This window comes from Chelonia mydas, unplaced genomic scaffold, assembly GCF_015237465.2.
Source record: "Chelonia mydas isolate rCheMyd1 unplaced genomic scaffold, rCheMyd1.pri.v2 scaffold_45_arrow_ctg1, whole genome shotgun sequence".
Classification (NCBI taxonomy): Eukaryota; Metazoa; Chordata; order Testudines; family Cheloniidae; genus Chelonia; species Chelonia mydas.
The window spans coordinates 14,518-139,352 of NW_025111267.1; the positions used below are offsets into that span (position 1 = coordinate 14,518).

General features: G+C 47.7%; 2 long non-coding RNA genes and 2 pseudogenes across 2 annotated transcripts; 2 read left to right on the forward strand and 2 right to left on the reverse strand.

The window, feature by feature from the left end:
* The window catches only part of LOC119564984, a 19,556-nt pseudogene extending 12,394 nt beyond the window's left edge, over positions 1 to 7,162 (forward strand).
* Positions 7,163 to 57,068: 49,906 nt separating this feature from the next.
* LOC102946063 lies at positions 57,069 to 121,337 on the forward strand (annotated as a pseudogene).
* LOC122463983 lies at positions 103,368 to 108,041 on the reverse strand. Its single transcript, XR_006287785.1, has 3 exons — positions 107,884 to 108,041; positions 106,673 to 106,808; positions 103,368 to 103,468 (listed from the first exon to the last, which is right to left on the reverse strand). It is a non-coding gene; the product is annotated as an uncharacterized LOC122463983 (long non-coding RNA).
* On the reverse strand, positions 105,013 to 106,412 carry LOC122463982. Its single transcript, XR_006287784.1, has 2 exons — positions 106,282 to 106,412; positions 105,013 to 105,558 (listed from the first exon to the last, which is right to left on the reverse strand). It is a non-coding gene; the product is annotated as an uncharacterized LOC122463982 (long non-coding RNA).
* Positions 121,338 to 124,835: the final 3,498 nt, after the last annotated feature.

Below are 124,835 nucleotides of genomic sequence, written 5' to 3' on the forward strand. Positions count from 1 at the left end.
TCATGCTCTGTACTATACATTTCCTTGCCCTCATGTCCCACCTAGACACCAAGCAGCAGAACCTGCTGCCTTTAACTGAGGACAGAGTTCCTTCGTGGAAGAATGTACACTTCACCCTGGAACTGCAACTTGCCAGGGATATAAGGGAGGGATACAAGGAGAGGAGAGGGTGCAAGAAAGGGAGTATCACAGCTACAGGACTAGCTGCACTTCAGTCCTCTTTCTAGTCTCTCTCAGAGAACCTAAATCAGGTCTTGGGCCTCTTGCCCTTGTCTGTTTTGGGATGGAATCTTGTGACTCTTCCATACTTGCATCAGGTCTGGGACCACTGCCCCATGTATGACAACTGCTTATCATCGTGCAGGTCCAGCTAGGTTTGGGGCAACTGTGTTTCCTTCCCATGGGAACCTGTGACCAGTAATAATGACCAACAAAATAATCAAATATTTTAAAACAAAATCATAGAATCATAGAATATAAGGGTTGGAAGGGATCCCAGGAGGTCATCTAGTCCAACCCCCTGCTCAAAGAATATTTACTTAGCAGTTGAAACAAAGTTTTTCTCCTCAATCATGACAGTTAGAAACTTACTTTTTTAATCAAAGCTGAAATTCTCATGCAATTGTTTGATTTCAGCGGGGGCTATAAGAAAAAGTTGGCAAAGCTGTTACAGGATCATCTTGAGCCATCTTCTCCTTTCTGCCTGGACCATCCCAGATGGTTACCTGTTAGGAAGCCCTTAATCGAAGACATTCTCACAAAAACCACCTCACCAGAGCCAGGCCAATATACAGTATTAACAAATTATTTAAAGTGCTCCCATATTTTGTCATGGGGAGTATAGCTGAAGAGAGTGCAGGGCAACAAGAAAGATTGGCATGTGCTTCAGTAACAATAATGGATTTGGCAGGTAGATTTTCTCTTTGACAGACGCTCATCTCTAGCTGTTGCTGCACCCTCAATACCTCTTCCTTTTTTAGGCTGGGACCTTTAATGTTTCAGCATCCCCTTTGCTCCTAGGTTTAGGCTTGGGAAGAATAAACCTTGCTAGCATGGTTGGTATGTAGGCAGGTAGGTATTTCCCAATTTATAGCTCTCCCTGTTGTTCCCTTAAGGTATCGTCTGTCTGTTATTGTTTTGTTCCCTGTTGTTTTTCCCCAACAGCCTTTGAGTTTATCCAGTCTGGCTGCAAAGTTAAAGCAAACAGGTAAACTGAGGAATATATGATATTCATAAAAATAATACATATGACTTCCTCATTCACCACAAGAACTTCTTTAAACAAGCTGGGAGACCAATGTTACATGCTAAGGCTCTTGTGTTTGCATAGCAGCAGCCTGACCCCATTTTACACTAGGTGTAGACACAGCCCTTGGTGTCTCACCAGATTAGGTCCCTACTGAAACTTGATCCTGTTTTTCCTGTTCCATTCATCAAACTACATGTCTTCTCTTTCTCATTACAGAAACTTTGGTACCCATCCCATATGCGGAATCCCTGCTGCATGCAGACTGTGCTGGGGAGAAAGTGACCTGTGAGATCTCTCCATACAGCTTACACCTGGCAGATGAGGGGCCCAGCCAGGCCTCCTGGTTCATGGGGACCCTGAAGTTGTCCAGTGGGATCAGCATAGCCCTGGTGCTGAAGGTCAGCAGTGTCAGGGAAGAAGATGAGAGAATGGCTGTACTGCACCCAAGGCTGATGGTCCCTATAAGCAAGGAGGGCACAGTGCTGACCACAGGTAAAGAAAGTGGCGAATGAGGGGAAAAGACTTTAGTGCTGGAATGCACCTACTGCACCAGGGAGCACTAGGGGAGCCAGACACTCCAGGGCTGAAGCCTCCACATTAAGGAGTGCTAGGGGAACTAGAGACCCCAGGAATACCACCCCACTCTGTAGTCTGGGACTTAAGGGAACTAGAGAAAAGGACTGCACATGCTGTGAGTCAGCAGGATAGATAATCCTTCCCTTCTTGAGGGAAGCTCAAATGTAGGGGCCCTCCTGCTATCTGCGGGATGTAACCGCTGGGCCACCAATGTGACCCCTTGATCACTCTGCCCTTGCACTTCTGTGCCCCTTGACTCCCCAGTTCTGGCCCCGCTGTTCTCCCCACCACTGTCACTATAAGACTATAACAGGGTTTGAAAAAGGGCTAGATAAGTTCATGGAGGATAGGTTCATCAATGGCTATTAGCCAGGATGGGCAGGGATGGTGTCTCTAGTCTCTGTTTGCCAGAAGCTGGGAATGGGCGACAGGGGATGGATCACTTGATGATTACCTGTTCTGTTCATTGCCTCTGGGGCACCTGGCATTGGCCACTGTCAGAAGACAGGATACTGGGTTAGATGGACCTTTGGTCTGACCCAGTATGGTCATTCTTATGTTCTTATGTTCATTATTTGCCACACCACTGTGACCCTTGGCAAGTGCTATGTCTGCTCTCCAAGAGTTCGGTGTAGCAAGGAGAGCAAAATGCACTTACTCCCCGTATCCTGCTAATAGCTCTGCAGCCTGCAGGATGGGATCTTCTTGTGGGGAGACACATGTCCAACCCTTCAACCCAGCATGGCCAGTCAGTCCACAGCATGCTTCCTCCAGGTGGGTGGAGCTGTGACCCAGTCCCTGATGTCCTGCCAGGGGGAGTCTTCCATAACCACATATATTTAACACTCTCTCAGTCTATTTGTCTTTCTCCTTCTCTTTGTTCCTAGTTGAATTCCAGTTGTCATCTCGCACCCCTACTTTGCGTACCCGACTTGGCACCTCCGTCACCCTGGACTGCAGCTTTGTCTTGGCTTCCAGCTCTCCGCTGGCCTCGCTGGAGTGGAGGCTGCAGCACCGAGGCAGCGGGCGTAGAGTTTTCCACTACCAGGCGGGGGACGTGGCACAAGCAGAATAGTCAACGGCCCCCGTGGATGTGGTGCAGCTGCTGGAGACTGGAGATGCATCACTTAGCCTGCATGGAGTGGGGGTGGGGGATGAAGGGACATACATCTGCTTAGTGTCCACCCCCCAGCACCAGGCCCAGAACATCATCCAGCTGCAGTTGGTCGGTGAGGCAATGATGCTTTAAGGATACCTAGTCAGGGGGCAATAGGGGAAACAGGCCCCATTCACTGGAACCTGACCATTCCCCGTATCTCTCTGCTCCCCTCCTTGCTTCCCCAGCCCCACCCAGTGGGGATGAGGGACTCCTCTGTACTACTCCATTCCCTCAAACACAGTTTATCACCAGCTGGATTTAATTTCCTGTTTGCCCCCCTCCAGAGCCCCCGAGAGTCCGTTTGTTCCCAGAGTTGGTGTCACGTGAGGGGGATGGAGCCACTACCCTGACCTGTGAGATCTCTGGCTATTACCCCCAGGATGTGTCGGTGAAGTGGACACGGGAGGCCCCTGACGACAAAGACAAGATCCCTATCTCAGGCTCAAGCACATACTTCTCCAGCCATAGGCAAGCCCAGGATGGCACCTATGGCATCAATTCATACCTGAGTATCAACACAGCCATAGAGCTGGGACCTGTCACCTACAGCTGCCATGTCTCGCATCTGGCCCTTGAAGAGCCAATTACAGCTAGTGCCCAGCTCAGGACACCAGGTAAACAGGGGGAAAGGAGGGCGAGTTCTCCTTATTGCCCCTGCCTCTCAGCTTTTGCTTCAACCCTCTGATCTCCTAGCTCCAGCTTTTCCCTCACCTCTCAATTCTGGGGTACTGAAACCCCATCCCATTTGGAGCACCCTCCCATTTCCCCTGCCTGCCCTCATTCCCCATCCGTTCTTTCCTCTCCTGGCTTCTCCTGGCAGTCGCACTTCCTCAGCTCTCATTGCACCCTCTACAGCTCTTTGTAAAGCATGTTCTCTGCATCATGCAGCACCTTACACTGTTAAGGGGGCAGTGGTTTCAAGGGAACAAAAAGGCAGCACACGGACTCCTTATTGGGAACCCAACCATGCCCCAAGGACCCCTATACACTGTTGTCTCCAAGGGAACCAGGACCTTCTTTGCCCCCACCCCCTTCCTTCCCCAATAGGAACTCAGCTTAGTCCCTGCTCCCTGTGGCACTGTTCTAATGAGATCCTAATCTTTCCCCAGAAACCTTGCACATCTCTCCTCCAATAGGATCCCAGCCCTGCCCTGCGTATGATCTGTGTGAAAAATTTTAGCTCTCTGAAACAGACTCAGATGAGCTTCACATCACTGACTCCCCCTCTTTCTCCAACAGAGCACAAAACATCTAATGGGCTTGTGGGAACCTTCATTGCTACTTCCATCTTCCTTGCTGCTCTCGTTGGCCTCATGCTCAGGAGAAGAAAAGCAGGTCAGAGTGTAAAGCATTTCAGCCCTCTCCCTAGACTGAGGTTCCACGGTCAGAGCTCATCTCCTGCTCCCCATGGTGCCGCTGGCTGTGAGACGCAGAGACTGGAGTAGCCTGGAGCACCTGCTACAGCCAGCACTCCTGCCACTCTAATTACAGTGCTTCCTGCAGGGAGTAGCATAGCTGGAAGCTCCGTCACAACCAGCTGTCCTGCCTCCTTCCCTACAGCAGCCTTGCTGGGAGAAGCCTGGACCGGAGTATTTGGGAGCTCCCCTCCTACTTCGTGCGCCTACTTCCTTTCCATTTTGCCTCCTTGAGGGAGAAGCTGGAAATGGAGTAACTGGGAGATGATTCCATAGCTAGTTCTCCAGCTTCTCTTCTTACAGTGTCTCTTGCTGGGTAGGAGAGGGGGTAGCTCTTAGGAGTGTTAGTGATGATAATGTAGTCCTCAGACCTGTATATTTGCCTGAGATAGAATTTTGGGTCTTGTTTGCTCATTTGACTTTTGATATTTTTATAGTCTTACTAATATGTATGAACAAAGATACTGGGTGTTACATCTGCCCACAAGCAGATCAGGTGAAAAGAGATAAGAGATAGTGCTAAAGTGTTATTGGGCAGAATGGGTGTGTAATATAAAAGCAGTCACTTGATGGACAGTCCTTCCTCAACTCCTCTCCCGAGATAAGGTCAAGCAACCAGTCGGGAGGGCAAGGGGGATGGGAGGGGAAGGTATAAGAAACACTAAAAGCCAAAGAAATCCCTGTCCCTGACTGGAGCACAACCTCACTCCTTACTCCTCCCATGGGATATGAAAGAGGTGGTACTGAAGCCCCCAGACCCAAAACCCTCCAAAATGACCATACATTATAAGGGGTAGGATCAGAGGTGCACTACTTCTGCTCTTCTACTTTCTGTCTGCATGACAAGAACCAGGGCAGGGTGAAGGGAAAGCTCTTAATAGTAGCCTACCATCGCCCTGGTAGCTGCAGATCATGGAAGAGAATGACATTTTACTGATTGTTTTTGTCTTCCTGAATCAATTATTTTTCTTTCTTTTCAGTTGATCCAAAATCTGAGGAATCTCTGGAGACTTCAGGGTAAAAGGGACAGTTAACTCAGTTACCCTTATTCCTGCGCCCCCTCTGACAGACCCCATACCAGATGAAGACCCAGCCGCTCAGAAATTAACCTCCCATTTTACATTAATGGAGCTATCACCATTTCCAGGGACCCTCTTGCAGCTCTATAGGAAGGGATTGGAGGACCCTTGTGACCCTGGAAAGGTGGAGTTAGAGAAAAGGGGGTGTCTCCATCATGTGAGTGGGGGTAATACCATTAACCTCACTGGAACACTGTTCTTCTCACACTTTCAGGTACACAGAGCTAGATACACAAAGGGATGTAGACATTTTAGGTGCCTAAGACCAACATTTAGGCACCACTGAGATCCTCAAAGCTCTGCTCAGCTGGTGCCTAACCGTTTAGCTACCTAAATTCCTTAAGCACCTAAGTTTCTGCCTGTGGACATACACAAAATCACCTAATTCCTGATGCCATTGAGCTGCTTGGTTCCCTAGCTCATGCATAACCCCTGGTAGGATTGTCAGCCTAGGCAATACCCTGCCTTTGTCGCCTGCAGGGCCTGATACCAGAGGCATGCTCAGAGCATACCTATCAGAGCAGGCCTTGAACAGAGACAGCTAGGAGCAAGCAGGTCAGAAATTTGGTGGGTGTGTGTATACACATATGTGTGTACGTGTTTACTGTCACTTTGCCCATGTCATCCCTAGCTTTTAATCCCTCCACTGGCTCTCCCTTCTCTATCACATCAAATATAAGCTGCTTATATTCACCTTCTAGTCCTTTCTTGGCCATTTCCCACCCTACCTATCATCTCCCATTTGCTATTGAACTGTTGATGCTCATCTCTGATGGGCCCATCATGCCAGTCTCCATTGGCCACAGGTTACATTTTCAGACAAGCATCTTTCTACTTTCTCCCACGCTGTTCAGCACACTTGGGAGGGGCTCCCTGAGAACATCCATAAAGCATCCACCGTCAAATACATCCACAAAACTCTCCTTTGCCGCGATGCCTGTAATATATTGACAATGGTTAGAATGCCAATCGTCCTGACCATTATTGTCTCATTGCTTCCTTTTATTCCCCTAGAAGTCTCTTGCTTTACGCTCAAGATTGTAAGCTCTTTGGGGCAGGAATTGTCTTCGTGTTCTGTTTGTACAGTGCCTAGCACAATGGGGTCGTGGTCCACAACTAGGGATCCTATGTGCTACAATAATGCAACTAATAACCTTATTAGCTTAGTGGACAGAGCACTCCCCTATAATGTGAGAGACCCAGTCTATATCCCTGTTCTGCCTGAGTTGGAGCAGGGACTTGAAGTCAGTTCTCCCACATCCCAGGTGAGTGCTCTAACCACTGAGTCGTTGAGTATTCTGGGGTGGTTATGTCTCAGTCTCCCCTGCTGCAGCTGTTCCACTTGATATAAATGAAATATTTTTGGAGCCGGGCCTCTCCCACATCTCAGGGGATTGCCCTGACCACTGAGCTACAGAGTCAAACTCCTGCTTTGACTCCTCTTTCTTAAATAAATATTTAATTATTTATAATGAAGAGGTTCTTCAGCAGGAGAGATTGAGAGCCAGTTACATCCCTTGTTAGTATCTTGCTGAAGAGCTGTGTTGGGAAGCTCAGGGTGGAGAGGGAGTGGGCGAGAATTGGGGCTCACTCTGTAACTGGCTCAAACGAGATACGGTATTCACTGCACTTTGTGCTAGTTTGAATTTGACCTCTGAATAAAACCCTGTTGTTATTTTTCTAACACATTTCCATTTTAACTCCAGACTCATCTGAATTGGAAAGTCTGGGGAGGGAGAAGCATCATGCCACCACTTCTCAGGAGGGGTGGAAGGGTGAAATTGCAGTGACAGATCACAGTAGAGGTTTACTGGTTATTATACAATTCTCTTCTTTGTCCTTTTCTTCAGCAGTAATAAGGTAAAAAGACGTATTTAATTCCCAGCCTCATTCTGTAAAGGGCAATATGAAGTGTAACTGATAGGAAACAAACTGGGGTAAAGGCTGTCTCAGTAGTGATCCCCATCCCCATGCAGGAGTTTCAACCACGACAGCAGAAAGAAAACTCAGCAAAAAGAAATGGGGGGAGGGGAGGAAGACTTCCGGACCGGACTATATGTGCACGCACACACCTAGGTGTTCAGCAGACAGAGCTGCATCGCCAAAGTGATCAATTGTGGCTGGTTTTGGGATACAAAACACTTTGAATGCAGGGAGAATGCAATGTTGTTATCCTCACTGTACGAATAAAGGGCAGCAGAACTGTGCTTAGCATGCGCTGATTGAAAGGGTCACCCTAACCTCAAACCCGCTTGCTAAGCAGGGGGTAGGGATGTCGCATCCCAGTGAAAGTTAGAGGGGTTAGGGATCGATGTTTTTATCTAGTGGGGGGGCTCTGCTTTAAAGGGTTCTAGGTACTATTTGATTCTCTTCTCTTTAGTGTTCAAAGGGAGAGTTGAGTAAACTCAATTAAAAGTTCTTGTTTCTGTTGGGTGGTTACTAGAGCTGAAATCACTGATGAGCAGCTCTAAGCCTTCAGCCTGGTGTGAGCACAGTGTTGTAATGAAAGACAAGAAGCAACAGTAGAGAGGTTCCTCGCTGTCCAGGGAAATCACTAAGGGTATGTCTACACTACTCACCGGATGGCAATTGATCCAGCGGGGATCGATTTATCGCGTCTAGTCTAGACGCGATAAATCGACCCCCAAGCGCTCTCCCGTTGACTCCTGTACCCACCCCCACGAGAGGCGCAGGCGGAGTCGGCGGGGAAGCGGCAGCAGTCGACTCGCCGCGGTGAAGACACCACGGTAAGTCGATCTAAGTACGTCGACTTCAGCTACGTTATTCACACAGCTGAAGTTGCGTAACTTAGATCGATCCCACCCCCAGTGTAGACCTGGGCTAAGAGCTGGGCTAAGTGGTGGAACCTCAAAATGGGGCATTGCAGAAGTGGTAGTGAGTGGCAAGCAGCACTGATGGCAGCAGCATTGCTGAACAGCGGCAGAGGTAACAGCAACAGAGGTAGTAGCACATAGCTAACGGCGGCAGAGCACAGTGGAAGCAGCAGCAGAGACACTGCTCGACGCTCCCCCTCCCTTTTCAGGGGTGGGAGGTGAATCCAGGTGAGCGCACCTCTGAACGAAGGGTCTTCACTGACTAAGAACAGCCAACTGTGAGTAGGGTGCAGTGCAGGGAGAGGGGAGTGGTGTGTTAAAGGGACATTTATTTGTCAGACTTTCATGCTGCAAGATGGGAAACTGAGACAAAGGACACTGCCCGAAGGGACTGTGAGGTGAGTGTTGCTTATGGTTACAAGCTTTTGAATCATGGTTGTGGTGTTTTCCCAAGGTAATGCTGGGTTCTATTTCCCTTTTAACAAAAGTTTTCTTGTGTTATACACAGACTCAATGCTTCTGAGTGGGTAAGTATTGACTCTTAGAGGTGCCCAAGGGTGCTAATTAGTTTTATCAGATTACTGGGTAGGGGCTTGAGATGGTTCTGTTTTGTACTGGTAAGAGGAATCCCTAAACAATGAGCCCCAGCCCTTGTTGCTGCCTATTCCATCTGGCAGATATATCTATGGAAAAAAGTGAGGCGGATGGCAAACGATATACATTAGAGGTTATGAAGTGTAGAAAATTGATAAGGAAAGCTAAAGCCATCCAGAAAAAATCCATGGCTGACAGAACTAAGGACAATAAGGAGTGGTTTTAAAGTATACCAGGAACAAAAGAAATCCCCAGGCCCATTACTAGGTGAAAATGGTAAAATTGTTAATAAAATGATACAGAAAAGGCAGAAGTGTTTAATAAATATTTCTGTTCTATATTTGGAAAGAAGCCAACTGATGTATTTGGATTACATGAGGATGATGAACTGCTTCCCCGCCTTTTAGTAACTAAGGGGGATGTTAAAACAGCATCTACTAGGGATAAGTGTTCTAAAAGCATCAGGACCAGATAACAAGAGCTCTGAAAGAGCTGGCTGGTGAAATGTAGACAATATCAATAAAACTCATGCTACATGGACAGACATAACTGACAGATTTCAAAAAGGAATAATCAGTGGGAATAATCTTTGAATGGAGGTGTTTCTAGTGGGGTTCTACAAGGCTGATGATATTTAATATTTTTACCAATGATCTGGAAGTAAATATGAAATCACTGCTGATGAAATTGGCAGATGACACAGAGATTAGCAGAGTGGTAAATGAGGACAAGGCAGTCATCCAGATGGTTTGGATTTCTCAGTAAATTGAGCTCATTCAAACCAAATGCATTTTAATACAGCAAAAGTTTAGGTCATATATCTAAGAAGAACGAATGCAACCAAATGAGATCTCCTGGAAAAAGGATGTAGGGATCATGAGATCCCAAAGCAATGTTGTGGCAAAAAGTTCCTTGGAGGGGAGTAATGAGTAGTACTAGGGAAGTATATACTGGTAGACTTCATTGGTAAAACCGCTACTAAAATACTGCTGTGAAGAAACTGGGAGATATCTGCATTAATTTTATGAAAGTTATCTCCATGGGTTTGGTGGTTGGTGTACTGCAGACTAAAAAGTAACTGTGAGGGCATGTCTACACTACAAAGTTAAGTCAAGGTAAGTTGACATCCGGCCGCTGCAGTAATTAAGTTGGTTGTGCCAGTCCACGCCACGCTCATTGTGTTGGTGGAGTGCGTCCTCACTAGCAGCACTTGCATCAGTGCACAGAGCAGTGCATTGTGGGTAGCTATCCCACAGTGCAACTAGCCACAGGGGGTTTGGGGAAGAGCTTACAACACCTCATGGGACCAAAACATCGATTCAGGGGGGAATGGAAACATGGCTTTGGCCTCCCGTGATGCAGTTTCCTCCCTCCCTCCTTACCTTGATATCAATGGCAAACAACCCATACTTTCTCATGCCTTTCTTCGAAAGCCTGGCTTAGCTGTGCGTATGCTGTAGCCCAAGAAGCATGGACCCCACTCAGCTGTGCACTCCTGTTGTGAGCATTACAAACACCTTGCGCCTTATCCTGCAGTATTTCCAGAGCTGAGAAAGGCACTGCCGTGTGGAACATTGCAATGTCATGCAGGCAGCCCTGCCACAAGTCATAGGATGAAAAAATTCCTGGTTGCTACTGGCAGTCGTGCAGCAGCTGAACAGGGTGGAGCGCCATTTCTGGTCCTGGGAAACAAGCACTGAGTGATGGGATTGCACTGTTAGGCAGCTATGGGATGACGAGCAGTGGCTACAGAACTTTTGAATGCATAAGTCCACTTTCCAGGAACTTTGTGCAGAGCTTTCCCCAGCCCTGAAGCACAGCAACACTAACATGAGACCTGCTCTGACTATGGGGAAGCAAGTGGTGATCGCTCTGTGGAAGCTTGCAATGCCAGACTGCTACCGGTCAGTGGGGAATCATAGAATATCAGGGTTGGAAGGGACCTCAGGAGGTCATCTGGTCCAACCCCCTGCTCAAAGCAGGACCAATCCCCAATTAAATCATCCCAGCCAGGGCTTTGTCAAGCCTGACCTTAAAAACTCCTAAGGAAGGAGATTCTACCACCTCCCTAGGCAATGCATTCCAGTGTTTCACCACCCTCCTACTGAAAAAGTTTTTCCTAATATCCAACCTAAACCTCCCCCACTGCAACTTGAGACCATTACTCCTTGTCCTGTCATCTTCTACCACTGAGAATAGTCTAGAACCATCCTCTTTGGAACCACCTCTCAGGTAGTTGAAAGCAGCTATTAAATCCCCCCTCATTCTTCTCTTCCGCAGACTAAACAATCCCAGTTCCCTCAGCCTCTCCTCATAAGTCATGTGTTCCAGTCCCCTAATCATTTTTGTTGCCCTTCGCTGGACTCTCTCCAATTTTTCCACATCCTTCTTGTAGTGTGGGGCCAAAAACTGGACACAGTACTCCAGATGAGGCCTCACCAATGTCGAATAGAGGGGAACGATCACGTCCCTCGATCTGCTGGCAATGCCCCTACTTATACATCCCAAAATACCATTGGCCTTCTTGGCAACAAGGGCACACTGTTGACTCATATCCAGCTTCTCGTCCACTGTCATCCCTAGGTCCTTTTCCGCAGAACTGCTGCCTAGCCATTCGGTCCCTAGTCTGTAGCGGTGCATGGGATTCTTCCGTCCTAAGTGCAGAACCCTGCACTTATCCTTGTTGAACTTCATCAGATTTCTTTTGGCCCAATCCTCCAATTTGTCTAGGTCCCTCTGTATCCTATCCCTACCCTCCAGCGTATCTACCACTCCTCCTAGTTTAGTATCATCCGCAAACTTGCTGAGAGTGCAATCCACACCATCCTCCAGATCATTTATGAAGATACTGAACAAAACCGGCCCCAGGACCGACCCCTGGGGCACTCCACTTGATACTGGCTGCCATCTAGACATGGAGCCATTGATCACTACCCCTTGAGCCCGACAATCTAGCCAACTTTCTACCCACCTTATAGTGCATTCATCCAGCCCATACTTCTTTAACTTGCTGACAAGAATACTGTGGGAGACCATGTCAAAAGCTTTGCTAAAGTCAAGAAGCAATACATCCACTGCTTTCCCTTCATCCACAGAACCAGTAATCTCATCATAGAGGGCAATTAGATTAGTCAGGCATGACCTTCCCTTGGTGAATCCATGCTGACTGTTCCTGATCACTTTCCTCTCGTGTAAATGCTTCAGGATTGATTCCTTGAGGACCTGCTCCATGATTTTTCCGGGGACTGAGGTGAGGCTGACTGGCCTGTAGTTCCCAGGATCCTCCTCCTTCCCTTTTTTAAAGATGGGCACTACATTAGCCTTTCTCCAGTCATCCGGAACTTCCCCCCGATCGCCATGAGTTTTCAAAGATAATGGACAATGGCTCTGCAATCACAGCCGCCAACTCCTTTAGCACTCTCGGATGCAATGCATCCGGCCCCATGGACTTGTGCACTTCCAGCTTTTCTAAATAGTCCCTAACCACTTCTTTCTCCACAGAGGGCTGGCCACCTACTCCCCATGCTGTGTTGCCCAGCGCAGCAGTCTGGGAGCTGACCTTGTTCGTGAAGACAGAGGCAAAAAAAGCATTGAGTACATTAGCTTTTTCCACATCCTCTGTCACTAGGTTGCCTCCCTCATTCAGTAAGGGGCCCACACTTTCCTTGGCTTTCTTCTTGTTGCCAACATACCTGAAGAAACCCTTCTTGTTACTCGACATCTCTTGCTAGCTGCAGCTCCAGGTGCGATTTGGCCCTCCTGATTTCATTCCTACATGCCCGAGCTGCATTTTTATACTCTTCCCTGGTCATTTGTCCAATCTTCCACTTCTTGTAAGCTTCTTTTTTATGTTTAAGATCCACAAGGATTTCACTGTTAAGCCAAGCTGGTCGCCTGCCATATTTACTATTCTTTCTACACATCGGGATGGTTTGTCCCTGTAACCTCAATAGGGATTCTTTGAAATACAGCCAGCTCTCCTGGACTCCTTTCCCCCTCATGTTATTCCCCCAGGGCATCCTACCCATCAGTTCCCTGAGGGAGTCGAAGTCTGCTTTCCTGAAGTCCAGGGTCTGTATTCTGCTGCTTACCTTTCTTCCCTGTGTCAGGATCCTGAACTCGACCAACTCATGGTCACTGCCTCCCAGATTCCCATCCACTTTTGCTTCCCCTACTAATTCTTCCCGGTTTGTGAGCAGCAGGTCAAGAAAAGCTCTCCCCCTAGTTGGCTCCTCCAACACTTGCACCAGGAAATTGTCCCCTACATTTTCCAAAAACTTCCTGGATTGTCTGTGCACCGCTGTAGTGCTCTCCCAGCAGATATCAGGATGATTCAAGTCGCCCATGAGAACCAGGGCGTGCGATCTAGTAGCTTCTGCTAGTTGCCGGAAGAAAGCCTCATCCACCTCATCCCCCTGGTCCGGTGGTCTATAGCAGACTCCCACCACTTCATCACTCTTGTTGCTCACACTTCTAAACTTAATCCAGAGACACTCAGGTTTTTCTGCAGTTTCATACCAGAGCTCTGAGCAGTCATACTGCTCCCTTACATACAGTGCTACTCCCCCTAGTTTTCTGCCCTGCCTGTCCTTCCTGAACAGTTTATAACCATCCATGACAGTACTCCAGTCATGTGAGTTATCCCACCAAGTCTCTGTTATTCCAATCACGTCATAATTCTTTGCCTTCACCAGGACCTCCAGTTCTCCCTGCTTGTTTCCAAGGCTTTGTGCATTTGTATATAGGCACTTGAGATAACCTGCTGATCACCCCTCATTCTCAGTATGAGTTAGGAGCCCTCCCCTCACAGACGTTCCTGCCTGTGCGTCTTCCCAGTATCCTGCTTGCCCACTTACCTCAGGGCTTTGGTCTCCTTCCCCCGGTGAACCTAGTTTAAAGCCCTCCTCACTAGGTTAGCCAGCCTGCTCAAAAAGATGCTCTTCCCTCTCTTCGTTAGGTGGAGCCCGTCTCTGCCCAGCACTCCTCCTTCATGGAACACCATCCCATGGTCAAAGAATCCAAAGCCTTCTTTCCGACACCACCTGCGTAGCCATTCGTTGACTTCCACGATTCAACGGTACCTACCCCGGCCTTTTCTTCCATGGGGAGGATGGACGAGAACACCACTTGCGCCTCAAACTCCTTTATCCTTCTTCCCAGAGCCACGTAGTCTGCAGTGATCCGCTCAAGGTCATTCTTGGCAGTATCATTGGTGCCCACGTGGAGAAGCAGGAAGGGGTAGCGATCCGAGGGCTTGATGAGTCTCGGCAGTCTCTCCATCACATCGCGAATCTTAGCCCCTGGGAAGCAGCAGACTTCTCTGTTTTCCCGGTCAGGGCGGCAGATAGATGACTCAGTCCCCCTGAGGAGAGAGTCCCCGACCACCATAACCCGCCTCCTTCTCTTGGGAGTGGTGGTCGTGGAACCCCCAACCTCAGGACATCGCATCTCATGCCTTCCAACTAGCGGAGTCTCCTTCTGCTTTCTCCCCCCAGACGTATCATCTGGTCCACTCTCCGCAATGGTACCTGTGGAGAGAACATGAAAACGGTTACTTACCTGTGTCTGCGTTGCTGGCACCCGGACATTCCCCCTTCTTCTTCTGGAGGTCACATGTTGCCAAGCTTCTTCACTGGCCTCTTGGCTCCGCTGTGCAACCTGCTCTAAATCTTTAGAAGCATATCCTGACTTTTGTCCAGGAAATCCTCAGATTCTCGTATGCAACGCAGGGTCGATATCTGTTGCTCCAGACCTTCAATCTTCTCTTCCAATATGGATACTAGCTTGCACTTTGTACAGATAAAGTCGCTTCTGTCCTGTGGAAGAAAGACAAACATGGCACATCCAGTTCAGAGTCTGAATCAATTCAGAGTTGGTAAATCCACCATGGGATCTGTTGTGATCCAAGCATGCAGGGCGTTAATCGACTTCTGCTAAGAAGGGTAGTGACTCTGGGCAACGTGCAGGACATAGTGGATGGTTTTGCCATGATGGGGTTCCCTAACGGCGGTGGGGTGATAGATGGCACACATATGCCTATCTTGGCAGCAGACCACCTTGCCAAAGAGTACATAAACCGTAAGGCATAATTTTCAATGATGTTGCAAGCACGGGTGGATCATAGGGGACGTTTCATCGACATCAATGTGGGAGGGTCAGGAAAGGTGCATGATGCGCGCATCTTTAGGAACACAGGTCTGTTTAGAAAGCTGCAATCAGGGACTTTTTTCCAGATCGCAAAATAAGCACTGACAATGTTGACATGCCAATCGTGATCCTGGGAGACCCAGCCTACCCCTTGCTCCTATGGCTCATGAAGCCGAACATCGGCCACCTGGACAGCAGTAAGGAGCATTTCAACAAAAGGTTGAGCAAGTGCAGAATGGTGGTGGAATGTGCCTTTGGACGTTTAAAGGGTTGCTGGCACAAATTGCTTACTAGGTTGGATTTCAGTGAAAGCAATATCCCCATTGTTATCACTGTCTGCCGTGTGCTCCATAATATCTGTTAGGCAAAGGGAGAGAAGTTTCTGCAGAGGTGGGGTATGGAGGCAGATAGATTGGCAGCTAATTTTGAGCAGCCAGATACCAGGGCAATAAGAAGAGCTCATCAAGGAGCTCTGCATCTCCTGGATGCTTTGAAAACTTGTTTCAGTAATGTGCACCGCTTATCTGTGTTGTGCATTCCCCTACCATCCCCTCCATTGCATCAATTTCTCTGTACCCTCCCACCCCCCCAACCCCAATGATTGGAATTAATAAGGAGCATTTCATTCTCTAAACAATTACCTTTATTGCACACACATACATTATTTTCCTGTTCTTTCTGTTTCTTTAACCTTGGGCAAATGGTGGGATAATATTGGGAGGGGAGAAACCAAATCAGTTTGTCTGTGAAAGCACAGAAGTCTTGCCCATCAAAGATCTTCGAATGGCTGCCTTTTGTTCTTAGTACCCTCCCCAGTGTTGAGTGGAAGGGATACTGCACATCCCACTCCCAGCTCCTGGAACGTTTGTGGGAGAGGGATTGGGAACAGGGCAATGCTTGCAGGCAGTTCTGCATGGGCTGCAGAAGGAGTTTAGCCTCAAGCTGCTTTTCCTGAAGCTCAACCAGATGCCTCAACATGTCTGATTGGGCCTGCAGGGGATGCTCTCCATGTCCATGTCCAGTTTTTCAGACAATGAAATCCTCCAGGCTCTTAGCCCTGTCTCAGCTGTCTCAGAGGCCTTATTGTCTTTTTAAACATGTCATCATGCTGTGATGGGATCCCTGGCGTGCAGCCTGGGACTGTGGGACCGCTGTGCCCCCTGAACTCTCCAGACTGGGCTATCTCTTACAATGCTTTGCTAGTGACAAACAGCAAACCCCTCCAGGTGCTGTTATCACTCAGCACAACAGCATGTGGAGCCCTACACCCAGGTAGATTGCATGAATGCTCCCAGACCCACTCATGAATCACACAGAGAAAGGCACCAGACAAATCCTCCCAGCCTTGTACCTCAGGAATATACTGTCTGATGAGCAGTGCAAGTTTATTAATTGGTTCACCGCTTCATCAATGGAAAGTGGATATACACCAGCCTCTGTAAACCTGTGCAGATTTACCAAACACTTCAGGCAAACTCACTGGTAAAGATAAATAGTAAAACAAGTTTATTGACTACAAAAGATAGATTTTAAGTGATTATAAGTGATAGGCAAAACATCAGAGTGGTTACCAAAATAAAATAAAATATAAGTATGCAGTCTAAACTCTCAACCCAATTAGACTGGGCAACATCTAGATTAAGCAGTTTTTCTCACCCCACTAGATATTGCAGTTCATGGTACACAGGTTTCACCCGTGAAACCTGGGCCAGTCTCCTCTGTTGGAGTCTTCAGTCTTCTCAGTGTCCTTGTTGCTTGTAGCATTTGTGGGGGGAGGAGAAAAGGCAAAGTATAGGGTCACTGTGTTTTGTTTTATATCCTTAGTCCCACCATGTGGTTGGAGAACACAAGTCCAGGCATGTCAGGGTACATTGCTGAGTCACCAGGCAAGGTTGAGCAATTCCCCTGGCGTGGCCTTGTGCAGCTGAGTCATTGCATTGTAGCTCTTTCGCTGGACAATGGCTTTTGATGGTTGTTCGACACCCACCTGGGTGTTGGTTATCCCCTGGTTATTGTCTTTGGGGAGCTAGTATCCTGGCACTTCCCAAACCCACACCATATATTTGTGACAATCATACAACACAATTCTCATAACTTCAAATGCATTAATGATATGCATATTTAGATGGAACAGTGGCTTTGAGCAGATCATAATCTTTCCCACGATACCTCATATGGCATGCTCTGCAAAAAATATCACAATTTATATACAAATGATGAATATGGGGGTTACAGGGCATTTCCCTGGGGAGTAGAGTGTCACACACACATCCTCTTTCCCCCCCCTTCTAATTACAGCCCTGTGCAGATACAAATTTATACCTGCAGATGCGGATATACACAGATATAAATCGGTATCCACAGAACCCGCAGGGCTCTCCTGGGAACTGCAGTGGCGAAAGGAGCAAAACATGGAGCCGCCACTCTCAGGAGCCAGCACCCCACACCGGCAGCTCCTCCGGTGCCACTGTACTGCCCCCCAGCCCTGTCCTCTGGTGGGGCTGTACAGACCCCAGACAGGAGATGCAGTCATGCAGACAGCTGCATGGAAGGGACAGGGGTGGGGCTGGGGGCAGTACAGCCACGCCGGAGGTAGTAGTTGCCCTAGACGTGCAGAATCTGAGGTCAATGCCAATCTCTGCCAACCAAACCACCCACGTTAAGGAAAACATGGTTGAGGGACCCTGAAATCACTATGAGTGGTGGATCACATGCTCTATTGTTTGCAGTATGAGCACTTGTAATGAAAACTTCCCCCGTTTCCCCTAGGTGACCCTATGTGATATCAGTCTCCTGAGGATAACAGGGGTGGCAAGGGAGTGGATGCTGCAAGCGTCTGGGTACAGACCTGGTCCTTATGCTGCTATGCTGTGTACCACAATGATACCAGGAGAGTTAATACTGGAGTGGCGCGGGAAAGTGTCCTACCGTGGTGGAAGAAATAAGGCAGCCCTCCTCAGAAATCTTCTGTAAAGGATTGCAGAGTGCCTCCATGAAAGTTTCCTAGAAGTCCCCATGGAGGATTCCTGGGCATCCCTGTGCACATAAACAGTCTTTTCCAGGGGGCCACCCTCTGCGTAGCTGGAGCAGCCATTGGAAAGCAGATACTCACTACACTTCACTTTTTCTTTACATTAAACATAAAATATAAGAGCATGTAACCCCTACAGTTTGATTGGAATTGCATACTTATCAGAGGTGCCTTCCCCAGCATCATGCTCAGCCACCATGCTGTCGTGCAAACAGCTGGACTCTGGGGTTAAAAATAGCTCCTGGCTCTTGGGGAGAATGGACCCACAGCTCACTTGTCTCTCATTCTCCTCCTCTTCCTCGTCTAGTATGTTCTCCTCATTGTTGCCTGAGGTAGCCCGAGACTCAGACTCCTGGGATGTATCCATGCTGTGTTTGGGGGTAGTGGTGGGGTCGCCGCCAAGAATCACATGCAGCTCATTGTAGAGCAGCATGTTTCTGATGCAGAACCAGGATGACTGTTTGCCTTCCTTGTCTTCTGGTATGCCTGCCGAAGTTCTTTGATTTTCACGTGGCACTGCTGCGTATCCCTGCTGTAGCCCTTCTCTCCCATGCCCCATGTGATCTTTTCATAAATGTCTAGTTTATTGTGCTGCATTGGAGCTGTGCCTGCACAGACTCTTCTCCTCACAGACCAATAAGTCCCACCATCTCCTGTGTACTACAGACTGGAGCACATTTGAGGCGTTGAGTCACCATGATCACCTGGGCTGGCGAGCTCTCCATGCTGATCAAATAGGAAATGGGAATTCAAAGTTTCTGGGGCTTTAACAGGGGAGGGGCTGTTTCCTGGGTACCTGGATTCTGTGCAGTGGAGTTGATAATGATGTCCAGAGAAGTCACAGTGGAGCATTGTGGGACACCTCCTGGAGGCCAATTCAGTCAACTCACATAAGACTGCGTCTTCACTGCCTCTCTGTCAACTCATCAACACTGAATTAAGTCTCTCGCAGGGGCAGAGTAATTAAGTCAACATTACAGGTGAGTTAGGTCAGTAGAAGGGACCTGGTAGTGTAGACACATACATTATTAGGTCAATGTAAGGCGGCTTTGTGATGTTACTCACATAACCTGTAACCGTATAGATCATTGTTGCAATCACTGTTATATATTTGCAGCAAATATTGTACAAAAGTTGTCATGTAAAGTGTCTATGGAAAGGTTATGATGTGCTGATTATGATTATGCCATCTGTATAGGTGTATCATTTTTGTAGTTGAAGTTATGAATATTGGCTATGTACTTGTATATCAATGTGTTTTTATTCTAAGTAGCCTCACTGAAGCATTTGGTCAGCTTCTTGAGAAGGGACTATTCTCAGTAAGTGCCCAGTCAAGAAACACTTAACTGACAATGAACTTTAGTAGACGCCAATCCACATCTGAGCTTTCCTGGGAACATTCAAACTAACATGTAAACAATGGCGTCGGCCTGCAAAGAACTGAGTCATGCATGGACATGTGACTTGCCCATGTGACTCCAAACTCCATCTTGCTGCTGGGATTTTCCACAGTAAGAACAAAGGGGGGTCCTTCCACAGGGCAAAGAATATAAAAGGCCCTGGAAACCCCTCCAATCCTGCTTCTTACTTCTGGAGGAACTTTGCTACAAACTGAAGCTCTGAACAAAGGACTGAATGACCCATCCCAGCTATGGATGTACTCCAGAGACTTGATTTGAGCCTGCAGTTTATTCCATCACTGCTACAAGCCTGAACCAAGAACTTTGCCATTGCTGTATGTAACTGATTCCATTTAATCAATTTTAACTCTCATCTGTATTTCTTTCTTTTATGAATAAACCTTTAGATTTTAGATTCTAAAGGATTGGCAACAGTGTAATTTGTGGGTAAGATCTAACTTGTATATTGACCTGGGTCTGGGGCTTGGTCCTTTGGGATTGAGAAAACCTTTTTTCTTTTACAGGGGCATTAGTTTTCATAACCATTCATCCCCATAAGAAGTGGCTGCTGGTGGTGATACTGGGGAACTGGAGTGTCTGAGGGAATTGCTTGTGTGACTTGTAGTTAGCCAGTGGGGTAAAACCAAAGTCCTCCCTGTCTGGCTGGTTTGGTTTGCCTTAGAAATGGAGAAACCCCAGCCGTGGGCTGTAATTGCCCTGCTCTAAGCAATTTGTCCAGAATTGACACACTCAGTCGTGTCCCGCCAGAGGCAGCATCGTTACAGTATGTGATGTTTGCTTTTCAGCTGGCAGTGGCTGAACATGCAAAATTGCTGATGGCAGTACTATTAAATTCTGGGGTACATGCCAAATTCTGGGGTAACGGTCCAACCTGTTCTTAAAAACCTGCAATGACAGAGATTCCATCTCCCTTAATAACCTATTCCAGTACTTTATTATCCTTATAGTTAGAAAGTTTCCCCTAAGGTCTAACCTCAATCTCACTTGCTGCAGATTATGCCCATTGCTTCTTGTCCTACCTTCAGTGGACATGGAGAAAAATTGATCACCGTACTCTTTATAACAGGGTTGGGCAAACTATGGCCCGCAGGCCGCGTCAAGCCCATCAGACCTTTTAATCAAGCCCTCAAGCTCCATTGCCCTGCTCCGGCGCTCCAGCTGGGGAGCGGGGTCAGGGGCTTGCCCTGCTCTGCCCACCCGGCACTCCTGCATGTTCAGGACCTGCATGACAGGCGTGAAGGCCTGCATATTACTCCAGCTGCACACCCCAAATGCGCCTCACATGCCATCAGAGCCTGGAACGTGCAAGCCCATGTGCCTGCTACTTGTTGTCTTAGGTGACTATGATGTTTTAGTAGTGTTAATTTTCCGTTGTTAATTTTGTGAGCGTTCATGGCCCGCCATACAATTTCCATACCCAGATGTGGCCCTCAGGCCAAAAAGTTTGCCCACCCCTGCTTTCTAACAGCGCTTAATGTATTTGAAGATGGTTATCAGGTCTCCCTCAACCTTTTTTTCCTCAAGAATAAACATGCCCAGTTTCTTTAACCTTTCCTCATAGGTCAAGTTTTCTAAACCTTTTATCATTTTTGTTGCTCTCCTGTGGAATCTCTCCAAATTGTCCACATGTTTCTTAAAATGTGGCACCCAAAATGGGACACAGTGCTTCAGCTATGCCCTCACCTGTGCCAAGTAGGGCAGAACAGTTAGCTTCCATGCCTTACCACACATGACACTCCAGAATGGTATTAGCCTTTTTTTCCAACTTCACCACATTGTTGACTCATATTTCAATTCAGCAGTACTACCACCTAGCCAATTATTCCCTATTTAGTACCTGTGTATTTAAATTTTCCTTACTAAGTGTAGGACTGTGCACTTGTCTCAGCTGAATTTGATCTTGTTGACTTCAGACCACTACTCCAATTTATCAAGGTCATTTTGAATTCTAACACTGTTCTCCAAAGTGCTTGCAACCCCTCCTAGCTTGGTGTCATCTGCAGATTTTATAAGCATACTCTCCACTCCATATCGAATTCATTAATGAAAATGACAAACTTTTATAGGACCCCACTAGATACGCCCTCCCAGTTTAACAGCAAACCATTGCTAACTACACTTTGTGTATGGTCTTTCAACCTGTTGTGTACCCTTTGTGACAAAGTGGAGATTTTCTGTACTATTTTTATGAATCCTAGGCATGCCTCAGTTTCCTTCTGTTCATGTCATTGCTAGCCAGAGGGTAAAAAGGGTTATCACTGCTCCTGGAACAGTGCAATAGACAGGAGCTTTGTGTGTTTTACCTCACTGGGGGGAATGAATACAGTCACTAAAGAACTGGCTCAAACTGATCCAAATCCACAGAGAGTCCAGCAAGACAAAGCGATGCTCCAACAACTGAACAATCAACACCTAACAGCAGAAAACTCCAGCAGCTAGGATTTGGGAACTGAGCTGGAGAAGGTGTCAGGTGACTGGAAGAAAGGGACTCAGGAGCCAGACCTGGGGAGACAAAGGGGTAAACAGAGAAAGACAGAGATGGAGTTCATCACAGCGTGGCTGGCCCATCAGGGCACTAGTTGGACCGAGGTGGACTATGGATTAACTTTGGCTTCTCTGTGTTAATCGAAGGTCTTTAAAATTCTGTGTGCTAGATGACTAATAAATGATTACCTTGTTTCGAAAAGGCTGCCTGCGTCGCTGTAAATACTCACTGAGAGCATTGCATACTCTGAAGGGGCACAGTACAAGCCTCCCAGAGGAGTTTGGCTTGGCTGGATTCACTGCAGGGACCCACAGAGGCAGGGAACACTGGTGCTGAAGGCCCAGTCTTGGAGGCCAGGGGCCTGCTCTGTGGAACTGTGTGGGTCCTAAAGTGGTCACTCCCAGGAGCCTGGTGACAGGATGGGGCATAGACCAGACCCTGTAACTCCATGACACTGTCTTCATTGTAATTTCATCTTGACCATATTTCCTTAGTTTGCTAACATTGTAGTTGGTTTCACATGATTTGTTCTTGACAAATCCATGTCGGCTATTACTTATCGCCATATTGTCCTCTAGGTGCTTACAAATTGGTTGTTTAATAATTTGTTTCACCATCTTTCCAGGTATTGAAATCAGGCTGACTGGTCTGTAATTCCCTGGATCTTCTTTGTTCCCCTTTATAAAGTTAGGTACTATGTTTACCCTTCTCCACTTCTCTATGACCTCACCCATCCTCCATGAGTTCTTGAAGATAATTGCTAATGGTTCCAAGATTGCTTCAGCTAGTTCCTTAAGTACCCTAAGGTGAATTTGTCAAGCTTTGCTGACTTGAATACATCTAACTTCTCTAAATATTCTGTTCTTTCCTTCTTCTGGTGTGTGTTCCTTTCCCCTTTTTGTTAATATTAATTGTGCTAAGCACCAGGCCACAATTAACTCCTTCAGTGAAGACTGAAGCAAAAATGGACATTAAATACTTCAGCCTTCTTGGTGTCATCCATTAATATCTCTCCTTTGTGGAGCTACACTTCCCCTTGTCTTTCTCTTGCTCCCAATGTATTAATGACACCTCTTTTTTATTGCCCTTTTGTCCCTTACTAGGTGTAGCTCATTTTTGCCTTAGCCTTTATGATTTTTTCCCTAGATGCTTGTGGTTATTTGTTTTTTGTTTTTTTTTTTTTTTTATTCACCTTTAGCAATTGTGATAAACTCAGGACAGACAGCTGCAAGGAGGGGGTAGAAAACAGTCCCAGCAGGTTAAAAGGCCCTCCCCTCATCAACTGGGATCAGCTGATTCCAGCTAAGGGCTGCCTGAGTCCTTTTTAAACCCTCCCCTGTTGAGAGAGAGGGGGAGGGAAGGAGTCAAGCTGTCAGTAGGTTAGCAGCAGCAAGACAGTGAGCCTCACCAGGAGGGGAGGCTGCATTCCTGCCCATAAGGGAGAAAAACAAGCCCAAAAGACTGGCGGAGAGAAGGAATGGACTGACCTGTGCAGCCAAGAGGGACTGTTTTACCCAAGCCGTCTCGCCAAGGCTAAAAACAGCTGAGGCTGGTGAAACCAAGAAGGTGCCTTGCCACACAATGTGTTCATGTTTCACTTTTTGTAGGATTCCTTTTTGATTTTCAGGTCATTAAAGAGCTTTTGATGCAGCCATATTGGCCTCTTTCTATTTTTTCTACCTTTCTTTTTCATTGGGATAGTTTGCAGTTTTGCCGTTGGTTTTGTCTGTTTAAAAAACTTTCAGGTCTCCTCAACTCCTTTTTCCCCTTACATTTTCTTCTCAGGGGGCCTTATCTACCTGATCACCGAATCTGTTGAACTCTGTTTTTTTTTTGAAGTCCATTGACTGCTGCTCTCACTCCTTCTGTTCCTTAGAATCATGAAAGTTACCATTTAATAATTACTTTCACCCATGTTGCACCCACCTTCACATTGGCAATCAATTCCTCTCTGTAAATCAGAATCAAGTGTAAAATGGCCACCCATCTTCCAAGTTAATTTCTCCACATTCCAAAACAAGAAGTTATCCCCAACAGATTGCAAGAACTTATTAGACATTTTGTGTTTTTTCTGTATTACTTTTCCAACAGATGTCTGCGTAGATAAAGTCTCCCATTAGTACCAAGTCTTGTGTTTTGGATATTTTTTCCATTTTTCTCTAGAAATGCCTCCTCCTGATTTGGTGGTCTGTAGAGCCCTACCATAGATACTTATTTTTTTTAACAATATGCACTTAAATATGTGTTTTATCTATGGTATTCTGAAAAGAAAAATAAAAATATATACAGACAGATCAGTTTTCAACTTCGCATATGGCAGCTCACTGGTGCAACATTTATTCACAGAAAATCAATAGAAAAAAAATCTAAGTCAATAAATATATAAATAAACTAATAATGCTAAAAATCACAAGAATAACAATAAACATGCAAACTTTAGGAAAAATACTGGTGAAATAATACTAATTGCTAATTACTTTAAATCAGAGAGTGTACTGTATTATATTTTAAAATTAGCCATTTGCACACACAAAAGAAATGAAACCACACACACACACTATTTAAAGCAAAATAAACAACTGACCAAATCTAAGTAAGTACTCCCTTTTTCCCTAGTCGATCAAGCCCGTATTTGCATTCCAGTCAAATCAAAACCCAGTAAAATACATACAGTCTGAAAATTCAAAACATTTTTAAAGCTGTTTTTTGGGGAAAAAGACCACAAACAAATTCCAGTGTTTATATTCCACAATTCACTATTCAAAAGAACAGATCTGACCTGAGAGCAGGAGAGACATATTGGTGTGGTGCAGGCTGCATGTGACACAGGTGCTGCTGCTCTGCTCAAGGGGTGAGCATTGGAGGAGCTCCCGTCACCCCCATCTCTGCTGGAACTCAGTAGTCACCCTACAAGACAGTAATGTCAGGGCGGGGGAGGGAAGGAGGAGAAAGGGAGGGTTAGAAGTAAAGTTCTTGAGAGAAGACAAACTGAGCTCCCTCTCACCCATGTCCAGCAGGTTCCCAGCACTGCCATGGTGTCATAAATATAAAGGGAAGGGTAAACCCCTTTAAAATCCCTCCTGGCCAGAGGAAAAATCTTCTCACCTGTAAAGGGTTAAGAAGCTAAAGGTAACCTTGCTGGCACCTGACCAAAATGACCAATGAGGAGACAAGATACTTTCAAAAGCTGGGAGGAGGGAGAGAAACAAAGGGTCTGGGTCTGTCTGTATGCTGCTTTTGCCGGGAATAGAACAGGAATGGAGTCTTAGAACTTTTAGTAAGTAATCTAGCTAGGTATGTGTTAGATTATGATTTCTTTAAATGGCTGAGAAAAGAACTGTGCTGAATAGAATGACTATCCCTGTCTGTGTGTCTTTTTTGTAACTTAAGGTTTTTCCTAGAGGGATTCTCTATGTTTTGAATCTAATTACCCTGTAAGGTATCTACCATCCTGATTTTACAGAGGTGATTCCTTTACTTCTATTAAAAGTCTTCTTGTAAGAAAACTGAATGCTTTTCATTGTTCTAAGATCCGAGGGTTTGGGTCTGTGGTCACCTATGCAAATTGGTGAGGATTTTTACCAAACTTTCCCCAGGAAGTGGGGTGCAAAGGTTGAGAGGATTTTGGGGGGAAAGACATGTCCAAACTACGTTTCCCAGTAAACCCAGTTAGAGTTTGGTGGTGGCAGTGGAGATCCAGGGTCAAAGGACAAAATTAATTTGAACCTTGGGGAAGTTTTAACCTAAGCTGGTAAAAGTAAGCTTAGGAGGTTTTCATGCAGGTCCCCACATCTGTACCCTAGAGTTCAGAGTGGGGGAGGAACCTTGACATGGTGGCAGAGTGGTGGGATTAACCTGAAATCATTTTGAGATCAATTTGAGATTTTTTTGAACTAGAAATACAGATTTTAAAAAGGATTTTTTTTTTTCCTTTGGGGCTGCTGGAAAGGAGGTCCAACTGAAAGCAGCTAGTTTTTTCTCTGCTTTGGGGCCAGAGCAGAGACAAAAGGGGATTATCTTTGTGAATTGCAGGTTTTCTTTGCCTGGAGACAGGGTACTTAACTCCTGCAGGGAAATTCACAGTCTTGGTAAACTGGAAGTTTTTTTTTTCCCTAAAAGTAAATGGGGGGGGGGGGTGTTCTACCCATTTGCCTGGAGACAAAAGTGGCAGGGTTTTTGTTTGTTTGTTTGTTTGTTTGTTTTTTTAGGATTTTGATTTTTTTACAAGGAGCACAGGTTTGAAGGGAATTTTTTTTCCTTTGGGCTGCTGGTAAGCAGGTTTCCAAGTAGTTGGAGGTTTTTTGCTTTGATTTGGGGCCAGAGCAGAGACAAAGGGAATTGTCTTTTTTCTGTAGGCTGACAATCACTATCAGAGAATAGGTATCCGATTCCAGCACAGAAAATTTTACAGCCAAGTTTTGTTTGTTTATTTCTAAACCTCGGGTGTAAAGTTAGTTAAAAACAGAGAGGTTAGGATGACAGAATCCACGGCTCAACAAAAGCTGGAATTAGCCAGATTTCAGGCTGAGGAAAAACAAAAGGAACATGAAAGACAGATAGAACTCATGCGGCTGGAGAAGGAGGTACAGGAGGCTGCCCACAGGAGGGAAATGGAGGCAAGGGCCAAAGAACTGGAGGAGAAGGAAAAAGAGAGGAAGCATGTGGAGGAGATGGAGAAGATAAAGGCTCAGCAGAATATACCAACAAACCCTAGCAATCCTTCTCCAGGTACCACTTCTCATCCCAGAAAGTTCCCCACCTACAAGGCAGGCGATGATACGGAGGCCTTTTTAGAAAACTTTGAAAGGGCCTGCCTTGGGTACAGCATCTCTACCGACCAATACATGGTAGAGCTGAGGCCGCAGCTCAGTGGACCCTTAGCTGAGGTGGCGGCTGAAATGCCTAAAGAACACATGAACAAGTATGAACTGTTTAAATCCAAGGTGAGAGTCAGAATGGGGAAAACACCCGAGCATTCTCGTCGGAGGTTCAGAGCCCTAAGGTGGAAACCAGACGTGTCATTTACCCGACATGCCTACCACATTGTGAAACACTGGGATGCCCCCTGGATATCAGGAGCAAGTGTTGAATCTCCAGTAAATTTGCCCTTCCTAATGCAAATGGAGCAATTCTTAGAGGGTGTTCCTGAGGAAATAGAAAGATACATCCTAGATGGGAAGCCCAAAACTGTAATCGAGGCAGGAGAGATTGGAGCCAGATGGGTAGCGGTGGCAGAGAAGAAGAAAACTGGTCGCAGGTGGAGCAGAGACCAGAAGGGACAACCCCAGACCACACCCTATTACCGGGGGCCGCCCAAGGCCCCACCTACCTTCCAAAGAACCCTCCAGACCCCTTATTGTCCCACCATCCTGTTCTCCAGCAATCCGCCTTGCCCCAGTGACCCGTCAGCTGGACGATATTTTAAATGTAACGAGCTGGGGCATGTAAAGGCCAACTGCCCCAAGAACCCCAACAGATTACAGTTCTTTGCACCAGAATCACACCAGGGATCCACAGGCCCAGATACCTCCCAGGTACCCTTGGAGCAGAGGGAAACTGTGAGTGTGGGCGGGAAGAAGGTCACCGCGTGGAGGGACACCGGAGCACAAGTGTCAGCTATCCATGCTTCCCTAGTGGACCCCAATTTAATCAACCCAGAGATCCAAGTGACGATTCAACCCTTCAAGTCCAACTCTTTCAATTTGCCTACAGCCAAATTGCCTGTCCAGTACCAGGGCTGGTCAGGAACGTGGACTTTTGTAGCCTATGATGATTATCCCATCCCCATGCTGTTGGGGGAAGACTTGGCCAATCATGTGAAGCAGGCCAAGAGGGTGGGAATGGTCACCCACAGCCAGGCTAAACAAGCCATGAGGCCTAGCTCTGTTCTGGAAACTTCTATCAGGACCCGGTCAGAGGTGATGGACCCGTACCCCAGGCCGATGTCTGCAACAACAGTAGTGGATCCAGTCCCAGAGACCCAGACGGAACCAGTCCCAGAACCAGAACCAGCGGAACAACCAACATCAGACCCATTGCCAGCACTGAATCCAGTACTTGCAACCTCAACACCAGAGGGCCCCACCAAACCTGAACCGGCAACGGCCCATAATCCGACAGAAGAGGCTCAGCCAGAGCTTGAACCCCAATATAGTGTCCTAGCACTGCCATGGTGTCATAAATATAAAGGGAAGGGTAAACCCCTTTAAAATCCCTCCTGGCCAGAGGAAAAATCCTCTCACCTGTAAAGGGTTAAGAAGCTAAAGGTAACCTTGCTGGCACCTGACCAAAATGACCAATGAGGAGACAAGATACTTTCAAAAGCTGGGAGGAGGGAGAAAAACAAAGGGTCTGTGTGATGCTTTTGCCAGGGACAGAACAGGAATGGAGTCTTAGAACTTTTAGTAAGTAATCTAGCTAGGTATATGTTAGATTATGATTTCTTTAAATGGCTGAGAAAAGAACTGTGCTGAATAGAATGACTATCCCTGTCTGTGTGTCTTTTTTGTAACTTAAGGTTTTGCCTAGAGGGATTCTCTATGTTTTGAATCTAATTACCCTGTAAGGTATCTACCATCCTGATTTTACAGAGGTGATTCCTTTACTTCTATTAAAAGTCTTCTTGTAAGAAAACTGAATGCTTTTTCATTGTTCTAAGATCCGAGGGTTTGGGTCTGTGGTCACCTATGCAAATTGGTGAGGATTTTTACCAAACCTTCCCCAGGAAGTGGGGTGCAAGGGATGGGAGGATTTTGGGGGGAAAGACGTGTCCAAACTACATTTTTTCAGGAACCCCGATAAAGTTTGGTGGTGGCAGTGGAAGTCCAAGGGCAAAGGGTAAAATAGTTTGTACCTTGGGGAAGTTTTAACCTAAGCTGGTGAAAGTAAGCTTAGGAGGTTTTCATGCAGGTCCCCACATCTGCACCCTAGAGTTCAGAGTGGGGGAGGAACCTTGACATGAGTATTGGCTATGTACTTGCATCTAAATGTGTTTGATTCTAAGTAGCACTAGTGAAGCATTTGGTCAGTTTCTTAAGAAAGGAATTTTCAGATTAAGTGCCCAATCAAGAATCACTTAACTCACAGTGGACCTTGGGAGACTCCAATCCACGTATGAGAAGCCTTCCTGGGAACGTTCAAGGTAGAATGTGAGCAATGGCTGCTCTACCTGTAAAGTATTGAGTCATGTATGGACATGTGACTTGCCCATGTGATTCCAAACTCCACCTTGCTGCTGTGATTTTCCACAGTAAGAACAAAGGGGTCCTTCCACACAGCAGAAGATATAAAAGGCCCTGGAAAGCCCTCCATTTTGTCTTCAATCCTGCTTCTTACCTCTGGAGGAACTTTCTTACAAACTGAAGCTCTGAACAATGGCCTGAATGACCCATCCAAATCTGTGGATGGACTCCAGAGACTTGATTTGTGCCTGCAGTTTATTCCGTCACTACTACAAGCCTGAACCAACAACTTTGCCTTTGCTGTATGTAATTGATTCCTTTAGCAATTTTCACTCTCATCTATATTTCTTTCTTTTTATGAATAAACCTTTAGATCTTAGATGCTAAAGGATTGGCAACAGCGTGATTTGTGGGTAAGATCTGACTTGTCTATTGACCTGGATCTGGAGCTTGGTCCTTTGGTGTCCTTTGAGAGAACCTTTTTTCTTTTACTGGGTATTGCTTTTCATAACCATTCATCCCCATAAGGAGTGGTGCTGGTGGTGATACAAGGGGACTGGAATATCTGAGAGAATTGCTTGTATGACTTCTGATTAGCCAGTGGGGTAAAACCAAAGTCCTCTCTGTATGGCTGGTTTGGTGTGCTTTAATAGTAAAGGACATCCAGCCTTGGGCTGTGACTGCACTTCTCCAGGCAATTTGTCTTGAATTGATACTCTCAGTAGTGTCCCGCCAGAGGCCACATCATTACAGGGGTGCTCCGGGATTACAGCTGGGAAGTCTCTGAAGCTCAGGATGCGCTTCCTCAGTGAGGGGAAGTATGTAACCCACACACTTTCTGCTGCCTCGGTTCTGGGGACATGTTCTCTTTCTCCCCCGGCACCTTCCAATGGAGGGAAGAAAGGGACACGTGAGATGGAGTCTCTCCCTGGCTTACAGATAACCCATCCTGCAGTAACACAAGTGTGGACTCAGGGGAATGCTGTGCTGCAGTGTATGTGCCCAGCAAGATATCACTTGTGAAGGGAAGCAACACCGCTCTTGGCAGCGGAATCTGGGCAATAAGGAAGAGGAGTTGGAAATTCTCCATGGGGAGGGGAAATGGGGAAACCAGGTGGGACGATGCATATGACTGGAATGTTAGTGTCGCTGGTTACAACTCATTGAGGTAGGGGAGAGAGGGTAAAAAAAAGTGGTGGGCAGGGTGGCACTTTACATTAGACCAGTGGTTCTCAAACTGTGGGTCAGGACCCCACAGTGGATTGCAACCCCATTCTAATGGGGTCATCAGGGCTGGCTTAGACTTGCTGGGGCCTGGGGCCAAAGCTGAAGCCCGAGCTCCACTGCCTGAGGCCGAAGTCCAAGCCTGGGGGCTTCAGCCCTGGGCAGTCAGGCTCAGGTTGCAGGCCCCTTGTCTGGGGCTGAAGCCCTTGGGCTTCGATTTTGGCCTCCCCACACAGGGTGGCAGGACTCGGGCTTTGCCTTTCCCCTCGCACCCGGAGCGGTGGGGTTCGGGAGGGCTCAGGCTTCAGTCCCCCGTCCTGGGGTCGTCTAGTAATTTTTGTTGTCAGAAGGGGGTCGGAGTGCAATGAAGTTTGAGAACCCCTGCATTAGACACATCATTACCTGTTTTAAGTTCTTGGTTCGAGAATCCCAGGACCTCGAATGGATAGGGATCAATCTGCTAACTAACACAGCCCAGCAGATGAACCAGTGCGGGGCTGGCACAGTTCACTGAATCCAAACCAGAGAGCAGGAAATGTTTCTCCTTTTGCACCTGTCTGTGACTTGTGGGAAGAAACTAGGTTAGCACGGGGGACTTCCTATTGGGAGGCAGACGGGGGAGGTCTCGCATAGCCAGGAGTAAATCATCCTTGGAGATTTTGAAAAATTATAGATACTTTTCTAATACAAAGTTTTGTACCCGACTCTATTGTGGGCCTGATCGCTGGACTGGATGTCCGTGGTGCTCTGGGGCCAGTAATCATGACTTGACTGTATTCAGTAAGGACCAGTCAGGAGGTTTTGGAACAGATTGATAAATTAAACAGTAATAAGTCACCAGAACCAGATGGTATTCACCCAAAAGTTCCGAAGAAACTCAAATGTGAAATTGCAGTACCACTAAATAACTGTGGTATGTAACCTATGCTTTAAATCAGCTTCTAGACCAGATGATTGGAGGATAGCTAATATGACACCAATGTTTAAAAAAGGCTCCGGAGACGCTCCCGGCAATTACAGGGCACTAAGGCTAGCTTCAGAACTAGGCAGATTGGGTGAAATTATAGACACATAGATAAACACAATTTGTTGGGGAAGAGTGAACATGGTCCTCTCTGGATAGATCCTCTCTGGGATAGATAACTGGTTCAAAAGCAAGAAAGAAAGGGTCTGACTAAGTGGTCAATTTTCAGGATGGTGAGAGGTAAATAGTGGTGTCCCCCTGGGGTCTGTACTGAGATCCATACTGTTCAACGTAGTCCTAAGTGATCCGGAAAAGGGGGTAAACAGTGAGGTGGCAACATTTGCAGATGATACAAACCAACTCAAGTTAGTTAAGTCCAAAAGAGAGTGCAAAGTGTGACAAAGGGATCTCACCAAATTGAGTGACTGGGCAACAAAATGGCAGATGAAATTCAATGTTGATAAATGCAAAGTAATGCACATTGAAAAACATGATCCCAACTCTACATCTGAAATGATGGGGTCTAAATTAGCTATTACAGCTTAAGAAAGAGATCTTGGAGTCATTGTGGATAGGTCTCTGAAAACATCCACTCAATGTGCAGCGGCAGTCAAAAAAGCGAACAAAATGTTGGGAAATCATTAGGAAAGGGAGAGATAATAAGACAGAAATGTAATATTGCCTCTCTAGAAATCCATGGTGTGCCCACATCTTGAATACTGGAGCTGGTCTCGCCATCTCAAAAAGATATATTGGAATTGGAAAAGGTCAACCAAAATGATTAGGGGTATGGAACAGCTTCCGTATGAGGTGAGATTAATAAAACGGGGGCGTTTTCAGCTTGCAAAAGAGATGACTAAGGAGGGATCGGAGAGAGGTCTATAAAATGATGACGCATATGGAGAAAGTAAATAAGGAAGCGTTATTTACTCCTTCTCCTAACACAAGAACTAGGGGTGACCAAAAGAAATGAATAGGCAGCAGTTTTAAAACAAACAAAAGGAAGCATTTCTTCACACAACAACAGAGTCAACCTGGGGAAACTCTTTGCCAGAGGATGTAGTGAAGGCCAAGATTATAACATGGTTCAACAAAGAACTAGATAACTTCATGGAGGATAGGTCCATCATTGGCTATTGGCCACGGTGGGCAGGAATACAAAACCATGCTCTTGAAGTGTCCCTAGCCTCTGTTTGCCAGAAGCTAGGAACATTTAGGTGTGTGGTTTACATACTTCCCCTCACTGAGGAAGCGCATCCTGAGCTTCAGAGACTTCCCAGTTGTAATCCCGGGCCACTGAGGCAGCATGGGATTGCTGGCATTGCAGCATGCTCTCCAGGAACCCTCAAGCCTTCTGTCAGGGTTCCCTCCCCACTCTGAACTCTAGGGTACAGATGTGGGGACCCGCATGAAAGCCCCCTAAGCTTATTTCTACCAGCTTAGGTTAAAAACTTCCCAAGGCACAAATCCTTTGTCCTTAGATGGTACGCTGCCACCATCAAGTGATTTAACAAAAAATCAGGGAAAGGACCACTTGGAGTTCCTCTTCCCCCAAAATATCCCCCCAAGCCCTTACACCCGCTTTCCTGGGGAGGCTTGAGAATAATATCCTAACCAATTGATTACAAAGTGATCACAGACCCAAACCCCTGGGTCTTAGGACAATGGAAAAATCAGTCAGGTTCTTAAAAGAAGGATTTTATTTAAAAAGAAAAAAGTAAAAATCACCTCTGTAAAATCAGGATGGAAAATAACTTTACCGGGTAGCAAAAGATTCAAAAACACAGCAGAACTTCCTCTAGGCTTACTTTCAATGTTATAAAAAACAGGAATAAACCTCCCTCCAGCAAAGGAAGAATTCACAAGCAAAAACAAAAGATAATCTAATATGCCTTGCCTGACTTTTACTTACAATTCTTGTAATAAGAGAGACTTTTAAGATGGTTTACAGGAGAAGGAGTTTCTGACCTGATGCTTCTCTGCTTTCCAAGAGAACACACAAAGTCTTCCTCCTCCCTGCCAAGATTTGAAAGTATCTTCTTTCCCCATTGGTCCTTTTCGTCAGATGCCAGCCAGGTTATTTGAGCTTCTTAACCCCTTACAGGTAAGGATGAATTCTAGGCTACCCTTAGCTGTATGGTTATGACACCTTCCCTATCAGCTCTGCAGCATAAGAATAGAAGAGTCTGGTTTGGAGCAAGGGAAAGGCCTGTTTTCCACAGAATCCTTCTCTCAGGCCCGGAGCATTTACAGCAGAAATCCCTGTGGGAATTAATGTTGCTCTAAAGAGAGTTGCCAGGGAGTATGCAGCTTCTTGACAACACCACGCAAAGTGATCTGTTTGTCGAGATGCATAAAGCCCTGCACCGATATCTCTGAGAGGATTCCCCCAAGCACTTAGGGGAGGCAGGACCTTATTCCTTACCTCTGGTGACAGGGTTGTGTGAGAACTTGTAGAGCCAGAGGCAGCTTTCTAGAGGGTTAATTCAGAAATTCCCTATGGGACCTAGGGGCTGCAGCGTATGGCAGGAAAGAGCCAGGTGGTTGTTGGAGTGACTCTAGGAGGAATGCAACGGGATGGCTCTCTGATCACTTCTTCACTCTGCTTCTTCCCACCCCACCTTTGGGGTAAGTCCATCACTTCCTCCTTAGCGCATGTGGGCTGGAAACCAGATATTGCAGTAGAGAGGTTGCCCACTGAGCCCATGCACAGACGGATCCATTGCGGCTCACATCCTCCTGCTTGTCACAGCCCAGAGGAAAGCACGACACTGAGCCTGGACTCTGTGACTGCATTAGTCACCAACAGGTGAGGTTGGCAGGAAAGGGCACATATCATGTCTACAAATAACTTTTCCTGGACTGCTGTGGTCGGGGGAAAGAGGCCAGATTCCATCTGGCTCTTTAGGACTCTAAGGAAGCTCTGGGATCTGGAGAGAGGTCTCTGGAGCCTCAGGATGTGCAGGTTTGGAGACATGCGGCTCCTACCTAGTCCAAAGTAACCTGCCATGCTCCCCCACAAGAGCCATATTAACAGACAACACTGAAAGTGACCCCCATGCCTCTCTATTTCCTTGGCCATGTGTATCATTCCCTTTTTCTGGTGCCTAGTCCAGAAAAAAGACAAGAGCTTACTACTGCTACCACCTGGCTTGAGATCAGCTGGTAGAAGCAGGCAATAGCTACAGAATCTGGGACTTCAAGCCCTTAGAGTGACCTCTTACCTTTATAGACCTGGCCTTTCATCATACACAGCTATTTTAAAGTTTAGTGTGATAGTAAAGAGACCCAACCCTTCACCACACAAGACAAAGCCCAAAGTATTTGTCATTAACTATTTATTTCTACTCTCCCGGCTCCCAAACTGCTTCTCCTCCCTACTGCCGCCAGCCACCTTCGAGTTCTTCCTCTTCTTTCCCCGCCTCTGCTCACTTGATTGCAGCAGCTCAGCAGATGGTCCAGCTTTGCTCTTTCATTTCCATTCTTCTTCACTTCTTTGGGTGCCTGCATTTGCCATTGAGCAGCCTGATGGAAATACCTGAGTCCTCTGTCTAGACATGCAGGCACAGCAGCTAAAGCCAAAGCCCCACTGAGAGCAGTGGGAGATTAGCCTGGAGTGTCAGGAGTGGAGGCTTGGTCCATGGGGACCCAGGCACTGCAGCTGCTGCCACCTACATGTTGAATCCTCGAACCCGTCACCAAAGGGCTCTTCCACATTCTGCAAATTGGCCTCAATGGCTGACTCTCGAGGAGAACAAAAACGCTTTGTTAGAACAGGAGACTCTCTTCAATGCAGCATTCATTCCACGGCTCGCACAGGGCCACAGTGAAACACCTGTGAGTCTCGAGGAGGCTCTCAAGGAATTCCTTGCTCAGTCACTTGGCACCCACTAGCAATGGTCTCTGACAGTGGCATTGCAAAGGGGAGCTCAGCAGATGGTCCCTTCTATGGCTTCCTGACTGGGAGGGAGGTTGGTCTTGTCATCTAAGGCCTAGCTGTCAGAGTCAGGGCTCCTGGGTTCTCTGGCTTTGGAAGTGGGTGAAGTCTAATGGTTGGAGCTGGACTGGTATCAGTACCACACTTCCTTCTGCCTCTGACAGTGACATTGTGTGTGACCTTGCAGCCAGTTGCTTTCTATCCCTGTGCCCCAGCTAACAGGAATAACACTGATCCACCTCAGAGAGGCTGGCAGGGGTCACCACTGTCATGACTCAAGTTGGAGTGAGTTGTGCTCTTGGTAGTGAAGGGCCCAGATTTAGTCCCCATGGATGCCCAGGGTGTCTGTATGTGGCCATGGTTTGACTCGCCTAGCATTACAGGCTGTTTAGCCCGGTCCTGGCCATGCGTGGTGTGTCTGCTCCTGGCTCTTTCTAGAACGCAGCTCCATCACGCACAAGAACATGGCCCACCAAGGACAATCTATCAGCTCCCATCTGGTGTTCAGCTCCAAGATGGATGGTGAGCCCTAGTCAGATCATAGAAAGAGAGGATGGTGTTCTTTGGTGGAAACTGCTGGAGCTTCAGCCTCTGCTCCCACCCCCAACCACACACTAAGGGCTTCAAAAGTGGTCCCTGACCCCAGGCAAACAAAGTAGCTGAGCTGAGACCAGGGTGGGTGGAATTACTGCTGGGATTGATCCTAAGAGAAGAGCAGATTTCTCCTCTGCTCTCAGGAGATTCCCATCGGAAAAGTAGCTGGGGTGTGGGTGGCGGTGGGGGCAATGCAAGCACTACACCTCAGCCCTTGAATAGCGGTCAAATAGGACTTTGGGAGTCAAGGTACTGGTGTGTCTTGCTGGAGAGCAGAAAAGGGCATTGGGGAAATTGTACAAAAGTCAACGTCACGGCTGGGTCAAGGGCATCCACACCTACTGGTCAGAGCCAGAGTCCACACTCACTTGACAGGAGTCGTGAGTCTGCTGGGTCAGGATACTGGAAGATCAGAAGCAAAAGACAAACTTGCGATCACAACCACAAATCAGATGCCAGGAAATCAAGCCAGGGGAGAGACAGCAGAAACAGGCAGCACATGGTCCAGAACAGGGAGCAGCTCTGGTGTTCAGACAGCTTCCTGTTCCTGCTGCTGTCTTAAGCAGGGCCAGGGGGCCAATTAGCTGCTCTCTGACTCCTCCAATAGGACCTCAGGAGTGGAGCCTCAAACTGAGGCGGAACTTTGTGGGTCCTAGGTAAGCAATTTTCAGCAGGCTTCCAGGTGGAGGGTTGGAGTGTGGCTGCTTCTGTGAACCCTGCAGACCCGCGTTGAAGACCTGTGGGTCGTGACAGTGAGTGATCTCTGCCTGCTCAAACCTCCTGCAGAAAACAGTCTCCAGGATTCGGGACACATCCTCTGAGAATAACATGAGGATATCATGATGAGAAATAAGTCCCTGTACCAGGGCTGGGATCCGGGGACAGGGAAAGCTCCCAATCACGATATGTAGCAGGAGCCCCCCATTTGTTGCAAGAGCCCCCAGTGGCAGGACAAGTGAGCGGTTCTTACCTCTAGGAGATGCATAGGATCTTCCATCTGAGCCTCAATGAGACCCATCTTGCTTGGTTTGACAGGATGAGGTGACCTGTCCCCACTGCTCCCTGAGCTGGGCTGGCTGCAGGATATATCTGTGTGTGAGGCTAGGACAGAGCCTGAAAGACAGATGTGACAATCAGGGTTCTGTCACCCCAGGGGGAGAACAGAGGGTCTGAACCCCAGAGAATAAGCAATTGAATCAACCGATTCAATGCAGAATTATTGCGCCATACAGGTACATCATAAGGTCCTCTCATGGATTGGTAACTGGTTAAACACTGCTCTGCACTGACTGCCCTGACCACGGATGGCCCAATGGCTCTCAGGTAGCAGGACACAATGGAAACTTGGATCATCCAGTCTCTCATTTCCAGGCCTCCCCGGGGCTAAGGTAAAATTCCTGCTGCCTTTGCCCATTCTGCTCATCTCCAGGATGTGCTGGAGTTTGTCTGTGCTGGGGGTTGCTCTCAGCGAGCTCTTCAGCATGGCATACATGTCTCTGGGCAGACCTTCTTCAGAGCCTGTCAGTGGAGGGAGACCATGGATCAGGGTGATGGAACCTGGGGCTACACCTTCCAGGATGACAGCTGGCTCTGCAGTCCTTGCCCAGAGCAGCTCCCTGTAGAGGGCCTGGTGTACAGCAGGCTAGGGAACAGCCAAGCTGCTAGGGATGGGAGCTGGGCTTCCTGGCAGAGTCCAGGAACCAAAGCACAGCATCTGCAAGGAAGGGATTCCCCGCAGAGGGGTACCATCATCTCCCATGGATGGGGAGTCTCACCCTGACACTTGATTAATCCTATGGCCTGTTCCCATCTCTGCCCACTGCACCCCCAACTTAGCAGCTCCAGCTACTGAAGAGAGCAAGAACCAGAGGCCTTACCGCTCCTGGGACAGAGGAGTAGGTTGATGATCTTCCTTGATGTGAGTGTTGGCCTTCCCCATGCCCATGGTCTATACTCCATTCAGGGCAGCGCGCGGGAACTGTGATTCCTGTGCTGGATCTAGGGACGACTTCCGTTTGCTGGCAGGAGACTGTACATGAGACCTTGCAGTTGCGGGGCAACCCAGGCACTGACATGGGCATGGAAGTTTGAGGAACAGGGTAGAGGCCTGTGTGGGGCAAGGAGGGCAGAGATTGGGGAAACAAGAGCAGAGGATCAAACATGTTCTTAAGGTGGGTCAGGATGATCCCCATTTCAAAGATAAAGAAAGTGAGGCACCAGGTGTGAGAGTGACGTGGCCAGGATCATGTTACCACTCAGTGGCAGGCCTGCACTGCAACCTGTTCCCTGCTCTCATCACTGGACCTTGCTGCCCCTTCTGTATGACTACTCCAGCCATCCTCTCCCGCAGGCCAACCCCACCACTCTCCAATACTAGGCTGCTTCCATAATGGAAATCTCCAGGCTCCAAATCTTGGACTAGAACGGCATCTCCACCTAGTGGCTCCAGGAGGCAGCCACCCCCACTCCCATGCACTGGCAGAATGTCCTTACCTCCCCCACCCTGGCGGTGTTCTTGTAGCCCAGGAGCCTGCTGTCCTGGTGCCAGTCCCAGACCCACAGGTCTAAGGCTCATGGATGGTCAGGCCTGGGAAAGAGAGAGACACACGCACATTTGTAATTTTGGTATCAGTGCTTGTGTCCTTCCAATCCCATTGGTGGCTGCACAGTGGGCAGAGTCCTCGCTGTGTGCCTGACCCAACACAATTGCAGGGGGCGGTGTAGAACACCAAAAGAGGTTGAGAGAGACTCATCCTCCAACCGGGGTCAGTCTGAGAGAAATTGGCTGGGGTCCCAGTCTCACTCTTCTATCAGGTGCCATTTCCCAGCTGAGTTCCTTACCCCTCTGGTGTAGCAGCAGCTGGTAGAGCCGGTAAACCCCCTCCCTGGCCTGCCGGCTGATGTCCTTGGATGGCTCACCAATGAACAGAGCCCAGCTGAGCCACATGGTGACCCATCCTGGGGAATTCGGCTGAGTTCTAATGGAAGGGAGAGGGAGAGGGGATTCCGTCAGCATTTTCCTGTCAGCTCCGAGTCCCCCTGGGCCAGGACGCTCCTTCCCTTTAGCCCCTCTGAAGGAGATCCTAGAGCATAGGAGCTAGATCTCGACCCTTATTTTTCTCTCCCCGCAAGGGAGCCTGGAGCAGAGGGATGTGGGCAGGGCCCTCCATGAGGATTTGCTTCCCCGGCTGCTCCAGGATGACAGGAAGGCATGAATCTGGAGCAGGGTCTCCTTAAAAGCCCAGAGTCATCACTTAACCAGGACAAGAACTTGACTTAAGCCAAGCTCATTTCCTGCTCATCATACCTGCTCTAGCCCACCTACACCTGGAGCCAGGAACCTGGGGTCAGAGGCCACTTACGTCGAACTCAGGGACGGTGATGGTGGATCTGAGCAGGGCCGTGCTGCTCCTAATGGCCCAGGAATCTCAGGGCCCGTCGGACACAAGGGCTGATTCTCTGGGGTCCCCCAGTTTCCCTAGGAACGAGCTTGTGACTCTTCTCTGAGGACCATCTTCTGGATCTCACAGGAAGGGTTCAGACTCTCACTCCCCAAGCCAGCCAGGGGCCCTGTGATTAGTGCTCAACAGAACCAGGCAAATCTCTGGCTTGAAGTCCCAGCTCCTTCCTCTGTCCTTCCAGGAGAAAGGGCCTGACACTGCATTGCACTGACTGCCCTGACCAAGGACGTCCCACTGCGGGCCCAGCTAGGAGGACAGACTGGAAAATGGGTCTCAGCATTTAGGTAAAATTGCCCCCACCCCTCTCATCAGACTCACCTCCAAAATGTAGTGGAGCCTGTTGGTGCCTGGGAACTCTGCCAGCAGATTCCCCAGCATGGCATCCACGATGTCTGGCAAGACCCTATGCAGATCCTGCAAAGCAAGGGAGAGTCAGGGTTCAGAGTTAGGGAAACTGGAGCTACACCTGCCACAGGATAGGAAGAGGGGTCTCTGGGAAGCAGTGGTGAGACCCCCAAACACATATCCTGGCATCTCTCATTCACCTGCCACTGCAGGCAATTAGCAAGGATTCGTGGCAGGATTACAACTAGCTCTTCAAGCCATGACTGTAGCATGATCTACCTGGACTTGGGTGGCGTCCTCCTCCGTGCCCAGGGTGAACAGGGCATGAAGGGTAGCTTGAAGGAGGTAGGTCTCCAGCTCTGGCTCCAGGGCAGGTGTCATGGTGCTGGCAAGAGAGAGAGGAGCCAGTATTAGACTGTGCAGTGCAGGGGTGGGACTGGCACGAACATGGACGTGAAACTGCAGGGAAAAAGGCAGAGGCTGGTGAGAATGGAAACTGAGGCACCGAGGCAGGGAATGATAAGGCCAAGGTTTCCCAGACAGACAGTGGCAGGGCAGGAATAGCGCCTGGATCCTGGACCCTGCTGCCCCTCCTGTATCTGATCCTGGGAGTCAGCCTCTTCCCAAAGCCATTGCACTGTTACTGGAGTGAAAGGAACAGCACAGCAAGGAGAGAGTGAACCTTCCCGCCACCTCTGCCAGAGGAGTCACCCTTGGGAGGTGACCTGGGAATGGGAGTGGCAGTGACTCCCAGCCCTGGGCCTGAGCAGCGCCAGGGTTAGGGGAACCGGGCAAGAGGGTCTCGGTACCTGAGGTTGCCCACAGCAATCAGGGAGTTGGCCAGGACAGCGCCAGGTGGAGAGTCATCAGGAAGCTCCTCAATGAGCTCCTGTGAAACCCAAAGGAGACGAAGGAGTGTGTGAGATTCGGGCCTCACTGACAATTCCCAATAAGGAGATTACACAGCCAGCACCCCACACAGCCAGCAGGATCCCCCCACCTGCCTCCTGCTCCTCCGATTCCTGCCCACTATTTCTCCCGTCTCTTCTCCCCAATCTTCAGCCCCAGCAATCCCTGCCCTCAGCTGCCCCTCCAGCACCAGGCATCCTCCAACCATCGACCCGGAGAGACCCCTGCCTCTCCCATGTCTCTGTCCACCCTCCAGCTGCCGGGCACAGTTTCTCGCTCACCACAATCCTCTTCACCACAGCTGCCTTGCAGCAGTGCGGCTCCAGTGTGTCCTGCCCTCTCTGCTGTGCAGCGAGACATGCCGGGTGGATGGGGTGCAGGAACATGAGCTGCTGGGCCTCATCCTGCACCCACCATGAGTAGGGTTAGGGGAGAGAGAGCCAGTTAGTCAGGGACCTCCCTGCCCCAGCCACAGCAGCTGCAGGACTTTGGCCTGCAGGGGGGATAGTGGGGACCTGCCCATTGTCCAAATCGCCCACGACTCTTACATAAGCAGGGTCAGGAACTGGGACAGTGCCTGTGGCGGGAGGAGACCCCGGCTGGTGTGCGACAAACACCGCCATCTTGGGGGTCCCAGATCATGGAGGAGAAAGGTCCCTATTAGGGGTGGTGACTCATGAGGGCCAAGACCCTCTGCAGGGGGTTGGGATGCTGGGAAGGAGCGGGACAATCTTGGTTCCAGCACAGCTGGGGAACATTTGTACCTTTTCTCAGACCTGGAGCTGCTCTCGAATGCTTTTGAGAGCAGCCTCCTCTATGACCATGTCCACCCATTCCTCCTCCTCCTCCTCCTCGTCCTCTGAGACCCTGGCGGTCCCTGCACCAGGGAGAGAAGGGGACAGGGTCACTCCTACTGCCACTCAGGGGAAGGACAGGGGCATGCTGGGGCAATGTGCCCCCTTCCCACCTCAGGGACCTAAGGCAGATCGGGCCCCACACTCCCCACTCTCAGTGATGCCTTCAGCCCCCAACTCAGTCAGGAGTCCGTAGGAAAGAGACTCCCCCACACACTGTCCTGGGCTCCCTGGGAGGTGCCTCCCACTACCCCCATCCGCCCAATGGAGCACAAAGGACCAGAGTGGCAGCATCTTGTGTCAGTGGAGTTCATGTGGCTCAGGCCAGACACCTGGGCTGGGGACCTGCCCCCCATCACATTGGTCGAGGGCCTGGGCCCAGAGTGTTCACAGCCCCCTCTTCACCCCTCCCTGAGCCCAGCCTGGCTCCTCACATGGAACAAAGCAGAAGCGTCCATCGGCCTGGCTGCTGCTCGAGTCCCAGGTGCTGCTGCTGTCCTATGGGGAGTGGACTGAGCTGCTGGTTCTGGGACAGGGATCTTCCACCTCCTGCCCTGGGAAGGCTGGAAGGTCCTCAGTGACCGGGCAGGGCGATACCTCATGCTGGAACTCAGGGCTTGGCTTCTGGGGCCGCTGCTGCCCACACAACAAGCCCCAGAGCCACCCTGCCCGGTTCCACTCCTGGGCTGGGTCCTGCCTGCCCAGCCGCATCCTGGCCCAGCTCCATTTTGGCCTGGCCACAGCCTCTCCCACCTCAGTGCCTGCGCCAGAAGCAGGTTTCCTCTGCCAGAAGGCTGGGACCTTCCACCTCCTGGCCCGGCCGGGAGCTCCTTCCCTGCCAGCGGGGACGGAGGGGCCGCTCTGCTCCTGGGGAAGATGGCAGCTGCTTCCCTCTGGCTCTGGGGACACCTGCAGAGCCTTCTTCCTGAACATCCTCCGGAGCCTGGCCATCCTGGAACTGAGCGGGAAGTAGGCGTGAGTCTGGGTCAAGGCAGCCTCTCACTAACCAACCTTTTTGGTCCCTCCCCATCCCTGCCCCAGCCAGAGCAGCTCCCTCCCCGCCCCCACAGGAGAGCAGGGAGTGCAAACTACACACACTGGCAGGAGTTCATTGCATGACCTGCTCCCAACTTTCCCCCTCATGATCCCTGGTGCTGCAATAACCAGGGAATCTCCTCCTCTCAAGCACTGGGATCAGTCACAAAGACCTTCAGTCACTTTGGACAAGCAGTTCCCTCCTGCCATCACAGGCCACACTCCTCCCCCCCCGCCAGCCCGCACCCAGGCTGGAGAAGGAACTGAACCCAGGAGTCCAGACTTCTCCTGGGAAACCATTCCCCACTTCAAAGTCCCTAGGTATAGCAAGGTCAGGACCCCCTCGTTTCCCATTGATTTCCATGCTCAGCAGCTCACAGGGTCTGGCCCAGCTCAGAGACTCTCAGCCTGGGGAACAGTCTCCCACAAGAGAAGGGCTGGGAGCCCCATTGCTGGGACCCTTTCCAAACACACTGGAGACGGCTCTGGAGAAGCCCCTCCCTGGTCTGAGAGCCAGGGGCTCCTGGGGGCTTTTTGCAAATCCAATCTCCTTTGGGTGAGATTCTCTCCCCCTCTTTCTGCCTCTTCCCAGAAAGACAGGGAATGACAGAGGAACCCTAATGCCACTCACTTGCTCTAGGTGATGGAGAGATGGATGGAGGATGTTCAGTGTTGTCCCTCGCCCTTCTCCTCACTCTCCAAGCCCAAGGCAGGCTGGAGAGGGTGGTGGTGACCTGAGGAGTTACCCTGCCCAGGCAGCAGGCAGGGTGATGACACTGGGCTATCGACTGGCTGTGAAAACAAGTTTGTCTTATTGCCAAGGATCAGAAAAACTCGGTCTGCAGCAGGGGCTGCAGAACACCGCGCTAGTGCGGGGCTGACAGCGCCTCCAGGATCCTGACATCCCAGCACTTTACACACCTTCCTGGAGCCTCCCAGCCCCCCTGGGCTGTAGGGACTGCAACCCCAACCCGACTGATGAGAAACAGGCCTGGGGAGGGGAAGCTACTGGCTCAGGATCACCCCAAGTGTCAGAGCCATGGATGGGACCCAGCAGTCCCTATTTCCAAGCCCCTTCACTAACCACTTCTGCACACTGCCTCCCACAGCTGGCAATTACAACCAGGCCCTCATGTCTGCTCCCCCTGCCTTTGAGGGAGTGTGCTCTGCTGTAGTGACTGGACCAGGGAATTGGGAGTTAGGACTCCTGAGTTCCATTGCTGGGTGTTTTTCTTTTCCTGTGCGACTTTGGGCAAGTTGCTCCCCCCTCTATGGCTCTGTCCCCAGCAGTCAAATGGGGATTTAATACTTTCCACTCTTGGAAAGTGCTGGGAGAATCCCCCAGCAAAAGTTGCTCTGACAGTGCTAAGCAGCATCTGACCATTAAAGGTCGGAGCGCACTGCCCGGGGGAGGAGTGTTTGGCTCTGGGGTTTCACTTCAGCCCAGTCTATAGAGAAGGGCCCAGTCATGGAGTTTGGCTCAAGAGGAACAATTCTCCAATTTGCTAAGGGCTTTTTGAATTCCAGTCCTGTGCTCCAAAGTGCTTGGTGTCATTTGCAAATTTTAGAAGCATACTCTCCACTCCCTTTTCCAAATCATTAATGAAAATATTGAATAGTACCGGACCCTGGACTGATCGCTGCCGGACCCACTAGGTACACCCTCTCCGTTGGACAGCCAAACATGGAGAAGGGCTCTTGGAATATATGCTTTCAACCAGCTCTGCACCCACATTACACTAATTGCATCGAGACCAGTGGTTCTCAAAGCCGGTTTGCCGCTTGTTCAGGGAAAGCCCCTGGTAGGCCGGACCGGTTGGTTTACCTGCCATGTCCACAGGTTCGGCTGATCGCGGCTCCCACTAGCCGCGGTTTGCCGCTCCAGGCCAATGGGGGCTGAAGGAAGGGCGGCCAGCATGTCCCTTGGCCCGCGCCAATTCCCGTAGCCCCGATTGGCCTGGAGCGGTGAACTGCGGCCAGTGGGAGCCGCGATTGGCCGAACCTGCGGACGCAAAAGGTAAACAAGCCTGTCTGGCCCGCCAGGGGCTTTCCCTGAACAAGTGGCGGACCGGCTTTGAGAACCAGTGATCTAGACCACATTTCCCTAGTTTGCTTGTGAGAATTTTCTATGGGACTGTGTCAAAAGCCTTAGTAACACCAAGATAGATCACATCTACTGTTTACCCACCTCCACTAGGCCCGTCACCCTGCTAAAGAAGGAAATAGGATTGGTCTGGAATGATTTGTTCTTGACAAATACATGCTCACTAGTCCTAAGAACCAAATTATCCAATAGGTGCTGATAAAACTGATTGTTTAATAATGTATTCCAGGATCTTTCCAGCTATGGAAGTGAGGCTTGCTAGTCTGTAAGTCCCAGGGTTCTCTTTGTTCCCCATTTAAAGATAGGTCATGTCTTGTTCATGGGAAGATGTTCTTTTTCAGGGATCTTAGATGAGAACTGGGGCACAGCACCTGGTTTGTTAAGGCCACAAAACTGGAGGCAGGAACCTCTTCTCTCCTGCTGGCAAAGAATCCCAGGTACCTAAAAGACAGGGTCTCACATCCCTGAATGGGCTTTAAAAAAGGCAATGGTTAAAAAATTTGGCCCCGACCATTTCTTGTTTCTGCAGACTAGACATTTTAGCAAACTTTAGAATTCCTTGGTGCTAAACATTGTGCAAATCCCCTTTCACCTTCACAGAGGGCTTTAACGCCCCTTATCTCCCTCTGGCTCATGACTGCCCAGAGTTCGAGAATTGTCCCTGTTATCATTGGACAGATGGGGAGGAGCCTGAGGTACAGGAAAGGGAATTGACCTACACAAGAGCCTACACAGCAAGGTGGTTTCAGAGCCAGAAAGAGAAGCCACCAGTCCTGACTCCTGTTCTAATGGACAACAAACCCCCCAGAGGCAGGGATAGAGCCCAGGAATCGAGATGGTGGGGAAATTTCATTGAAACCGTTTTGGTCAAAAAATCCCATTCAGACTAAACCAGTTTGTTTCTTCAAATCATAACAAGTGGGATGAGAGTTCTTTGCAAAAATATTTTGTTGAAAAACAAAAGCATCTCCTCTTTGTCACCGTGTGTTAAATTGTCTCGTCACACACAAAGAGGAGACACTTAGATCTCAAAGATTAGAGAAGAAAATACAAATAAAATAGACTATTTCAGCTATTCTGTTAGGTCATAATCTGATCTGAGTAAACGTGATAAGACACCTCATATTCTGCACTACTCCTAGTGACACTCTCCAATGGAGGCCCATCCTCCACCCACAGTGAGGTAGGTAGGAGTGGACTGTTATTATCCCTACTTGAAAGAGGGAGAAGCTAAGACTGAGAAAGGAGAATTGACTTGTCTTAGGTCACACAGCCAGTCAGTGGCAGAGTTGGGAATAGGACCCAAGAGTCCTGATTTTCAAACTAACCATCGGATCTTGAATTTCATACATTGAATGACACGAATAAAGTGCTTTCAAATGAGCTCCAGACCAACAATAGTGCACAGTAATTATTCAGCAAGTATTTGAGGAGAACTGGAATGTTAGAGAGAATCATGAACTGCTCAGAGACAATGAATGCAGAGAAGCAGCAAAATTCATCAAACATATGACTGGTTATGACTTACTTACTTGGTCGTAAAAGAGAACAACAAGGACCTGAGTCTCTTCCCTGTCAATAACCCCCTGCTCAGCCAATCAGGGTAGAAGCTGAGGATGGGAGGCTGAGGGTTTTTACCAGAGAGCCCAAAGGAGGTCCCAGGTCACTGGTGGAGATCACTGCCAGAGCACTATTTCAGCCCCACATTTTTGGGTGGACCTCCCAGGATGGGAACTGCAGAGCACTCCCCCACCACACACACACAGACAGACACACACACATGAAAAGACAAAAGAAGCAAGAGAAGAAGAGAAAGGAGGAAGGGATGGAGGAAAAGGTGAAAGAAAAAGGACAAACTCTAATGTCCTCAGTGATTCTAAGGGACAAAATTCTAGGTGCGGAATAAAATTCTGCCTCCTTAAGCTTGTGTTTTCCATGCCTAGAATTCAACTGTCACCAGATGGATCAGACTGAAGAGGTTTCAACCCTGAGGAGGCTCTTACCTTCTAAATAGGGACGTCTGTTTTCTAGTAAAATCAATAAAAGGAAAGGAGAAAACTCAAAAGAGGTTCCTCCTTGCGCTCACGTACGTGAACCCTAATACTCTCTCAGTCCTCAAACAGAGACCTCGAGAAGGAGACTTGCTAAAGCAAAGCCACAGGGGTCTCCAAGGTTTCCCTGGCCCCTCGCCCCTGTCCTGCCTGGCTGATGTCAGCATCTCTCTGTGAGGTCATCACTGCCCCACCACATTTGACCAATAGGCTGGGGTCCTGCAAAAGGCCTGTGTGATGTCACTGTCACACCCCTCCCTTGCCGTGCTAATGTCCTGCCCCTGACCAGACGCTTTGGAAGTTTGAGCTACACCCTGTGGATCACCCCACTCGGGTGTTCATTCTAAGAACAGGGCCACATTATCTTTTTGTGGGCCTGGCGCCAAACATATTTGTGGGCCCCCCTGGGGAATGAAGAGGCCAGGGGCAAGAGCACAGTGGGCAGGGTGGATTTGATTTAAATCACGAGTCAGGAAGACTCAATTTAATCATGGTTTTCCACATAAAAGTGTATTCTTGTTGTTTGTTATAACCTTAATTCATATTCTTCACAACTCAGAGATAGATGTAGGTTTCATTTTTTGAAGGTAAACACTATACATTTTTAAACCGTGATTTATTTTGAAAACTTTTCAGATTAATTTTACACCTATATCAGAAAATGAATGAGTGTTTGGTTATTTCATTTACGAAAGGTAACTGAAGCAGATATTTGTGAAGTTATTGGGAGGTGAACTATCTCCAATTCAACAGGTGAATCATTAATATTTGGAGGATTTTCTTGTCAGGCTGTATTAGGAGGAGAACATCACGAGACAGATATTTAAATTGTTTTATTTAACTAAAACAACAATATTAAGTAAGTATTCTGGATATTTTTCTTCAACAAGAAACAGAATAGTTTAACAAAAAAGCATATGTCCCTCACTTCTCACCTTTATTTCCAGACTTCTTTTCCTTGTCCAGATGTATTCCATCCTCAACAATCTTCTATTCATTGAACTTTTGGAAACTTTGCACTTTTAGAGAGAGGTTAGGGATTGACTCTGTGTACACAAATTTGCAGAGGGACAATAGGGTTGAGGTCTGTTATTTCTCATCTCTATATATTATTTATTTATTTACAACATTTTTGCTGTTAACAAGCATGTTACCTCTGGAGACACAAATCCACAGTTTGAGAAGTGCAAAACTCAGCATCTCTGATGGTATCTTCTAGACCGAGCACTGAGTCCCATTGCGTAGACAGAAAAACTAACCTAAATAATCTATACAGAAACCTGCGGAACCCCATAAAATTGGGTCCCTAATCCATGAACTGTTAGAACTCATTTACAAAACTTTTCTTAAACATTACATGAATATATTGTCTCATACAATAGAATTAAAATTTATAATCCCAATTCCATGATGAGATATACTGTACAGTAATTAAAACTATCTTTAGATATCTTTTCCTCAAAAATCCAATTAAAATAAAAAAAATATGATTATTTGATTTTTTTAAAAGAAGTCATTGATTTTTATCCACCCTGACAGTTGGGCAGGGCCGGGGGCGGATTGGTCTCCAGCTGGAGGGAGGCAGGGGCCGGGGCAAGATGAGCACAGCGGGGCATGGCGGGAGGATTAGTCCCTGTTGACTGGACCAAGGCAGGGTCTGAGGACAAAAGCACTGAGGGGCGGGAGCTAGGATTGGTCCTTGGAGCAAGAGAGGGGCTGGGGGTAAACTGCAAGGGCATCAGGGCAAACAGGATCCCCCCAACCCTTGCCCACATAGAGTGGGTACCTACCTTTGGCCCTGGTTCTAGCCCATTCTCTTTGTCTCGCTCTGCACCAAGCTGAGGGTGGGGGTGCACTGAGCAGAGGGCTGGGTGTGAATGAGAAGGCTGGGGGTTGGGGTGCAGGGTCTGAACAGGAGCTAGAATGAGGGAGGGGGCTCAGGGTTGGGTCAGGAGGTTGGGGTGTGGAGCGCTTACCTGGGGCAGCTCCCATTTGGTGCGAGGGGTGCAGGTGGGTATGTGGGGGGAGGATGCAGGAGCTCCCGTTTGATGCTCAGGGTGGGGGTGGAGATGTGTGGGGGGTGCAGGAGTCAGGACTGGGGACTGGGTGTGTGTGAGGGGGGTGCAGGAGTCAGGACATGGGGTGTGTGAGGTGGGTGCAGGAGTTAGGGCAGGGGGTTGGGGGTGTGTGAGGGGGTACAGGAGTCAGGGCAGGGGGTTGGGGGTGTGTGAGGGGGTACAGGAGTCAGGGCAGGGAGCTGGGGGGGGTGGGCTGGGGTCATGGGGGTGCTCCTAGCCCCCTGCCCTGAGCAGCTCATGGCTCCGATTCCACCCCCTTCCCCAAGGCCCCGCCCGTGCCTCTTCTCTGCTTCCTCCCTGGCTCTGGCAAAGAGCTGATCGGCGGCAGGGAAAGGGACAGAAGTAGCAAGCTGGGGGAAGAGGCTGGGGAGCGGGGAGCTTGGTTGCTGGCAGAGCCTGCCATGCAGGAGAGAGTAGGGGGCGGAGAAGAGCGGCTGGCCGGGGCCCCTTCGGAGCATGGGCCCGGCGTCCTGGCACCAGTGACGCCATTGCTAAATTCGCTACTGAACTGAGCGATCTAGGTACTCGTATAGCCCCGTCATTGTAATATTTCAGCCTCTGCCAGACATTCATCAATTTACCTCACATCATCCCTGTGAGTTACATAAGTGTCATTGTCCCCAGTGTACAGGTGGCGAGCTGAGGCACAGAGAGGTTAATAATTAAGCCACAGATGATGCTTTGGGATAACCCAGGCCAGTAAGGGGTTCAGACAACATCTGCCTTGCAACGCTGGCTGCCTTAAATGCTATGTTGCTGTGGCTTACTACTGGCTGAGACCATTAATGCCTTGCTATGGAAGAGCACAGAGCCATCCTCACTCAAATGATCCATTGTTAGGCCCATGCCCAAGAAGCCATGACGTGAAGCTCTCATTGCCCTGCTTTTACTCTCCATGTTCTGGGTAATTTCATTGAGCAAATTGTGGAGAAGCTACTCTGATGTCACCTGAGGTCTCCTGCTGTACCTGAGTTATTTTAGTCAGGAGAAATCCTGGGCATGGGATGGAAACTGCTCTGATTTCATGAGTTGATGGTCTCCTAACCGTGCTGGCTCTCTTAGCTCTGCCGTCAACTTCTGACATTCTTGACTCTGGTTTTGTGGCTTTGCCTGCATGTCATGGCTGGGGTGCAGGGTACTGCCCTAAAATGACTCCATTCCTTCCTTCCTCAGAGATCCCTGAGGGTCAAGGAAGACAGGGCGAGGAGAAAAGTTAAAGTTTTCAATTTTGTTATTTTTGTCAAAAATTTGAATTTCAACATAACAAAAAGGGGCGGGGGGGAAATGTCCAACAAAGGTTCATCACACTCTGCCCCTGTTCTTCTCCCGGCTCTGGTGCTGGGTAACTGCCCATCGACCCTGCAGGAGATCTTTTGTGCCCTTCTGCTAGGCTCTGTTCTGTAACCGCTCATGTCCAGAGTCTGTTAGGCCTCTGGGGAATAGCATGATGCAGGAGATGTCTTGGACCGTGGCACTATCAGGATGTTTCTTTTCCATCTCACATGAATGCCGCAGTCCCATACTCTAGCATTTGTTGTGGTCTTAGCTGAGAGCCAGCTGGCTGAAAATGGTGATACTGGTAGCTTAGGGAAATGCCTGAAAAATGTGAGGTGATGATGTTATCTTCCATCATTGAAGTGGTTTCCCAATCTGTCAGTGAGGTTTTCAATGTGTGTGACTTCTAAGTCCCCAGCTGCTCCTCAACCCCAGCTAGCGTCAGAGCCCAGTGCCCGATGCCCGGTTCCTTTTGTGTTTTGATACACGAGTTGAATGATTTGTCAGTGAAATGGACTCATTACAGGTATCCGTGGCTGTGTGATCTTCTCACTGCATGACCTTCATGTGCTTTACATTGGCATACTGCAGCCCTTCTTTTCACTCACTTAATTCTCTTGGTCAGAGGCAGTAGAGCCCACCAGGTCTCTGTTGTTTGTTTTGGCTTCTTCTTTACAGCAGTGTGCAATTCCAGGCCTTACCCTATGATCCCCTCTGTTGTCTGGGTCCTGGATAAATACAGGAATCTCCCTCTCTCCCTTTGTGACTGCTGAGATGCTCCTGCCACACATCTCCCAATAACCGGATCATAAATACTACAAGCTACACAAGATCCTGAGAGGAGGTACGCTAAGGGCTGCATTAGGGAGGCTGTGTTGGTGAGTATCTGAGCGTCTGTTGTGGGGACAGTTTGACAGTTTGACCGTGTGCTTGATTGGTGGTTTGAAAAGTGTGAATTGGGAGTGCTTTGTTCCAGGTGAGCTTTGAGTGGGCCTGACTGTTATAAAAAGCCAGTCAGCTGCGAACCAGCTGAGCAGCGAACAGCAGAGAGGCTAACAGAGGGAGTTTGCCAGGGATCTGCCTGAGAGGAGGGCCCACTGAGGCGTACATCTTGCCGGCTTCTCTGAATAGTCACTACAACTCCTGAGGAAGCTCGTAGAAGGAAGGTAATATGGATGGGGAGTGTTCAGCTATTGTGACCTGCACTGGATCTGCCATGTTTGTCTTTCTTCCACAGGACAGAAGTGACTTTTGTCTGTACAAAGTGCAAGCTGGTCTCCATACTGGAAGAGAAGGTTCAAGGTCTGGAGAAACAAGTATCGACCCTGCGTTGCATAAGAAAAACTGAAGATTTCCTGGACAGATGTCAGGATATGCTTCTACGGACACAATGTTCTGAAGATTCAGAACAGGCTGCGCAGCGGGGACAGGAGGACGGTGAAGAAATTTGGCAGCAGGCGACTTCCAGAAGAAGAAAGGGGAGCTTCCATGTACCAGCAACGCAGATACAGGTAAGCAACCCTTTTCATGTTCTCTCCACACTTACTAATGCGGAGAATGGACTAGATGATACATCTGAGGGAAGGGAACAGAAGGAGACTCCGCCGATTGGAAGGCATGAGATGCGCTGTCCTCGGGATGGGGGTTCCACGACCACTGCTCCCAAGAGAAGGAGGCGGGTGGTGGTGGTCGGGGACTCTCTCCTCAGGGAGACTGAGTCATCTATCTGCTGCCCTGACCGGGAAAACCGAGAAGTCTGCTGCTTGCCAGGAGCTAGGATTCAAGATGTGACTGAGGGATTGCCGAGACTCATCAAGCCCTCAGATCGCTACCCCTTCCTGCTTCTCCATGTGGGCATCAATGATACTGCCAAGAATGACCTTAACTGGAACACTGCAGACTACGTGGCTCTGGGAAGAAGGATAAAGGAGTTTGAGGCGCAAGTGGTGTTCTCGTCCATCCTCCCCGTGGAAGGAAAAGGCCTGGGTAGACACCGTCGAATTGTGGAACTCAATGAATGGCTACACAGGTGGTGTCGGAGAGAAGGCTTTGTATTCTTTGACCATGGGATGGTGTTCCAAGAAGGAGGAGTGCTAGGCAGAGACGGGCTCCACCTAACTAAGAGAGGGAAGAGCATCTTCGCAAGCAGGCTAGCTAACCTACTGAGGAGGGCTTTAAACTAGGTTCACCGGGGGAAGGAGACCAAAGCCCTGAGGTAGTGGGGAAGTGGGATACCAGGAGGAAGCAAAAGCAGGAGAGTGTGAGAGGGGAGGGCTCCTGCCTCATACTAAGAAAGCAGGACAAACAGCAAGTTATCTCAAGTGCCTGTACACAAAAGCAAGAAGCCTGGGAAAGAAGCAGGGAGAACTGGAAGTCCTGACACAGTCAAGGAATTATGATGTGACTGGAATAACAGAGACTTGGTGGGATAACTCACATGACTGGAGTACTGTCATGGATGGATATAAACTATTCAGGAAGGACAGGCAGGGCAGAAAAGGTGGGGGAGTTGCACTGTATGTAAGAGAGCAGTATGACTGCTCAGAGCTCTGGTATGAAACTGCAGAAAAACCTGAGTGTCTCTGGATTAAGTTTAGAAGTGTGAGCAACAAGGGTGATGTCGTGGTGGGAATCTGCTATAGACCACAGGACCAGGGGGATGAGGTGGATGAGGCTTTCTTCCGGCAACTAACTTACTAGATCCCAGGCCCTGGTTCTCATGGGAGACTTCAATCACCCTGATATCTGCTGGGAGAGCAATACAGCGGAGCACAGACAATCCAGGAAGTTTTTGGAAAGTGTAGGGGACAATTTCCTGGTGCAAGTGCTGGAGGAACCAACGAGGGGCAGAACTCTTCTTGACCTGCTGTTCACAAACCGGGAAGAATTAGTAGGGGAAGCAAAAGTGGATGGGAACCTGGGAGGCAGTGACCATGAGACGGTCGAGTTCAGGATCCTGACACAGGGAAGAAAGGAGAGCAGCAGAATACGGACCCTGGACTTCAGAAAAGCAGACTTTGACTCCCTCCGGGAACTGATGGGCAGGATCCCCTGGGAGAATAACATGAGGGGGAAAGGAGTCCAGGAGAGCTGGCTGTATTTTAAAGAAACATTATTGAGATTACAGGGACAAACCATCCCGATGTGTAGAAAGAATAGTAAATATGGCAGGCAACCAGCTTGGCTTAAGAGTGAAATCCTTGCTGATCTTAAACACAAAAAAGAAGCTTACAAGAAGTGGAAGATTGGACAAATGACCAGGGAAAAGTATAAAAATATTGCTTGGGCATGCAGGAGTGAAATCAGGAAGACCAAATCACACTTGCAGTTGCAGCTAGCAAGAGATGTTAAGAGTAACAAGAAGGGTTTCTTCAGGTATGTTAGCAACAAGAAGAAAGTCAAGGAAAGTGTGGGCCTCTTACTGACTGAGGGAGGCAACCTAGTGACAGAGGATGTGGAAGAAGCTAATGTACTCAATGCTTTTTTTGCCTCTGTCTTCACGAACAAGGTCAGCTCCCAGACTACTGCACTGAGCATCACAGCATGGGGAGGAGGAGACCAGCCCTCTGTGGAGAAAGAAGTGGTTCAGGACTATTTAGAAAAGCTGGATGAGCACAAGTCCATGGGGCCAGATGCGCTGCATCTGAGAGTGTGAAACGAGTTGGCGGATGTGATTGCAGACCTATTCGCCATTATCTTTGAAAACTCATGGCGATCGGGGGAGGTCCCGGATGACTGGAAGAAGACTAATGTAGTGCCCATCTTTAAAAAAGGGAAGAAGGAGGATCCTGAGAACTACAGGCCAGTCAGCCTCACCTCAGTCCCTGGAAAAATCATGGAGCAGGTCCTCAAAGAATCAATTCTGAAGCACTTAGAGGAGAGGAAAGTGATCAGGAACAGTCAGCATGGATTCACCAAGGGCAAGTCATGCCTAACTGATGTAATTGCCTTCTATGATGAGATAACTAGCTCTGTGGATGAGGGGAAAGCAGTGGACGTGTTGTTCCTTAACTTTAGCAAAGCTTTTGACACGGTCTCCCACAGTATTCTTGCCAGCAAGTTAAAGAAGTATGGGCTGGATGAATGGACTATAAGGTGGATAGAAAGTTGGCTAGACTGTCGGGCTCAATGGGTAGTGAACAATGGCTCCATATCTAGTTTGAAGCCGGTATCAAGTGGAGTGCCCCAAGGGTCAGTCCTTGGGCCGGTTTTGTTCAATATCTTCATTAATGATCTGGAGGATGGTTTGGATTGCACCCTCAGCAAGTTTTCAGATGACACTAAACTGGGAGGAGAGGTAGATACGCTGGAGGGTAGGGATAGGATACAGAGAGACCTAGACAAATTAGAGGATTGGGCCAAAAGAAATCTGATGAGGTTCAACAAGGACAAGGGCAGAGTCCTGCACTTAGGAAGGAAGAATCCCATGCACCGCTACAGACTAGGGACCAAATGGCTCGGCAGCAGTTCTGCAGAAAAGGACCTAGGGGTTACAGTGGACGAGAAGCTGGATATGAGTCAACAGTGTGCCCTTGTTGCCGAGAAGGCCAATGGCATTTTGGGATGTATAAATAGGGGCATTGTGAGCAGATCGAGGGACGTGATCATTCCCCTCTATTCGACATCTGTGAGGTCTCATCTGGAGAGGGGAGGGATAGCTCAGTGGTTTGAGCATTAGCCTGCTAAACCCAGGGTTGTAAGTTCAGTCCTTGAGAAGGCCATTCAGGGATCTGGGGCAAAAATTGGGGATTGGTGCTGCTTTGAGCAGCGGGTTGGACTAGATGACCTCCTGAGGTCCCTTCCAACCCTGATATTCTGTGAACTGTGTCCAGTTTTGGGCCCCACACTACAAGAAGGATGTGGAAAAATTGGAAAATGTCCAGCGGAGGGCAACAAAAATGATTAGGGGACTGGAACACATGACTTATGAGGAGAGGCTGAGGGAACTGGGGATGTTTAGTCTACGGAAGAGAAGAATGAGGGGGGATTTGATAGCTGCTTTCAACTACCAGAAAGGGGGTTGCAAAAAGGTTGGATCTAGACTGTTCCCAGTGGTAGCTGATGACAGAACAAGGAGTAATGGTCTCAAGTTGCAGTGGGGGAGGTTTAGGTTGGATATTAGGAAAAACTTTTTCACTAGGAGGGTGGTGAAACACTGGAATGCGTTACCTAGGGAGGTGGTGGCATCTCCTTCCATAGTTTTTAAGGTCAGGCTTGAGAAAGTCCTGGCTGGGATGATTTTAGTTGGGGATTGGTCCTGCTCTGAGCAGGGGATTGGACTAGATGACCTCCTGAGGTCCCTTCCAACCCTGATATTCTATGATTCTATGACACCTGTTCTGAAGGGGACGGCCTTGGAGCACCTGTCACAGCGCTGCCAGCTCTGGCAAACTGCTCCTGGTGATGGGATTTTGATGAGGTGGGGCCCAGTCTCCAGGTAACATGAAAAGCTCCAAACACCTCGTGAATTTGAGCCTTTGATTGACAGTCTGCCCCACTTGTCCACCTCCTGGGGCAGAAAAAACAATCAGAGCTGTTGCAAGGAGAGCTCACCCCCTCTCCCAGTAACGTTGACAGCACCTTCTTCCATTATCAGTCAGTTCTTCAATTTTCTGACCTATGTTCTGTTTATTCAGGGTCAGTGGCTGCACTGTGCTGTACTGGCCCTTGCACGGTGAGCTGCTGACAAGGATTGAAGTTAAGGCAGAGCTGGTGTAGCTGCCGCATGGTTCCTGGTCTTTGCCTCTCTCTGGACAGATGAGAGAGAACTTCCTGTGCTGAGTCAGAGTTCTCGCCGCTCACCAAGATGGCGTCTGTCTGGGGAAACACCTTGTTGTTCATTGCCAAGGAGCTCATGCTGTGGCAGTTTGGTCTTCATGAGGTAGGGGTGGCAAAGTGCCAGAGATGTCTGCATTTAAGCTGTTTTCTACAAGGCCACCTTTCTGTTTGGTACCACAAGTGCTGCAATGGGCTGATTTCAAATTCTATTATAAATGGCTCTGTTAGGCCTGTTCTAACACACACCTACACACGGCTCCTTCAGGCTGGATTTTACCTTTGATTGCTCCCCCGCCCCCAGCTGCTTTTCCGCTCAATGTCGGCTATGTTGTTTTCCTGGTTAACTTGCTGCTGTCTCCTGGAAAGCTTGTGTTCTACGGCCAATGTGCTGCTCTTCGCTGTAGAGAAGAGACGGGTTTCAGCTGCATGGACTATAAAGGAGATTCTGTATTCAGACAGATGGAAATGGCCAGGACCCTGCGATTCTCTCTTGCTCCCAGACTGACTAACGCAGCCTGTGCTGCCTGGAGTTACCACACAGGGCAGTCCTAGCACTGGCCTGGGGAGAGAGTCCTGGAGTGGGTTGCTATCTACACTACGGTATGCGAGATGGTCACTCAGAAGCTAGTCAGTCAGTGTTAAGAACAAGCTCTAACACGGTGAACAGGAAGCCCTCAGAGACTCTGCTGCCAGTGATGGTCACCTCTGAAGAAGGAAGCTCCATGACACACTCCTCCCACTAATATACCACTGCCATTCAGGAAGCCCTGAGCAGTCTGGATTCCACAAAGAGAGCAGGGGTTGGTCCCTTCTCCTTTGGATACAGCTGACCCCAGTGGTAACATCCCAACTCTGTGGTTTTAGTGGCCTAGCTACAACTGGACAAACACAGCTCTGTGGGGTTCAATTTTAGAGGTTTCTTTTTTTCCACATTTGTTTTCATAATTATTTTGTCAAATGAGCAGCATTCTAGGCTCTAGAGTTAATTAACTAATCAGACAGAATCATTTTTCACACAGTTCTGCCCTGCACCAAGGAGGGAGGTTACATGATGATCCGAGACTGAAGGAAAGATGACATCAGAAGCGGACTCGTCACTCATATATGGTAACAGCTGGAGTTTTAGAATTGTATTGGATGTTTTAGCTGCATAAAAATTTAGATAAACTCTCTGATAATGTCTAAAAAGGTGAATATTGTTTCTATTGGTTCCTTCTGGCAGCTGATGCCAGCATCTGAATCTACATATTTCCCTGCCACTGCTTTGTTGTCACTTGTCAGACACAGAGGAGCCCTGGCAGAGTGTTTCCGTGCTGGCTGTGCAGTGTCAGGAGGGGACGGCAGGTCCGTCTGGCAATGAAGGGACATCTCTCCACTCAGCTGCTTTGGCTTCTCCTCTTTCTTCAGGACATCACGGGTAAGTGCCTGCTTTATTTCACTGGATGAGCTGGGCAGACGAGAAGTAGGAAGAAAGTTGTAATCCACTAGAAACAGTGTTTTATTCCAGAAGTCAGTGAAGCAAATGGAAAGCAGGCTGTTGGGGTTAAAGTAAATTTGTGTTTCTGATTATCTCCCATTGGTTATTCTGAGAGAGGAGGTTTATATATTTGCAGTAATCATAGATTTGACCCTGTCACAGTCTGTGTGCTTTATAAAATACTCCAGTCTTGTAGCACTGTGAGCCCAGAGTCGCTTTTAGTAAACTAATGACTTCAGTGCTTAGAAATTCCTGTCAATTAATCAGAAGAAAAGCAGAGTGGACTTCTATATTATGACCTCCAGCCTCATCGCCCGTCCAGCTCTGTGCCTGTGTATGGAACCTGTGAATAATTCCAGATATACACTCCATGCCATTTAAAATAACACTGCTGTCCTGTGTGCGTCAAACGTGCTGGGCCAACTTCAGCAGGTTTGAATGATGCACTTCTCAGGACACTGAACTGTTCAGTAGCAGCCTGTTTCTGTGAGTTGCTGCAGTCTGAGATGCTGCTGTTCTGTAGCTGCAGTATTAACAGGTGAAGCTGAAGATGAAAGTCAGATTTTAGAAACCTCAAATATTTAGCTAGAGACAAACTGCGGTACCACAGCTGGTATGTAGAGATCACAGATAGCTCTGCAACGTCTCTGTGCCTCGGAGGGTAGGTGCTGAGGATTCCAGAGCAAGGACATTTTCTGAAGTGCGGGTTTGTAGCTGAACTTCCCAAGAAAGTTACACAGAAGTAGCTGGAGTTTGGTCTCATGATAAAACTGACCTTTACCAGAGTGAAAACGCAGAGAATTCCACTGGGATTCAAAAAACAAAAAAAACAAAAAAAATTGCAGCCGAAGAGAAATGGTTTTGTGAAATTGTTGCCCCGTGACTAACAGCCTTTGCTGGTTTGGGCCATAAAGAGCAAGAGGCAGGTGTAACATGATGGTGGCTGCTGAAACCAGAGAGCAAACGTGCTGCAGTGGATATGCCCTTCTGGGAACGGCACTTAGAGGAAATCATAACAATAAACCCTCAGTCACGTCTGTGGCGAGGACACCATGGAATACATGAGTGCACAGCCTGTGCTCCCTGTGTAACTTACGGATGGTTCTATGGTGAAAACCCTGTACTGGGTATCCGGCGATTAGGGTCTGTTCTTGTCTCTGCCACAGATTGAGTGTGTGACCTTGGGGCATCTCATTTCATTTCTCACTGCCTCAGGTTCCCTTTCTGTAAAATGGGAACAATACCTACCTGTGTGATTGAGGGTGGAGAGAGAACATGGAGATAAAATTCACCAGACAGCAAAAACCTTTAAATAAATTAAAATGATCAAAGTCAACTCTTTTGTTCCAAGCCGAACACATGGGTTCCTACAGAGCGGGGAAGGGTCAGAAGAGACACCAGGTTTCTTAATCTGACTCAGTGTTGCAGAATGAATCCCTTCAACAAGGGGTCACCAGTACACAAATTTGAGAACCACTGAACAAGAGGGATGTGGAGGTGGGTCCAGAGCTCCTGGACTTCCCATAATAGTCACTGTGCTCTGGGGAAGGGGTTTGTTTTCACCATGGGATTGTATGGAACAGTGCCCCCCTCCCCACAGCTCCCCATCAATATACAGCTGTAATTGCAGCTAGCGGGAGCTCTCTGCTCTGAGGGTTCTGATGTTCCCTGCCCCCCAGGATGGAGTTACAGCCCCTGTTACTGGAGAGGGAATGTGCTTTATAAAAACTGGATATAAAATAGTCATCACAGATGAATCTGCACTTATACTTTGTAACCAGCAGGTAAATGCAGATGGGGAAAAACATTTTCTCTAATTCCTTCTGAGAAAACACTTAAAAATTTGAAGCAGATAGAATGGGAGGGGTGTGGGAGGAACAGTGACTCAGACAGAGGAGGAAGGCAAGTAGCACTGAGTGGCAGGTGGGTTACAAAAGGACGAGAAGCTGGATATGAGTCAACAGTGTGCCGTTGTTGCCAAGAAGGCCAATGGCATTTTGGGATGTATAAGTAGGGGCATTGCCAGCAGATGGAGGGACATGATCGTTCCCCTCTATTCGACATTGGTGAGGCCTCATCTGGAGTACTGTGTCCAGTTTTGGGCCCCACACTACAAGAAGGATGTGGAAAAATTGGAAAGAGTCCAGCGGGGGGCAACAAAAATGATTAGGGGACTGGAACACATGACTTATGAGGAGAGGCTGAGGGAAATGGGCTTGTTTAGTCTGCGGAAGTGAAGAATGAGGGGGGATTTGATAGCTGCTTTCAGCTACCTGAAAAGGGGTTCCAAAGAGGATGGATCTAGACTATTCTCAGTGGTAGCAGATGACAGAACAAGGAGTAATGGTCTCAAGTTGCAGTGGGGGAGGTTTAGGTTGGATATTAGGAAAAAAGTTTTTCACTAGGAGGGTGGTGAAACACTGAAATGCGTTACCAAGGGAGGTGGTGGAATCTCCTTCCTTAGATATTTTTAAGGTCAGGCTTGACAAAAGCCCTGTCTGGGATGATTTAGTTGGGGATTGGTCCTGCTTTGAGCCAGGGGTTGGACTAGATGACCTCCTGAGGTCCCTTCCAACCCTGATATTCTATGATTCTATGAACCCTCACACACAAGAACCCCAAAACAGAGAGAGACAAAGCAGGGTGCTCCACAAGGCAGAGAGGTACAACTTACCCCTCCTTGGTTTAGGTAGGCTCTCTGGAGTCTGACTGCTGAAGGCCCAGATTGCCACTTCCTTACAAAGCGCTCCATCCCTAGCCTGCAAACAGGACCAGGAAGTCCCTTCCTCTTAAAGTGGCAGCAGGTTGTCATTTTAACAGTTTTCAATACACCACACTCCTTTCCAGGCAGGAGAGTTTGTTGGAGATGGTTGAAGGAGCTGGTGCCAGGGAGAGGCTGGGTGGGAGAACATGTTTTCAAGTGAGTGGTGGGGGAGAAGGGTCGAAGGAATGAGGAGATTGGGTGGTGAGGGAGGGTGGTGAATCACACAGCAGTAATGGTGCTCAGCATTCACCAGCCCAGAGAGCTCAGAGGGGAGGAGATACCTCATGCTGCCTCCCCAGTGACAAGCCTGACTGGGGGATCAGGGAGTAAAGCCCAGGACCCTTGTGTGATAATCTCCAAGCCAGAGGGGATGGGCTCTGCGCTGTCTGCAACTCTGCTCTGTGTCTCTTTGAAGGTGCTGATGAGCTGAGGCTGGTGAATGGAAGCAGCCCCTGTGCTGGGAGAGTGGAGGTTAAACACCAGGATCAGTGGGGGACGGTGTGTGATAATGCCTGGGACATGGAAGATGCTGAGGTGGTTTGTAAGCAGTTGGGATGTGGATCTGCTGTCAGTGCCCTTGGTAATGCTCATTTTGGAGAAGGATCTGGACCAACTTGGCTGATTGTACCTGATTGTGATGGTGACGAGTCAGCTCTCTGGGACTGCAGTCATGCAGGATGGGGTGTAATCCGGTGCCGTCATTCTTTTGATTCCGGAGTGATCTGCTCAGGTAAGAACTCTGCCAACCTGCCCCTGTAGGAAACTCCCTATGAGGGAGAAGGGACTGAACCCAAAGTGTGTGACATTCCTGGCGACTCAGAGCTGGACGGTACCCTGCACTGAGGTCTGTGTGGAGCTGACCAGTCTCTCCCTGAGTTCCCCTGGGTAGATTGGGGATAAGCAGGCTGTTTCATCCTCTGGGCAGGTCAGGCAGCTGCCATGGAGTAAGGGTGGGGTGGGGTGAAGCCCCATTAGCAGGTCTGTGCCGGTAGGTGCCTGTGTATGGAAGCCCAATGTCTCCCCAGGGGAGCAGCAGTTGTGACCCTGCCTGTGGCTGTGGGAGCTGGGATGGGAGCTGGCGGGGCGAGTGCTGTGGAGCTTTCCCCAGAGTTCCCTGAGGCAGCAGGGGAGGAGCCCTGAGCCTGACCATGGCAAGTGGGAGGGGCCAAACCAGCTGGGGGTAGGTGCAGGGGGCAAAAACTGACTCCACTGCTCCACACAGCTCCCTCCTTCCCCGAATCCCCCCACGGTCAGGCAGGAAACTCCCACATGATGTATAGATCTTTGTTCCGCAGCCCACCTGGCTGCCTTCCCATGCAGGGTGAGCTAGAATTACCCCCAGGATAATGTCGTGGAGACGGCATCTGGATCCCTCTGCACTTGGGAAATAAATGTGTATGTATAACCTGGCTTCATCAAAGCTTGTGCTGTTAAAATGGCTGTGTTTGCACACAGGTCTAAAGAGAGTGACTGTTAAAAACAGTCCTGACACACGTAATACTAAGCCCTGGTCTACACTACAGAGTTAGGTTGATGTAAGACAGCTTACATTGACCTAATTCCATAAGCATTTACACTAAAATGTAGCTCCTGCCAATGTAACTTGCCCACTACCCCGACATAACAACTCCAGCTCCATGAGAGGTGTAGCACTTAGGTCGATGTAGCTAGGTCTACGCACTGTCAGTGTGGACACTGCATTGCTTACATTGACTGTTGCTGCCTTTCTGAATCCATCCCACAATGCTCCACACTGATAGTTAAACTGATGCAAGCATGGGCGGGGGGTATGGCAGGCCAGGGGAGGCTGAACCTCCCCAAACAGCCAGGCATGGCTCCACCCACGCTCCACCCTGAACCCCCTCCTGCTTCCTGCCGCTTCCCAATGTCCTCAGCCCAGGGAGGTTGCTCCTCTTCCCCGAGGGGCCTGGGGCTAGCGCGTGCCAGTCTGGGGCTCAGAACTCCGGCCAGTTGGGGCCCCCGGTGCTCTGGGGCTGGGGGCTCTTGGGAGGGTTGGTCAGGGTGGCCCGGGGCTGGAGCGGGGGGGCCAGCAACCACGGTCAGGGGCTCAAGGTTCCCGCAGAGGAGGGGGAGCAGAATGGGTGGAGGAGGGGTGGGGCTTAAGGCAGAAGGGGCAGGGGCAGGGGCTAGGCTCCCTGAACGGGCGGCTCAAACGCTGCCCATGGGTGGAAGCACTCCTGGTGAGGATGCGCACCACCAACACAAGAAGCGTAGTGTGGACACACAAAAGCGATTTAGTTACTGTGGCGGCTATATATTCACATAACTTTGGTCAACTATATTTTGTACTGTAGACTTGCCCTCAGTGTAGGACATTGGTCGCTGCAGCTGGCTGAACAGCGACAACATCTCTTTGTTCTGATTAGCTCAGTTTGCATCTCTCTGCAAATCCCTGATCACTGCTAATGGTGAGGTCACGTATGATCACTGGGGTCAGTGCTTTCTGTGTCTCCCCTCACACACTGCCACTCACTTACCACCCTGAATTCCACTCAGTGCATCCGATGAAGTGAGCTGTTGCGCACGAAAGCTTATGCTCAAATAAATTTGTTAGTCTCTAAGGTGCCACAAGTCCTCCTTTTCTTTTTACCATCCTCAGTGACAGTATCCCCAGAAACTGTGGGGGAGGTCACCCCTCCCCTGTGCCCTCTTGGCCCTGTGTCAGAACACAGGGGCCACAGTCACCATAAGCCTCCCCCACCCACCTTCCCTCAGAAATACGCCGGGCACAGTGGGGGCCTCCTCAACAGGCCCTAAAGTGGAGTAACCCTCAGCACATGGAGATGCATTGGCTCCCCTCTCAGTCTCTGTGCCAGGCTCAGCGCAGGTGCATGGATCTTCCGGGGTCAAGGTGAAGGGTCTCTCTCTGGGTTTCATTCTGGGTTTCCCGTGTGCAGTGAGGTCTGCAGCTGCAGTGTCTCAGCTGAGGTGTAACTGCCTGAGCTGCAGCATCCTAATTTCCGCTGTTTCTATACCAGAAATGCACAAGTGCAGAGAGGAGCTCCTTTGCATAATGGGAGGAGCCAAAAGTGGGAGCCTGGTAGCCACACCCCCATTCCCTGCTGGGCCTGTTCTTGTCTCTGCAGCCGCAGCTCTGGGATTGTAAACGCTGTAAACTTCTGGGCCTATTGGTGCTGCTAGGAGGATTTGGGGAGGATCCAGAGGGTACAAAGGAACTCAACCGGCTATCAGGGAATTAGGCACCAGCATTTACCTTGTAAATGCTGAATAAACGTGAAATGGAAACCGACTTGTCTGAGAAACCCTCATTCTATCCATCCTGCTCCAGTGTACCTCCTGTAACTCATCTTGGTACTGAAGCGACCAGTGAGACACATGAACTGAGTGTCCCCTCACAGTTATTATTGACAATTATTTACCTCAGGAATTATTATTGACAATTATTTACCTGAGGTTACAGAAAGAGACATTTACACGAAAGGAAAAGATTCGTTGGCATTTTAAGTTCCCTGCATGAATGCTCAGTGTGTGTCCTTCATTTTGGGTCTGTGTCACACATTGGCACCACATTTGGCCCTTGGTAGATTGAGAGCTCTGCTCCCTAGACACAACTGCTGTAAAGTTGCCCTGAGTCTGTGCTAGGGCAATGCTCACATGTACTAGCCTACATAATGACCTTCCCCACCCCTGACAAGCACTGGCTGGATGTTGGTAGGCCCCACTTTACCAGTCAGTAATCAGCTCAGGTGCTCTGTTACTTTCGCTCTCTCCCACTTCTCCTGTTTGCACAGCCCCTCCGTGGCTTTCACACCCTGCACCCAAACAAAACCTATCTGGCCAATTTTCTGTATTGCACCAAGGGAAATGCATCACAATTCCCTTCATCTACACAGCAGGCAGCAACCCTGTACACACCAGGAGTACAGGAGGCGAGCAGAGAGGCAACACACAGCATAGCATTGTTAGATATTGTTATTGAATAGGATCGCTGTCCACCAGCTTTGCACTTCTCTTTAGAGCAGCCTCGTGGCTTCTCCAGTTTACACCATCCACTTACATCCAGGCTCTCATCTGTAAATAAGCACAGTATGGATTTTGCTAACAGCTCCCTTTTGGAGCATGCCTCTCGTCTCACAGAGCCAGCTGGTCTAGCTTCAACTACACCTAGTTTTCACCGGCAACAATCAGCTTAGAGGTGGCAAGTGGGTGCAGTTGACTAGTGGTGATGTGTAAGGCCCACTTTACACCACTGTTACACCAGTGCAGCTTCCTACACAAAGCACTATGGAGGACAGAGACCTCTGTGTGCACATAGACCTGCAGTCACTGCTAGAGTTGAACATTTCTCACACTATTTATTGTCATTGGTGCTCTCAGAGATCGGAGGCCATTGTTCATTCATTGCAATGAAGGCCAGACTCTCCTTACTGTCTGTGGACAGACAGCTTTGCATGTCAGTGACTGTGGAATTAAATTAAAATTCACTAACAAAAATCCTCATTAATGCACCTGGTGGGAGATGAAGGCAGTCTGTGTTTTTAATGATGGGCTTACCTAGGTTCATGGGACTCTGTATGCTAGTACCTCAGGGAGAGGCACTGTACCTGGGAATCAGGGGGCAGACTCAGTGTGTGAGTCAACCAAGAGGGAGAGCGGAGAGACACTATTTAGAGTGACAGGGGACATGTCAGGTCAGGGGAGGATAGCAGTTGTGTCTGGGTGGCCACGAGCCCGCTGCTCAGAGGAGGGGCCATGTCTGAGAGAAATGAAGGGGGCGGAGTCAAGTGACTGACAAGAGAAAGCCTGGGAACATGAGTGAGTCTGACCAACAGGAAGTGAGATGCCCAGCACTGGAGAGAGGAGAAGCCAATTTGGAGCAGTCTGGAGACAGCTATGGAAAGGTCAGGACTGGCTGTGTGGTGAGTCCCAGGTCTTCTTGCAGGGTCCCCCTGAGAACTAGCCCCTGGGCAGCAACATCCCTCAGCTTGGGCCTTTCCCTCTTCAAGGTCACTCCCTGGTTAAAGAGTTCTGTTGGGAATATTTCCCACCAAGCCAGGCTGAATCAGTGCTTCAGCTACCTAGGGAAAATCCACCACCACTTGGCAAACTTTGTTCTGACTGCGAGTCCACGCTTCCTGGATCCCAATAGGGCGAGTTTGTCTGAGCACTAGGGTAGGAGACTCAAGTTAGGATTTTTAGTAATGTTATTGCAATGTGCACCTTGAGCTCTGCACCCCTTTGTGATGAGGGGAAATCCCGGGAGCAGAAGCAGCCTGACTCCTGCATGAAGAGGATGCCTGAGAGCAGCGATCATCAGCCCCTGTGCAGTGACTGAGGAGTTTAGATTCATGGGAAACTAATGGGTACTATCAGCATGGGCACCAGTGACCCTGAGAGCAGTGTTTTACCATGTTATGTTATATTTACTTCCTGTTTAGTATAATTACTGTGTTGAATATTGTCAAGGTTTCTTCCCCACTCTGAACTCTGGGGTAGAGATGAGGGGACCTACATGAAACCCCCCTAAGCTTATTTTTACCAGCTTAGGTTAAAACTTCCCCATGGTACAAACTATTTTACCTTTTGCCCTTGTACTTTATCGCTGCCACCACCAAACGTCTAACAGATATATAACCGGAAAGAGCCCCCTTGGAAATGTCTTTCCCCCCCAAATCCTCCCAAACCCTACACCCCCTTTCCTGGGGAAAGTTTGATAAAAATCCTCACCAATTTGCATAGGTGAACACAGACCCAAACCCTTGGATCTTAAGAACAATGAAAAAGCATTCAGTTTCTTAAAAGAAGAATTTTAATAGAAGAAGCGGTAAAAAGAATCACCTCTGTAAAATCAGGATGGTAAATACCTTACAGGGTAATTAGATTCAAAACATAGAGAATCCCTCCAGGCAAAACCTTAAGTGACAAAAAGACACAAAAACAGGAATATCCATTCCATTCAGCACAGCTTATTTTCTCAGCCATTAAAAGGAATCAGAATCTAACACATATCTAGCTAGATTACTTACTAAGTTCTAAGACTCCGTTCCTTTCTGTTCCTGGCAAATGCATCACACACACAGACAGAGCGAGCCTTTGTTTCTTCCTCCCTCCAGCTTTTGAAAGTATCTTGTCTCCTCATTGGTCACTTTGGTCAGGTGCCAGCGAGGTTATCCTTGCTTCTTAACCCTTTACAGGTGAAAGGGTTTTGCCTCTGGCCAGGAGGGATTTTAAAGGGGTTTACCCTTCCCTTTCTATTTATGACACGCCCCCCCAAATCACAGATAGGGTGAAAAGCTGGCTGGGATTTCTTCCTGGAGCTCTAGGGAAAAAACAGTTAATAAGACACATGCACCTCTAAATATACTACCAAGTATATAAGGACTAACAATATTTTCCACATCTCAAGGATGATTTTAACCAGTTGATTCTGAGAAACTTTCATGGGAGAGTGCATCAGCCACTTTGTTAGAAGCTCCTGAGATGTGTTGGATGTCGAAATCAAAATCTTGGAGAGCTAAACTCCACCGAATAAGTTTTTTGTTATTTACCGTGGCAGTATGAAGCCACTGTAGTGCAGTGTGGTCGGTTTGCAGGTGGAAACGCTGTCCCCAAACATATGGGCGTAGCTTTTCCAGAGTGTAGACAATGGCGTAACATTCTTTTTCACTGACTGACCAGTTGCTTTCCCTCTCAGACAGCTTCTTGCTGAGAAACACTACAGGGTGGAATTCTTGATCCAGTCCTTCCTGCATTAAAACTGCTCCCACACCACGCTCGGACGCATCTGTGGTTACTAAGAACGGTTTGTCAAAGTCTTTGGCCCTTAGTACAGGGTCAGACATGAGTGTCGCTTTAAACTGGTTAAAGGCCTTCTGACACTCTTCGGTCCACTGAATGGCATTTGGCTGTTTCTTTTTGGTTAGGTCTGTCAGTGGGGCGGCGATTTGGCTGTATTGCGGTACAAATCCTCTGTAATAACCGGCCAAGCCTAAGAAGGGTTGTACCTGTTTCTTTGACTTTGGGACAGGCCAATTTTGGATAGCATCCACTTTGGCCTGTAGGGGGTTGATAGTTCCTTGACCCACCTGGTGTCCAAGGTAAGTCACTCGGTTTAGGCTTATTTGACACTTCTTAGTGTTGGATCATATTAAAGAAGTTCTGTATTAAAATCACAAATGAGTTTGATTCCCCATAGTTTAAATTCCACGGTATTACTAATTAAGAGGTCTCTTGGTTTTTGGTAGTGTTTCTCTCCCTCTATGTGTGAAACTTGCAAGCTGCTAATTGCGTTAGTACAGTCTAAGACAGAGTCTGTTCTCAAAGCAATTCACACAGAGAGAGACTCAAAGCAATACTCTGTAACAACAGAAACAGCACCCAGAGACTCCCCGCCCTTTTGTTGTATTAACAATTGTGATTAAAATAGAGATAGAGGATGTATGTGGATGGATGCTTGGTGTGGATAATAACTGAATGATCAGGGAGGTGCCAGCCTAAGAATCCAGTGTCCATCGGCTGAAGAAGGCGTCAAGTGGAAATAACCAGAGGACCCCCGGAGGGCAGACTGGAATCCACCCAACAGCCTCAAGAATGGGAGAACCAAAGAACAAGATAACATCTAGCAACACGGAGCCGTCAGGAATGTGCTATCTGCTGATTGATTCAGCAACAGCATGATGAAGCAATTCCCATAGACTGGCATAGGAAGAAATTCCTATAAAAATGGACTCTAGAAAGTGAGAACTTTGGGGTCTGATTCTGCAAACCAACTTCCAGGAGCATCAGATGAGCATCTGACAAGGCCCTGCTCCGTCCTCATGTCCAGGCCACCTGGCCAGTGGCTTGGCATGAGCAACTCTAAGGCTGGTAACTATGATAACAACCTTGCAGAACCTGTGTGTGTGTGTATGAATGAATGTGTGAATAAATATGAGATTGAATGGAATGTTATAGCTATAACTAACTGCTTACTATGATTCTTTCTGTATTCACAATAAATGTGGTATTTTGCCTTTTCCCCTTTAATAAGATCCTGCTGGTTTTTACTTTATTGGTATAACATTAGCCTTAACAGTTAGTCCTGCCTCCCTTATGCTCTCGAAGACTTTTTGTAGATGTTCCAGGAGTTCTGCTCAGGAATCCGAAAATATGGCCACATCGTCAAGGTAGGCGACTGCATATTCTCTTAATCCCGCTAGGAGACCATCTACAAGTCTTTGGAAGGTGGCGGGTGCATTCCAGAGCCCGAAAGGGAGTACATTAAATTCATACAGCCCGACATGCGTGGTGAAGGCTGACCTTTCCTTGGCGGATTCATTTAGCGGTACCTGCCAGTACCCCTTGGTTAAGTCCAAGGTAGAGGTGAACTGGGCCTGTCCCAGTTTCTCTAATAGTTCATCTGTGCAGGGCATTGGATAGTTGTCGGGGCGACTTACAATATTTAGCTTACGGTAGTCCACGCAAAAACGTATCTCCCCATCAGGTTTGGGAACTAGAACCACTGGAGATGCCGATGCACTGCCAGAGGGGCGGATTACACCCATCTGTAACATATCCTGGATCTCCCGTTCTATAGCAGTTTTAGCTTGAGGAGACACCCGGTAAGGTTAGACTTTAATTGGGTGAGCATTACCGGTGTCAATGGAGTGGTATGCCCGTTCAGTCAGTCCTGGGGTGGCTGAGAACGTCGGCGCGTAGCTAGTGCACAGCTCCTGGATCTGCTATCGCTGCATACGCCCAAGGGTCATGGAGAGGTTCACCTCTTCCACGCCACCAGCACTTTTCCCTTCGTAGTAGACACCTTCAGGCCACTCAGCGTTGTCTCCTCCCTGGGCTGTAAACTGACAAACCTTTAATTCTCTGGAATAAAAGGGCTTTAGAGAATTAATATGGTATACCTTAGGCTTTCAGTTGGAGGTGGGGAATGCTATGAGATAATTAACAGCTCCCAGGCACTCTAGGACCGTGAATGGCCCTTCCCACGACGCTTCCATTTTTTGTGTCTGGAGTGCCTTTAAGACCTTGACCTGGTCCCCTACTTTGAAGGAACGCTCTCTGGCATGTTTCTCATACCAGGCTTTTTGCTCTTTTTGAGCATCCTGTAGGTTTTCTTTAGCAAGGACTAGAGAGGTTTGGAGGGTGTTTTGTAGGTTGGTTACAAAGTCCAGAATGTTAGTTCCTGGAGAAGGTGTAAATCCCTCCCCTTGCTGCTTCACCAACTATAATGGCCCCTTAACCTCGCGGACATATACAAGTTCAAATGGTGAAAGCCCTAAACTGGGATGTGGTACAGCTCTGTAGGCAAAGAGCAACTGCTGCAACACTAGGTCCCAATCATTGGAGTGCTCATTTATGAATTTATGTATCATGGCCCCCAAAGTTCCATTAAACTTCTCCACCATGCCATTTGTTTGATGGTGGTAAGGAGTGGCAACCAAGTGATTTACCCCATGAGCTTCCCAAAGGTTTCCATAGTTTCTGCCAGGAAATTAGTTCCTGCATCTGTGAGGATGTCGGAGGGCCAACCTACCCTGGCAAAAATGTCTGCTAGTGCCTGCACACACTTTTAGCCCTGGTGTTGCTTAGAGCTACTGCTTCCGGCCATCGGGTGGCAAAATCCATGAAAGTCAGTATGTACTGATTTCCTCTGGGTGTCTTTTTCGGAAAAGGATCCAGAATATCCACAGCTACTCGCTGAAATGGAACTTCAATGATGGGGAGTGGCTGAAGAGGGGCTTGACCTGGTCTTGGGGTTTTCCCACTTTTTGGCATACCTCACAAGACTGGACATAGGTAGAAACATCCTTGCCCATTCCCTCCCAGTGGTCTTTGGTCCTGTTCACCCCAGCATGGCCACTAGGATGATTGTGGGCTAAGCTGACGGGTCACTGGGGCAAGGTGGGTTGCTGAAGAAGGGTGTGGAGGTACGATAAGGTGTCTGGAGGGTTCTTTGCGGGGTAGTTGGGGCCTTGGGCTGCCCCCGGTAGTAGGGTGTGGGTGTGGTCTGAGGTTGTCCCTTCTGGTATCCACTCCAACTGCGACCAGTTTTTTTCTTTTCTGCCACCTCCACCCATTTGGCTCCAATCTCCCCCGCCTCGATTACAGTTTGGGGCTTCCCATCTAGGATGTATCTTTCTATTTCCTCAGGAACACCCTCTAAGAACTGCTCCATTTGCATTAGGAAGGGCAAATCTTCTGGAGATTTAACACTTGCTCCTGATATCCAGGCATCCCAATATTTCACAATGTGGTATGCATGTTGGGTAAATGACACGTCTGGTTTCCACCTTAGGACTCTGAACTGCCGACGGGAATGCTCGGGTGTTAGCCCCATTCTGACTCTCGCCTTGGTTTTAAACAGTTCATTCTTCTTCATGTGTTCCTTCGGCATTTCAGCCGCCACCTAAGCTAAGGGTCCACTGAGCTGCAGCCTCAGCTCTACCATGTATTGGTCTGTAGAGATGCTGTACCCAAGGCAGGCCCTTTCGAAGTTTACTAAGAAGGCCTTGGTATCATTGTCTGCCTTTTCGGTGGGGAACTTTCTGGGATGGGAAGTGGTACCTGGAGAAGGATTGCTAGGGTTTGTTGCTATATTCTGCTGAGCCTTTACCTTTTCCATCTCCAGTTCATGCTTCCTCTCTTTTTTTAATTAACTTTACACCCAAGAGTTAGAAAGAAAACAAAAAACAAAAAACTTGGCTTGTAAAATTTTGCTGTGCTCTAATATGATACCTATATTCTATGATAGTGATTGTCAGCCTACAGAAAAATCCTAACAAAAAACAAACAACAACAACAACAAAACCAAAAAAAAAAAACCCAACCCTAACACCTTTGTCTCCAGGCAAATAGGCAGAAACCCCTCTAGTTGCTCTTAGGTTAAAAAAAAAACTTCTTCAGGTCTGTGAAAACTTGTGAATTTCTCTGCAGGAGGTTAACTGCCCTGCCTTTTGGTCGAGAAAAATCCAGATCACAAAAGACAATCCCCTTTTGTCTCTGCTCTGGCCCCCAAGCAGAGGGAAAAAAAACCCTCTAACTGCTTTCAACTTAAAACCTGCTTTCCAGCAGCCCAAAGGGAAAAAAATATTTCCTTTTAAAATCTGTGCTTCTGGTTCAAAAAATCTCAAATTGATCTCAAAATGATTTCAAGTTAATCCCACCGCTCTGCCACCATGTCAAGGTTCCTTCCCCACTCTGAACTCTAGGGTAGAGATGTGGGGACCTGCATGAAAACCTCTGAAGCTTATTTTTACCAGCTTAGGTTAAAATTTCCCCAAGGTACAAACTATTTTCCTTTTTCCCTTGGACTTTATTGCTGCCACCACCAAGCATCTAACAGATATATAACCAGAAAAGAGCCCGCTTGGAAACGTCTTTCCACCAAAAATCCTCCCCAAACCCTACACCCCCTTTCCTGGGGAACGCTTGATAAAAATCCTCACCAATTTGCATAGGTGAACACAGACCCAAACCCTTGGATCTTAAGAACAATGAAAAAAGCAATCAGGTTCTTAAAAGAAGAATTTTAATAGAAGAAACAGTAAAAGAATCACCTCTGTAAAATCAGGATGGTAAATACCTTACAGGGTAATTAGATTCAAAACATAGAGAATCCCTCCAGGCAAAACCTTAAGTGACAAAAAGCCACAAAGACAGGAATATCCATTCCATTCAGCACAGCTTATTTTCTCAACCATTAAAAGGAATCAGAATCTAACACATATCTAGCTAGATTACTTACTAAGTTCTAAGACTCCATTCCTTTCTGTTCCCGGCAAATGCATCACACACACAGACAGAGCGAGCCTTTGTTTCTTCCTCCCTCCAGCTTTTGAAAGTATCTTGTCTCCTCATTGGTCACTTTGGTCAGGTGCCAGCGAGGTTATCCTTGCTTCTTAACCCTTTACAGGTGAAAGGGTTTTTCCTCTGGCCAGGAGGGATTTTAAAGGTGTTTACCCTTCCCTTTATATTTATGACATAGGTGCATGTGTCTTATTAACTCTGTTTTCTCCTAGAGCTCCAGGAAGAAATCACAGCCAGCGTTTCACCCTATCTGTGATTTGGGGGGCGTGTCATAAATAGAAAGGGAAGGGTAAACCCCTTTAAAATCCCTCCTGGCCAGAGGCAAAACCCTTTCACCTGTAAAGGGTTAAGAAGCAAGGATAACCTCGCTGGCACCTGACCAAAGCGACCAATGAGGAGACAAGATACTTTCAAAAGCTGGAGGGAGGAAGAAACAAAGGCTCGCTCTGTCTGTGTGTGTGATGCATTTGCCGGGAACAGAAAGGAATGGAGTCTTCGAACTTAGTAAGTAATCTAGCTAGATATGTGTTAGATTCTGATTCCTTTTAATGGCTGAGAAAATAAGCTGTGCTGAATGGAATGGATATTCCTGTTTTTGTGTCTTTTTGTCACTTAAGGTTTTGCCTGGAGGGATTCTCTATGTTTTGAATCTAATTACCCTGTAAGGTATTTACCATCCTGATTTTACAGAGGTGATTCTTTTTACCGCTTCTTCTATTAAAATTCTTCTTTTAAGAAACTGAATGCTTTTTCATTGTTCTTAAGATCCAAGGGTTTGGGTCTGTGTTCACCTATGCAAATTGGTGAGGATTTTTTTCAAACCTTCCCCAGAAAGCAGGGAATGACGTTTGGGAGGATTTTTTGGGGGGGGGAAAGATGTTTCCAAATGGACCCTTTCCTAATAATAATACTACCGGTTAGACGTTTGGTGGTGGCAGCGAAAGTCCAAGGGCAAAAGGTAAAATAGTTTGTACCTTGGGGAAGTTTTAACCTAAGCTGGTAAAAGTAAGCTTAGGAGGTTTTCATGCGGGTCCCCACATCTCTACCCTAGAGTTCAGAGTGGGGAAGGAACCTTGACACTGTCATTGGACGTTTTTAAGAAAGGGTCTGACAAACATCTGTCAGGGGTGCTCTAGATAATACTTAGGCTATGTTTTCACTGCAGATCTTACAGTGGCACAGCGGTAAGGCATCCCATGTAGCTGCTCTATGCCGACGGGAGAGATCTCTCCTGCCAGAATAATTAAATGACCCCTAACAAGCGCCAGTAGCTATGTCAGTGGGAGAGCGTCTCCCGCCGGCACAGCTCTGTCCATACCGGCGCTTTTGTCAGTGAAACTTTTGTCGGTCAGGGGGGTAGTTTTTTTTCACACCCTTGTCTGACAGAAGTTTCACTGACAAAAATGCCAGTGAAGACATAGGTTTAGTCCTGCTTTGGTGCAGGGGACTGGATTAGACGACCTATCAAGGTCCATTCCAGTCCTACACCTCGATCATTCTATGGAAATGAATTTTTTGAGTTTATCAAAAAAAGGAACTGTGTCTCTTAGAGGTGTGAATTTTTCACAGCCATGACCCATGTAGCTAGGGCGACCTAAGTTTTAGGAGTAGACCAGTCCATAGAATGTGGTGCAAACTGAAAAACTTGGGTATTGAGGGAGAGCCCCACCAAGGAGTATTCACACCTGACAGTGATGCATCAGAAAGCATTCTCCTTCTCCATCTCCTGTGGGATTGAATGCAGTGGGAAGGATCTGTGCTAAGGTTGTTTGGAACTGTGCTCTCAGTATGGTGCATTCTCTATAGTTTTCAGGATATTGGAGCGTTGGGGCACAGTGCTTGGCTTTTGCAGCAAAAGGTGCTTTATCACAGTTGTTTGCCTCTGCATTGTCTGCATCATGTCCCTCCCAAGGGCTGTGCGCTCCATTCTGACCTTTTGTGCATGCTCCAGGAAGCCTTTCCAGCTGCTTTCAGAGCCGTCTATTGGGATTAACTGTATGCTCTATGGAACAAATCATGTATAGCTTTTTCTTATTTTTTCCTGAGATCTGACAGCCTCTCTGCACGCCACAACCCCCCTCTTCACACAGTTACATGTGCACAGGGAAATAAGAAAAAGCAGTCCTTTATGGTCCCATTCCTCATAGTCTCCATGCCAACAATGATAAAAAGTTCCTGTTCCCATAAGGTCGGAATGACATTCCCATCTTCTCTTTCAACTCCATGTTTTCCCTTGTGATAGTAAGATATTCCCCCATTTATTTCCCATTCTACAGACCTTCTGTACTTTATTTGAGTGGTGCACATGCGTGTGTGGGGAGGAGGGGGCAGGCTTTGTGTAGGCGAGATTTTTAAAATGTGTATGGTTTGGAGCAATTGGGGGGTGGATGGATGACTCTTTTCTTTTCTAGGGTGGGTGGAGGAGTGGCAGGAGCAGGTTAGTGACTGCTTGTGCCCTTCTGCAGGTTTTACTGACTACAGTTGAGTGAATAGTTTGATTTTCTCAGTTCAGTGACCAAACCAAAAAATCTGAAAAAAGAACTGATTCATTTAGAGCCAAAACTGAATGTTTTTGTTTTTTCTTGCAGAAACAAAACATAAAAACATTCTTTCTGATCTAATGAAAGATTTGAAATATGATTTTGAAAAGACATTAAAAAAGGAACAAATTTTGGGAGGGACGGGGAGAAATTTCAGTTATTCATTCAGCTGTACTCAGGACGGCTTGCAGAGATTCACATGCAGTTACTAACCTGCTGGAGCTCGTTCGCTGACTCAGTACCAGATTCAGAGCCACCTCACTTTCATTTTCTCTGACAGTGCCCTGTAGACGTCTGCATTCTGGTGACTCTTATCCAGAGGGAACTGGACATGCTTGTCTCCAGACAGGCCAATCAAGCCCTGGGCCTCTACAGAGGTCTATGTGGAAGCGGGGGGGCCCTTGGTTGCTATGGGAATGTGAACTCACCTGGTAGTGAAAAGAGGCGCTCCTGGCTGCCTGCCAGCATTTAACCAGAGAGGGTGCATCTGGTCAAGATGACCCCAGAGCTGTGGAGCGCAAACAGGCGCAAAGCAGGTTGATGCAGGTATGAAGCAATGCAGTGTGGGACACTAGCTGGGGGACAGTCAGCAGCATTAGCATTAGGAATTATTTCACAGGAATCTTACAGTGAACAAACTGATTGTGAAGTGGAGCTACTCCTTCTCCAATGAGGATTAGTTACGGCAACCTAAGATGCCAAATAAATTGCTCTGAGAACAGGGTTCATGTGGACACAAGGTATTTAAGGCGAGCTAATTACAGTTAATATGAGGTAACATCCCCTATAGACAAGCCATAAGGGTAATTGAGAAGGGCTTCACACTGGAACCGGCCTTCCATGTGTCAGGCTCTGTTGGCGTGAGGCCGACACGTGAGATCCTAATTCCAAGCAGTTGGAGCAGCTCTGTTTTCTGGCATCATGCAGAACATTCCCCTGCTTCCTTCCCACTAGTATTGTATCTAGTCTGTTCTAGACTATCTTCAATCACAGTGACTCGATCACTTCCCCTTTGTGTCTATCCCACTCTCTACTTCTTCCACTGCTGGGGAATTATTCCTCCTCTTTTCTTTTTGCTTTTCCCTTCTGCACTCTCAGCCATTATTTTAGTATTTTCAGATAATATGAATTATGAAGCTCCTCCCCTCCTTGTTCTCAGCTCTGTGGAGACACTTGCTATTCCTTGCCCCTTAATTCTCCTTTACTCCCCAGTCTCACAGATTGAGCCTCTTTCAAGCCTCCAGGCTTCATCATTGAATAGTTTCCTTTCTTTGAACTTTTGCCAGTTTTTCAATAGCCTTCCTGTAATGAAGTGACAGAAATAAAATATTCCAGCTGAGGATGTACTTAGACCATGTAAACACTCATCAGTCCCACCTGCACATTCTGCTTTGTGTCTATCTGTTCACTACTGAGAATTACTTTGTTGGCTACTCCCACCCCCCAGCAGTGTCACACATTGCCCTTTTATTCAAACTCTCTCTCATCACTGGAACACAGTGTTGTTACCAGATTTGCCCATTACTTTGGGGTACATTCATTTATTAGGGCTACTCTTTGAGGGGGGGAAGGTTCTGTAATTCTATCAATGTACTAGTTGTGTCACTTGTGTTTATGGGCAAACTGATGGCTCAAGGGAATATACCAAAGTTGTTGTGTTCAGGCTAGGCAGTAGGAACTGCTCATTCCTGGCTGTGGGCGGTGTTCCTTGGAGGGAGCTCACAATGCAATTAGGGAGCTTCAGTATTTTGGATACCAAGAGCGGATTTATTATTAGAATTGGTCTGATAACTACTGAGCTGGGTGTGTGCAGGTGTGGGTTCATTAACATCTGGAGCAGAGATCCCCCATCATGCAATGCTTCCCTGCTTTTCAGGTCCCAGAGTTCCGTGTGGCTCTTGCCTTGGAATCTCTGTTCTCCATTCTGTATGGTAATAGAGATGCCTCCCTGTCCCATCTTCCATGCAAATGAGGCTAGGGGAGTTTCCTTAATCCTGTCACCCTTGTCCCAGGGGTTTAGGTGTGTCTCCCACTGCCTTTTCATTGCTTTTTGTAAGTCTTTCTTCTGATCGGTTTTGGTTCAAGCAGAGGCTGCGGGGGAAGGTCTTTCATGAGTCAGACAGGCTGGGTACTGAGCCCTGGTTCCCCAGGAACACAGAGCTGACTGGTAACAACAGGAACTGGCATATGGAGTAAAGGGCTCCCACTTATTTAACAATGTCTTTGCTGTTGAGAGAAGAAGGTTCCCTTCATTTCATCCCCAGGAAGGCCTGGGGAAGGTTATGGGATGTCAAAATAACCAACACTGATTGATGGATGCATTGACTCTCTAGGTCTCATCGAGGTCCGTCTGATTGGAGGGGACACTGCCTGCTCAGGACGTGTTGAAGTCAAACATGGAAAAATGTGGGAGACAGTCTGTGATTCACACTTGGATTTCAACACCGCTTCTGTTATCTGCAATGAATTAGGGTGTGGACAGGCTGTAGCCACCTTGGGAGCAGCTCACTTCGGAGAAGGACATGATCTGATCTGGAAGGAAGAGTTTCAGTGTGTGGGGAATGAGTCTCTCCTTCAGAAATGTCCCAGGATGTCCCGTCCCAACCACACATGCTCCCACGCAAATGATGTCGGCGTATTGTGCTCAGGTAAGAATTCAAACTGGTGAACCACTAACACGGACCCTACAGCTGAGCCACTCAGTCTCTTTTCTCCCACATCCAATATGCCTCACATGAACCCACATCCCAGAAAACTTTGCGTGTTTCCAAGTTGCTCCAAAGGATTCCTGTCTGCTACAAAGGATGGCTCCACTTTCCCACCACCCAGGGGGAGCCAAGAAGAGATAGTGGGAAACCCCATTATCTCGCTCATATTCCTCTCTATTTCAAGTGTCTCCAGTAAATGGGGACAGTTCTATTTACCTTTCTCCTGATACAAGGATAGGGTCCCAGAAGAGCTCTGATTTTCCTTATCCTCCACTAGGGATGCATGTTCTCCACTGCTGAGCACTCTCCTCCCTACTCAGATACATCTGTAAGGGGAAGGGGAAGGGTCTAGTGGTCAGAGCACAGAACCAGACACCGGGAAACAGGGGTTTTATTTCCAGTTCTGGTTTTGTATTCAATAATGCCTTGTGCCTCAGTTTCCCCATTTGTGATTTCCTAATTTCCTAGCTCAGATAGTGGCTGTGAGGCTTAACTTCATTTGTGTTTGCAAAGTGCTTTCAGGCACTTGAATACATAGTGCTATGTAGGGGACAGGTTTTATTATTTTAAAACTTTCTTGATGGAATTGGAGCAGTTGTGGCCACTTTTATGTTATTGCCCTGCAACGGGGGTTGGCTTTGTGCCACCCATTCATGCAGATCTGATTGTTAGAGACTAGCTGGAAGCCTGTGCTATTGCACGGGTGTAATTTGTAAAGTCCTGTGAAGCAACAGTGACTGCTGGAAGAAAATATTAAGCAAAAAACAGAGAAAGAATATGAAAGCAAAACATGTACATTGTCAAATTGCAATGTACGCACATGTCACTGCTTTGTCTCATATCATCTGTCTCAGATATATCCACCTCCCTCCCAGTTGTTTTTTAAATTACTTAGGACGGTTAATGTTTACACAGAATTTTGAACCACCCATTTCATTTTTGTTGAAAGCATGCAGCCATTTTCATTCTGAGGAAGACATTAATTGAAAGAAAAATGCTCGACAACTTGAGCGCCTGACAGCTCTCTCTGACTTGAAAATGAGACTTACTTATTACCAAGGTGCCTTTCACCAAGCTGAGTCTATCACTGTACCAATACTGTATTTATTGCTAAAGTAAGCTGTCACCCTGGTCTGCCTTTGGACTTTTTACCTGCCCTCTATTCCCCTGCCAGTGTGTGTGTGATAATTTCAGGTTGGAAAGTCAACCTTGTAATGCACACACAAAACACCCCTCTCCCTGGCTGCTCAGCTGGAGACTGCACTTGCCCTCTTCTCACCCCTTCTCACCACCTCCCTCTTCACTCATTGCAAGACTTCCCTGCCTCCTGCTGCCGTGGGACACCACCTAGAACCCAGCTACATCACTGACACCCCATTCCCCCGCCTCCAGGGCCAAGCGGGTTTGTCTTCTGCCTGGTTCCCAGCTGGAACAGTTTACCAACTTCACCCTCCCTTGCCTCTTGCTGCCCCGGGACCCTCTCTCTGCTCTAGGGACATACATGAAGGCAGGGCTAAGTGGCATGGCAGGTCTGTGTCCTCAGCCCTGAAGCTCTCGCACAGAGCTTGGTCCAGCCCTGAAAACTGGCGTATTAGAGGAGCTTCTTGTGTCATCACAGCAGCTCCTCTGATGTTTTTGTAGGCAGCAAAATCCCATGACTCCCAATCAGCTTGCGAGATCTGGAAACACGGCAAGACTGCCTTCCCCGACTGCTTGGAGGGGACACCCCACCTCCACCACCAACTCGAGGCTGGGGATCTGCCACCTAATCCCCTTCATCTCTCACCCCCATTGCTGTTTTCTGCAGCCGCCTCAGCCTCCCTGAACTTCTCATCCCCCTACGTCCCTCTCAACCTCCCTTCCACCTCCACCTCCAGCTGACCCGACCCCATGTCCCTCTGCCCCCCAGCCTTTCTCTTGCCCCACATCCTTCTCCATGCCATTCTGTTGAAACCCCTAAATCTGCCTCCTGCCCCTCCCCTCCCTGTTCCCTGCTCCCCGCACTCTCCCCACCCTCCTTTCACAGGGTTTCTACTGCCCCTGGGCCCTGTCCATCCCCCTCAGCCATACAAGGGCAGCCATGTTTCCTGTGGGCTTCCGTCTCATTGAAAACAGTGGAAGGTGGCAGCCAACTTTACTCAGGGTGGGCTCACTCCCACATGCCAACCGACTGTAGGCAGAAGGAGGCATCTCGTTGGCTTCAGGCCCAGTGACAGCAACAGGAGATGGCACCATTTGGAATTAGGGAAACTCTGAGAGTTAAAAATGGCTTATAACTTAAAAGTTAGATGGTAAGTGACCATGAATCTCAGTGATGACTGAACCTGGTGATATTCTGAAGCAGAGGAGCTCTCAGCCAGGCTTGTAGCTTGTCCCAACATTTCATACTGACTCAGCACACATCCTAGGCTTCAGAGTGACTAACAGACAGAGTGACATTCCTGGGATCTTTTTATATGGGTAAAAAAGGTCGCCTTCTTGTCAGGGCCGGGGTCTTGTCAGGACACAAACTTAAATGGATGAGCTAAAGGAAGGGTGGGGCCAGCTAGCGAGGTGCCTTTCCCAACATCACCGCTAACGGCAGAGCCTGGAGAGGATCTGCACTGTCCACTAGCCTGCCTGTGGAACACACCATTGGCCGAAAGCCCAGTCCACGGCAGCCAGCTGGATAGCCTGTCCATGTGTCCATGAGGAGATCTGGGTGGCTCGCCGGCCGTGGTCATACTGCCAGGTTGGGTGTTAGGATGGGCTGGGGGAAATGGAAAACAGAGAGGTCTTTTTCTGAAATTTGAAGTCCTGGAGAGGAGAAGCCAGGATTGGAGGGGGGCTGTCTTTCTGTATAGGGTGGGGTTGCCACCTCTAAGGCACAGAAAAACTGGCCTGTCTGTGGGCAGGGCCAGGTCCCAGAAGAGGCGAGGCTGGTCTGTGGGCAGGACCGAGTCCCAGGGTTGGGGGCAAACATGGGGAGGGGCTCAGTGCTCAGAAAGTGAAGACAGGTTTGGTGGGATTTGTGGTTGGGAGTGTGGCTCTGCTCTCCCATTGACTGGTGTCTGCCTTGGCACACTGCACACATGCAGCTCAGGATGAGTGTGCCAGCCGGGAGGCCATTGTGTGTTTCCAGCTGTGACACGCATAGCTGGAGTTCCGAGATCACTGCATGCCCAGGAGCATTTGTGCACAGCTTAGAAATCCTGGCAACACTAACCCCTCCCCCTCCCCCAGCCAATAACACCTTTGGACCAGCAACTGGCAAGGCTAAAGAAAAACTAGTCAGGCTACTCAAAAACCAGCCACGTAGTATATGGTTGGTGGCGGGGAGAGAGGGAGACCTCAGCCCCATGGTGCTCATTCCTACAAATTTCTTGGTGTGAGCTTCTAGTGATAATAGAGCTTTCACCTCTCCATGCCCCTTCCCTCCTTTATCCCTTCATTGGTGTGTTTGACTCACTTTGGGTCTGATCCAGGAGTGGCAGCTGAGGGTGCTCAGCCTCTCACAGGATCCCCTCAACACCTTGTGAGATTGTGTCCTGTACTTGGGGGACCCTCCCCTACTGAGATCAACATTCTAAAGGCACCCAGGGTATCATTGGGCAACCTTAACTCTGCATTAATGATGGTTTTTTACCATTTAATTCTACTCAGTCTGCTCTGAATCCCCAATTTTACCCACAATCTCAGAACAGCTCTACAACTTTGGGCAGGGAGATAGTCACCAATGTTTGCTTTTTTAATTGTCATCAAAGCCCCAGATAGAGCACTGTTGAGTTGACTGAGGCAGTTCACAATTCTTAGAGTTTCTGTTTCAGTGCCACCAATTGAAGCCCCAAGCAGCTCTTCATCAAGGGATCCTCCTGGAGCTGGCAATAACCACGGAGCGTATCTGCTCTCCAGCTGCAGTCACTGCATTAGGTGTGGCTGTACTGAATGGTGGAGGAATACACTGGAGCAGCTTGGAGAACTGTGGGTGCAATATGAGGAGATCTGGGGATTAGTTTGAGGAGCATCAGAGAGCCGTGAATGTGATACGAGGAGATCTGGGCTTGAGTGCTCGCTTGTGTGTTATCAAAGGAAAGATGTGTATATGGACCTTGAGGTTGCAGTCGGCATCATTTGTGTAGGCTGTGTCAGGAGCAGGGCACTGGGTTCATCTTGCCATGGGTACTGTCAGTAGTGAGTTGGGACATGAGAGTTGTGTGTGGATTTAATGATGGGTGGGAGAAAGTATATGTTTAGGTGATATCTTGTGTTGATGTGTAAATGGGCTGTAAAAGGGTGGTTGTTATATTTTGCAAGTGTGGTATGCTCTCAGGGGGAGGCTCAGTGTTTGAGCATAGGGAAAGTGCAGATAGTGCCTGACTATTACAGCGAACAGGCAGAGTGGGAGTGTGTGTGCATTAACTCTGCATTAACAAAGATTTTTGCCATTTAATTTCCTAGGTTTTTAAACTGAAAGAGAAATGTTTGTTGGTAGGAGTCAATGGTTTTTCTAAACAGTTGTAGTTCTCACCTAGGTTTGCAGCTATGACTAATAATCTAAAGACCTAGTTTTTCTATAGAGTTTTTCATGAGTAGCTCTCAAAGTACTTACATCATAATCCACATTTCACAGATGGGAAACTGAGGCAGAGAAGAGTGAAGTATCTTCAAAGAATCATAGAAATGTGGGGCTGGAAGAGACCTTGAGAGGTTATCAAGTTCAGCCCCCTGCACTGTGCCAGGGCCAGTTAAATCTAGACAGAAGTTTATCCACCCTGTTCTTAAAAACCTCCAGTGATGTGGATTCTACAACCTCCCTTGGCAGCCTATTCTAGAACGAACGTAAACTACCCTTCTAGTTAGGATGTTTCTCCTAATATCTAACATAAATCTCCCTTGCTGCAGGTTGAGACCATTACTTTTTGTCCTACCTTCAGTGGACAGGAAGAAAAAGTCACCCTGGTTCTCTGTATAACAGCACTTAGTCTATTTGAAGACTGATATCATGTCCCCCCAAGTCTTCTTTTCTGAAGACTAAACATGCCGAGTTTTTTTAACTTCTCCTCATAGGTCAGGTTTTCTAAACCTTTTATCATTTTTGTTGCTCTCCTCTGGACCATCTCCAATTTTTTTCAATATCGTTTCTAGAGTGTGGCACCCAGAATTGGACACAGTACTCCAGCTGAGGCCTCACCAGTGCCCCCTAGATCAGGACAGTTACATCCTCTGTCTTACATAGGACATTCCTGTTAATACACACCAGAATGATATTAGCATTTCCAAAATTGCATCCAACTGTTAAATCATATTCAATTTGTGATCTACAGTTACCCCAGATCTTTTTCAGCAGTACTACCACCGAATACAGTTATTCCCCCTTTTGAAGTTGTGCATTTGACTTTCCATTCCTAAGTGTAGTACTTTGCCCGTTTCTTTATTGAATTTCATCTTGTTTTCAAACCTGCTCTGCAACTTGTCAAGGTCATATTGAATTCTAATCCTGTCCTCCAAGTGCTTTTGATCCCTCCCAGCTTGGGTCACCTGCACATTTTATAAGCATTCTTTCCATTCCATTATCCAAGTCATTAATGAAAATATTGAATAGTACCAGACCCAGGACTTACCCCATGGCACCCCACTAGATAAACATTCCCAGTTTGACAGCAAACCACTGATGACTACTGTTTGAGTACAGTTATTCAACCAGTTGTGCACCCACCTTATAGAAATTTCATATAGACCACATTTCTTGAATTTGTTTATGAGAATGCCGTGTGCCACTATATCAAAAGCCTAACTAAAATTAAGATATCTCCCGTCTACTACTTCAGCCCTACCCAGGAGGCCAGTAACCCCATGAAAGAAGGAAATTAGGTTGGTATGGCATGATTTGTTTTAGACAAATCCATGCTGGCTCTTCCTTACAACTCTATTATACTGTAGGTGCTTATAAATTGATTGTTTAATAATTTGTTCCAGTATCTTTTGGGTATTGAAGTTAAACTGACAGGGTCCTCTTTATTCCAGTCTTTATAGATAGGTACTTGCCCTTCTCCAGTCCTCTGGGACGTCACCTGTCCTCGATGAGTTCTCAAAGATTCATAGATTCATAGATATTAAGGTCAGAAGGGACCATTATGATCATCTAGTCTGACCTCCTGCACAACGCAGGCCACAGAATCTCACCCACCCACTCCTGCGATAAACCTCTCACCTATGTCCGAGCTATTCAAGTCCTCAAATTGTGGTTTAAAGACTTCAAGGAGCAGAGCATCCTCCAGCAAGTGACCCATGTCCCATGCTAGAGAGGAAGGCGAAAAACCTCCAGGGCCTCTTCCAATCTGCCCTGGAGGAAAATTCCTTCCTGACCCCAAATATGGCGATCAGCTGAACCCTGAGCATATGGGGAAGATTCACCAGCCAGATACCCAGGAAAGAATTCTCTGTAGTAACTCAGATCCCACCCCATCTAACATCCCGTCACAGGCCAATGGGCCTATTTACCATGAATATTTAAAGGTCAATTAATTGCCAAAATCATGTTATTCCATCATATCATCTCCTGCACAAACTTATCGAGTTTAATCTTAAAGCCAGATAGGTCTTTTGCCCCTACTGCTTCCCTTGGAAGGCTATTCCAAAACTTCACTCCTCTGATGGTTAGAAACCTTCATCTAATTTCAAGTCTAAACTTCCCGATGACCAGTTTATATCCATTTGTTCTTGTGTCCACATTGCTACTGAGCTTAAATAATTCATCTCTCTCTCCAGTATTTATCCCTCTGATATATTTATAGACAGCAATCATATCTCCCCTCAACCTTCTTTTAGTTAGGCTAAAAAAGCCAAGCTCCTTGAGCCTCCTTTCACAGGACAGGTTTTCCATTCCTCGGATCATCCTAGTAGCCCTTCTCTGTACCTGTTCCAGTTTGAATTCATCCTTCTTAAACATGGGAGACCAGAACTGCACACAGTATTCCAGGTGAGGTCTCACCACTGCCTTGTATAACGGTACTAACACCTCCTTATTTCTACTGGAAATACCTCGCCTGATGCATCCCAAGACCGCATTAGCTTTTTTCATGGCCGTATCACATTGGCGGCTCATAGTCATCCTGTGGTCAACCAACACTCCAAGGTCCTTCTCCTCCTCCTTTACTTCTAATTGATGCGTCCCCAGCTTATAACTAAAATTCTTGTTATTAATCCCTAAATGCATAACCTTACACGTCTCACTGTTAAATTTCATCCTATTACTATTACTCCAATTTAGAAGGTCATCCAAATCTTCCTGTATGATATCCCAGTCTCTCTCTCAATTGGTAATACCTCTCAGCTTTGTATCATCTGTAAACTTTATTAGTACACTCTTTTTGTACACACTTTTTGTGCCGAGGTCAGTAATAAAAAGATTAAATAAGATTGGTCCCAAAACTGATCCCTGAGGAACTCCACTGGTAACCTCCCTCCAGCCTGACAGTTCACCTTTCAGTAGGACCTGCTGTAGTCTCCCTGTTAACCATTTCCTTACCCACCTTTCAATTGTCATATTGATCCACAATTTAACTAATAATTCCCCACGTGGCACGGTATCAGACGCCTTACTGAAATGTAAGTAAATTAGATCCACTGTGTTTCCTTTGTCTAAAAAATCTGTTACTTTCTCAAAGAAGGAGATCAGGTTGGTTTGGCACGATCTACCTTTTGTAAAACCATGTTGTATTTTGTCCCATTTACCATTGACCTCAATGTCCTTAACTACTTTCTCCTTCACATTTTTTTCCAAGACCTTGCATACTACAGATGTCAAACTAGTAGGCCTGTAGTTACCCGGATCACTTTTTTTTCCCTTTCTTAAACATAGGAACTATGTTAGCAATTCTCCAGTCATGCGGTACAACCCCTGAGTTTACAGATTCATTAAACATTCTTGCTAATGGGCTTGCCATTTCATGTGCCAGATCCTTTAATATTCTTGGATGCAGATTATCTGGGCCCTCCGATTTAGTCCTATTAAGCTGTTCAAGTTTTGCTTCGACCTCAGATATGGTAATATCTTCCTCCATGTCCTCATTCCCACTTGTCATGCTACCGTTATCCCTAAGATCCTCTTTAGCCTTATTAAAGACTGAGGCAAAGTATTTGTTTAGTTATTGGCCCGTGCCTAGATTATCCTTAACCTCCACTCCATCCTCAGTGTTTAGCGGGCCCACTTCTTCTTTCTTCGTTGTCTTCTTATTTATATGGCTATAGAACCTTTTACTGTTGGTTTTAATTCCCTTTGCAAGGTCCAACTCTACTTGACTTTTCGCCTTTCTCACTTTATCCCGACATGTTCTGACCTCAATAAGGTAGCTTTCCTTGCTGATCCCTCCCATCTTCCACTCCCTGTATGCTTTCTGCTTTTTCTTAATCACCTCTCTGAGATGCTTGCTCATCTAGCTTGGTCTACAAGTCCTGCTTATGAATTTTTTTCCCTTTCTTGGGATGCAGGCTTCCGACAGCTTCTGCAGCTTTGATTTAAAGTAATCCCAGGCCTCCTCTGCCTTTAGATCCATACGTTCTTCAGTCCAATCCACTTCTTTAACTAATTTCCTTAATTTTTGAAAGTCAGCCCTTTTGAAATCAAAAACCCTGGTTGCAGATTTATTTTTGTTAATCCTTCCTTTCAGTTTGAACTGAATTAGCTCATGATCACTTGAACCAAGATTGTCCCCTACAACCATTCCTTCTATGAGGTCCTCACAACTCACCAAAACCAAATCTAAAATGGCATCCCCTCTAGTCGGTGCAGCAACTACTTGCTGAAGGAATCCATCAGCTATCGCATCTAGGAAACTCTGAGCCCTATTATTATTACTAGCACTTGTCCTCCAGTCTATATCTGGGAAGTTAAAGTCTCCCATGATCACGCAGTTTCCATCAGTATTTACTTCATTAAAAACATTAAAGAGGGCTCTATCCATATCCAAATTAGATCCCGGCGGTGTATAGCACACCCCAAGCACTATCACAGGGGAGGCTCCAGTAGTTTTCTTCCCCAATGTAATTTTTGCCCAGATGGACTCTGTCTTCTCCATTCCATCGCTTCTTATTTCTTTACATTCTACCTCATCATTGATATACAATGCTACTCCACCACCTTTGCCTTTATTTCTGTCTTTCCTAAACAGCACATACCCTTCAATACCCGTAGTCCAGTCATGACTACTATTCCACCATGTTTTTGTTACCCTATAATATCTGGTTTCACTTCCTGCACCAGTAGCTCTAGTTCCTCCATTTTGTTACCTAGGCTCCTCTCATTGGTGTACAAACATCTTAATTTTTGCTGTTTGGCCTCGCTCACATTCTATACCTGATTAGGCACGGTCATTCTACAGCCAGTATAACCTATTAGACTGGTATTCACACTGCCCTTCCTCCTTATATCCATTCTCTTACCCACGGCTGTATCCTTTCTTACTTCGTTTTCTTCCCTCTCAATGCTAAAATCCAGTTTGGAGATTACCTGGACATCTCCCAACCATCTCCCCCAAATTCCTAGTTTAAAGCTCTCTTAATCAGCTGTGCCAGCCTCCATCCTAGAAGTCTATTTCCTTCCCTACTCAGATGAAGTCCATCCCGAGAGAACTCTCCTCTGTCCATGAATGCCTCCCACTGGCCACACATCCCAAAGCCCTCCTTATAGCACCACTGCCTAAGCCATCTGTTGATAGTCACAGTCTTGTCACACCTTTGTTGCCCTTCTGTAGGAACAGGCAGAATCCCACTAAAGATCACCTGAGCCTCAATTTCCTTCAGCGTCTTCCCCAGCCTAGCATAGTCTCCCTTAATACTTTCCAGCGAGAATGTAGCTGTATCATTTGTTCCCAAATGAAGGATAATTAGGGGATTCTTTCCCGCTCCCTTTAGGATCCTTTTCAACCTCAGGTCTACATCCCATATCTTAGAACCTGGAAGACAGCACACCCTTCTATTCTCTGGATCAGCTCTGGTTACAGGCCTGTCTATTCTTCTCAGTAAAGAGTCCCTGATCACATAGAGCTGCCTTTTCCTGGTGACAGTGCTATTCTCCAGTCTATCCCCTGTTCCCTCTGGCTGCAAGTTCTTTCCATTCCTATTCTCCCTTGCAATCCTCTGCAATCTATCCCGTATCCTCCTGGGGCTCATAGTTGGTGTAGTCTCCATTGACTCTTCCCCGTTTCCTATAGGATTAGCCGCTCTTCTCTTTTTCCTTGCCCTCTTACCTTCAGTGACCACCTGCTGTGCCCCTTCTTCATTTTCCAACTCCACAAACCTATTCTTGAGCTCTATTTCTCCTTCACTAGCCCGTCTTTTCCTCTGCCTGGTTCTTTTAGTCACATGCTTCCACTGACCACTTTCCTCACCCAGCAGTCTCCCCTCAGAATTCCTCAGTCCTGCTTCCATCTGCAAGTCTGAGCTTTTCCCTTCAGATACCTCATGTCTTGGCCCCATAATCTGCTCAAACCCCTTCCTAAACTCAACCAGACTTTCCACCTGCATCTCCAAACCTCGGATCTTTTCCTCCATCAGCTCTATCAGATGGCGTTTCATGCAGACAAAACTCTTACCAGGTGCCCCCTCCAGGATGATGTACATACCGCAGCTTCCACATCCAGTCATCTTCATTGTGTCTTCCACGACATGGGTCACTCCCACTGCTGCCTCTGTATCGGTCATAGCCTTCCCACCTAAATCCTGTTAATCTGGGAAATACAAACCACACCAAAACACCACCCCCCCACAGCGAAAACAAACCCCGAACAAGCACCACAAGACAAACTCCCCTTTCACACTCCCCTGTTTACCCCTCTGTTTGCTGGCTCCTGTGCCGTGGCAGCTGTCTGTGTATCATGGCTGACAGTTCCACCAGCGCTTCAGCTAGATCCTTAAGTATCTTTGTGTGACACTCAGGGTCCAGACACCCCAAGGGGAGAACAAGGGGCCTGAAACCCAAAGAATAAGCAGTTGCAACAACTGTTTGTATACAGTATTATTGTACTATAACAGTGTAATGGGTAAAAAGAAAAGGAGGACTTGTGGCACCTTAGAGACTAACAAATTTATTTGAGCATAAGCTTTCGTGAGCTAGAGCTCACTTGGGTAAGATATCATATAAAAACTGGAGACATGCTGGTTATGGATATCATTGTGTGAGGTATATACAGATGGCGAGTAAAGTTATGTATGTGTGATGGAAAGATGTTCCTAAAATATGTTTTGGGGACAGACTTGAGAAACAAGTTTGTCCTAGACAAAGGGATGTTGTTTTGCCTGTTTGCCTGTGTCTCCAATGTAAACTGAGCAAGGTGAGGCCAGAGACAGTGGAAATTATGTTACATATGAGCCAAGAGGATGATGGGAAGTCACTAGGAAGAGTCAAATAGCAAAGGAGAAGAAATTTATCTGGGGAGGCACTTTAGACAAACACATTTCAAAAGGTTACTAGAGTATACAAAGAAGGGGAGAAAACTCGTTAGTTACCCATCCTTTAGTGGGCAAAGAGGACAGCACCCTCCAATTCTGTGAATGTTGGATCCTCCTGCCGGAAGGCTTGGAGATGCTGGCAGTTTGATGTGAGAAAGCTGTTGAGGCAAAGATCATAGTTTGCTAAAGTAAAGTCTTAGACACTAGAAAGTGTTGTATTTTGTTTTGTTTGTAAGCATTTTCTGCTTCTGTTATCTCTGCTTAGTATCATTTAAATCTATGTTCTTTATTAATAAACTTATTCGTGGTTTTACCATAAATCAGCTCCATGCTGTGTGTTAAGGTAAAGAGTGTGTCCTCAGCTGGGCTTGTTACCCAGGGGTTTTAGAACCCAAATCAGTGGTAATTTAACTGGTTTTCTTCAAGAAAAAATTAATATGGCCATAACTCCTCTGTCTGATAAAGGATTGATACAAACCAGAGTGCTTTACCTAAAACTACTTTATTAGATTTCAAGCGCGTCCACACTATGTATGCTGTAGCAGTAGGGTGCAGAGCATTCCAAATATTTACAGTTACCTAAAAAGTCTGAAATGGTCTCAAGAAATTAACAGCCAAGCTACCGGGGGCCCCCTCCTTCCATCTGACTATTGGGGAACTTAGGTGTAAAATCCTTGCCAAAAGGAAAGCTTCCCCAGACTGCTCCAAAGCACACTTTCTAAATAATTTTTTTGTAAATTTTCTTTGGATAAAGCACACAGCTCATAATAGCCTCTAATGGGCTAATAATTTCCCCAGCAACAGCCAATAACAATTCATTATTTTTATTAGCAAAATATTCCTGGTTATAACAATGATAAAGCTTACATGTTAGAGGCACCTAAAACCAAGGTCGGTTGCCCAAACATTTGTTTCTATTTTTACAGTACGTTTATTTTTTATTGTATTCTCCCATTTTGATTAGAAAAACTGCAAGCATGGAGCTATTTGGCCTTGCCTCTCAGGGTCATTAAACTATTGTTAGCTATGTGATGTTTGGGTTTCAGCTGGCAATGGTTGAACATACAAAATGACTGACTCCAGTGCTGTCCAATTGTGGGGTACATGCAGGAATGTCAAATACAGGGCTACAGGCTAACAGGCTAGTGTGTGTGTAGTGTATCTTTGGGGACAGTCGACTTAATTTCTGTGAGGTTTGCATTCCTTCCCCCTCATTGTTAATATTAATTGTGTTGAGTATCTGCTCACCATTAACCTATTTAGTAAAGATTAAAGCAAAATAGAAATTAAACACCTCAGCCTTCTTGATATCACCCCTTATTAGCTCTTCTTTTAACTAAGTAGAGGACCTGACTTTACTTCATCTTTCTCTTACCCCCTAATGTATTTAGAGAACTTCTTATTAGTATTATCTTTTTATGTCCCTTGCTGGGTGTAACTCGTATTGTGCTTTTGCCTCTCTGATTTAGTCCCGACATGCTAGTGCTGTGGTTTTGTGCTCATCCTTAGCAAGTGCTTCACATTTCCACTTTTTGTACGATTCCTTTTTGATTTTCAGTCCTTAAAGAGCTCCTGTGGAGCCATAATGTTCTCTTACGATTCTTTCTGTTTTTCCTTCACATCAGGATACTTTGCAGTTGTGTCTTTAATATTGAGAAACTGTCAGGTCTCCTGACCTCCTTTTTTCCCTAAGATTTTTTTCCCATGGGAACTCAGCTATCAGTTCACTATGTTTGCTAAAGTCTGGAGTTTTTGAAGTCCTTTTTCCTTATTCTGCTTCTTTCACTCCTTCCTTTCCTTAGAATCATGACAACTATCGTTTCATGGTCACTTTCACCCAAGTTGCCTTCCACCTTCAGATTCACTAACAATTCCTCCCTCTGGGTCAGAATCTAGTCTCAAATGTCGGTCCTCCTGGTTACTTCCTCTACTTTTACGGAACAAAAAGTTTTCCCCAACACATTCCAAGAACTGATTTGAACATTTAGTGTTTTGCCTTATTACTTTTCCAACAAACTCCCCTGTTACTGTCAGGTCTTGTGTTTTGAATATTTATGTTTGTTGTAGAAATGCCTCATCCATTCCTTCTCCTGATTGGGTGGTCTATAGTAGACCCCTACCATTACATCACCACTTTTTTCCCCGGCTTTTATCTTTGCCCAGAGACTTTCAGCTGGTCTGCCTCTCACCACCTTCTGGGGCTCAGAACCTCAGACTTGCCCAAGGTCAGACAGCAAGCCAGTGGCAAAGCTGGGGATAGTCCCAGTCCAGTGGTTTTTCCACTCGGCCACAAGGTTGCTATGTGATTCCTCAGTGCTCCTCCCTGTCCTGTACATTTTGTTAGAATGGAATGGGGATAATGGTGGTTGTATAGTTGCTCCTGGGGCCTGCAAAGGGGTAGGGCTCCCGTAGATTGCAGCACACACATGGAAGGGGAGAATTCATGGCTGATGTGCCTTACTTCAACCCCCCAACTTTTTCTGCTACCCTTCCTAGTTTGCAACCCCTCCTGTGTTCTCCCTTCCTCCTCTCCCAATCCTCACACTCTCCCCCTTCCCTGAGCCCACCCCGCAACTTCTTCTCTCCCCTACCACCGATTCCCATTTGTCTCCCTCCCCATAATAAGCACATCCCTGGCTGAAAACCCAAACATTTCCCCCTGTTACCACCTACTCTTGCACCCCTGATCACCCCTCCCCTTCCCAGTCAGCATTCACATTTGGAAGTTGTTTCCTTTTCAAAAGCAATTTCAGCACATTCTGAATATGTTGCTGCACTCAGATTATATTTACACCAAACAAAACCCCCCATGAGAGAGACCAATTGGAGCAATAAACCTGCTTTTTTAACATCACGTTTCTTTTCTGGGCTGGAGTTGTGCTCACAGTGCCAGGGGTGGGGGTGTCTAGCTGTAAAGGCCACAATTTACCCTCAAAGCCACCCACATCTCATGCTGGATTGTCAGGTTTCCAGATAGCTATCCTCTCTCACTGCACATGCTCAGTGTAGTCCATTAGATGTGTGTGTAGGCGCACAAGCCTTGGCAAGCACCTAACTGGAGAAGCAGGCTCGTTTTGAAATAACATCTTAATTTGATTTCCCCCAAAGGCTGGTGGATGCCATATCCTCTGTTGGGGGTAACCCTCAAGTGTCTGATACCCTTCTGATCTCCCTTCTCCTTCTTCTCAGGGTACGGCGGGTACAGGCTGGCAAATGGCAGCACAGGGTGTTCGGGGAGAGTGGAGCTTCGCCACGGAGGCGCCTGGGGAACCCTCTGTGACTCCCAGTGGGATTTACAGGCTGCCCACAGCCTGTGCCAGCAGTTTGACTGTGGATTCGCCCTGTCGATGCCAGCAGGGCAGCTCTTTGGCACAGGAGATGGGCCTGTCTGGAACGGCAAGTTTGGCTGTGAGAGGAATGAATCCCGCCTGAGGGACTGTCCTGTTACCGCGCTGGGCACAACTGAGTGTCCCCCTGGGAGTGAAGCCAGCGTGGTGTGTTCAGGTGAGCAGCTGCAGGGGGAAAGAAAAGGATTGGGGATTGGGGAACATCCTCAGCCAGATCTTCACAGTGTGTCAATCAGCCAAGCTCCATGGGGCTCAGTGAGGCTATGCTGATTTACACCAGGTGGGGACTGGCCCATAATTTGGCCCCCTGTCCCTGCACCAGCCAAGTCTGCTGGAACTGATCCCTCAGTGAAATGCTTGTGGTGCCTTGAGTATGGAATGTATCAAGGAAACCAAATTCTGGTCCCTGGACCTCCCTTCGCACTAACTGACGTGGATCGAGTATCAGTTTGTGAATGGGCAGGTGTGGAATAGTCCCACAGCCCCCACAGGGTAACTGCTAGCATTGATCACGAGCAACAATCCCTTCCTGTTCCCCACTCCCCTCCCTGCTGTGGCCATTAACACTGGTCACTGCGCCACCTCGACACTCACTTTCCCTTGTGCTCAGGGTGCCTGGGCGGCAGGTTGGTGAACGGCACCGAGTGCTCCGGGAGAGTGGAGATCCAACATGGAGACACATGGGGAAGCCTCTGTGCCTCCCACTGGGATTTGCAAGATGCCAACGTCCTCTGCCATCAGCTGAACTGTGGATATGCCGAGTCGATCCAGGGAGGAGCCCATTTCGGGGAAGGGAGCGGAACCGTATGGAGCGACACTTTTCATTGTGAAGGGACTGAACCCTGTCTGTGGGATTGTTCTCGTATGGCCCTGGGCAACCCAGCCTGCTCCCCCAGAGACACGGCCAGTGTTATTTGCTCAGGTAAGTTTAATATATATGTGTGTGTATTAGTCATAGTGCAGTTTATAGGCCAGCTTAGGATCATCATGAGTCGTCCCATTGACTACAGTACGCAAGGTAAGTAGGGGTATCGGAGTGTTGCTCTCTTTGTTTAAGTTCCCCAGATCAGAGACACCTCCAGGTGCAGTGAGGGGTGGCGAGGTGGATCCTAGCACTAGGCTAGAGTGAACCGGAGAGAAATGGCTCTGTGCTATAAACCTGGGGTTTGTGATTCACAGATTCCCTCAGTCCCAGCAGGGCTGACTCAGCCCTTCATCAGGTTGAGGTTGGTGTTGCAGAAGCAACCTATAAGCAGAGATCTCATCCATGCTGTGGGGCCATTACAATCCCATTTCACTCTCTGGAAAAGTAGGTGTTTGCCCTGGTGTTCCTGGCCAAAATGCTTCCCCCGTTGCCCATCCTGGGTTGTGTGCTGGTGGGCTGCAGCCCTCACCTACAGAGCTTGCTAAGTGGGTGTGTATGTTTGTAGATCATTAATTCCCCACAGCACTTCATAGAAATGGTCATTTCTTTGCCAAAGATCCCAGTTTTCAGGAAAGCATTCAAATGGCTTCAGAGCTTGGCTTCTGAGCCATCTGGGAACTTTCACAAAGATCCTGCTCTTAGTGAGAGCAGCTGGCGCTTTGATGAAGATCCTCCTCTACAATGCAACACAAATACTGCAGGGGTCCTTTTTCCTGCAGGCTTCTCCAAAGATCTTCATCAGCTTCCCCATGCCACACCAGAGAACTGCCATAGCTGATCGATGGCAAGTCGTCTGATGGCTATCCATAGTGGCTAGGCCCAGATTTTTACAGCTGTTTCGCTGTTGCTCCATTCAGCATGGCAATGCCTAACTGGTTTAAGAGCCTACGTTTCATTTTCAGTAAGGATTTAGGCACTTAGCAGCCTTTATCAGTGATATCAATAGGAGTCACATCCCCGAGTGACATAACCATGCCAACCTCACCCCCAGTGTAGACAACGATAGAAGAATTCTTCCATTGATCTACCTACCACCATTCGGAAAGATGGATTACCCACAGCAATAGTAAAACCCCTTCTGTCACTGAAGGAAGCATCTACACTACAGTGGCATAGCTGCAGTGATGTTCTGTGTCACAGTAGCGCCCATAGTGTAGACATGGCCTTAGTAAAACATTTAATGCACACAGAAAACATTGTAAATAGTATTTGGAATCTATGAATAACTTTTAAACAAAAGCTATTAGACAGTAAATCCGGGTTCTCCTTACACAGACCTTCCTCCATTTGTTTCTCTTACAACTTAACGTGTTCTATACTTCAGCACAAACATCCAAACACATTCCCCACTGATCTTCTCTTAGAGATGATTTCTCAGGCATTGCAGTGTGGTTGTAACATGTAGTGGGTCTTCAGAGCTTGAGAAATGACAGCACCTCAGCCATTTCAAACACTTCAGAACTTGGTGAGCAACGAAACAGTCTGGGGATCTTAGCAGCTAGCAGCGCTCCAGCCCTAGGCTTGGGTTAAGAGTTGACTGGGTCTCTCAGTTGCTGGTGAAACAGAAATCTGTAGCCTGTATTCAATGGGGTACCAGGATTGGAAGCAGCCTCTACAATATCTGTCTCTGGATCTCTGTAAGGCTCTCACTCCATAGAGCACTGTCTTCTCCCCATAAACCCAGCTAAATCAGGCAAGAATTCCCAAATCCTCACCTCACCAAGTGCTGCCCCATTCTCTCTCTTTAACTGAGACAGAATCCCAGTTTAGAGCAGTCAGCTGATAGCTAAATGTAAATTCCAGAGTCTCTGTGGTCTCCACAGCAACAAATACTGCCCCAGCTCTCCCTCTACGTCCTTAGACCACACCATGGTGCACCAAACATTATCCCAATGGAGGGCTTCCTTAGAAAATAAAGCTGGCATAGCACTGCCCTGTATCCACGGTGGTACAGGGGTTGGGATCAGCCCTCACAGCAGATACATCTCTCAGCCACTGAGTCCACAGGGCTGTCTTCGGCACGGTATACATTAAAAAGCTGGGTTGACCCAGCTAAATCACTCAGGGATATGAAAAATCCTCACCCCTGAGTGACACATGAAGCCAACCTACCCCCCCACCCCCCGCAGTGTATACAGCACTAGGTAAACAGAAGAATTCTTCTGTCAAGCTCGCTACCACCTCTCAGGGAGGTGGATGAACTATAGGAATGGGAGAACCCCTCCGGTCGGCATAGGTAGGGTCTACACTAAAGGGCTACAGAGGTGCAGCTGCAGCGCTGCAGCTGTGCCCTTGTAGCCTTTCGAGTGTATAGAAGCCCTTCAACTCCTGTATTTATAACCTTCCCCCCCCGACCCTGCACTCTAGCTCTGCCCTCAGAGGGTGACTAGGGTGTGGGGTTGCCCATAACGTAACAGAGGCCCAGAGTATCCAGATAAAATCTATGTCCCCTCCCCATGGCATCTTTCTCTTCCTGTCAGAGAAATAAAGTCAAATGCTGCAGAACAAGGAATGTGGGTCACATTGACACGGAGATGCTGTGCGGGAAGTAAGGGGAGATGACACTGGGCCCAATTCTTACTCACCCTAAGGGCTCATTTACACCTGCTCAGAGTATAGGAGTCTTAATGTGAGATTCAGACCATACACGACTTTAATAAAAAACAGAGTAGTTAAATACCTGTCTTAAGTGTAATACTAATCTCATCTTTAAATATGGAGTCACTACTGGCCTCTGTATGTATATTCTTATAACTGTTTATATGTTTAGGAAGATTTGACAGGTTTACAGATCACATTTTGGGAGCACTTTGGCTCCTTTGAAATGTAAGGTGCCGCATACACTGTATAAACCTCCAATGACCTAATCACCAGAAAGGGTCTTCGCTTCTCCCACAAGGAACTTCAACATCTTTATGTGGTCACAGTGAACAAAGTTTAAAATGAAAAATATATATGTTTAGAAAAAAATGGGATCTTCTTCCCCATTGCCCGGAGGTCACTCTCTTCTCCAGCATCATCTCCAGCCAAGCCAATAGCTAGACTTCGTGAGAAAGGGAACTCAAGCGTCCACAGTTGCAGACCTGGCCTGGAAAATCCTTGCTGAGTGCAGAAAAGCCTTTATTGTGTTAGCTCCTTATGGGTTTGGAGCTGACACCGTGATCGCAGGCCACCAATGTACACTGAACGGGGACAAACAGGGCAGGGTTTTCTTTAAAGGAGCCATGTGTCCTGGCAGTCTGGGTCTAGGAATTGCAGCAGGGAAGTGGGGCGCTTGGTGAGCTCATTGCAGGCCAATCCCTAGACTCCTGTTGTAAATCACAGCTACCTCACAGCGCTGACGCTATCAATGTGCGGGGTGAGCACTGAGCACTTTGCACAGACCATTTTGGAAACCAGGGGCCTGATCTGCCAGGTGTTCCTGAGCACTCTCCACTCACATTGACTCCTTAGGGAGGTGAGAGCGCTCCACATCGGGCAAGATCTGATCTCAGAGCTGGGGAATTCTTTCCTTCCATCACCTCCTGCATTTCTGAGTAGACAGACAAATGAAACCCTTGAAAGAGGCTGTTCCCTGTATCACTGCACAGCGGTGAGAGTTACCTTCCACTCAGCACAGAAACCTGTGTTTCACACCACACCTGTGTATTATTTCTAATGCAGTACCAGCAGGGAGTGTTATTGAGCGTATTTTTTGTCTCTGTGAGCCCAGGTCATTCTGAGGCGCTCAGACTGTTGAATGGAGAGAACCGATGCAGTGGGAGAGTTGAGATTTCCCTCCATGGTGTGTGGGGCAGAGTCCTGGATGACCAGTGGGACATGGACGATGCCAGCGTGGTGTGCAGGCAGCTCCAGTGCGGAGTCGCTGAGAAAGCTTATAACCCGCCTATGTCTGAGCGAGGAAGGGGCCCCGTGGGGCTGAAAAGTGTCCGATGTGGAGGAAATGAGACTCGTCTGACTCTCTGTGACATCTCCCCGCCTGAGACAACCCAGGCAGGAATTGCTGACGACGTTGGTGTCGTTTGCTCAGGTGACTTAGTGTGAAAATCTTATCAATATCCTGTCCTTGTTCAATGGGAACATGACCCACCCCAGGGCCTGCCTCCACCTTGTGCTGTGATCTCAGCAGTCCTGGAAATGATGTGGATCTGATGTTCAAACTGGGACCGATTTATAGTAAAAATATATTATATACAGAACAAAGCATAGCCATGGTATAGGGTTAGTGCACTATAGCAACCTCTCTCTCTCTCTGTCTCTCTCTCATATTTTTATGGATTAGAGCTGTTCAAAAAAAATTCATCAAAACATTTTCCTGTGAAAAATCTTCACAATAAGATTACAAATTTTCTCCATATAGTTTGTTTTCATTGAAAATGTTCAGATTTCTGTTGAAAAACTTGGGCTGTCAATTAACCACAGTTAACTCACGCGTTTAACTAAAAAAATTGATCGAGATTAAAAAAAATCATGATTAATCGCAGTTTTAATTGCACTGTTAAACAACAGAATACCAATTGAAACTCAAAAACAAAACAATGTAAAACTTTAGAGCCTACAAGTCCACTCAGTCCTACTTTTTGTTCAGCCAGTCACTAAGAGAAACAAGTTTGTTTTCATTTACTGGAGATAATGCTGCCTGCTTCTTATTTATAATGTCACCTGAAAGTGAGAACAGGCGTTGGCATAGCACTTTTGTAGCCAGCAATGCAAGGTATTTACATGCCAGATACGCTAAACATTTGTATGCCCCATCATGCTTCAGTCACCATTCCAGAGCACACGCTTCCATACTGATGATGCTCGTTAAAAAATACTGTGTTAATTAAATTTGTGACTGAACTCCTTGGGGGAGAATTGTTTGTCTCCTGCTCTGTTTTACCCGCATTCTGCCATAAATTTCATGTTATAGCAGTCTCGGATGATGACCCAACACATGTTGTTTATTTTAAGAACATTTTCACTGCAGATTTGACAAAATGCAAAGAAGGTACCAATATGAGATTTCTAATAAAAGCTACAGCACTCGACCCAAGGTTTAAGAATCTGAGGTGCCTTCCAAAATCTGAGAGGGACAAGGTGTGGAGCATGCTTTCAGAAGTCTTAAAAGAGTAACACTCTGATGCGGAAACTGCAGAACCCGAAGCACCAAAAAAGAAAATCAACCTTCTGCTGGTGGCATCTGACTTAGATGATGAAAATGAACAAGCGTTGTCCGCATTGCTTTGGATTGTTATTGAGCAGAACCTGTCATCAGCTTGGACACATGTCCTCTGGAATAGTGGTTGAAGCATGAAGGGACTTATGACTCTTCAGCGCCTCTGGCACGTAAATATTTTGCGATGCCGGCTACAAGAGTGCCAGGCAAATGCCTGTTCTCATTTTCAGATGACTTTGTAAATAAGAAGGTGGCAGCATTATCTCCTGCAAATGTAAACAAACTTGTTTGTCCGAGCGATTGGCTGAACAAGAAGTAGGACTGAGTGGACTTGTAGGCTCCAATGTTTCATATTGTTTTATTTCTGAATGCAGTTATTTTTTGTACATAAATCTACATTTGTAAGTTCAGCTTCCATGGTAAAGAGATTGCACTACAGTACTTGTATTAGCTGAATTGAAAAATACTATTTCTTTCATTTTTTACACTTCAGATATTTGGAATAAAAATATAAAGTGAGCACTGTACACTTTCTATTGTGTTTGTAATTAAAATCAATATATTTGAAACTGTAGAAAACATCCAAAATATTTAAATAAAAGGTATTCTATTATTAACAGCACAATTAATCACGGTTAATTTTTTTTTTAATCACTTGACAGATCTATGAAAATCCCAAATTTATTTGTGGAACATGAAAAATATTCACGGTCATTCATATTTTGTGGGGAAAAGGATGAATTTCCAAGCAGCTCTAGTGTATCTAGTGGCTTCTTTATGTTAAAGTCTTAAAAAAACATGCTGTCTTGAATCAGAAAACAATAGTAAGAAAAGGAAGTCATATGCAACCTGTTTTGACCAAGGCTGCCATGGATAGTAACTCTGGGGTAGATCCCCCAAGGGCCTTGGGCGTTGCAAGGCCTGACTCCTAGGTGCCTTGCCATCGAATGGGATCCTCAGCCATGTGTCACGCGCCCAGCTCCATGTACAATGCATGGGGAGAGTTAGGCACCAGAAGCCAGAAAGCTGAACAGGGAACCACCTACATTTGCCAGCAGTGAAATGCCAAGGAAGGGAGTAGGGCCTAGATGTACAAAGTTATTTCATTGCCAACCTGCCATTGATCGAAGCCTCAGCCCCCTGACACACAGGTAGAGGTAGGCACCTATCTCTGCTCGGGGACCTCAGTCATGAACCCACTCCTGGAGCTAGGCACGTAAGCCAGGTCAGCTCTCTCATCTCCCCAGTTTACACGTGACCCATTGGTTAAAGCACTCAACTGGGAGGTGGGAAATCCACATTCAATCCCTGCTCTGCCTGATTTGGAGCAGGGACGTGAACGCAGGTGAGTGCCCTAGTCACTCTAGACTGTGCTGGGGTGGGTCTCTCCTGCTGGAAATGTTCCACTTTGTACAAATAATCAGTCACTGAATCCAAAAAAAAGCTAGAGATTGATTCTAGCTGGTGGCCAGGGCACTCACCTGGGATATGGGAGAGTCAAGTCCCTGCTTCAATAAATACATAATGATTTATATATTATGTATTTATAAAGAGGCAGTTAGGTAGCTACATACCTTTGTGGATCTAACCCTCTGTCACTTAGGAAATACATCAAAGTTGCTTTTATAATGTGACCTTGTGAAGTCCTAATCCTATAACTGTGCAATTTTCCTTCATTTAAAGGTTAAAAAAAAACAAAAATGAAAAAAAAATCTGATGGGATTTTTTCATTGTTCTTGGTTGTACATGACTATTGTACAAGATAATTCTATTGTTCTTTTTGCTGGTATATATTTACATTCAGGTCCAACAGTAAAAGTAAACAAGTAACAGATATTTTAACTATGTCCCTATAGCATGCACTGTATGTTACTGCACTGATATTTTTCATGCCCATTCCAACTGCAGGGTAACTACAGCACATTAAGGGCCCATTTCTGTTCCCATTGTGTCAGTGGGAGCTTCACAGTTGATTTCAGCAGGGTAGAATTAGGCCCTAAGTGTCTGGGACTTGATTGTACACACACAGATCCAATTTGCCTGTCTTTCCCTTTATTTGTAAAATAAAGTGGTACCAAGTCTACTTTTCTCTAATGTTGTGGTACCTGCTGTCATGCTGTCTGGAGTGGCTCACCACTGTAAGTGACTAACTCAGGGCAGACTCAAAAAACAAGGGCAGATACCCCAAACTGGTGGTGTGTTCTATCATTAGATTTCACCAAGCCAGTCACAAACATGAACTCCTGGATCACTATACAAGTCTCACTGTGGAGTCACAGACCGCCTAACCTGCCACCCAGACAAACTGAAAGTTGTGATAAAATGTCACTTAATCCTAACATCACACCACACCAGGTTTCTCCCAGTCCCAAGGGACCAGTCAGTCACCCAGAATTTTCTCCAAAGAGAATGCTGGCAGCCAGTTCCATAGTAAATAACTAAAGGTTTATTAGCTAAGAAGAAAGAAGGAGGGTTATTGAGAGGCTCTAGCAGGTAAAATATAATAACAGGTAAATCAGTTTGTAACTCCAAATGGTGGCAGTGATGTAATAAACAGTCAGTTTCCCCAAAGTCTTTTACAGGGTGTCATGAGGTACTCCACTCACCGCCGGTCTGGCATCTCCTCCTGGTCACTCTGGGGATTAGCTCTCGAGGCCAACGCCCCATCCACAGTTTGCACACCATCACTCTCACTCTGGTCTGCAGCTCCTCTTGCTCCAGGACCCGCAGCATCCTCTTTGTGACTTAGCCCTCCAGCTAGGTCACTCAGTGTTCCCCCTGACGGGATTCAGTCCATCAACAGTCCTAGGCCGTCTTCCCATTCACTGCCCTGGTGCCATTCCCTCAGTGACTGGCAGGGGAACCCAGGCCTGCCCTCTTTTCTGGGATCCAGTCCAGGGACAGCTCAGCAGTTCTGGGCTTCCTCTCTCTGCCCACACTGCTCCTTCCCTGGACTGATTTAGTTGCGGTTGGTCCTGCTTTGAGCAGGGTGTTGGACTAGATGGCCTCCAACCCTAATCTTCTATGATTGTATGACTGCTTCCTATACTCTGGTTCCCCTCCTCACTCTGGGTGTGCCAGCCCCAAGAATCCTCCTCCCAGGGAATAACTACAGACTATCTCCCTGCAGCCCCCAAACACTCCTCCCTCTTCCCAGGGCATGACTGCTGTCTGCCTTACTGCAGTCTTTCCCAACAGCCCCAACCCAGAGCCACCTTCCTGGCTTTATAGGTCCCACCTGTTCCTGAACAGGTGAGACTCTCTCTAACCAGCTGATTCCGGCCTAAACCTCCACCGTTTGCAGCATAATTAGCTGATTGGGCCACCTGGCCCAAGCCAGCTCTTACAGGGCTAGTGTGGGGAGCTCACCCCATCACACAGGGCTACCCAGAATAACTCTGGGGATCTCTGTCTTCTCATTCAGTTATTCTTCTCTGTTAGAATCCAGACAGTCCAGAGATACAGGATCTTTCTTTGAATCCATATTTATATCTTCTTCTTCTCACATAAGAACATAAGAAAACAAGCTCACAGAAGACAAGCTGACAATCTACCCAGGTGGGCTTTTTTTAGCTAGGGCCAGAAGGAGGTTGACCAGGAGATCCTGTGACTTTGTAGGGCTGCAGATAGGGAGTGTATAAATAAGAAGGTGAGGGGAAAAGTGCAACCAAAAACTTAATAAAATATTGATGAGGAGCCGGAATAGGTTGCTGCAGCCTGGCACACTCCAAATATATGTGTGCCAGGGTTTCCCTCATGTCGCAAAAGGGGCAGGTATCCAGGATAGGGGTGAACCGCGCCAAGTACATGCCCATGCTCATGGCTACGTGAAGGAGCCGCCAACTGATATCCTGGATGGGCCTCAGGACCAAGGTGGAATATAGGCTGGCCCACCGGGCTTTTTCTTTGATGACAGGGAGTGAGAAATGCACTTAGATTTTTGACCTCAGACCTTATTCATAATGGCTATTTCCTTTGAAATTGACCAATTTATTTGAGCATAAGCTTTCGTGAGCTACAGCTCACTTCATCAGATGCATACTGTGGAAAGTATAGAAGATCTTTTTATACACACAAAGCATGAAAAAATGGGTGTTTACCACTACAAAAGGTTTTCTCTCCGCCCACCCCACTCTCCTGCGGTAATAGCTTATCTAAAGTGATCACTCTCCTTACAATGTGTATGATAATCAAGTTGGGCCATTTAATTGGAATTTATTTGCAAATTGGATACAATTAACTTAGGCTTGAATAGAGACTGGAAGTGGCTAAGTCATGATGCAAGGTAACCTATTTCCCCTTGTTTTTTCCTATCCCCCCCGCAGACGTTCTTGTTAAACCCTGGATTTGTGCTGGAAATGGCCCACCTTGATTATCATACACATTGTAAGGAGAGTGATCACTTTAGATAAGCTATTACCAACAGGAGAGTGGGTTTGTGTGTGTGGGGGAGAAAACCTGGATTTGTGCTGGAAATGGCCCAACTTGATTATCATACACATTGTAAGGAGAAAACTTTTTGTAGTGGTAAACACCCATTTTTTCATGCTTTGTGTGCATAAAAAGATTTGAATTAGCATTTTCTGTTAAAGTCCTTAAATCCTCCGCATTTCACAAAATTTATTTGATGTGTTATTTAGCTACACGTGTATTTATCATGTAAATGTTTGGCATTACATTATGACAGGAATAGACACGCAAAAACAATACCCATAACGTTCCACTAGTTTTCATAAAGTTTAAACATCTGAATACACACGTATACATCTAACCATTACTTTAATCTACACAAGTGAACTGATCTAAATACAATCTAGCATGACCTGCTCAGCCAGTGTCACCCCCTCCCCATTCTGTAACAATTGAAAAGAATATTTGGTTTTGGGTAAATTAATTGCCTAATAATTCCTTGAACATCTTGATGCTTATCCTTTAAGAGTTGTTTGAGAATATTCAAGATTTTGAGTAGGGGCTGTTTCCGCTAACCCTTAGTCGCACAAATAGCTCTGACCCATATGACGAGTCCCTTAAGGATTACTCCAATGAGTAAGGAATTCAGAATTAGGCCCTTACACTCACACGCTGTTTATCAATAGTGCTCTGTAAAAAGTATTCCTCATTTCCTTACTCAGCTTTTCTCCGTTTCTGTGTTTCTTGTTAAAGACAGATTTTAAAAAGCATTTCAATATCTCAGCCATTGTAGCATCATCATTGATTTGCATGGAAGCTATTTAATAATCATCATATTGCATATTAACAGCTGGGATCTATCCCTGCAGGAAGCGGGCGGATCAGACTGGTGAATGGGGCAGGTCGCTGTGCTGGGAGAGTGGAGATTTATTACAATGGCAGCTGGGGGACAGTCTGTGATGATTCCTGGGATCTGTCAGACCTCCAATGTCGCTTGGCAAACAACTGGGATGTGGACGCGCCATCAATGCAACTGTCTCTGCTCATTACGGGGAAGGATCCGGGCAGATCTGGCTGGATGATGTGAACTGCTCTGGAAATGAATCTGATCTCTGGGCGTGTCCTTCCAGGGGCTGGGGCCAGCACAACTGCAAACACAAAGAGGACGCGGGAGTTCTCTGCTCAGGTCTGGTCCGGGAATGCTCACGTGAGCCTGGTTACCAGAGGATTTAATGGAGGGGGCAGACATTTGAGGAGAGAGCTGAGAACAATAGAGCCTCTCCCTCACTGTCTTTTCTATAGGGTGCCCGTACAGCGCGTATTGGCCGGGACACTCTCTTTTTTAAGCCTGCCCTGGCCGTCCCAACTGTTTTGGCAAAACTGGGCATTTCTCTCGTTTCCTCTTGCCAACGGATCACGATTTGGGAACAGCAAATTGGACACATGCACAGTTTTGCCAAAAAAGTGGGATGCGCCCCCTAGCGGAGTGCGGAGGAACATGTGGGGGAGGGGGGGCAGTGGCAACGCTAGCCCAACGCGGGAGGACAGCAGGGTCTTTGGCCGCTGTGCGTGCGGGATGGAAGAATGGGGCCTCACGCTGACCCCGCAGGGGTGGGTGGCAGGGGGGCTCAGGCTGGCCCACGTGCTGAGGGGATAGGGGAACCTCAGGCTGTCCCTGTGTAGGTGGGAGGTAGGGTGCGTTCAGGCTGGCCCCACGTGTCAGGGGGGAGAGGAAGGGAGGTTTTGGTGTTGAGCCCCCCGTGGGGTGTTCCATTTTCCATTTGAGAAAATATGGTCACTCTACTCTTCTACCTACCTACTGGGGTCATGATTAGAAAGTCACCATTTCCCATCGGTTCCCACCCAGGAGTATTGGAGATATCGCAGCATTTCTCTAGTGTTGGCAGGGCAGTCACTGCTGTTTTGCAGGTGTCTGTGTGTGTAACTGCTGGGAACTGGTGACTTTTCAGCGGTGATCATTATATTTCTAATAGTCTCATGGTGTCCAGGAGAGTCTCTCATTCTTAGAGTGATTCTCTCTGCACTTGCTCCTGCAGAATGATGTGGCTATACTTTTGGGATTGAGCAATCGCTGGGATTTCACTCTTCACACCAGTTCATTTCAGAATCAGACAATTTTAAATTCCCTTTTTGTGCACTTCCTTCTAGAATTCACGGATTTGAGGCTGGTGAGCGAACCGTGATTGTGCTGGGCGGCTGGAGGTTTTCTACAATGGGACGTGGGGCAGTGTTTGCTCCAATCAGAATGTCTGGAGTCACCCCAGCAATTGTCTGCAAACAGCTGAACTGTGGGGATAGAGGGCAGTTGCAAGAGACTTTGCATATGGAGCAGGTTCTGGTCCCACATGGCTGGACCATGTTGCATGCAGTGAGCAGCACAGGTCCCTTTGGCAGTGCCCATCAGGCATATGGAAACAGCAGTCCTGCGATAACCGAGCAGAAGAGACCCATATTTCTTGCAGTGGTAATTCTGAAAACTGTCTGTGCACCACACCCACTCCATCTTTTACTATTGAAAGGGTGTGATAGAAATTTTGAATGTATTTACTTTTCAGTAGAGACAGTTTTACATTCACAGTAGTGACAGACATATTTTCATTGTCAATTCTCAATATAGCAGCCTGGAAAACAAACATGGGAGTTATTCATACAAGCTGTGTGTTACACGGTGCAATCACCTAGTGAGAGCCTACAAATGCCCGTAGGCACGGGAACTTGGGGTGCAAGGGGTTAATCAGTTTGCAGGGGTCCCGGCTGCCGGCCCCGCGCTCCACTGCTGGTCCCAGACACAGGGTCCCGCTGCTAGCCCTGCAAGGTGTGGTCCCAGCCTGAGTCACCTTACCCCGATCCACACCCCAGTCCTGGCCTCAGCTCAGGGGAGAGGGAGCACAGACAGGGTAAGAAGGGGCAAGGTAAAAAGTTTGGGGACCACTGACTTTCAGCACCCCAACTGTAAAAATTGTTCCAGCACCACTGCAAATGCCTCCCATTAGCGAGCATCATTTGGGAATCTCTGTGGCTGTACTTTTGGGATGAACAATCAGAGATGGGCCCAATGTCAGTGACCAGGACGTGAGTGGTCATGCTGAGTGGTTGGAGCAGGAGTCACATCCAGTGGTTAGAGCAGGAGCTGGTAGCCAGAAATTGGAGCCAAGGGTCAGAGCCAGAGGCCAGAGCCGAAGGCAGAAATCGGAGCTCAGGGTCAGGACCAGGTTACCTGGAGCAAGGCAAGGGGTAAGTCTGGGGTCAAGGCAACAGCAAGACTGTGAACAAGACAGGAAAATGAGGTATCTTAGCTGTGGGAAATGCTCTGAGCAGTTGCTGAATGCTGGTGTTGCTGCTGGACTCAAGAGCTGGACTGCTGACCAATCAGGCAGTATGACCAGTCAGGCAGCCTGATACAGTCCAGCTGCGCTCGTTAAGTTGCCTGGAGACTAGGTCTGCTGCAGCCCCCTGTTTCCTGACACCCAGGTCAGGATCAGAATTCCCAAAAAGTGGGTCTGTGCGTGTAGGTGAGAGAGTTTGTTTCAGATTTAAAGTCTCATTTAGTCCTTGTAACCAGGGCGCAGACTCACCAGCGGTGCCTGCTACTGGTTGTCCTTGGGATTTAGCGTTCCAGCCGCCAAAGCGCCTTCTTCAGGCCAGTGTCTCGCCTTGCTGCTGGCTCCCGTATCCCTCCCAGGACCCTGGCTGCCCCTTTCACTGGGTGCTGCCCCCTGGTGGTACCCCACAGTTCTGGGTCTCCCCCTCCCAGGGGAACCCCCCCACCCACTATCCCTGCATCACCTCAGTCATAGGCTCCTGCTAGTCACCAGCTAGTCCCTGCACCCTGGGGCAGACTGCAGTATGAGCCACTCATCACCGGCAAGGTTGGGTTTGGACCTGCTGCCTCTGCCCACCCGTGGCTGCCCCTGCAACCCCCGTACCTAATAGACCTTACCAGGCCTGAAGCTTTCCTAGGCTGGAGCTCCTCGGCTCCCTTGGCCTTTCCCCAGTCCTGCTCCAAACTAGGTCCTCCATTCAGATCTCTACAGCCAGGTCCCTCCATCAGAGCTAGAGAGAGTGGTCTCTCTCAGCTTCTGGCTCACAGCCTTTATAGAGCCAGCTGGGCCCTGATTGCGGTGTGGCCCCCAGCTGCCGCCACTTCCCCCAGTCAGCTGCGGTTTTACTTTCTTCCCTAGCCCCAGCCCTCTGCAGGGCTTTTCCAACCCCTTCAGGGCTGGAGCGGGTGCCACTTCCAAAACCCAATAGGTACAGTCCTCAATTCTAATACCAACCATTCTTGTCTTGTCAATAATGTGGGTGTGTTTTCACCTGACAGATCTGTTTACCTTCAAAAAGGGCCAAGAGCAGCTGTACACAGGGTGGATGGAACAGACTCAGATACCACAAACTCGCAACACACCAGCAGCGAGCTGAATAAAGATTTCAACATCCAGAGAATCCACTGAGGAACAAATCCATTAGCTATGAAACAAAATAGATTTTAGATTTAAGTTTATAAAATTGCTGAAATTTAGGGGTTTAATATACAGATAAGCCCTACTCTCTCCTACATCATACACTCTTCTCGGTCCGTTCACTTAATCATTTTCTCTGCATAGGAGAAAAAGAGAAACCACCTCAGACCCTGTTTGCCGAATGCCCGAACTCGACAAGCTGCACAGGTATTTCTGCTTCTCACTGTCTCACTCTTGGTCCCTAAGGACTTTCCCAGCTGTCCCACTAACATGTGAGGTTTCTGCATTTCCAGATCAGGAGAAGTTACGTGTCGTGGGAGGAGAGGACAGATGCTCGGGGAGAGTGGAGGTTTGGTACCGTGGCTTCTGGGGAACAGTTTGTGATGACTCCTGGGATATGGCGGATGCTAACGTTGTGTGTAAACAACTGGGCTGTGGATCTGCTGTACCAGTCCCAGGCGAGGCTGCATTTGGTGAGGGGACGGGTCCCATCTGGGATAGAAATGTTGAATTGCAGAGGGACAGAGTCATCTCTCTGGGACTGTCCTGCCAAGCCCTGGGGTGAGAGCTAACTGTGGTCACAAGGAAGATGTTGCAGTGAATTGCTCAGGGTGAGTGACAGGAGATGTTTCTGCTACATGCTGTAATTTTCTGGAAGGAGGATGGGTTCCGATTACCCGCCCGCCCTTGGTCACAGGCCAGGCCCTCCATCTCCTGTGTGCAGAAGCATCATGGATGCTGTGGGGTGGAAGCTTTGTGGGACCATATTGGCTCAGACATCAGCCCACATAACCCCTGCGTCCATCACAGACCCCAGTCTGACTAGTTTGTTACTAGTCAGCATAGGGGGATGTGGGCCCTAAATCACTAACATACAGACCCTGTGCTGCTCTGAGGGAGTTTTGTAGAAGTGATGTCTGGAGATCTGAGGGGGACGCTACCCAGTGACAAACACATCAGCCTCCCCCTCGCTCCAGACTCCAACTCTCCTCCCTTTCCCTTTGCAGGTGTGACAGAGACGACAGCATCACTGAGTAAAACAGGTAAAACATCCCCCGCTCCCATCAAGAGTTAAAATTTACCTGGTGCTGGGTCACAGAGGATGAGCTGCAAGCTGTAGCCTAAGGACAGGAGCTCCTTTCCATGAGTAAGCAGGGGAATGGTCCCGCTATTGTGGGGAACTTTTCTGGCTTATACACTACCCCAGTGAAATGGGCTAGCGAAGGGATCTGAGTCCTCGCTCCCCTTCCTTTACCCAGAGGCCTGCCTGACGTCAAGGGCTCCCCTTCCACGCTTCCTGTCTGGCAGAGTCCTCGTAACCCCGACAAGGCTGGGCCCAGGATTCCTGGGGGTCGACCCCCCAACCCTGCTGTGGTCACTTAGGGCAGGGGCTAAGGTCTCCCCACTCCCAGGTGCTCTCTCTGCACTGGATGCTTCCCTGACCCACTGATCGTTACATGCAGTTCAAAGGAAATACAGTGTATTAAACAGTAATCGATTTAAAAAAAATAAGGAAAAAGTGGGAAAGGTTAAAGGAAAACACGTCACCCTGCTCTGTGGCACGGGGACGCCACAACCAGCGTCTCTGGACTGTAAGGGAAGTTCAGTCTGTTCCTCACACGTCCCAGGCCTCCTGCCCAGGCCCTGGCTGTGCTGCAGGGATACTGCGGGTCGGACGCTTGCTCTGGGGTGGTCACACGCCTTCAGGCCTGAAGGTGGCAGGACCCTTCTTCCCAGCATCGCCCCCGCCCAGTCGGGGTTACGATCCCCGTCCAAGTCTGGCCTGCCAGGCCTCTTGGCTGGGGGCGTCTCCCTGCTCTGGGCCCGCTGCCCAGGGTCCCCCTCGCTGTCCTCAGCTCCTCACCGCGCCTGGCTTCAGACTGCTCCAGCCCCAGCCCCAGCCCCAGCCCCAGCTCCTGCTCCTGCTCCTGCTCCTGCTCCACTCTGCCTCAGCGCTGCTGCTGCTCTGCCTCCAGCTCCCTGGGCTGCTTTTCCGGCCCCTCCGGATCTGGTTGCTGCAGCTCTGCTCCCAGCACAGGTCTCCTGTGACTCTGCTCCCAGCACTGAGCTGCTCCCCCAGGCTGCTTCTCTGGTTCTCTCTGGATCTGGCACGGCTCTGCTCTGCAGCTCAGCTCAGGCCCCTGCTCTCTCCGTAGCTTGGCCCCACTCTGTCTGACCCAGGCAAATCCAGCTCACAGGCAGGACAGGACCCACCTTGTCCTCCTGACTCCCTGATTAGCCTGCCCGCCCTGTCAATCAGGCTGACTTGGGGCATTGGCCTCTCCCCATTGTTCCTGGGGACTGTCAGGCTCAGGGTCCTGCTTTCCTATCAACCCTTCCCCTTCCTTCTGGTCCTGGGAGCTAGCCAACCGAAACACCCCCACCGAGTTTTAGTAAGGGGCCAACAGTCCCCTTACACATGGCCTGTGAAATCTAGGGGCGAATGACACCTGGGTGGGAGCTGCAGGCCATGCTGAGCCAGAGGATTCCTGTCTGCTGGCTCCAGCTGACAGGGCAGGGCCCATGATTTAAACAGCAGCCTGTGAGCTGCCCCCATGGCACACAGGACTGTGTCCCAGGCCATGTTACCCTGCTGTCCTGGGCCTGTGCAATGAGTGACTGGGGAGATCCCTGGGTCCCCCGGACTTCCACAGGATAATGTCCTCCCTCTTCTGTGTTCATTTCCATCCAGCTCCCCCGCGCCGCCCTCCCACCGACAGTGGAAGAGTCACGGTGCCCGTGGTCATCTGCATTATCCTGGGAGCCCTGCTCTGCCTGGTCTAATCATCTGGGGGCGCAGGTGCGAAGTGCCAGGGCAGAGCGCAGAGGTGGGTCCTGCTTGGTGTCACTGTGTGAAATGCCTCTGAAATAGCAGGTGGAGCTGTGCCTAAGGGGGGTGGGGCGTTGGCAGTGTAGTGGAAGGTTAAATTGTATTATACTGTTCAGCCACAAAGTGGTGTTGCATGTAACAACTTACATTTGCTAACCTCAGCCATGCCTGGCAGAGCATTAAGGGATCTTATTGTGATCATCTGTTGAGTATCTCTCCGGAAAGGAAGCTCTGTAGCCAGTCCATATCTTGATACAGAAGCCTGACCTGCTTATAGCAGCCTTGCCACCTACCATGTCCAAGGTGTATGTGACATGGTGCCCGAAGTTAAGCAGTGCCAGAGGAGAAGAAAAACAGAAGGAAGAGAGCATCAGAAATTGCAGACAGAAGGATGAGCACTGAAGGATGCAGACAGGAAAAAAAGCAACACAGGTTGCAGGATTTCATCAACATCCCCCTCTTTGTTGACCAGAGAACTTCAGCTTTGACAAACCTTCACAACTGACAGACTAGAAGCAGCATTTTGCAAGATTTCAGATTGCTACAAAACTCCATAAGGAAACTGAAGCTATACAGGTATGGTGTTTACTTTGTGCTATTTGGAAGCAAGCAGAGCATTTCTTTCAATCCTTTGATTTTCCTGAAGACAGGCACAAAGATGACTGTGAAAGGGTTCTGGCTTTGTTTGATGCATACGTTATACACTGGAACCTCAAAGTTACAGAACTGACCAGTGAACCACAGACCTCATTTGGAACTGGAAGTACGCAACCAGGCAGCACCAGACACCAAAAAAAGAAAGAAAGAAAAAAAAAGGAAAATACAGTACAGTAGTGTCTTAAATGTAAATGACTAAAAACATTAAAGGGAAAGGTTAAAAAAAGATTTGACAAGGTAAAGAAACTGTTTCTGTGTTTGTTTCATTTAACTTAAGATGGTTAAAAGCAGCATTTTTCGTCTGCATAGTAAGTGTCAAAGCTGTATTAAGTCAATGTTCAGTTGTAAAACTTTTGAAAGAACAACCAGTAACATTTTGTTCCGAGTTATGAATGTTTTCAGAGTTATGAACAACCTCCATTCCAAGGTGTTTGTAATTCTGAGGTTCTACTGTACCCTCAGAGAATGTGGTTTATGAAAGGGCATGTTTTTCACACGAGAATTTAAGGACTAGGGGAAAATGTTGAATAGTTTATAAGAGCTCTGCATGCCTTGGCTGAAAACTGTGATTCAGAAACAGCAATATGAAAACATCAGAGAGAGGCTGGTTATTGGGTTAACAGATAAAATCCTTCACAGGAGCTACAATTCAAAACAGACTTCACCCTACACACTGCTGTTCAAATGGATTAGAAGCTGTTAACAAACACAGCCTGAATGAAACAAGTTAATACCATAAAACTGGTGAGGTAAAGAGGGAGAACTCCCTGGCTAAGAGGAACAAATTCCACTCAAACATTCAGGATATATTAAATGCACGAAACAGTGGACGTTTTGCAGTTGTTTGCCACATGAACGCAGTCAGGGAATTGATTCATATTCCAAACAGACAATCAAGAGCTATTGTTTCTTTGGATCTATCCTGTGTGAAGATACAGAGCCTGCCTGGAGACGTGAAACTGATCATTCAGAGAAACACTATTGACTTTAAAATGGACTTAGGAGGCAGATGTAACAGTCCATCTCAGAAGGGCCTTACAATCACCTTCACCCCTCCCAGAGATGAAGTTACCTGCCACAGCTCTGACTAACACTGGAGGCATCTGAATTGCATGGGACAGTTCACCACAGAAATCTCTTTCAAAGAGAAAAACTTCTCATTCAGAGTGCATGTGATCAAAGGATCAAAGACCAACAGCGTTCTCCACCTCAGTGTGGCAAGCCTATGATGGGGCCTCATGAGAAAAGCGGAAGAACTAGAAAGAGGGATATTTGAAAGGAGACCCAAGTACGAAATAAACTCAAGATAAAATGCTGGAGCATACAGTGTACCTCAGAAAGAACAATCAACAGAGCAAACTCTACAGATGGCAGATGCAGAACAAGAGGAAGAAAACTCAGAGATTCCAAACAGGCCTCAGGCAGTCATTGCTACTGATGGAAAGCCAGATGACCAAGTTGTTACGAGTTTGGGTTGGGTAATTAGAAAAACTAGTACCACGAGCGATGTTAGGGCTTTTTCCCTCAGCCCTCTCTTGGTTCTTCTCACGCAAACAGAAAGCAGAAGACCATAGTCCGAGTGCAGGCAATGCAATGTTTAGTGGGGTTAATCAGGCAAGCATATCCATAGCTCTGTATGCCACAGAGTTTTCCCTGTCCTTTTTCCTACCTTTCTTTTTCTTAGCAGGTTTAATTATATCCCTTGGTCCCACCCTTACAATTTATGGTCATGTTCCGTTTTGGAGGATCGTAGTATGGGGACTTGGTACCACCTCTTTTGTACCCTATGGGTGGGGTAAGGAGTAAGGTTATGTTTCAGCCAGGGTCACCTTTTTCTCTGGCTTTTTAGTGTTTCTTATGTTTGCCTACCACCCCTCTTGCCCCTCCCATCTGGTTGCTTGACCTTGCCTTGAGATAAGGGTTCGAGGCAGTCTTCAAGTGTACACTTCTATATTAAACTCCCACCATACCCAGCAACACTTTAACTCTTTTCCTTATTTCTTTTCATTGTGCTATAAACCCCATCTGGAAGCAACACACAGTGTTTTCATTCTTTGTTCATACATATTCGTAAGGAGGATATAAAAGTATCAAAAGTCAAACCCAAATTTTATCCTAGGCTAAGAGACAAACCTATATACTAACAAGAGACACTTAATAGACTGATCTGTGCTAAACTGTAAAGATACCATGATAACGTAAATGTTGTAAATGGTAGGAATGTAGAACGCAAAGGGGAGACGTAATGGAAGGCTAAACTGTATTATATTATTCAGCCACTATGTGACACTGTGTGTAACATACCTTGTTTAAACTAACTTCAGCCATACCTGTCAGAGTATTAAGGTATCTTACGCTGAACACATCTGGTGTGTACCTCTCTTGCACGGAAGCTCTGTAGCCAGTGCATGTCTGGTTCAGAAGTCTGGCCTGCTAGTAGGAGCCCTGTAACCTGCACAAGGTGTACATGTCAGGGAGAGCTTTGTGGGGGATCCAGGGACCATCTTAAGTCCTGTCATACTAATATCTTCAGCTATGATCTGGCCATGGAAATGAACAGCACAGCAGTGACACTTGCAGATGAGAATACATTGGGAGGAGTTGAAACTAGTGGGGATGACAGAGAAATAATACAAAGGGGAAATGCAGTGGTCCCTTGCTCTCAAGTGGAGAGGGAGGCCGCACCCTCTCACTGTGTCAGGCAGCAGCCCTCAGGCTTGGGTCCCACTTGCTGGGCCGATCTGTAAGAAGTCTAGAGTTCGTAGCCTCCTGTCAGAGCTGCCGCCAATCAAGAGTCTAGAACCCAGACGTTCTAGGCGGGGTGGAGTATAAGCAGTTTTTAGTCCACAGCATCCTGGCTGGGACAGCCAGCAGTTCATGGTTGATAAGGGAAACTGTGGCCCTCTGGGCAGGGAAGAGTGGGAAGCAGGCTTTGCCTAAGCCTCTTGGCTAAGGCAGCAGCAAAGACACAGTCTGGGGCTCTGGCTCTTTGGGTGGGGAAGAGCAGGGAGCACCAAACAGTCTAGGGATTCAGGCCCTCAGGCAGAGCAGAGCACCAAACAGACAGTTTTGATGACCTGGCTCTGGCCGACAGCAGAGCTCTTGGCCTAACGTGGGGAGGCTGCCACCCAAGGATGGGGTTGGCAGCAGGGGATGGGGGGACCTTGGCGCACCCTACTCCACTGCGTCCCAGCCCAGGGCCCAAACACTGGCAGACTGTTCCGCCACTGGGTCAGCAGGGATCCAGCTAAAACATGTTGACTCAGATTTTGACAGTGTAACGGGACCAAAGTCCAGTTTCCTTGGGCTACTTCCTACCAGCGTCTGGGTGAGGGGTTCCATAGTGCCCGGGTCCTTGGTCTCGTCGGGGTACTTGGCCAATGGCAGTGCCGGCAATTTCTCTCCAAGGTCGGTCTCCTTTCGGGACAGGATGCTGTCCGGTGCAGGTCCAGCTCCAGAATTCTGCAGCAGGCTGGAGACTTCTGTCTCCTTCCCTGGCTCCCACTCCAATGAGATGCAAGGCCCTCCCTTTATACTTCCTGTCCTGCCCTGGTAATTCCAGCGACGGGGGCAGGGCAGGTTTGGCTCCGCCCACCAGAGGGAGTGTAGTGGTCCCTCACTCTATTGGGGAGGGAGGCCACTCCGCCTCACTGGAGAAAATAATACAAAGAGATTTCAAGTATTCTTAGAAAAATAACATGTTGAGATTCCATTTAGAAAAGTACAAGAAAATCCATGTGAGGGAAAGATCCGGAATAGAGAGATACAGCAGGAGGGAGGGTACGAGGAAGGAGAAATGCTGCAAAAGAGCTTGGGTGATAATGGCCAAAGAGATCAGACAGTTCTACTAGGCATTTAGGGCATATCTACACTGCAATGAGAGGTGTGATTGCAGCACATGTAGAAATACCCAAGCCAGCTTTTACCTAGCTCGGTGAAAGCTCGCTGGCATAACAACAGCAGTGTAGTTGCGTCAGCATGGCTGTGACGTGGGCTAGCCACTGGAGTGTGCACCCAGGCTCCTAGGCGAGGCTGTACAGGCAGGTCAGCCTGTGCTGCTGTGTGTGCTGACACAGCTACGTGGCTAGCTCGATCAAAGCCAGCTCAGATGTGTTTATGTGTGCTGCAATCACTCCTCCAGATTGCCGTGTAGATTTACCCTTATATAAGAACATAAAAACAGCCATCGTGGGTCAGACCAAAAGTCCATCTAGCCCAGTATCCTGTCTTCCAACAGTGGCCAATGCCAGGCGCTTCAGAGGGAATGAACAGAACAGGTAATCATCAAGTGATCCATCCAATGTCGCCCATTCCCAGCTTCTGGCAAACAGAGGCTAAGGACACCATCCCTGCCCGTCCTGGCTAATAGCCATTGCTGGACCTATCCTCCATGAATTTATCTAGTTCTTTTTTGAATCCTGTTATACTCTTGTCCTTCACAACATCCTCTGGGAAAGAGTTCCACAGGCATTGACTATGTGTTGTGTGAACTTCCTTTTGTTTGTTTTAACCCTGCTGCCTATTAATTTCATTTGGTGACCCCAAGTTCTTGTGTTATGAGAAGGAGTAAATAACACTTCCTTATTCACTTTCTCCACACCAGTCACGATTTTATAATTTAATATCCCCCCTTAATCATCTCTTTTCCAAGCTGAAAAGTCCCAGTTTTATTAATCTCTCCTCATATGGCAGCTGTTCCATACCCCTAACCATTTTTGTTGCCCTTTTCTGAACCTTTTTCAAATTTCAGTATATCTTTTTTGAGATGGGGTGACCACATCTACATGCAGTATTCAAGATGTTGCATTTATCAACATTGAATTTCATCTGCCATTGTGTTGCCCAGTCACGCAGTTTTGTGAGACCCCAGTGTATTTTTCGCAGTCTGCTTTGGATTTAACTACCTTGAGTAGTTTTGTGTCATCAGCACTACCCAGTACAGACCCCTGGGAGTCACCACTGTTTACCTCTCTCCGTTCTGAAAACTGACCCTTTATTTCTTCTCCTTTTTTCCCTATCTTTTACCCAGTTACTGATCCATGAGAGGACCTTCCCCCTTATCCCATGACAGATTACTTTTCTTAAGAGCCTTTGGTGAGGGACCTTGTCAAAGGCTTTCTGAAAATCTAAGTACACTATATCCACTGGATCCCCCTCGTCCACATGCTTGTTGACCCCCTCAGAGATCCTAGAGGATTGGTGAGGCACGATTTCCCTTGCAACAACCATGTTGACTCTTCCCCAACAAATCATGTTCATCTATGTGTCTGATCATTCTATTTTTTACGGTAGTTTAAACGAATTTGCCTGGTTCTGTAGTTTGGGTTACTGGCCTGTAATTGCTGGGATCGCTTCTGGAGCCTTTTTAAAAAAAGGCACATTAGCTATCCTCCAGTCTTCTGGTACAGAAACTGATTTAAATGATAGGTTACAGACTACAGTTAGTAGTTCTGCAATTTCACATTTGAGTTCCTTCAGAGCTCTTGGGTGAATACCATCTGGTTCTGGTGACTTATTACTGTTTAGTTCATCATTTGTTCCAAACTTCCTCTCATGACACCTCAATCTGGGACAGTTCCTCAAATTCGTCACCTAAAAAGATATGTAGATAGTACTTTCCATTTTTAAAGCACTGCACAAATATTAGCTAATTATTCCCCACACAGTCTCTAGGCAGTACATATACAAGTACTATTTTGCCCATAGGTGTGAGCACCAGGATAGGAGAGGAATGATTTTGGGTGGTAGTAGGAGTAATAGGATACATTTATGAAGGGACCATTAAGGTTGAATATCAAGATAAACTTAATGACGTGAAATAGCCAATAGAACAAACATGACAGGGACATGGTCCCCATCACCTGGGATGCTGAAATCTAAACTGGAGAGAGCAGTGGGAATGTGCTGTAGGAACCAGTCCTGCACTGGAGTCGGGGGCAGGGGCTGGATGATCTCATAGGGTTTCCCATCCCTAGGTTCTCTGACCCTGTGCAAACCCTGCCCTTTGTTTTCAGGCTCCAGAAGACCCTTGGACCCTTTCTCTGAGGCTGTGTACGAGGAGATCGATTATAACCTGATGAGAAAGAAGCAGGAAATGTTTGATCGCTCAGGTCTGTGTGTGTCATTCCTAACAGGGAGAAAATCTAAAGCTCTGACTTAGAGCTAAATCTCTGCAGCCTTCAAGCCTGTGAGTCCTGGATGGCTGCAGATGCTGGGTCTGTGAAGAGACCAGCCAGTTACTGGACTGAGATGAATGAGTTTCCTCCCTAGCAGACTCTGCTAGCCCCATTCTGAGGACAGTCAGGCCCATCTGTACATCCTGCAGCCGTAGGGGGTAATTAGTTATGGGTCAGGAAAGTGACTGTTTACGTCATTTTGACTGAATGTCAATCAGGGGGAAGATGCTGCTCTCAGTTTAGCACATTGTGGGGCACTCTGAGCATGGTCAGTGCTTCCCCCTGAGGCTACTTCTGAGATGCACATTCTCCTCTCTGCTAATGGTGGGGGTTGGTCACAGACTCTGATCATGGGAGGGGTGTGGCCTTATCTGTCAAAAAGGCGGGGAGGGGGAGTATCTTCCACAACAAAATGGGAGTCATGTCCGTGGCTGAGGAGATCTGGACCAGCAGCCTCAGCCATAATTTTCTGCTGGATCAGGCCATGAAGCAGCAACATTCAGGAGGAGAGGTAAACATTCCTCTCTAAAGAGATTCTTACACCCTGAGTGTGACTCAAAACAGGCTCCCCAGTTCATGAGAAGGATTTGAATGAAACCCACAGGAGGGGATGCCATGGTAAAAGGCTCACTCAGTTCCTGCCTCACCTCATGAGGTCAATATGGCTGTTCCCAGCATCTTCCCAGTCTGAATTATCCACCCCAAAGCCACATTTACTACAAAAAACTGATATTTAGCTTAGAAAGTCTGTGTCAGCCTCTCACCACTCAGTCGCTGTGAATTCAGCATCTTCTCTTGAAGAAGCAATATAGTGAGACCATAAATCTTGCTCCAGGACCCGGATGCATTGCCCATCAGCCAGTTTCGCTGCTCTCACTGTGATAACATCCCATTTATCCTTTCTCCAGTTTCCTATTCAGATGACTCAGTGACAAAGCTGCAGTATTACACCGGGGACAGCGAGGGGAAAATGATCCTGGATCAGAGCAAGGTAACAAGGATGGGTGGACACAGAGACACACAAAGATTTCTGTCCAGCTCTTGATGGAAATGTGAACAAATCCTGACCCTTTCTGTGTGTGGTTGACTGTGCTCTCTCCCAGGGGAGGAGCTGCAGGGAACCGGGCAGAGAAATATTCACACTGTATGAAAGAATCTGACTTCCACAGCTGACACGTGTCACTGTACAACCCCTGATCTATGCCCCATGACCTTAGCCCCCTGCCTCCTCGACAGGAGCATATAGCCGAATTCACGATCCAGCCCATATAATGTAAGGACTTTAAACCATGTCTTTACAGAGTTCAGTTGAATTCACAATGGTCAGCTCTGGTGTGGCAGCTACTATCTCCCACAGCCTGTGATGGGATGTTAGATGGGGTGGGATCTGAGTTACTACAGAGAATTCTTTCCTGGGTATCTGACTGGTGAATCTTGCCCATATGCTCAGGGTTCAGCTGATCTCCATATTTGGGGTCGGGAAGGAATTTTCCTCCAGGGCAGATTGGAAGAGGCCCTGGAGGTTTTTCGCCTTCCTCTAGCATGGGGCACGGGTCACTTGCTGGAGGATTCTGTGCTCCTTGAAGTCTTTAAACCACGATTTGATTCAGACATAGGTGAGAGGTTTATCGCAGGGTGGGTGGGTGAGATTCTGTGGCCTGCGTTGTGCAGGAGGTCAGACTAGATGATCATAATGGTCCCTTCTGACCTTAATATCCATGAATCTATGAAACAGGTCCAGGGTTAGCTCAATACCAGCATAGATCCTGATCTCATTGAAGGGCATGACAAAGTTGGTATTGGATGCTGTGGGGCAGGGCTGGGCCTTAGTTATTTTTGAGGAAATAAAGGTGGCACAATTATTGTTTCACAGAATGTCCATGACTCTCCCTTTTCCCCTGGTCACCCTGACTTCCCCTGCAGACTCTATGATGAAAAGCCCAAACTCGAAAACAACAGGCCTTTAATGGGGAACTAAAACCTGCTGGAAATGGGTGTGTTCAGGGGAAGCTGACCGTGATGTTTGCTGTTCCAGAGGGAGCTTCCCCAGGGGGGTCTCAGTTGGATTACGATAATGTGGAGGAGCCTGCCTTGAGGAACGTCCTCCAGACTCCAGACAGCCGAGGTGAGCAATGATGAATCTGCCTCCTGGAAGCCACATTACCCCTTGGCTACTGCTGCTCCACCCCCTTCATTCCCTAGTCTGCCCTTTGATCCTGAGCTCAGGGCTGGGAAGAATTAAGCCAAAGTAGCCTGGCTGGAGCCAGGGAAGGGCTGTCAGGGTTCCCTCCCCACTCTGAACTCTAGGGTACAGATGTGGCGACCCGCATGAAAGACCCCCGAAGCTTATTTTTACCAGCTTAGGTTAAAAACTTTCCCAAGGCACGATTTCATCTTGTCCTTGAACATATGCTGCCACCACCAAGTGATTTAGACAAAGACCAGGGAAAGGACCACTTGGAGTTCCTATTTCCCAAAATATCCCTCCAAGCCCTTACACCCCCTTTCCTGGGGAGGCTTGAGAATAAACAAGATGAGCACAAACCAGCCTTGGATTTTTAAGACCCCAAAACCCCAATCAGATTCTTAAAAAAAACCCAGAACTTTATTAGAAGAACAAAAAAGGAAAGAGAACAACTCTGTAAGATCAGAGTGGAAGATAATCTTACAGGCAGTCAGATTCAAAACATAGAGAATCCCTTTTGGCAAAACCTTAAGTTACAAAAAGACACAAAAACAGGAATACACATTTCCTCCAGCGCAGCTAATTTTACAAGCCAAAACAAAGAAAACCCAACACATTTTCTAGCTAGATTACTTACTAACTTTACAGGAGTTGGAGAGCTTGCATCCTTGATCTGTTCCGGCAAAGGTATCACACGGACAGACAAAAGCCTTTCCCCCCCGTCCAGATTTGAAAGTATCTTGTCCCCTCATTGGTCATTTTGGGTCAGGTGCCAGGCAGGTTACCTGAGCTTCTTAACCCTTTACAGGTAAAAGGACTTTGCCTCTGTCCAGGAGGGATTTTATAGCACTGAATACAGAAAGGTGTTACCTTCCCTTTAAATTTATGCAAGGGCATTCCACAATTAACAGCTCCCCTCATTGTTGCCTTAAGGAGCCACGTCTTTGTTATTTTTATGTTTCCTGTTTGCTTCCCCTCCAATGGCCTCCTTTGTTTTTCCCTGTGCAGTCTGGCAGGATAATATCAAACAGCTAAACTGAGGTGTATGTGGCATTCATAAGAAATAATACACAAGTCCCTCCTTTGCCACACCTGGCATGTAGCTTATTTCTCTATTCAGTGGAAAGCCTCTTCTCATTACCATTAATTCCCATCATTATTTCAGAGGTCCCTGCCCTGCCTGGAGATGACCCAGGGGACGGTTATGATGATGCCAGAGAAATTTCTGACCCTGAAGACGACCCTGGTTCTGGACCGAGTGCCCAGGAAGTCACGGGGGCCCATGGGGAAAGTGTCAGGAACAGGGATTCACGGACAGGTGAGTGGAGTGTGGAGAACTCACCTGGAAGAGCCTTTACTGGCCACTAGAGGTCACTGTCACTGCACTGAAATACAGTTATTGGTGAACTCTCAGCTGTGTCCCCTCCCTGACCTCTGCTAAACAGAGTTAAATGGATTGAAATCAAGACAGAGAGAAGGTTTCCTAGATAAGGTCCCTGATCCTACAAATACTAGATCCCATCTGTCAGTCTACTCACATGAATACTCTCTCTGACTTCAGTGGGACTGTCCAAATCATCAGTTACATGGGTCCATTGGCAGGATCAGGGCCAAAGTGCCTTTCCCCAAACCAGGTGTCAGTGCCCTGGATGGTAATGGAAGAGCAGGTCCCTGGGGTGGGGTTAGTTAGCGGCCTGGCTTTGAAATCCCTCTCTTCAATCTGTAAATGTCCCCATTAGCACAGGATCAGAGCTGGGACCCAGGACTGCGCTCCCACTTTGCACCTCAAAGGAAACTGGGTTGGATGAAATGTGCATTTCTTTGGTCTTGATGGGAATAACGTGTGAATGAGCATTGTGTGGGTGGGTGAGATCTGTGATGTCCAGGCAAGTCCCATGGGCTAGGGTCCCCACCCTGCTCCAGCCACCAGGTGTCTGCTGGCATGTGGTCCCTTAGGGACTATATCAGCTGTCAGGAGTCGGTCCCAGTGGCCTATCAGGGAGTGTCACCAGCTCACTGCCATCCCCACACTTCTCCTGCACCAGGGAGGTCTCAGAACAGAGAGAATCCGCTCCCACATGTTTTCTTTGAAGAACAGAGAGAGAGATAATGGTTTAAACATGTCAGAGGCCCACTAAGAGGAACTGTGGTGGGGGCTGATTCACAGCCCATGCTGTATGTTGCCCATCCATTATGTGAGTGCACATGGGTGGAGAATGAATACGTTGACTGTAATGTGACTTGCTTGCTATTTTCAGGCTGGAGTCTGCACTCGCTAAGAAGTGAAGGGGCCTCTGGGGCTGAGAGGGAGCCCTGTCCCCACCTCCTCATGACCCAGGTTATGATGACGTTGATGATGGCGTCTCTGGGACATCAATATAAGAATGGCTGGGTTGAGATCAAATATCCTGTGAGGATGTAAATGCTGTATGGTTAGACTCTTCCTGTCCCAAATGCTCATTGACCCATCGGGGTATTGGAGACAATCCCTACCTGGGAACTGCTTCAATTAGCTTTTTGATTTCAGTTTTGTTTAGATGCAAGAAATAAGTCTGACTGAGACAGGGGCTGTGATTTCCCCTCTAATTTCCCATTGATCAGACAGTCTGGAACTTCCCTGCTTTTTTGTCCCTAACACTTCTTCATTGTGAATTTTTGCTTTTTCTTATTAAACCCTTTTTGAAGATCTGTTCCTGGGCTGATGTTTCTCTCATGAGGTGTGTTGGGTGGCTCCATGTGGACCAGCAGGGAGAGAGATGGAGACTGATGTGACGGGTTCGGTCACAGAGACCCGTTTGGTACTACTGTCACCTGATGTGCTGAGACTACCTCTGAGCCCGTTTTCCCTGCCAGTTTGGGACTCCAGAACCCAGCAACAAAATATTCCTAACTCCAGAGAGTGCCCTAACCCCCAATCCAGACTCCAGACTTTCCTCTGAAATCCAGGAGGATAAATGGGAGGTTATTTACAGGTATCTTAATGAGCACACACACACACACGATTAGACAGTGACAAGATGCCCCTAATCTCTTCTCTGCCCTACAAATTCTGATACTATGCCCTTCACTGTGGCATCAGAGCTTCGGATAGAGATGCATGAAGTGACATGATTTTCTTTCATCCCATGTGGGTCGTTCTCCATCCTTCCCTCTAGGGAAAAAGTGCATATGGATTCTTATGGAGGTTTATTTTATGACATGCTATGAGCTTATGCTACTGAAGGCAGATTTCAGAAGCTCACTTTCAAGTGTAACAGAAAAAGGGTTCAGGTGATTTTGTGATCCTGTTAGGTCCAGAGTCTCGGATCAACCACCAAAAAAAGTGTCTCCTGAACAAATGAGCTTCCCCTGGCAGGAGACAGCTCCACTGTGCCTGAGGGACAATGCTGATCAATGCAGTCCTGGAATGGGAAGGAATCTTTCATTGTCAAAGGCCCAAATGCTGAAGACTCAGATCCTCAGAGGCATTTAAACCCCCTAATGTCCATTGATTTCAATGGAGCTTAAATACCTCTACAGATCTCGGCCTTAGTGGCTTGAAGATAAAGACTGAGACCTTCCATGAAACATGATATTCTAAGCGAAGGTTGAAATGCTTTGTTTCGATAAGGTTAGATTTGCTCACCTTTGTTTAAAGAAGGCATCTTTGTACCATTTTGACTCTTATGTTGCATGGTGCATTGTGGGTGTGGCACATGGTGGCAGTGTGTGATGGTATCCACGTGGTGGTGGTGTGTTATGTGATTTGTACAGAGTGTGTGGTGGTTGGGTGTTGCATGTGAGTGTGTATATTATGTCGGGGAGTGATGCGTTGGAGTTGTATGTTGTTTATGTGCTGGGTGGGGTGTGAATGATGTGTGGTAAAGGATTGTGTTGGGCGTGTGGATGTGATTGTGGATGTGATGTGTGGGTGCTATGGTACAATTTAAAAGTCAAAAAGATAAAGTCAAAATGAAACATTTTAATAATTTCCTCTCAGAAATGTTCACAAAATCTATACTTCCTACAGAATGTTTTGATTTTGTGGAATCAGCATTTTCTGATGGAAAAATATTCCAATAAGAAAAAATGCAACTATCTCTCCTGGTTCTCTTTCTAAAAGATACGCTTTAGGTCAACCAAAACTGTGGGCTTGATGTAGGAATTCCTGTGTGAATTGTGTGTTATTCAGGAGGTCAGATGAGCTGATCATAATGGTCCCTTCTAAGCTGTGAAAGTCAAATATGAATCCCTGATGTGAGATAACATAGCCAGATCCACCCACTTCCAACAATCCAGGGAACCCTACAACACCCCTCCACCAAAATAGTCAGACAACTGTAGCAGTGTCACTCATGAAAGAGCAAGCAAATGGCAGAAGTCTGCAGGAGATTAAAACAGCCCTACTGGGTTTTGGTTACAGTATGATCATGTCTACTCCCTGAGGGTAATAGAAAGGGGATGTACTGGACGCAAAAACATACAGAGGTAAATAAGCATCCTGGCTGAGTTCTACAATATCTAGCAACTGACCCAGGACCAGATTAACTTTTTGTGGGCCCGGCACCAAACATATTTGTGGGGCCCCCCGGGGAATGAAGAGGCCAGGGGCAAGAGCACAGCGGGGAGGGTGGATTTGATTTAAATCACGAGTCAGGAAGACTCAATTTAATCATGGTTTTCCACATAAAAGTATATTCTTGTTGTTTGTTATAACCTTAGTACATATTCTTCACAACTCAGAGATAGGTGTAGGTTTCATTTTTAGAAGGTACACACGATACATTTTTAAACCGTGATTTATTTTGAAAACTTTTCAGATTAGTTTTACAGCTATATCAGAAAGTAAATGAGTGTTTGGTTATTTCATTTCCCAAAGGTAACTGAAGCAGATATTTATGAAGTTATTGGGAGGTGAACTATCATTAATATTTGGAGGATTTTCTTGCCAGGCTGTATTAGGAGGAGAACATCACCAGACAGATATTTAAATTGTTTTATTTAACTAAAACAACAACGTTAAGTAAGTATTCTGGATATTTTTCTTCAACAGCAAACAGAATAGTTTAACAAAAAAGCAGATGTCCCTCACCTTTATCTCCAGACTTCTTTTCTTGTCCAGATCTATTCCGCCCCAACAATCTTCTATTCATTGAACTTTTGGAAACTTTGCACTTTTAGAGAGAGGTTAGGGATTGACTCTGTATACACAAATTTGCAGAGGGACAATAGGGTTGAGGTCTGTTATTTCTCATCTCTATATATTATTTATTTATTTATTTAAAACATTTTTGCTGTTAACAAGAATGTTATCTCTGGAGACACAAATCCAGTCTGAGAACTGCAAAACTCAGCATCTCTGATGCTATCTTCTAGACTGAGCACTAAGTCCCATTGCGTAGATAGAAAAATTAACCTAAATAATCTATACAGAAGCCTGTGGACCCCCATAAGATTGGGTCCCTAATCATGAACTATTAGAACTCATTTACAAAACTTTTCTGTTGACTGGAGCAAGGCAGGGGCTGAGGGCAAAAGCACAGCGGTGCGGGAGCTAGGATTAGTCCTTGGAGCAAGAAAGGGGCTGGGGGTAAGCTGCAAGGGCAGCAGGGCAAACAGGATGCCCCCCCGCACGCCTGCCCACAGAGAGTGATCCTTGGCCCTGGTTCTAGCCCATTCTCTTCGTCTCGCTCTGCACCGAGATGAGGGTGGGGGTGCACTGAGCACAGGGCTGGGTGTGAAGGAGAAGGCTGGAGGTTGGGGTGCAGGGTCTGAACAGGAGCTAGAATGAGGGAGGGGGCTCAGGGTTGGTGCAGGAGGTTGGGGTGTGGAGCACTTACCTGGGGCAGTTCCCATTTGGGGAGGGGTGCAGGTGGGTATGTGGGGGGAGGGTGCAGGAGCTCCCGTTTGGTGCTCAGGATGTGGGTGGGGATGTGTGTGGGTGCAGGAGTCAGGACTGGGGACTGGGTGGTGTGTGAGGGGGTGCAGGAGTCAGGGCAGGGGGCTGGGGGTGTGTGTGGGAGTACAGGAGTCAGGGCAGGGGGCTGGAGGTGTGTGAGGGGGGAGGAGTCAGGGCAGGGGGCTGGGGGTGTGAGGGGGTGGAGGAGTCAGGGCAGGGGGCTGGGGTGTGTGAGGGGGTAAGGAGTCAGGGCAGGGGGCTGGGGTGTGTGAGGGGGGTGCAGGAGTCAGGGCAGGGGGCTGGGGTGT